This window comes from Arvicola amphibius, chromosome 2 (assembly GCF_903992535.2).
Source record: "Arvicola amphibius chromosome 2, mArvAmp1.2, whole genome shotgun sequence".
NCBI classification, from domain to species: Eukaryota; Metazoa; Chordata; class Mammalia; order Rodentia; family Cricetidae; genus Arvicola; species Arvicola amphibius.
The window spans coordinates 24,700,433-24,839,486 of record NC_052048.2 but is presented as its reverse complement, the minus strand read 5'-3'; the positions used below and the strand labels follow the sequence as shown (position 1 = coordinate 24,839,486).

At 48.4% G+C, this 139,054-nt stretch overlaps 7 protein-coding genes, 1 long non-coding RNA gene and 2 other non-coding genes across 23 annotated transcripts; 4 read left to right on the top strand and 6 right to left on the bottom strand.

Moving 5' to 3' along the window:
• Nucleotides 1-6,949: 6,949 nt before the first annotated feature.
• C1s (complement C1s) lies at nt 6,950-19,869 on the bottom strand. The gene is made up of 12 exons (XM_038318306.2): nt 19,578-19,869; nt 18,632-18,775; nt 18,089-18,296; nt 17,626-17,803; nt 14,080-14,205; nt 13,046-13,245; nt 11,913-12,066; nt 11,092-11,207; nt 10,610-10,688; nt 9,980-10,111; nt 9,256-9,330; nt 6,950-8,107 (listed from the first exon to the last, which is right to left on the bottom strand). Exons 2-12 carry the CDS (start codon nt 18,652-18,654, stop codon nt 7,311-7,313), a joined length of 2,088 nt encoding a protein of 695 aa, XP_038174234.1. The 5' UTR covers nt 18,655-18,775; nt 19,578-19,869; the 3' UTR covers nt 6,950-7,310.
• Nucleotides 18,750-25,862, top strand: LOC119806529. Of its 3 annotated transcripts, XR_005284222.1 has the most exons (3): nt 18,750-19,025; nt 19,827-19,968; nt 20,077-25,862. It is a non-coding gene; the product is annotated as an uncharacterized LOC119806529 (long non-coding RNA). The 3 variants fall into 3 exon arrangements; XR_005284221.1 differs by having other exon boundaries at nt 19,827-25,862; XR_005284223.1 differs by lacking the exon at nt 18,750-19,025 and adding an exon at nt 19,036-19,163 and having other exon boundaries at nt 19,827-25,862.
• Nucleotides 25,863-43,595: 17,733 nt separating this feature from the next.
• Nucleotides 43,596-85,178, top strand: Lpcat3 (lysophosphatidylcholine acyltransferase 3). The gene is made up of 13 exons (XM_038318910.1): nt 43,596-43,845; nt 79,105-79,212; nt 80,478-80,584; nt 81,288-81,381; nt 81,527-81,564; nt 81,964-82,142; nt 82,630-82,738; nt 83,330-83,416; nt 83,493-83,656; nt 84,034-84,181; nt 84,255-84,413; nt 84,504-84,632; nt 84,796-85,178. Exons 1-12 carry the CDS (start codon nt 43,695-43,697, stop codon nt 84,618-84,620), a joined length of 1,461 nt encoding a protein of 486 aa, XP_038174838.1. The 5' UTR covers nt 43,596-43,694; the 3' UTR covers nt 84,621-84,632; nt 84,796-85,178.
• A 200-nt stretch (nt 85,179-85,378) lies between these two features.
• Emg1 (EMG1 N1-specific pseudouridine methyltransferase) lies at nt 85,379-92,455 on the bottom strand. Its single transcript, XM_038318911.1, has 6 exons — nt 92,190-92,455; nt 86,692-86,793; nt 86,449-86,590; nt 86,038-86,096; nt 85,819-85,968; nt 85,379-85,647 (listed from the first exon to the last, which is right to left on the bottom strand). The coding sequence occupies exons 1-6, from the start codon at nt 92,355-92,357 to the stop codon at nt 85,534-85,536; spliced, it is 735 nt and encodes a 244-aa protein (XP_038174839.1). The 5' UTR covers nt 92,358-92,455; the 3' UTR covers nt 85,379-85,533.
• A 133-nt stretch (nt 92,456-92,588) lies between these two features.
• Nucleotides 92,589-97,550, top strand: Phb2 (prohibitin 2). Its single transcript, XM_038319008.1, has 10 exons — nt 92,589-92,873; nt 93,031-93,115; nt 93,404-93,483; nt 94,588-94,772; nt 95,404-95,533; nt 95,650-95,753; nt 96,165-96,242; nt 96,538-96,614; nt 97,036-97,041; nt 97,211-97,550. The coding sequence occupies exons 1-10, from the start codon at nt 92,747-92,749 to the stop codon at nt 97,236-97,238; spliced, it is 900 nt and encodes a 299-aa protein (XP_038174936.1). The 5' UTR covers nt 92,589-92,746; the 3' UTR covers nt 97,239-97,550.
• Nucleotides 95,822-96,083, top strand: LOC119808593. Its single transcript, XR_005284515.1, has one exon. It is a non-coding gene; the product is annotated as a small nucleolar RNA U89 (small nucleolar RNA).
• Nucleotides 97,551-101,409: 3,859 nt separating the features above from the next.
• Nucleotides 101,410-119,987, bottom strand: Ptpn6 (protein tyrosine phosphatase non-receptor type 6). 3 transcript variants are annotated; one of them, XM_038318509.1, is made up of 17 exons: nt 119,970-119,987; nt 119,534-119,637; nt 113,595-113,717; nt 113,154-113,348; nt 109,328-109,517; nt 109,067-109,183; nt 108,853-108,966; nt 108,626-108,722; nt 108,255-108,334; nt 107,921-108,070; nt 106,141-106,272; nt 105,874-106,028; nt 102,676-102,743; nt 102,394-102,545; nt 102,207-102,298; nt 101,740-101,882; nt 101,410-101,597 (listed from the first exon to the last, which is right to left on the bottom strand). In XM_038318509.1, the coding sequence occupies exons 2-16, from the start codon at nt 119,545-119,547 to the stop codon at nt 101,768-101,770; spliced, it is 1,794 nt and encodes a 597-aa protein (XP_038174437.1). In that variant the 5' UTR covers nt 119,548-119,637; nt 119,970-119,987; the 3' UTR covers nt 101,410-101,597; nt 101,740-101,767. The 3 variants fall into 3 exon arrangements, with proteins under 3 accessions (XP_038174437.1, XP_038174439.1, XP_038174438.1); XM_038318511.1 differs by lacking the exon at nt 119,970-119,987 and adding an exon at nt 113,803-113,857 and having other exon boundaries at nt 119,534-119,898; XM_038318510.1 differs by lacking the exons at nt 119,534-119,637; nt 119,970-119,987 and adding an exon at nt 113,803-116,140.
• Nucleotides 119,988-120,238: 251 nt separating this feature from the next.
• C2H12orf57 (chromosome 2 C12orf57 homolog) lies at nt 120,239-122,535 on the bottom strand. 3 transcript variants are annotated; one of them, XM_038318514.1, is made up of 3 exons: nt 122,353-122,535; nt 121,602-121,778; nt 120,239-120,469 (listed from the first exon to the last, which is right to left on the bottom strand). In XM_038318514.1, exons 2-3 carry the CDS (start codon nt 121,723-121,725, stop codon nt 120,318-120,320), a joined length of 276 nt encoding a protein of 91 aa, XP_038174442.1. In that variant the 5' UTR covers nt 121,726-121,778; nt 122,353-122,535; the 3' UTR covers nt 120,239-120,317. The 3 variants fall into 3 exon arrangements, with proteins under 3 accessions (XP_038174442.1, XP_038174443.1, XP_038174441.1); XM_038318515.1 differs by having other exon boundaries at nt 122,277-122,361; XM_038318513.1 differs by lacking the exon at nt 122,353-122,535 and adding an exon at nt 121,989-122,263.
• Nucleotides 122,289-122,350, bottom strand: LOC119808555. The gene has a single exon (XR_005284481.1). It is a non-coding gene; the product is annotated as a U7 small nuclear RNA (small nuclear RNA).
• Nucleotides 122,536-123,425: 890 nt separating the features above from the next.
• On the bottom strand, nt 123,426-137,252 carry Atn1 (atrophin 1). 8 transcript variants are annotated; one of them, XM_038319729.1, is made up of 12 exons: nt 137,055-137,252; nt 136,351-136,421; nt 133,883-134,355; nt 130,508-130,683; nt 130,038-130,175; nt 129,796-129,909; nt 127,010-129,003; nt 126,615-126,837; nt 125,672-126,368; nt 124,609-124,752; nt 124,116-124,296; nt 123,426-123,991 (listed from the first exon to the last, which is right to left on the bottom strand). In XM_038319729.1, the coding sequence occupies exons 4-12, from the start codon at nt 130,532-130,534 to the stop codon at nt 123,958-123,960; spliced, it is 3,552 nt and encodes a 1,183-aa protein (XP_038175657.1). In that variant the 5' UTR covers nt 130,535-130,683; nt 133,883-134,355; nt 136,351-136,421; nt 137,055-137,252; the 3' UTR covers nt 123,426-123,957. The 8 variants fall into 8 exon arrangements, with proteins under 8 accessions (XP_038175657.1, XP_038175656.1, XP_038175658.1 ...); XM_038319728.1 differs by lacking the exon at nt 133,883-134,355; XM_038319730.1 differs by lacking the exons at nt 136,351-136,421; nt 137,055-137,252 and having other exon boundaries at nt 133,883-133,989; nt 134,273-134,290.
• Between the last annotated feature and the right edge of the window lie 1,802 nt (nt 137,253-139,054).

Sequence of the window (139,054 nt, the reverse complement as noted above, 5' to 3'; positions counted from 1 at the left end):
CCCTCTGTCTGATGTGGGCTTGGTGAAGATCTTTTCCCATTCTGTAGGTTGTCATTTTGTCTTGTTGACCATGTCCTTTGCTTTACAGAAGCTTTTCAGTTTCAGGAGGTCCCATTTATTGTTTCTCTCAGTGTCTGTGCTACTGGTGTTATATTTAGAAAGTAATCTCCTGTGCCAATGTGTTCAAGGGTACTTTCTAATTTCTCTTCTATGAGGTTCAGTGTGGCTGGCTTTATGTTGAGGTCTTTGATCCATTTGTACTTGAGTTTTGTGCATGGTGATTAATCTGTATTTTTAAATGAGCTTCATAAACACAATACCCCAATCAAGAGTAGAAACATACATATAATAAAACAAAATTGACACTAAATGTGTATCAATAAACCAAAGTTTATACCATTGTAAAATATTTTGAGATTGATAGTTGTTTTTTGTTTAAAGCAGATTCAATAATCTACCCTTTTTCCTATTATTCCTACATCATATTCTTCTTTTTTCTTTTAGAAAGAAATCTTTGAATTTAACTCTTTTGTTTAACTTTTTTTTTAAAAATATGACCAATAACAATTTGTAACCAATACCCTTAAATATAACAAATGTCCATAGCCCAGTGTTGTGGGACAATTGTCTTTTATCCTGTTACTTGTATTATTTTTAATAAAATGCTGATTGGCCATTAGCCAGGCAGGAAGTAGAGGTGTGGCAACCAGGCAGGAAGTAGAAGTGGGGCAATAAGAATAGGAGAATTCTGGGAGAGGCAAGCTCAATCTCCAGTCATGACCCAGCCACAGAGGAAACAAGATGTGACTGCCTTGCTGAATAAGGTACCGAGCCAGGTGGCTAAGACAGACAAGAATAATGGGTTAATATAAAATGTAAAAAAGAGTTAATAAGAAGCCTGAGCTAATAGGCCAATCAGTTTGTAATTAATGTAGGCCTCTGTGTGTTTATTTAGGACTAACAGATATGGGACCTGGCAGGACAGAAACTCCAGACAACAGCCCATCTTTTGAGAATGTGGGCACTGATTTTTCTTGTCTGTCTCCTGTTGTCTGAGAGTGCTGGCATCTTTCAGGGAATCTTGAGAAAATTAGAATAATGAGAAAATTAGGAAAATTAGGATAATTAAGCCTTGGCTAGAGTAAACTGTGAGGCTGGACCATCTCAGCCATCATCCTTCAATTTGTCTTTGATGCAGAATTCTGAGGAGACTGTAGCAGAAGCATTTTGAGATGCTAGATCACCTGCACCATTTATTTCATTGGTGTTTGGTCCCCTTGTTCTGAAAATACATAAACTTTTAAAGGTAACATACATATCTGTATTAATACAAGTGTATATTGTGTGTTATACACAAGTTAGCCAAAGGTGATGATTTTGTTTTATGGTTTGAGCAGGTAAAATATAGGCTACATGCTTTGTAAGGGTTTTTTTAGGTCATTTCTTTATGTTTGTAGCCAGGATTTTCAGGGGGTTTTCCCCGATCAAACCTGATCATCTTCAACCTTTAACAAATCCATAGCCTTTCATTTTCTATAAGGACAAAAGCATAACCTCTTCCTCAAAGTAAAATATCTTTTGACCTCCATTTAGAAGTCAAGACATTTAAAATTATATAAGACCCAATGTGTCTTAGCAACTGTCATTTCTTCATCAGCAATCAGAAAATTCAAAGACAACAAACAAAATAACATACAAGATCCAGACTCTTTGTGTATTTCCCATCTTTATGCGTCTTATTATATTTTTGTTACTTTAATCCTATTTTAAGGACTTTATTATTTTTAAACTATTTTATCTGTGACTGTCTATACCATTTTTCTTTTCTCTCCCAGGCATATGTACATTTTTAAACACACTGTAACCCACTGAGGTTTTTTTCTGTCTGGATCTCTCTTTGGTGTATATCTGTAATCTTCTCTGTCTGCATGAGCAAAACTTAAACCCAGCATGTGACTAGGTTCATGGCATGCTGGCAGGACTCACTCTGGAGGCACTACCACTGACAGCTCAAGCCCACAGGCAACAGCTGAGCATGAGTGACATGAGACTAGGAAGCTGCATTTGGTTTCATTTTTGTGTGTTTGAAACCTTTTCTTAAGCTTTTTTAGGTTTTATATGGATATGTGTGGCCTTGCCCCATGCTGGAATGCCATTTATAGGTGGAATTTTTGTGTCCTGCCAGCCAATTCCCCAAATAACCACACAGAGACTTATTATTTAATTGTAAATCTTCAACCAATAGCTTAGGCTTGTCTCCATACAGCTTTTACAACTTAAATTAACCCACTTTTATTCATCTATGTGCTACTCCAAGGCTCATTCACTTCATCTATGAGCTCCTCATGGTGCTTCTTCTGAGTCTATCCTGCAACTCCTCAGAGTCTGCCCTTCTTCCCAGCATCCTCTCTGCCCCAAACATCCTGCCTAGCTATTGACCAATCAGGTTTTTTTTTTGGGGTTTTTTTTTTGTTTGTTTGTTTGTTTGCTTTTTCGGGACAGGGTTTCCCTGTACTTTCTAGAGCCTGTCCTGGAACTAGCTCTTGTAGACCAGGCTGGCCTCGAACTCAGAGATCCGCCTGCCTCTGCCTCCCGAGTGCTAGGATTAAAGGCGTGCCCCACCACCGCCCGGCTTCAGTTTTTTATTAGTAATAAAAGCAACACATTTTCACAGTGCACAGAGGGATTATTCCACAGAAGGAAACCTCAAAGTCCACCTCTTCAGTGACACACTTCCTCCAACAAGGCCATACTTGTAGCTCCTGCTCTATGCACTACGGTACGGTTTGCAAGTTGGGCAAGGAGCTGGAGACTGAAGCACACACAGACACACAGAGACACAGGTAACACCAAGAATGCCCCCTTTATTGTGTTCCAGGGCAGCCTATGTAGGGCCTCCTTCCACGCCCTAACTCTCAGCTGCAAGCCCACCAGAAACCACTCCCCTGCCATCAGGAACTCCTGAGGGTCTTGTGCTCAGAGCAGCTGCAAAACAAGTTGTTTGCTCAGAGCAGCTGCAAGCACAGGAAAGCAAGTTGTTTACTCCAGCAGGCGGGGGGGTCACAGGAAATTCAGGGTCTGGGGGTCCACGGTTCCCAACACATACTCCAACAAAAACTTGCCACTCCATATGAGATTTTGGAAGCCATTTGCAGTCAGACTGCTACAAATCCAGAGAATGGTTTACAGGAGTAACTGATCTTTTATATCCTAGGGATTGAACTCAGGTATTCAGACCATGTAACCATGTGTCTGCTCTCTTCCTGGAAGCCTTTTATTTGGCTTTTATTTTGATATGATCTCACTTAGTTGCCTGGGCTGGACTTGAACCTAGGTTGTAGCCTAGGTTGGCCTTGAACTTGGGATCTTTCTACCCCAGCATCCCGAGTGGCTGGGGTGATAAGCCCACACTACCACTCCTAGCAGCAAGGAGGGAATTCTCTCACAGGCACCTCAGCTCAGGAGCAAGGGTTAGAAGCCCACGCTGGAGTTCGTCACTGGAAGCGCGTTTGTCACAGGAAGCGTGTTCGTCACTGGAAGCGCGTCAACTTTTCCTGTAAACTTGTCAGTCCTAACTCCAGATGTGGTGACACACACCGCTAAACCCATCACCTGGGAGGCTGAGGTAAGAGGGCCAGAATCCCGGTGTCCTTGGCTATATAGGAAGTCAGAGGCCATCCTGGACTACATGAGACCCTGTCTCAAAAAAAAAAAAAAATAAGAATAAAAAAATTTAAGGAGCCGAGGAAATGCTGAAGGAAGACCCCAGACTCAAGCAGATGCAAAGACAAAGAGCATTTATTCTACAGAAACTTCCAGCATGCTTGCGGGGTCGAACACCTGTACAAAATGGCAACGACCCAGGGAGGAGCATGCAGGCTCCTTTTAAACACAGCTAGGGGAATTTCGGGGATACTAGGTCATCTCAAACACAATTGGTTAAGCAAGCAGCAGTTACATTAGTATACTCGTAATTGGCTGAGGTTTTATCTTTGGACATACTTGGGTAAGTTCCGAGGAGGTTGCAGGACTGCCCTTGAGACTTTGTGGGGCTGACTCAGGCCTTGTTCCATCTCTCTCCCTCATCCCTGTTGTCGGGGGGGGGGGGGGGGGGGGGGTTGTTGGTTAACAGTCCTTTGTTTAAGAAACTGAAACTTAGACCCTGCTTGTGAAATGGAGGAAGTTTAGACTTCTCAAAATAGTATCAGTTATAGTTCATTTTTTGCTCTTTTCTCAAATATCAAAAAAAAAGAAGTGACCTGTGTGCTGTCACACACATTTATGGAGTTTTTATTTCATTTTTATTTATTTTATATGTATACATGTTTTGTCTGCATGTATATCTGTGCATCATGTGGGTGCCTAATGCTGGAGGAAGACAGAAGAGGTCATCAGATCCCCTGGAACAGGAATTATAGACAGTTGTGAGCCACCATGTGGGTGCTGGGAATTGAACCCTGATCCTCTGAGCCATCTCTCCAGCCCTGTTTCTCAGGGATTTGTTGTTTGTTTGTTGTGATCTGGTTTACTTTGTGAGACAAGGTCTAACTTTTTTTTCCTTTTATTTTTCTTCTTTAACTTCTCAAGACAGGGTTTCTCTGGCAGTCCTGGAACTTGCTTTGTAGACCAGGTTAGCCTTGAACTCACGGAGATCAGACTGCCTCTGCCTCCCAAGAGCTGGGATTAAAGGCGTGAGACACACACACACACACACACACACACACACACACACACACACGTTAGTATAACTCTTCAGCACAAGCTGTCTTTGAACTCACTCTGCAAGCCTGCCTTTGCTCAAAATCCTACTTCAGCTCTCAGAGTAGCTGGGGTTAACAGGCCTCCAGGCCCAGCAGGCTGCTTTGTGCTCTGGTTAGCGGGTGATGTGTTTACTCTTCAGGCTAAGTGAACTTTTGAACTTAACTATTTTTCTTTCTGAAAGATCAGAGTCCTTTCTTGATAAACTCTAAACACACTCCTGCTCACTCTGGCAAACTGGTCTAAACCACCTCTCACAGCAGGAAGGCCAAGGCCCTACCCCACCCCCAGATTCTTATTCTTGTTGTTTGATTTTTATTTTCTGTTTCTGTGGGGCTGGGGATTGAACTCAGAGCCTTGTGCATGCTAAGCCAGCATGATATTGCTGAGGTAAACCTCCATTCATATTATTATTTTAATTGCGCGCAAGCATGCCTGCATGTGTGCATGTGTGCGTGCGTGCGTGTGTAGCTGAGTTCTTGCATATAAACACCAGGGCTCTCACATGGAAGTCAGAGGACAACTTGTGGGAGTTGGTCTTCTCTTTCCACCACGTGGGTCTTAGGGATCAAACTCAGGTTGCCAGGCCTGGCAAGTGCCTCTATCCACCTAGCCTTCTCACAGGCCCTTCTAGATTGTTTTCAATTACTTTGTTTCTATTTTGTTTGGAGACAGGGTCTCACTACATAGTTCTGGTTGGCCTGGAATTTGCTATGTGGACCAGGCTGGCCACAAATTTCCTGCCTCTGCCTCCCCAGGTGCAGGGACATAAGGCACACACCATCATATCCAGCTCCCTTTTCCCCATTTATTATTATGTGTGTGTGAATATAAATATATGTGTGTGTGTGTGTGTGTGTGTGTGTGTGTGTGTGTGTGTGTGTGTGTGTGTGTGTGCGTGTGAAATTGGTTACCCATGAACACTGCCTGTGGAGGTCAGAGTACAATGTTGAGAAGTCAGTTCTGGGGCTGGAACTCAGATTTTTGTCAAATGTGTACCCTCCAGCCCTGGACTCTCATTCTCAATCCTTAACCCTCATGAAACGCACAGACCCGTTTTCAGCTTTTAAGTGCTGTATTTCTGCTGAGGGTATGGCTCAGTTGGCAGAGTGTTGACCTAGCATTCATGAAGCCTTGAGTTCAAACCTCAACACAGCATAAACCAGGCCTGGTAATGCATATTGGTAATCCCAGAAAGTGGAGGCAGGAGGATTGGAAGTTCAAGATCAGTCTTTGCTACGTAGCTCATTTGAGGCCAGCCTGGGCTATAGAAGACCCTATCACGGCAGTTCCCAACCTGTGGGTTCAGATCATCGGATGGTCTTAGGAACGGAGACACCACTCAGTCGCAAGATTACAGTTATGAGTGTAATGAAATGAAAATACATGTATGGTTGGGGGTTCCTAAGACCACCAGAAATGTGTTTTCCTGTTGTCATGACCCACGGATTGAGAACTGATGCCCCTTTTTTTTTTTTAATTCTGTGTTTCAGAGCTGGAATGTATCTCCTACCCCAGCAGCAGAGCGTGTGCCTCGCGTGTGAGGCCTTGGGATGCTATGCTCAGCACAGCAAGTAAGCAATACATACTCCATATTGTGGCACAGACCTGTAATCCTAGCACTTGGGGAGACTGAGGCAAGGGAGCAATAAGTTCCAGTCACAGAGTGAGTTCTAAGTCGGTGTAGGCTACATCCCAAGATCTCACACAAAACCCTTATTCGAGGGTCCTTTGTCGTCATGGCATCCTTGGGGAGGAGATTTTGTTTTCTTTCCAGCTTTCTTCCCTAGAGAGAGTCAGAGAGGCTCTCTCTGAACTTTTGGCTGTCACATTTTGTCACAGAGTTCAGTCCAATTTGCCACCTAACTGACAAATTTACCAAAACTACCAAAAACAGCAGAGCAAGAATGTTCGACATCTTTCTTTCTTTTTTTTTTCTGTCATTACATGGCACGATAAAAGGGAATATTATAAGAAAATTAATTTCTGGCAGACATATTGGGACAACTCACAAAGGAAAACTAAAAAGTCAAGTCTAACTTCACGGTATTCAGTAAATCTCAGCTGGAAAGAAGAAAAGCTGAATTCCCTGTCTGCATGACCATCGAAGATGAGCCCTTGATGCCTGAGTTCCATGACAGGATGCCCGGCCATTTCCCTCTCCTCCTGCGGCCCTGAAGTCAGCCAGAACCAGATTAGAAACATGCTTTATTGTAAGTAAATTAAGGGCTCCAAGGACTATAAATGTAATCTCAAGCAGGTAAAAGAGAGGGAAGAAAAGTTAAGCTATTCTTGTGAAATGGCGCAAGACACAAGGGCCTCTGCCATGCTGTTACCGCAAGCAGACAGGAACTCACAACTGAATCAGCAGCCTGTGACCAGACCCTCCCTCCACCCGGAGGATGAGGCAGGAGTACGATTAGCACTGAACACTCTTGACAATCAAGTCCAGTGCTAATCGTACTCCTGCATCTTCTCTCCATCACTGTGAGAGAATGGATCTGAGAGCAATGAGCTTGTGGTGCCTTGGAGGGGCTGGCGGTGCCTGCGGGTTAGTCTTGCCCGGGGATGCTATTCTCCTGCATAGTTTCCAGTATCCAGTCTATGTAGTTCTTTACCTTCGTGTAGATCCCATAGGTCCCACACTTCTTCCCCCAGGACACCAGGCCTGCCACATAGAATTTGGGATCCTCTACATTGGGGACCCGCAATGCAAAAGCCCCGCCGCTGTCCCCCTGACAGCTATCAACACCCTTCTCTCCAGCACAGATCATGTTGCTGGTGAAGACATAGTCCTCTGCCCTCACTCTGGGGTTCTCCTCTTTCACCTGCTGGCACTTCTCTAAAGAGGTGACAGGTAACTTTGCCCCTTTGAGGTTGAGAACAATATTTCTCCTCTCTGTTCGGCCCCACCCTGAAATCAGCCCCAGGTCACCCTCGGAGAGATCATACTCTGGGGAGGTGCCCGGCAGGCAGATGGGAGAGACGGTGGGCCCCATTTTCACGGGGTCTTTCAGTCGCACCAATGCAATGTCATTGTCAAAATTTGTCCGTGTGCTTAGGTCATCCCCCAGTTTCCAGTCTGGATGAATAAACACACGTTCGGAGGTGAGCTTCTGGACGCTGTTCAGATGTTCCATTCTCACAGACGTGGACCCCACGTACATCGATGGGTCGGAATTTCCCTCCACAACATGGGCCGCTGTCAGCACCCAGTACTCATCGATGAGAGCCCCACCAGCCCGTGGGTACTCAAAGAAGACTTGCCAGGGAAAATTCTCAATCTCCGCAGGGGATCCTCCGAAGATCCTCTGATATGTTTTAAAGGGCTTAGTGGGTACTCCACAGACTAGATGGGAATAAGAACAAGATAGGGAGGTGCAGGAGGTGAGGCTGGCCTCTGGAAAACTCAGCCACCCAACTACTGTACCCAGTGAGTGGCAGAGTTCTCCAGCATGTCTTCATTGATGTCAGTTGCTCGACTACCTCCACATTTGACTTATCCTAGAATGGTACTTTGAGTGTCATTGGCCCCCATAAGCTTATAAGGAATGGCACTATTAAGGGGTCTAGCCTTGTTGAAGTAGGCGTGACCTTGTTGGAGGAAGTGTGTCACTATGGGGACAGGCTTTGAGGTCTCCTATGTGCAAATTCTTCCTGTTGGTGTGGATCGAGATGTAGAACACTCAGCTTCTTCTCCAGCACTTTGCCTGCAAGCATGCCACCATGGCCCACCATGGTGATAATGGGCTAGACCTCTGAACTGTAAGCCAGCCCCAATTAAATGTTTTTCCTTTATAAGAGTTGCTGTGGCCATGGTGTCTCTTCACAGCCATAGACACCCTAACTAAGACATCTAACCTCCCCTGAACATCTCCTTTGGCAGTGCCAAGCAGGCTTATGGTCGAGATTGGCTCAACAGGAGACCTACGTGAACAGCTGAACCAAACGAGCTGGCACTTTCCGCTCTCCACAGTCTGACTCACAGCCTCTCGGAGGAACACTTCACACCCAGGCATGGCACACGAGGCCAGAGACCCAACTAGAAGGTCACGCTGGGAAACTTTAACCTCACCCAGACTGGAAGCAGGCTTTCTACCTCCAAATAATGCTCAGATGAAGCTCTTATCTAGAGGGTGTGGAGGGAGGGGTCTCACTATGCAGCCTAGACTGGTCTCACCATCCTGTCTCAGCATCCAGAGTGCTAGGATTCCGGGTGCACACCCCAGCGCCCGCCCTGCTAGGGTGGTTTGATCCGTAGTTCCCTAATGCCTAACGTGACACCAACTGCTGATGCCGGGAGACTTTCTTATTTCCCTCACGTCAGCCTGAGGTGATACAGATGAAGGAACTCCAGAACCCACAGTTACTACCATACTCCACTCTGGGGTGCCAGGATTAAGTCCTTTCCTGAGAGGTTAGCTATTTCCACGTGACACCCGCTACCCCCCCCCCCGTGTACATCTATGGCCTCTACCCACACCACAGCCCGATTACCTGGAACACATTTTGGCAGCTCTATACCCAGCTCATCATTCACCCAGCTCCCATTAGCAGCGCAGCGATACTCCCCTGGAATAACACAAGGAACACAGGTCACACTCCGCACATCTCTTCTGCATCCTCCATTTCTACAAAGATTCCCTGGACATTGAAGGAGGAACCATATCCAATCTAGATAAGAACCTTTGCCCAGGAATGATGGCACTGGCACTTAGGAGGTGGAAGCAGGAAGGTCCAGGCCAGCCTCTGCTCCATAGAAAAGGCAAAGTCACCCTGGGCTATGCGAAACTCCATTTCAAAAACAATGAATGGGAGTGAGGGGTGGGGAGTGGGAGGAAGATAGCCCAGGCTCGCCTTGAACAACTGCTACCTTGCAAGGGCTAAGATTACACACCTCCATCACTGTGCCTGCCCTGCAAATTCTACATGAAATAACTGGTCCAAAGTCAGATAACCACGTGAAGTGGATGCTGCAAAGGAATTCCTGCTGCAGCTGTGACACTAAGCCAGTGACCTCTATGGCCCCCCTTCAATGATCTCTGAAAACATACCCTATCCCACAAGCCAACTGTGTCCTTAGACTAAGCAAAAAGGATGACAATGTCTACTCTTTCTCACTTCTCTATAATCTCTCTCCAACCAGAAAGATAGTGGCAATCACCCTTCCACCTCATCCACGCTCCTCCCTTTCTCTCCTCTTCGGGTAGAAGAAACCTACCACCGTGTTCATTGTGTTCCATGTAGTAATGCGGCTCCTCACACGAGTAGTGAATGACAGACCCAAACAAAGTATCTTCTGGATCGTCAACTTTACCATTCTGAATGGGTTCTGGAAGACCACAGTCCACAGCTACAAGAAGCAGGGAAATGGACAGTCAGGACAGCCATTTTCTCCCAGGAAGAGTTAGGGGCCCCATTCGTTCCTCACTCTTCCTCAGCCACATCCATGACCACACCCGTGATGAATCTTCCAACACCAGCTCTTTTGTGGCATCTTCTCTAACCCGGTTCTCCAGCCCACTGAGACCTGCCAATCCAGATGGCCCTTGAAAGAGGCCAGGAGGAACCTCTGGTTGGCAGAGGTGCCTGTGAGAGCCCAGAATATACTCCCTTAGTGTTAACGACTCCATATTCCATTGCCCCTTTCTTTAGAAGAAGCCCATTAGTCTAAGTGGCCTAGGACTAGACAAGAGCTAGACAATCCTCCATTACAGGCTTAAAAAAAAATAACCCACAAGTCATTCTCTCACAAGCCTAAAAGGAAACCATGCGTTTGAATTCTGATGTGTTGATTATCCCATTCCCTTTGGGAAGGGCAAGAGGAAGTCCACTTTGAAGGGACACCTACGCTGACATCGTAGTCTGGAATTGCTCCACTGCCCATTGCTTTGACAAGTAGAATGGAAGAATGTTGAGCCAACGTTTCCCTGGAGAAAAACAGACGTCAACATTAATTTAGAAAAGCACATGGAAAATCAAATCCAACAACTCAATTGCTCTCAGGCCTTCGATCAATGAGAAGTCCTCATCAAAAGAGACTTGGGGCATCTTTAGAAGCATAGCTCTGAGCGCCCAGGAGCTGAGGCTGGAAGACAGCTCTGCCCCAGCATTTCAGCTCTCTTCCTGGGGAAGATTGAGGGTGGAGAGGGCCCAGGAGCTCCAGTCCTCATGGGAAGGATGGACACCCAGACCTCACTGGAAGGACGGACAATCTTGAGCCGTTCCTTCGATGGTTGAGTGCTGCTATCCTGATCTGGCAGCGACAACCTCCCACACCCAGATATCTGATCTGGAGCCAGAGACCCGAGAGAAGCCTCAACGGTACTTTACCTCCACAACCTCAAACCCATCCACGCAGGCTATCTTCACCACATCTTTAAACACGTATTTTGCCTTTTCAGGCTCCCAAATAGAATCGGCAGTGATTTCTCTGGGACAAGGGATTGCTTGAGGAGGACAGAAATGAGATTTTACTAAATGGTTGGAAACTGTGTGCTATTTTACATAATTCCCACTTTTCTGAGACAGGGTCGGGCTCTCTCTCTCTCTCTCTCTCTCTCTCTCTCTCTCTCCTCTCTCTCTCTCTCTCTCTCTCTCCTTTTCTCTCTGTATACCCTAGGCTAGACTGGAACTTGCTATGTAGCCAGGCTGGTCTCAGACTTGTAGTAATCCTCCTGCCTCTCTTCCTCCAGTGCCTTACCCTCTTGTGATGGGGCATCTCACTGTAGCTGGAACTTGCCATTTCTGCCTAGGCTAGCTGGCCACCAAAACCCTCTCTCTCTCTCTCTGCCCATCCACTCCCAAACACAGCAGTTACAAACACACATGGTTATGCTTAGTTTTTCTATGGTACAAGGATGCAAACTCAGAGCTCATACCTGCCCTGCAGATGCTCTCCCCTGTCTCCCATCTCCTGTCCCATTTTCAAACTTTCTAAAATCTTCCGCTGTCCTCAATTCTAGTGTCTACCGTCCCAATATGGCAGATGTGTAAAGGAATATGACACCACTAATTGGCTGCCCCACTCCCCGTTGTCTGTGTTTTCAAGACTCGCTTAAAGGTTACTAATCAGACAACAATCGATTTGTTTTGATTCTACACGTCCAAAGAATTTAGTACCACCAATCAAAAAGGCACTTTTAGCTACTCACGGTCTCCATGGTAACGAAGTTTCCAGCCCTTCCTTTGCCCTGTTAGGTCAGTTTGAAAGACAATATCAAGAGTATTGCTCTGGGTTTCAATAGTTAGTGGCCCAGGGAATCCATTGCCACAGTAAGGACCAAATTGTTGATTATTTGCAGCAAACTGAAAGGAAACAATGTAATAAAATCAGAAGAGAGAAAAATCTAAAGGAAGAAATTAAAAGGGGGGGGTGTGAAAATGAGAGAAATGATTGACACAGTATAAAATCAGAAATAACCAAACAAACAAAAAGATTCGCAGGAGGAAAGATCATTTTAATTCCAAAAGCTGGACCTGATGGTGCAGGCCTGTAATCACACCTAGTTGGAAAACTAAGACAGGAAGGTTAAAAGTTAAGGCCAGATTGGCTAATGTAATGAGAATCTGTGCCAAAATAAAGACTAGGGAGAAAATATAGAAAGGGCTGCAAACGGAACTCGAAAGTAGAGCACTTGTCTAGCATGTGTGAGGTCAAAGGTGCAGTCCCCAGTTCAGGAAGGAATAAGGGGGAGAGCGGGAGAAAGAAATGAAAAGAAGAAGAAATTTCACATTAGGTGTGCTGGTTAACATCTGTAATCCTAGCACTCAAGAGAACCTCTCACTAGGTGTGCTGGCTAACATCTGTAATCCTGGCACTCAAGAGAACCTCTCACTAGGTGTGCTGGCTAACATCTGTAATCCTAGCACTCAAGAGGCTGGGGTGGGAGGAGTTTTTGAGAATTTTGAGGTAAGCCTGGGCCACATAAAACTCTGCCTTAAACTGGGAGCTGGTGGCGCACACCTTTGATCCCAGCACTCAGGAGACGGAGGCAGGTGGAGCTCTGAGCTCAAAGCCAGCCTGGTCTACAGGGTGAGTTCCAAGAAAGCTGGAGCTACACAGAGAAACCTTGTCTCAAAAAAAAAAAAAAAAAAAAAAACCCTTGCCTTAAGGGAGGAGCAGGATAAGTATTTACTTGGAGGGAGAGGGAGAGGTGAACCAAGGCCTGTGGTGGGGTGTTTGCCTAACAGGTGAAGGCCAGAACCACAGAGAAGGAGGCTGCATGAGAAGTCTCGGCAATCTAATGAGTTGGGGTGGGAGCCAAATTCATCATCTACTACGCACAACTAAACTGTCCTGGCAGTTCCCCTCCGAGTCAGCTGGCTCCACATCAAAATCTTCTCTCCGGATGGTCACCACCACTCGGAACCCTTTCTCCAGCCGAATCTGGTAGTCACACCTTGAGTTCTCCGGGTATGAATTGGGATAATTGGGACTCGTGATCTCCCCAATCAGGGCGGTGAATACATTCCCACTACAATTGACTGCGGGAGAAAAAAAGAAAAAGGAGAAAGAACCAATCAAATATAGGTACAAACAAGAAGTCCCACCCTCTTCTAGTCCTCTTGTTGTCAGCTTAAGCCGGAGTCCCCGGAGTCCCCAGAGTCCCTGAGTGAAGCCTCCATGGAGCAACCATGACCCACAAGGCTTGTGGGGAGAGCTAGCCAATGCCTGTGCAGTGTCACGTGGCTTGTGACAGAACTTTCTAGAGTCGCCAACAGTTTCTTTACAGTCCCTTTACAGTCCGTCTCTTTTCCATTTAGCCAACTTTACCCTGAAGCCTTGTGCCGGGGTTTGGACTTTAAATATCTCTCAGAGTGACACATGCTAAGGGCTCCGTCACTGGCCCGTGACACTATGAGGAGATGATGGAATCTTCAGAAGGTAGGGACTAATGGAGGAAGTTAGGTCACTGGGTTCTGGCCCTTGAAAGGGACACTGGTACCCCTGCCCTTCCTCTCGCTCCCCAGCTGCCCTGAGGTGAGTCACTTTACAGTACCAGCTGTCTCCCTTACATGGTGCTCTGCCAACCACAGACACCAAAACAACGGGTCCGACTGACCAGGGACTGAAACTGCTAGAACCGTGCACCAAAACGAACATCCCATCCCTTTGTTTATCTCACCTTCCACAGCAGTGGAAAGCTAAGACACCTCATCTCCCCCTCACCCCCACCCCTGAGGCTCCCACTCCGTTTATGGATAGCTTAAAACAGGTGCGATTGGAAGGGAAAGCCTAATCAAAGTGGAAGGACGGACTAAGCCCTCAACCCACTCTAAATCCTAGGGAACATGAAGACCTCTTGATGCCAAGCTCACCCCCGCAATTCCGCATGTCTTCATAGAGGAAGTATTCTGGGGGACAAGAGCAGAAGTAGCCACCAATGAAGTTATTGCAGAAGTGGCTGCAAGGGACATCTGTAAAATCTGTGCACTCATTGACATCTGCAAAGAGAAGAGAAAAGTCAAGGTCAAGGACCACGATCTAAAAGGAAGAATGTTGTTAAGCCCAGCTCTGTAAGGATGAGGAAAACCAGAAAAGTCGGACTGATTAAATGCTCTCAAAGTCAGGCATGGTGGCTCATGCATGTAACACCAGTATTCAGATGGCTGAAGCAGAGGACTGTGACCTCAAGGCCAGCCTGGGTGACAGTGTAAAACCATTTCTCAAAGAAAAAGAAAGAGCAGGGAAAGAAGAAAAGGAGGGAGGGAGGGAGGCAGGGAGGGAGGGAGGGAGGGAGGGAGACTCTAATGCTCAGAGAGCATCAGGGAAGAGGGGCAGAAAGAATGTTAAGAGCCAGAGGAATGTAAGGGCAGGGGACAGTGTCTTCAGGGCTCGACAGGGCCCTTCCCTCTCAGACTCACTGCAGCTGGTTATGACCTGCACAAGACTGCGCTGTCAATATCCTGTCACGGAGTGGGGAGGGACTTGTAAGGCCCCACCCCTCCCTGAGGATGGGTAGGCAACTAATTCATTGCTGAAGGAAAGAGGCATTTTCTTCAGTGGTGTAGCCACGGGTCAAGTGCCCACGCTCCCATAAATAACCCAGCGACAAGCTCTTGTGCAGCCCTAATGAAACTCACCTAGACATAAAAAAACACACAAGCAGAAGATGGGAGAAGAAAGGAATCAGTAGAAGGGACGAGAGAGGGGAAAGAAGGCAAGCTTGGACAAACGAGTATAAAAATACCAGAATGAAGCATATTATGATGAATAGCTAGCACATGTTAATGAGGAGGTGGGAGGGGGCAGAGATGTGGCTCAGTGTTAAGAGCGCTTGCTGCTCTTCCAGAGGTCCTGGGTTCAATTCCCAGCACCCGGAAGGCAGCTCACAACTGGTATAGGAGGTCCTTCCTTTTATGTGTTGTTTGTATTGGTTAATGAATAAAGAAACTGCCTTGGCCTTGATAGGGCAGAACTTAGGTGTGGGGGCAGGGGGCGCGGGGAGGAATTAAACGAAATGCTGGGAGGAAGAAGGCAGAGTCAGAGAGCCACCATGGAGCTGCCAGAGACAGGTGTGCTGAATCTTTCCCGGTAGGCCACTGCCACATGGTGATACACAGATTAATAGAAATGGGTTAAATCAAGATGTGAGAGTTAGCCAATAAGAGGCTAGAGCTAATGGGCCAAGCAGTAATTTAATTAATACACTTTCTGTGTGGTTGTTTCGGGGTTAAACTAGCGAGGAGGCAGGGACAAACAAGAGGCTCCCTCCCCTGCAACACACAACTGTCCATAACCCCAGTCCAAGGAGCCCAACACCTTCTGCTGAACCGTTCAGATACTGCATGCAGTGCGCATACATACAGGCAAGAAAACACCTACACACATTAAATTAAAAAATTAAATATTTAAGGCCGGGCGGCGGTGGCGCACGCCTTTAATCCCAGCACTCGGGAGGCAGAGGCAGGCGGATCTCTGTGAGTTCGAGACCAGCCTGGTCTACATGAGCTAGTTCCAGGACAGGCTCCAAAGCTATAGAGAAACCCTGTCTCGAAAAACCAAAAAAAAAAAAAAAAATTAAATATTTAAAAATAATAAACAACTTTAAAACATTTTAACTTTTAAATATTTATTTATTTATTGCATGTGGTATTTTACACTACATGCATGCCTGGTGCCCTTTGAGGTCAGAAGAGGTGTTAGGCACTCTGGAATTGGAGTTACCTACAGTTTTCAGTAGCCATGTGGGTGCTGGGAACTGAACCCTGGCCCCCTACAAAAACAGCAAATGCCTCAACTGCTGAGCCTTCTCGCCAGCCCCATATTTTAACAGCTGTAAACACTATGAGGACAGTCTCACTCTAGATTGCCTTTCTGAAGTGCAGTTCAGAGCTATGTCGTGCCATTATACTTCTGTGAAGATGCTCGCTCTGTGAGAAACCCTGACTTCTCTTGCCCTACAAAATATACAACACCCTGCCCAGTTGGCACATGCTGTGACTCCAGAACCCAGAGACTGAAGCAAGAGAATCAGGAATTCAAGAAAAACTCTGTCTGAAAAAAAAAATCCATGCCAGAGGCATGGTGGCGTCATGAAGGTGGCATCCTCTGGGAAGGGGTGTTAGTGCCTTCGCCACTGCATAGGAAGCTGGCCTTACTGTAAAATCTGTTCTAACTTCATTTTAACCTGAAGATAGATGCAGAAGGACCAAGGATCTGAAGACTTGAATGCATCAGAGCACTCCATAGTCATTCTTACACAGTTCTTGGCAGGTTATTAACATTCACAGTTTCCACGTTTTCTCCAGTCCTGAGGTTCCCGAGAGCCTTACAGAGGCTAAGGAAGCACTCTATCACTGAGCTATAGCCCCAGCCCTTTTTTTCTGATATTTTTTAAAATATATAATCATTTGTAGCCCAAGCTGCCCTTGAGTTCCTGATCTTCCTGCCTCTACCTCCTCTACCTCCTTAGTATTGGAATTACAGGTGTGTGCTGCCATGCCAGAATTTCCAGCCCTCTTTTTCATTTTTCCTTTAAAAAAAATGGGAGACAGGGTTTCTCTCTACAGATAGCCCTGGCTGTCCTGGAATTCACTCTGTAGATCAGGTTGGCCTCGAACTCACAGAGATCTGCCTGCCTCTCCTCCTGAATGTTGGGATTAAAGGCATTTGCCACCACACTGGGCTTAAATTTGTATTTATGATTTATTATATTGCACATGTATGTGTGTGTGCATGATGGAGGCGTGTCACAAAACTCACATGAAGGTCAGAGGGCAAGCTTATGGAGTCGTTTACTCCTTCTACCTTTGCATGGACCTGGGGCTCGAACCTGGGCTTACACGGCAACCATCTCACCAGCTCTCCTTTTAATTTGGAGGATTAATTTGGAGGACGGGATCTTACTAGGTTGCCCATGCTAACATTGCATTCACAATCTCCTGTCTCTGCCTCCCAAGTATACGGAATTACAGACCTGTGCCACCAAATCCTTATCTTTATTTGAAAATAATGGTGCCTACCTTGTGGGGTTGAGCTGAAGATTCTGTTAGTGTAAGTAAGCCTTCTGATACAGTACGAACTTCACCGTGGTTCTCACCCGATTACCGCCCGCTATCTGTCATTCCCATTACCACCACTAACATGTGATAAAATGCTTGAATTTCACCAAGGCAATTCATGGACAGACCCAGGGCAAGTCCATGCTTGTTAAAGATATAAACAGCCCTGGGCATGGTGGCACATACCTTCACACTGAAGGGGAGACTTGAGAGCTTGAAATGTGGCCTGCCTGGGCCGCATAGCGAAATCATGACTCAAAACAAGTCAGAATGGAATCTTCATCTAATACCGTGTGTGGAATTTTTCCTTCTCGTCTATTAGTTGGATCAGTGTGTCACATACCGAGAGTGAAGTCTTACCTACGGCAGCATAATACGCAGCAAAGCCAGTGAACCGTTCTTCGTTGGAGAAGTCTGACTTAAAGACCACCTGGACTTTATTGTTCGGGATTTCAAACTCTTCCACAATGGGGGAGTTGGCATTCTTGCTGGTCCTCTTTCCACAGAGTCTCCCTTCCTCAACACCTCCTGAGATTATCTAAGAGAACAGCCAAATTTAGAAATAAAAATGGACAGAGACTAGAACCGTATTATTCACCATTATTCCCAATCTCCACACCAACACACACACACACACACACACACACACACACACACACACACGCCGCCCCCAGTGCTGTGGATCAAACTCATGCTTGGCAAGTACTCTACCACTGAGCCATGCCCCCAACCTATAGGACAGCTTGACACCACTCTGCCCCTTCCCGTGCCCCCATTCCTCTCTACCCATCCATCTCTCTTTCTCGTACGCTCATAGAATTACCTGCACTGAGTCATATTCACAGTTCTCTGACAGCTCCATGTCCAGATGGGTGAAGTAGAGGCGAACCCCAAACCCTTCTGGAACTTCTATGTCCCACGTTTTCTTGATCTCATTGGGGTACACCTGAGGATAGTTAGGGGACAGGATCTCCCCATGCATGGTCGGCTCAGCAGAAACTGATGCCAAAACAGAGACCAAGACAATGCACCTGGAAGAGAAGTGGGGAACGCAGGCACCAATGCTTCATGCAGAACTCTGGCATCTGCCCGCAGGAGACCAAAGGGGAAGGGAAAAGGCAGCCGGTGTGCCATAGCACAGACTTGGAATAAACATACAAAAAGTTAAAACTCAGGCTTCAGATCTGAGCTCTGTCTTGAGAAGATGGGAAGCCTCATGTGGCAGGCCTGTGTGAAGCCCTGGGGGCAGAAGAAGGGATGATGAGGTCCATGCCATCCTGGGCTACAAAGTGAGCCCTGTCTCAAAAACATGAAATAGCAGAAGAATGTGGGGGTTGAGTTCGTGCACATTTCTGTAGACACTTACCATGTCTCTGGTGATTTGCCCATGGCTCTCTGGTGCTCTGGTCCTCTGACCTTGGAACTAAAGGGTGGCTGGCCTGGCTGTCTTTGCCCGACAAATATAGGCACCGGCTTTGGTGGTAATGGGTCACCCAGCGTTCAGTGTCACCTTTGAAAGAATACCGTACAGAAAGTGTTCTTATCGGTAACTGTCACCACAGGAGACCTGTGCTCTCACACCCTCCCCTGTGCGATTTCAGCTTACTTCCTAGACCCGCTCTGGGTCCCACCCACCTCCCACTGCAGCCAGGAGCCGTCCACCAATAGTTCTGCCAATAGATGGGGAGTTTCTCGCTGTCTTTTGTGTTGTCTCCACCAGCTCCTGGCCCTTGCATCGGATGCTCTGCATTTCCACCCAGGTCTGTCCAGCCTGAACGGCCACCTGGGACTGTTGCCATCCCCTGCCGTTGAAGCCAGCCTCTTTGACATACTTATTGCAAGTACTCCTGCAGCTGCCCCAGTGGCCTCTGATGGAAGAATGAGCTTCTTTCCATAGGGTCAGGGACCTTCCATAGGGACCTTGGGGGAAGGCTAATCAGAAGGAAAGTGTTGCCCCTGCTGTGACAAGGGCCACCAGGAAGAAAGGGACAGCCGACAAGATGCTATGTCTTATTTTAATTTTCTGAAGTTGGTTTGTTTCGTCCTTTTTAAAATGCAGGATGTCTTCTCAAGCTCCCAGAAAAGTCTTTCAGAAATTGCCTTTACCCCTGAAAGCACTGCTATGTGGGAAGAAGAAGCCGGTGTTGGGACGGGGTTCAGCATATGAGAAGCCGTGCCTATATCCCACCCTTGTTCCGAGTTCCTTCCAACCCTCCACCTTTGCTCCCAGCCCTGCACTACACGGTTCCCTGCCGTTCCCTGTTCCTCCATCAAAGCCTTGCTCTTCAAGGTTTGCCTTTTAAAGTTGTTACCTTCCGGAGCTGATGGGAACACGTGGCTCAGTCTCCTCTCCTGCCACTGGCCATGCTGTGAAGAGCGTGCGACTCCAGAGGAGTCAGCCTCTGCAGGAACCTCCGCCCGACCTCCCTGTTCTGTCTGCTCCTAAGATTCCCTAACGGAGTGTGCATGTCCGAAATTCCTGTTCCAAAACAGAGGGGGCTGGGAGACCACATCAGGGCAGGGTAACTCAGCCTTGATCTTAGAGCGCCCTCTGCTTTCAGAACAAGAACTGCATCGGTTTCCCGGAGCTGAGAGATCCCGCTATCCAGAGCTCTCTGGAGAAAAGAGGAATGGGGAATTCTGAGATTGCCTAATTCTCTCTTTCAGCCAAAGGGCGTGCTTCACAGCTTTCGGCGAAGTCAGGTGATTTATCTTAAAAGCGGGGAGGGCTTGGTAAAAAGGGGGAAAGCTAAACTCAAAAAGTCCAGCCCTTTCTGTGAGTCACAATTAATGGAAAGTCACTGTCTGAAGGCAATGGAAGCAAGAAGGCTCAGCTGGGGAAGGAGCCTGCCCCCAACCAAGCCCAAGAACCTGAATTCTGCTCTTCCTGGGACCCAAATCGTTGGGAAAAAAAAACAACTCCTGCAAGTTGTCCTCTGAGACAATGTAAATGCAGTAAGTATTTTTAAATTTAAAAAAAAAAGGTGCAATTCCTTATTCTTATCCTGCCTTTGAGACACATTTGGTGGTTGAATGACACCCTACACCTGGGCCACAGATGGCATGGGCTCATGCATTTTCTTTGCTCTAAAAATACCATCACAAGGCTGGGCAAGGTGGCAGCAGGATTGTTGAGAACTTGAGTCTATCCTGGGCTACATAGACATTATCAGGCCAGCTAGTGCTACATAATAAATTTGTTTCTTGTTCAATCTGGTGCACAGCCATGATCCCAGTGCTTAGGAAGTAAAGTTAGGAGCTATCAGGAGTTCAAGACCAGACCTCTCCTTGCATGGTCAGTTGGAGGTCAGCCTGGGCTACCTGAAGGGAGGAAGGCAGGAGAGAGAGAAAAGAGAGGCAAAAGAAAAATTCCATTGCAAGTTCACCTCTATAATGAGATACAAACCAGAGTCACTAAGCCACGGCCGTTGGGTCAGATGCATCATTTTACAAAGGCAATATAGTTACAAGGACCAAAAAGTAACTACCCCCCCCCCAAGGCTGATAACAGCCCATTATCAAGATTTAATATTTCTGCACACACTGGTCTCCACTTTTTCAGGGTGGTAAGATGTGGACAGGATGAAGCAAGGCATCTGTGCACTAGGCTTACCTCCCGTTACCCAGAGCTAGATCTAGAGTTATAAGGCAAGCCCAAGTTTAGGATTACCAGTTTTTACCTCAAGCAGGGTCCTTTTTCCTTCTGGAATTAAAGAACAAAGAACGAAGACAGATGGGGCTAGAGAGACGGCTCAGTGGTTAGAGCACTGACTGTTCTTCCAGAGATCCTGAGTTCAATTCCCAGCAACCACATGGTGGCTCACAACCATCTGTAATGAGATCTGGTGCCCTCTTCCGGCCTGCAGGCATACATGCAGGCAGAACACTATACATAATAAATAAATAAATCTTTTTTTAAAAAATGAACAAGACAGAGAATCAACTGATAGGTGAAGAAGAAAGTGACTCCGGTATAAACCCAAGAGTTGCAAGGCACAGGCCAGATGATCACCAGCACTAGTCAGTCCGGTCTACACTGCAGGGATGGCCCAGCACTTAGGAGAGTTTGCTGCTCTTGCCATCAACCAGAGTTCAATCCCCAGCACCACGTTGGGTGGCTCAGAAGCCTAACTCCAGGAGATCTGATATCCCTGCAGCACTGATACAGTTGTGCACATACACATAAATAAAACAAGCCATGGGCTGGAGAATGGCTCAGTGGTTAAGAGCGTGTACTTCTCTTCCAGAGAAACCAAGTTTGGTCCCCAGCACTCATGTCAGGCAGCTCACAAGCAAATAAGAGAAAGACTCGAAGCCTGTCCTCGCCTGGGCTTCACTAACAGAGCATGCAGAAGGAAAGCCCACAAGCTGTTTCATTAAGTCACACATACAAGGTTAAATGCTTTATAAAAACAAAACAGCAACAAATAAGGTTGTATTATGTAGGGTTTTTTGGACTTTATCTTTGGCTTACTGTAAGCCCACATTATGCTTGGGAATGCCCCTCCTTTAACCACAACCTTCTGGATAGTTTCACTTTCTCTGAAGACTCCTGTCTTGTCTACTTTTCTATGCTGTGATAAGACACAATCACCAAGGCAACTTATAGAAGAAAGGGTTTACTTAGGGCTTACAGTTCCAGAAGGGTAGAATCCATGACTATTATGGTGGAGGGTATGGCTGCAGGCAAACAGGCATGGTGCAGGAGCAGTGGCTGAGAGCTCACATCTAGAGACACAACCACAAGACAGAAAGTGCTACCTGGGGAAGGTGTATGAAAGCTCAAAGGCCACACCTCCTCCAGGAAGGCCACACCTCCTAATCCTTCCCAGACAGCTCCACCAGCTGGCAAGCAAGTATTCAAATACATAAGCCTATGGGGTCCATTCTCTTTCAAAGTACCACAACACTTCTTTGGACATACAGCTGCTTACTGACCCCCATTCTCAACATGCCAGCTTTTTGGGACCCTGGCTTAAAAACCCTGACTCTTTCCCACTTCTCCCTCTCTCCTCCCAGCAGCCACTAGGGTTTATGACTTGCCTGCCTTGTTTTTCTCTCAAACACTAATGAAATTGCCTTCAAGCTTCCTTCTGAGTTCATTTCTAAATTCTTTTATTAACAAAGACCTGAAGAGATGGCTCAGAGGTTAAAGCACTGGCTGCTCTTCCAGAAGACCAAGATTCAATTCTCAGCATCCACAACCATCTGCAACTCCAGTTTCAGGTACTCCAATGCCCTCTGTTGGCCTCATTGGGTACTGCATGCACATGGTACACAAATATACATGCAGGCAATACACCTATACATATAAAATATACATAAATAAATCTTAAAAAAAAGATTAAAGATCCCAAAAAAAGCCCTAATTTCCCTGGAAGCATTACCTTGATTCTAGGTGGTTTATGTCAGCTGTTCAAAACCCATGTCTTATGAATTTAAGCACAAATAGAAGAAATTGGGTAGGATAGAAATAGGAGAAATTATGGGAACATGGGAAGGAAGAGGGAAACTCTAACCCCCCAAGAATCTAATGAAACTTCTTGACCCCTGAGAAATAACAGTTCTAGCACAATTAGCTTTAGCTGTTGTGGTGTAAAACTCTAAAATAACTCTAAAGCCATTTTTGACAAATCTGAGGCCAATTTTAAGGCCTCTCAGCAGTAGTACTCCCCCCCTCCCCGGGAGCCAAGGACCTAACAACTGTACATGTACGTACTGGAATGCTGGGAACTTTTTATCATCTCCCTGAGTCCTTGTAAATGTTCTATTGAATAGGGGCAAGATAACCCTTAGGTGTTAACTCAGTTCCTGGTGTTTTGACTCAGTCCCTAGAAAAGGGGCAATTGACCCTAAGATGTGCCCTCTTACCTCATCTGATCTGGCAACCACTCTCCAGCCAAATATTGGTAATAGCCCTTTTAAATAAGCCAATCATAATAGTTAAAAAAAAATCTCCAGACACCCCCCTTGTTTCTGTGACTTTTTGCTTTAAAAATAGCCTGTACCAGCTATTCGGGGTTTTTCTGGCTTCTTGAATGCTGAAAGACCCTGTGTCATGACAAAATTAATAAAATCCTCATGCTTTTACATCAACTGTGGTATGAGAGGTGGTCTCTTGGGACAACTCCTCCTCACTGATTGGACTCTAGGGTCCAACAGTGGCAATGGCAATTGTTGACTTAGAAACTTTTCTAGCCTCTGTTCTCTGGCCATGAAGAGACAACATGGCCAAGGCAATCCATATAAAAGAAAGCATTTGATTGGGACTTGCTTTCAATTTCAGAAGGCTAGTTCATGAACACCACAATGGGAAACAGACAGGCATGGCACAGAGCAGTGGCTGAGAGCTTTACATCCTGATCCACAAGCAGCAGGGAGAAAAGAGAGACTGGGCTTGGTGCAGGCTTTTGAAACCTCAAAGTCTACCTCCAGTGATACACCTCCCTCAAAAAGGCCACCCATCCTAATCTTCTCAAACAGTTCTACTAACTGGGGACCAAGCATTCAAATATATGAGTCTATAGGGCCATTCTCATTCAAACCACCACACAATTCTATATATAAACATTTTATATTAAAATAGCAATGGGGAATAAAGAGACGGCTCAGGAGTTAAGAGCTCTTGTTGTTCTTGCAGAGGACCCTGGTTTAATTCCCAAATCCTACTTGGTGGTTCACAAGCTTCCATATAACTCTGGTTCCAGGCAATAGGACACCTTCTTCTGGCCTCTATGGGCTCAGAGCTTCTTGAAAACACAACTTCAAAAGATAAAAACAGGAGAATTATATCCTCAAATGCCACATAATGCCTTAAATCATGCACTGTTTACACTAAACTTCTTGAATATGGATGTCAATGAGCAATCAACGGCAGAGAGATTATGACATAATGGCACAAAAGTGACCTTTGCTAAAGCAAGGTGGAGAGACCCTTGCACTGGAAGATGGAAAGCGCCCGACCCTGTATTAATTTGGGGTCGAGGATATGTCTGTGTTTTTTCACAGGATGAGGATCAAGCAAGATGGCTTCCAGAACGCCTGGTATGATGTGTCCGGCAGAACACCTGACCTGATGGAGGAGTCGGAATGAAAGTTCGTGGTCCCGCTTTCCTGACCCCACGGAGAGGAATGCCAGTGTGACGGGACCTGATGCCACCATTCTACACAGTGGATGCCATTCTGCGCTGCAGGACACTGGGGTGCTTCCAGACACTTGGGATCCACATAGCCACTGAGACCCTGCTGCAACAGCCACAATAATTACAACTTGCTGCAGTCTGAATCCTGTTTAATTTGGAGCCGGACTAGAAACACAGAACTCAGATCGCCAATGAGGTATTCAGTCTGCTGTTGAAATGTTGAGAGAGCCTGAGAACTGAGATCTCAATTTTCCTCTCAGGGAAAAAAGGACTAAAAGCCCTTTTCAGATAAGAGGAGGGGAGCCTAAGGGTTTTTTTCTGCTGCTCAGAGACTGGGACAGTTGCTTAAAAGCAGCATTGTATATGGACTCTTACCCATTACAAAAATCTTCTTGTCTTTTGGTTAAAATGGATTTAAGAGAATCAAGATTTGTTAAATGGTGTTATGGTATTGACCTGCTAATGCTTTAGTTCACTATAAAATGTTAATGGTTAGAAAAATGATCAGAACTTGTTTGAGAAAAGTTTGACACTAGCAATGAATTCTTGAATTTTACATGTTTGATAAGACAAATTTAGAGTTTGATACAGCTGAATACTCTAGACTAATTCACAGGTAGGCATTCCCAACCCTGGCGATCCTCTATTCCTTTAATAAGGAGATATTATAGCCATTGAAGTATGCATAGCACAAAGTATTATCTGCTTGTTTACCATTAGCTAATTGCTAATGAACTCTCTTGACAGAAACCTGGCTCGAAGACAAAGACACAGAGCCCAGTACTTTTTCCCTTAACCCTTGTCAGCAGTCAAGGATGGGATTTGATCCTTTTTCCCCCAGGCACCTAAGACATGGACTTGCATGAATTAAAATGCACGTTCCAAAGACCAAAGATGGGCAAGACTGGGAAATGAAGGAGTGTTCATCCCAAGGCAGGTGTGATCATCTGTCCTGCTGCAGAAGCACAGGCTTTATTAAAATTAATAAAAAGGGAGGAATTGTGGAGGCCCAAAGAGGCCAAATGTCAGAGAGTTTGGGACTTGTTTTTAGATTATTGTGCTTCTAACTCAAAGATCCCATCGAGTTGAGAAACAGAGTTCTGCTCTCTCAAGGCTATTGGCAACAGGTGTGGCTAGTTGTCAGACCTCGTGCTCCTGCGATAGGGAAGTAGTTGGTTCCTACCCAAAACAAAAGTCTAAGGATCCTACTAAGTTCTAGTTCCCCTTACGAAAATAACTTGGAATTCCACCCAGGGAGTGGTTTGCCTGCAGAGTGTTTGGTCTAGGGTGTGAGTCAAGGGCAGAAGCGGTGAGTGTACCCCGTGACTTTCAATTTGTATGTTAATACAGTCCTTCTGTTCTACTCCTGCCTTCTGAAATCGGGGGTGTATTAAACTGTTGGAAAATAAAACACAGTGAATTTTCAGTACTCACTGAAATTCCCTCCCAATACTATCCTATGGTTTCTGCGTTTTATTATTTTTGTTCGCGTCTTTGTATTCTTTACTATACTTCTAAATTCCCATGCCTCCACTTTGGAAGAAAGTATTTTTATTGAGGCTGGCCCCTGACAGTGGTACACATACATATATGCAGGCAAAACATTCATACATGTAAAATAAATAAATCTTTAAAATTTTCTTTGAATGGCAATGAACCATGTTCTTCCTCCTCTTCCCTACCCCTTCTCTTCCTCCTCTTCCTCTTCTTTGCAGCTGTATAGGGCCCACAGGTTCACCCCTCCTCCAGGGGCTCATATTGAGGATGGCTTGCAATTTCTGGCAAAACATCTTGTTGCAGTTTCCCCTCTGCCCCCTGGTGGTTAGCTATAGGGGAGTTGTTTACTAGCCTCGTAATTTCCCACCTGCGGGGGAGGGGAGTTTCCATTGCACAGCAATTAGATATATAAGGTTTTCTCTAAGCTTGAATAAAAAGCATTTGGCATTCTCTCTTCACAGATGACCCACTTCTCTTGTGTTTCAATCTCCAGCCCCTTGCCCAACTCACAAACCATCCCGTAGCACAGACATTACACAGCTGGGTCTCACTGTGTAACCCTGGCTGACCTAGAATTTTCTGTGTAGTCCAGGCTGGCCTTGAACCCAGAGACTGCCTGCCTATCCCTCCTAAGTGTTGTGTGCCACCATGCCAGCCTAGGAGCCTTGCTTTTAGGTCTAAGCCAATATGACCTTAAAGCATGTCTACATTCCTCTCCCAGGTGTATTTCTGGGAGCCTCAAAACAACTCCAAACCTTTGTTCACAGTAAGAACGCCTCGGGGCTGGGGAGACAGCTAAGAGATCAAGGGCACTGGCTGCTCTTCCAGAGGACCAGGGTTCAATTCTCAGCATTCCTGCAGGGGTTTACAATCTCCTGTAACTCTAGTTCAGGGGATCCAATGCCTTTCTCTGGCCTCTGAGGCCTCCTTCACACACAGGGTCCACATAAATTCACACAGGGACACATTCGGAAAGTCATTAACTTTAAAAAGAATAGCTTAAACTGGGAATGGCCCATGCTTTTAATCCCAGCACTCAGGAGGCAGAGGCAGACAGATCTCTGGGAGTCTGAGGCCAGTTTGGTCTGCATAGCAAATTCCAGGCCAGCCAGAGCTATATAGTAAGGCCTTGTCTAAACAGAAAGAATATTTTAACTAGTCCCATCCCACCCCCTTATCTGAACTTGGCAGGAATCTCTTCATATTTAAACAGAAATGGGTCACACACCCCATTGAGCACACTGTCCTTCGGCTATTGGACCTCGTCCCAAGAAGGCCATTCCTCTGAAGGAGCAATCAGGGTACTGCATTTCTAAGCCTGCTGCTGTTGGACTCTAGTGTCCAAACACCGAGGAAGAGTCGTCCCTAGAGACCACCTCTCACAACACAGCCGATGCAAAAGCATGAGGATTTTATTAATTCTGTCATGACAGGGTCCCTCAGCATTCGGGAAGCCGAGAGACCCCGACTAGCTGGTACAGGCTACTTTTAAAGGAGAAGGCCATAGAAGCAAGGGGGTTGTGATTGGCTTATTCGAAAGGGCTATTACCAATAATTGGCTGGAGAGCTGTTGCCAGATCAGATGAGGTAAGAGGTCATTTTGACCCTGTTTCCCAGGGGACTGAATCAAAACATACGTATATGGGTAATTGTTCAGGAACTGAGCACGTGCATGTGTAGCTGTTAGGTCCTTGGTTCCCAGGGGAGGGGGGGAAGCACTATGGCACGGAGGCTGAAAGGGTTCAGAATTATCAGAAATGGCTTCAGAATTGCCTTAAAGTCTTACACTGCCAAGCCAAGTCCAAGGCTGAGCCAGCTGCACCACAGAAAAGCCCAGAAGGCCCCTGTCCATCTCTTCAACGGCAACGGTTCCAGGGAGCCGTTGAGCTGTAGCCTCGGTGATGGCGAGATCCTGTACAGTGTGTGTGTGTGGGGGGGGGGGGGGGCACTGGGTCTGCTGATGTTAAGGTGCTCAAGATCCTAGGGAAGCCCAAGAATGAGGAGCCGGGATATTCCTGCCCATGTTCCAGGCAGTGGCCAAGAATAGAGTCCAAGCCACATATCAAAACCAATTGGAAGATCTTCACACAGGAAAGGAATGGTGAAGTCAAAGACATAGAGCTTCCATGGTGAGGACCATGCTGGGAGAGAGGATGACCAAGGAAGAAGAGGCAAATCGTCCAGCAGGTCAGGGGACAGCAATGGCTGTTTCCTCAGCCTCTGAGCTCCACAGGTGGTCACTTCAGTTGCCCCTCTCCACCTCACCCACCTGAGAAGCAATCATCCTCTTCACTGTGAAAGCTAGGAGAACAGGGGAGTGTATCCCTGTCCCCTGGCGGTGAAAATGCCAGGCTTGTACATCTTCATTTCCCCACCCACAAACCCTGTGGAGTCTATTATGCCTAAACCCGCAAAGTCCCCGCAAAAGCCAACAAGGAGACTGAGTCCTGTATGTAAAAGCAAAGAGCCTCTATTTTATGTAAGTTTGCAAACTCAGTCTCTCTGCATGTCCAATGCGTTGGAATAACTATAGCGCCCCAAGCTCAGTTAGAATTGGGTTTTTATAGTAGTAAAGGTGGGGGTGAGTGTTATGGTTTTGGTTCCTGTCCCTTTAAGAGACAAGCCACGCCCATTCCCTCCCCATCCGCTGAGGCAGGCTGATCTTCAGCTTCCGGCCTGAGCTCACTCTCTTTTCCATCTTCCTCTCGGAGAGGCAGCTTTGCTTCTGCCTCTCTCCCCACTTCTCTGCTTCTCTCTCTCTCTCTCTCTCTCTCTCTCTCTCTCTCTCTCTCTCTCTCTCTCTCTCTCTCTCTTTTTCTCTCTCTCTTTCTCTCTCTCTCTCCCCCCCCTCCCCCTTCATAACTCCCCTGAATAAATATTCAACCTCACCATGTCTCTGTCTTCTGCTAGCCCGCCATGTGTCTCCCTGCCTGGGACCAGCCACTGCTCAGGGACCGGCAGCCATCTCTGCCTGGGACTGGCTGCTCCCAGAGCCCACTGCCTGCCACCACATGGGCCACCACCACTGCTCAGGCCACCGCTCTAAGACTGGCAGCCATCTCTGCCTGGGACTGGCTGCTCGCAGGGCCCGCTGTCTGCCGCCACATGGCCTGCTACCACCATTTGGGACTTTATAGCGTTTGCTGCTTGCCTACAGCTGCCACCTGGGACTCCGTAGCATTTTTAAAAGAACACAACAGTGAGGGGTTTCTGAGGCTCAGGACCCCTGATAGGCTGACATTTGTCTAGGGGTGTCTTGGTGTGTGTGCTGACAGGTGGTCCTATCTGCAGTGCTTGAAATGTTAGGCATTTTCTTGGAATGGTCTGTTTTTAGGTGGTGCTCAGGCAATCTTAGTTTATAGTTCTTTCTGCGACTGTAAGACTTTAAGACAATTCTGAAGCCATTTCTGACAATTCTGAATCCTCTCAGCCTCCGTGCCATAGTGCTTCCCCTCCTCCCCTGGGAACCAAGGACCTAACAGCTACACATGCACGTAATCAGTTCCTGAACAATTACCCATATACGTATGTTTTGATTCAGTCCCCTGGGAAACAGGGTCAAAATGACCTCTTACCTCATCTGATCTGGCAACAGCTCTCCAGCCAATTATTGGTAATAGCCCTTTCGAATAAGCCAATCACAACCCCCTTGCTTCTATGGCCTTCTCCTTTAAAAGTAGCCTGTACCAGCTAGTCGGGGTCTCTCGGCTTCCCGAATGCTGAGGGACCCTGTCATGACAGAATTAATAAAATCCTCATGCTTCTGCATCGGCTGTGTTGTGAGAGGTGGTCTCTGGGGACGACTCTTCCTCGGTGTTTGGACGCTAGAGTCCAACACGACCAGGGTAATCTACTGAAACCCAGGCCTCTATTAACCTTATCAATGGCTGAGTTCTACTCTGGCAGGTGATAATGGTTGTTAGTAAAGAACTTCCTTTGGGTGATCTGTTTATATTTAGCTTATCATGGCTGGCTGCTTCCGAGTCCAGTACTTGCCCCATCTCCCTCACAGCTGGCAGCGTATTCCTGCCACTAGGTAGCCATCTAGTGTTGAAAATGAAAACATGCTTTTAAAAAGTAAATTTAAAGAATACCCTAGCTTCCCCTTATAGCCCTTGTGACTAAAGGTTTGTATGTATGTATATATATATATATATATATATATATATATATATATACTAATCCTATGCAGTGCATATGTGGGAACCACCTTATGATCTCATTTGGGGTCCAGAGCAACCCCACACCTCATTTAAAGTCCTTATCCACCAAAACCAGTACGGGCAGCTGCTACAGACACTCAACTGTGTCTCCCTTTTGAGGAGCCCACGCCCACGCTCTCAGTGTTTTATTTCCTTCCCCGCTGCCTCTAGTACTTAAAAATCCATGTCTAAAAAATATATAATTTTGGGTTTTCCTTTTTTTCTTGTCAGGGAAGGAGGTTGTTGTTTTCAAGACACGGTTTCTCTATGCAGCCCTGGCTAACCTTGGAACTTACTCTGTAGACCAGGCTGGCCTTGAACTCACAGAGATCCACCTGCCTCTGCCTCTGGAGTAACTGGGATTAAAGGCGTTCATGACCGCCGCCTGGCTACCCATTTCTCTCATGGCTCATCACTGACTTTCATGAAATCACTCTGTTTTAAAGCATTTTCCTTCTATATTGGCTTTCTCTTCTCCATTCTGTTTGTTTTGATACAAAAAGTCACCAAACAGGTACTTTTTGTTTTGGTTCTGAGACAGGTTCATATGTATTCCAGGCTAACTTCAAGCTCACCACACAGCAAAGGCTGACTTACTCCTCCTGCCTCCACCTTCGAGTGCTGGGATCACAGGTATCACTACACTGGTCTCTCTTCTACTGTTTAACTTCAATAACCACCCATAACAATCTTAAGTTACTGGCGGCACCAGCAAATCCACCTCTAATAATTCTGTAACCTTGAAATGCATCCAGGAATTTGGAGAATTTCCCACGTGCAAGCTCGGGTACAAGTCACTTGAATCTAAGGTCAGCCCTTCTATAATCTCTTTCTCCTGGGCCCTGCGCGTAGAAAGGAATTTGCCATCCCAGCACTTCCTACCTAAGCCATGCCCTCGCAGAGTAAAGCCGGATTCTCCCCAGGACGCTTGTTGCTCACGGGGCACCTCACAGGAGGTAAATTCTAGAATGAAACCTTATCAGTGAGAAAACAGCCACACCTGTCCCTGGCTTGGCCACCAAACCCTGGCACTGCGCAAGGTATTGGAGCCTTTAGCGTCAGAATCTCATGAAAGTTAGAGCGTGGGACCCGCTCTTCCTTTCTTTGCTGCCAGAGGGCTGAGCTGCCTCTGGCACCACACACAGTAGCCATTTTGTTCTGGGCTGTCCCAGGTCCAAAACAGCAGGAGGAAGTGGCTGTGGGCCGAAATCTATGAGACCATGAGCCAAACTAGATCTTTCCTCATTATAAGTTGCTTATATTGCGTATCGGGTTCCCCACCTCATCCACCCTGAAGAATTTAAGTTTGGAAAGGGACTTAGAATGGCCAACATTTCAACAGTGGACCAAACCTCGTGTTCAGGAACTGAATTCAGGTCGTCTGCAGGAATAGAGGGTGCCCCATCTGCTGATCCATTTCTTCAACCCCACCCCCACCCCAGCAGCTTTGTGGTTTTGGACAGATTGAAACTGCCAGCCTAACCTTGAATTTGTAACTCTCACGCCCCAGCCTTCAGAGTGTGAGTATTCAGGCATCTGCACTGGACGGCCCTTGGGGTCCTGACAAGTTATTTCCTCAGCTGCAGCCACTAAGAGCACCTTCTGTTCTCATTTTAAAGATATGTGTGAGGGTCAGAGGACATTCCCTTTTAAAAGGTGGATTTAGGCCTGGCGGTAGTGGTGCACGCCTTTAATCCCAGCACTTGGGAGGCAGAGGCAGGTGGATCGCTGTGAGTTCGAGGTCAGCCTGATCTACAAGAGCTAGTTCCAGGACAGGCTCCAAAGCTGTCTCGGGGAAAAAAAAAAAAAAAAAAAAAAAAACAAGAGCCTTTACCCATGAAGCCATCACACTGGTCCAGAAGTGTCCCCTGCACCCTCTGCATTCCTACCCCACTGTTGACATCAGGCTGTGCCCCATCCAACTAATTTACATTGTCCAAAGCAGTGGCTTTCCGGTTGTGTCGCTCTAGAGGCAGGGGATGGAACAAGGACTGCTGAACTCCATCTTGAGTGCAGATGCAGAAGCGGGGCTAACTCTGCACCTGACCGAGTATGGAGACATCACCACCTGCCCAGCACCACCCATGAGTCACAGACTGATAATTTCATTCCTCAGAGGAGAAAGGGTACTGTTCCATAAGCTTATCAAAGTCAATGGGACCACGTGAGCGTATCATATCATGTCAAGAAAAACAGGCCGGAGAACTTTCAAACACACAAGACCTAAAAGGAGGACCACACCCTCATCTGACTCCCATAAAGAAAAGGCCACTAACACTGTGCTGGCAATGACCCCAAAGGACCTGTCATCTGACCACCCGTGTGTGCATCAAGAGACGGACAGGCAGAGAACTTACTATCCCACCGGCTTCAGCTCAGTTGTCACCACTATTAGCACGACCTACTCAAATTCCATCTGTCCATCTCCTCAGTTGTTTGTCCTTCTGACTCACGCTATGCTCGTCTCTGCAGCCTGACTGAACTCTGATGCTGAGCTGTGACACTACAGACTGGAGCTCGGCTCTTCAGTGTGTCGTCACCAACCACTGGGGTTCCTGTTGTATGACTAGGACAGGGATTGGTGTATGTGTGTTCGTGTGTGTGCCTGTGTGTCTGTGTGTATGTATGAGTGTGCAGGTGCTCAGGCATGGATGTGCACATGCATAAGAAGGCCAGATTTTTTTTTTTTTGGTTCTTCGAGACAGGGTTTCTCTGTGGCTTTGGTGCCTATCCTGGAACTAGCTCTTGTAGACCAGGCTGGCCTCGAACTCACAGAGATCCGCCTGCCTCTGCCTCCCGAGTGCTGGGATTAAAGGCGTGTGCCACCACCGCACGACTGATTTCTACCTTTTCTATAGTTGGTTTTTTGTTTTGTTTTGTTTTACTCTTTTGGAAGCTTGCCACCACTCCCAAATAAATACACAGAGACTTAATCTTACTTATGAACACCCAGCCTTAGTTTGGCTTATTTCTAGCCAACTTTTCTTAAATCCCATCTACCTTTTGCATCTGGGCTTTATCTTTCTCTGTTCTATATCTTTCTTTACTTCTTACTCCATGGCTTCCTGTATAGCTAATCTGGTGGCTGTGTAGCTGGGTGACTGGGTGGCTGACCCCTGAAGTCCTCCTCTCCTTTTCTCGCTTCTCCCCATTCTTCCTTCCTATTTATTCTCTCTGCCTGGCAACTCTGCCAAACCCTCTCCTGCCAAGCCTAGCAACCCTGAGACCCACATGGTGGAAGGAGAGAACTGACCCTTGCAAGTTGCCCTCTGACCTCCCAGCTGTGAGTTCGGGCACGCACATGCAGGCCAGCATATATGCAAATATATGAAATATAATTTTAACAAGCTGAGTATCACTTAGAGTAGAGCCCATCCCTAAAGTATGTACAAGGATTCACATCCCGTCTCTAGTCACACACATACACACACACACACACATTTCTTATGAAGACAGAGTAGTGGGCAGCCAAGCATGGTGCTGCATACCTATATCCTTACCACTCAAGAGGCTGAGGCAAAAGGATTGCTGCAAGGTCGAGATCAGCCTGGTCTACATAGTGAGTCTGAACTATATAGCAAGACCCTGCCTTGAATTTTAATGCCAGGAGTGGTAGTTCCAACTTGTGATGCCTACAATTGGGAGGCAGACTCAGGAGGATCAGGAGTTCATGGCCATCCTGAGCTACATAGTAAGTTTGAGGTCAGCCTGAACTACATGAGACCCTGTCCCCAAAACAAAAATAGTCATATTAGGTCATTTAAGCAGTAACCTTGAACTCTACGGTTTTTAACAGCATAAAGATGTATTTGTTGTTCAAGACAAGTCTGTTGCCAGCTGCACGCCTTCTCCCTCTTACAGCTACGCTACACAGAACAGGTGGCTTGTGTAAGGTGAGAGGAGACAGAAACTGGAAAGCACACTTTAGCATAACCTTGGCTTCGAAACAATACACTTCAGTCTTGCTTACAGTCATTGGCCAGCGCTAGGTACCTGGCCTGACCACAAGGAAATGGAGCAGTTACAAGGGCATATGCAGAAACAAGAGCACAGCTGTCTGGGAGATTGGGTTTCAGAAGTACGATAGGGAGGAAAAGAAGGAACGGTAACTTGAGAGAAGTGGGGGGGAGGTCTCCCAGGACGGAAAGGCCCTGCAGATGATAACAGACAGAAACCAAGAGGCCAGTTGAGATGACGTTCTGTGGTTAGAACAAGACTGTGGTTCTTGTTCCCCAAAACTCTTATGTTGAAACTTAATGACCGGTGTGTTCATATTAAGAGACTGGAGGCTGAAGATGTGGCTCACTTGATAGGGGCTCACCTAGCATGCAGGAAGGCCTGGGTTCAGTCTTCACCAAACAAGCATGGTATTACAGACCTGTAATCCTAGCACTGCATAGAGTCATGAGGACCAGAAGTTCAAGGTTATTCTGGGCCACCATATATTGAGTTCTAGACCAGTGTGGGCTACAGCAGACTCTCTCAGGTTGGACCTGTTGGCGATCACAAGCCCGGAATTGTAGCTCAGTTTGTAGCAGGCTTGCATCGCATACACAAAGTCTTGGGTTTCATCCCCAGCACCGCACAGGCCAAGTATGGTGGGACGTACAGTCTTTACTACATAACAAGTTCAAGGCCAGCCTGTGCTATATGAGAACGTGTCTCAACAAACAAAATTTTAAAAATTAGGGTTAGGAACCTAGCTCAGTTGGTAGAGTGCTCGCCCAGGATGTATTAGGCCCTGGATCCCATTTCCAGCACCACATAAAACCGGGCATGGTACCAGTCTTGCTTGCTTGCTTCTGCTTTCTTTCTTCTCCTCCTTTGCTGTGCTTCGATGGAACCCACGGCTTCGCCCATGCTAGGCAAGGACTCACCCATGCTAGGCAAGGACTCTACTAGCCTAGCCTTTGGTTTTGGTTTCCTTATGAAATATCAGAAAGGTAGTAGAGGTCAGAGGTCAGGAATTGGTTCTCTCCTTCCACAAGTGGGTCCTGGGGACTGAACTTCAAACTCTTAGCAATCCCCCTGTCTCATCCTCACAGATGCTAGAATTATAGGTGTGTGTCAACACATCAGACTTCATCTTTGTATTTTGAGAGTCAAAATCTGACTTAGTAAGTTCTCAGTGGGACTGTGTTAAATTGTAAGATAAAAGGTCTTAGAAGCAGTCTGTCTTGCGCATGCACTTTCTCTCTGAGAGAGAGAGAGAGAGAGAGAGAGAGAGAGAGAGAGAGAGGGAGGGAGGGAGGGAGGGAGGGAGGGAGGGAGAGAGAGAGAGAGAGAGAGAGAGAGAGAGAGAGAAGCCAGGCTGTAAAGTAGTGGGGCACGCCTTTAATCCCAGCACTCAGAAGGCAAAAGCAGGCAGATCTTTTGAGTTCGAGGCCAGCCTGATCTACAGAGCTAATTCTAGGACAGCACAGAGAAACCCTGTCTTGAAAAACTTAAAAAAAAAAAAAAAGAGGAAGAAGACAAAGAGTATAAAGTGAGTGTCATGAATCACTACTAATACTGTAACTAAGGTAATGTGTCTTAGTCAGCAATTTTTAAAATGAATGTAAATAGAAACAGTCAGAGAACATATGGTAGTATGTATTGTGTGTATCTATATGTATATATGTACATATATATGAGTAATACATATATTTATTGTTTCGATATATTTTTACAATAGATCCCATTTAACTTTTTAATTTTTTAAAAGTTTTATGTACAAGGGTGTTTTGCTTGCATGTATGTCTGTGTATGATTTGTGTGCCTGATGCCCTCAGAGGCCAGAAGAGGGCACCTAATCCCCCTGGACTGAAGTTACCATATGTGTGCTGAAAATCAAACCAACCCAGTGCTCCTAACTGCTGAGCCATCTCTCCAACCCCCTAGTTAATTTTTTTTTCAATATTTAGAAGCTGAAGTCCTAGAGAAACCCTCAGTGTTGGTTAAAAAAGAATGTCTACTGCAGCCTGGCCAGCCCGGGGCATGTCAGGAAACCTTATCTCAAAAGAAAACCCAACAAAAAAGATAATGCCTGGTTCCTGCTTCCACAGCCACTGCAATACACAGACCTCCACCTCGCAGTGGCAGGCAAGTGAAAGCTGTCCAAACCCTGGGTGACCCCATCCCTCCCTGAGGAAAAACACTAAACACTGACAAAGACGATTCTGAGAAGCCAGAATGCCGTCCTATGCCTTCTTCCCGCAAACGCCCGAGTAAGGCTGAAGAAGCAGTCAGAGGCCTCAGTCAGTTCCTCAGAATTTTCCGGAAAGTGCTTGGAGAGGTGGGAGATCATGTCTGCCAGAGAAAAACGAACACTCGAGGATACCGCAAAAGGAGGGCCAGACTGTTATGTTCTGAATATTGCCACCAAATTACATCCCTGTTATCCGCTGTGATGGGAGGAATTGGGAGGGAGATGGACAACCACTGCACACACCAGCAGCTTGAGGAAAATAAGGATATTACTGTCTACAGAAGGAAAGGAAATCCTGGTGAAAAAAAATGGACACAGCCAAGGCTGAAAAAAAATAAGAAAAAGAGGAAAGACCAGGAGGAAGAGGCGGTGGCGGTGGTGGCCATTATCGGTTCTAACAGTATTTCTTCTTTCTATAAAGTATGTAGCTCCCTTCTCAGAAACTGACCACATACTAGGTAACAAAACAAACCTCAACAGATACAAAAAAAATTAGAATAACCCTATGTATCTTATCCAATCACCATGGCTTAAAATTAAAATTCAACAGCAACACTAATTCCAGAAAGCCCACAAACACATGGAAATTAAACAGTGCTCACCAGAAGCAGCAATGGGTCGAGGAAGAAATTAAAGACTTCCTAAAATTCAATGAAAATGATTACACATATACCCAAATTTATGGGGCACAATGAAAGCAGTGTTAGAGGAAAGTTCATAGCACTAAATGCCTATAAAAAGAAGGTGGAAAAATCCCACACTAGTGAGTTAACAGAACACCTGAAAACTCTAGAACAAAAACAAGCAAACTCACCCAGGAGAACTAGATGGCAGGAAATAATCAAATTGAGAGCTGAAATCAACAAAACAAAAACAAAGAAAACAATATAAAGAATCAATGAGACAAAGAGTTGGTTCTTTGAGAAAATCAACAAAATAGACAAACCTTTATCCAAACTAACCGAAAGACAGAGAGAGAATATCCAAATTAGCAAAATCAAAAAGAAAGGGGAGACATAACAACAGACACAGAGGAAATACAGAGAATCATCAGGTCATATTTCGAAAGCCTGTACTCCACAAAATTGGAAAGTTTAAAGGAAACAAACAACTTTCTGGATAAACATCACCAAAATTAAATCAAGACAAGATAAGCAAATTAAATAGGCCTATAACTGCTAAAGAAATAGACACAGTCATCAAAAGTCTCCCAACCAAAAAAAGCCCAGGACCTGATGGCTTCTGCTCAGAATTCTATAGGATTTTCAAAGAAGAACTAATACCAATACTTCTCAAATTGTTCCATACAATAGAAACAGAAGGAACATTGCCAAACTTTTTTATGAGGCTACAATTACCCTGATACCCAAACCACAGAAATAAATTACTAAGAAAGAAAATTAAAGACCAATCTCACTCATAAATATTGATGCAAAAATACTCAATAAAATACTGGCAAATTGAATCCAAGAACACATCAGAAAAAAATCATCCACCATGATCAAGTCGTCTTCATCCCAGGGATGCAGGGATGGTTCAACATATGAAAATCTGTCAATGTAACCCACCATATAAACAAACTGAAAAATAAAACCACATGATCATCTCATTGGATGCTGAAAAAGCCTTCAACAAAATACAACATCCCTTCATGATAAAGGTCTTGGAGAGAGCAGGAATATAAGGAACATAACTAAACAAAATAAAGGCAATATACAGCAAGCCAACAGCCAACATCAAACTAAATGGAGAGAAACTCACAGCAATCCCACTGAAATCAGGAACAAGATAATGTTGTCTACTCTCTATATCTATTCAATATAGTTCTTGAGGTCCTAGCTAGAGCAATAAGACAATAAAAGGAGATCAAGAGGATACAAATTGGAAAAGAACAAATCAAACTCTCACTGTTTGCTGATGATATGACAGTTTACGTAAGTGATCCCAAAAATTCTACCAAGGAACTTCTACAACTCATAAACACTTTCAATAATGTAGCAGGATACAAGATTAACTCAAAAAATCAGTAGCCCTCCTGAACACAGATGATAAATGGACTGAGAAAGAATCAGAGAAATATCACCACTCACAAAAAGCCACAAATAGCATAAAATATCTCAGATTAACTCTAACCAACAAGTGGAAGGCCTGTATGACAAGAACTTTAACTCTTTGAAGAAAAAAATTGAAGAAGACACTAGAAAAGGGAAAGATCTCCCATGCTCTTGGGTAGGTAGAATTAACATAGTAAAAATGGCAATCTTACCGAAAGCAATCTACAGATTCGATGCAATGCCCATCAAAATCTCAGCAAAATTCTTCACAGACCTCGAAAGAACAGTACTCAGCTTCATATGGAAAAGCAAAAAACCCAGGATAGCCAAAGCAATCCTGTACAATAAAAGAACTTCTGGAGGCATCATAATCCCTGCCTTCAAACTCTCCTACAGAGCTACAGTACTGAAAACAGTCTGGTATTGGCATAAAAACAGACAGGAGAACCAATGGAACAGAATCAAAGAGCCATATATTAATCAACACAACTACAAACACCTGATTTTTGACAAAGAAGCCAAAAAATCAAATGGAAAAAAGAAAGCATATTTAACAAATGGCGCTGGCATAACTGGATATCAACATGTAGAAGAATGAAAATAGATCCATATCTATCACTATGCACAAAACTCAAGTCCAAATAGATCAAAGACGTCAATATAAAGCCAGTCACACTAAACCTTATAGAAGAGAAAGTGGGACATCCACTTGAACACATTGGCACAGGAGACCACTTCCTAAAGATAACCCCAGTAGCACAGACACTAAGAGAAACAATTAATAAATGGGACCTCCTGAAACTGAGAAGCTTCTGTAAAACAAAGGACATTGTCAACAAGACAAAATGGCAGCCTACAGAATAGGAAAAGATCTTCACTAACCCCAGATCATACAGAGGCCTGATCTCCAAAATATACAAAGAACTCAAGAAATTGGTCATCAAAAGAACACATAATCCAATTAAAAAAAAAATGGGATACAGACCTAAACAGAGAACTCTCAACAGAGGAATCTTAAATGGTTGAAAGGCACTTAAGGAAATGCTCAACATCCTTAGTTACCAGAGAAATGCAAATCAAAATAACTCTGAGATTCCATCTTACACCTGTAAGAATGGCCAAGATCAAAAACACTGATGACAACTTATGCTGGAGAGGATGTGGGGTAAAGGGAACACTTGGCATTGCTGGTGGGAATGCAAACTGGTCAGCCCCTCTTTGGATGTCAGTGTGGCGATTTCTCAGAAAATTAGGAAACAACCTTCCTCAAGACCCAGCTGATGGGGAAACCTGTTAGACAATTATCTTTAAGAGGTGGATCCTAGTTAAGGCGTGGCTTTCTGGGACGGAGAGAAAAGGGGTGCATGGCCCAAGTGCGCTCTCTCTGTGGGACTCCTGTAGGGCACCGCTGAACTTGGACTTCTCGTTTCTGTTTCATGAGTTTTCCACTTGTAATAAATAAAAATATAATTGTTTTATCCTTTATATAGCCTAATTATTTCCCAAAGTGAGCTAATTTCTACAGGTGGCACCCAACATGGAGCTAAGGTCCAGCGGCTCTACCCAGCTGCAGTCCAGCTTGCTCGATTTGCCCTCTTCTACAACCCAGGACCACCTGCCCAAGCATGTACCTTTAATCCCAGCACTTGGAAGGCAGAAGTAAGCAGATCTTTTGAGTGCAAATCAACATGGTCTACATAGGGAGTTCCAGACCAGCCAGGACTACACAGTGAGACCCTGTCTTAAAATAAATAATCATAAAATTAAAAAGCCAGATGTGGTGACTCACATCTGTAATCCTAGCATTCTTATGTCCAAATGGGATACAGTGACATAAGAAGTGGCCAGAAGCTAAAATAGGCAGTCCCTGGGTGTCTGCATCAGGAGAACCAGAGTTCCAAGCCAGTCTTGAGCTATCGAGTTCCAAAGTTCCAAGTCATCCTAAACTAAAAGTATAAATAAGTAAATATAAAAACAACAACAACAAAATCAAAACAGATGGAGGAGAGGATGGGGAAATGGCTCAGTGGTTAAGAGTACTTGCTGTTCTTGCAGAAGATGTGGGTTTGGTTCTGAGCACCCACAAACCATCTGTAACTGCAGTTCCAGGGGTCAAACATCCTGTTCTGGCCTCCTTGGGCACTGCACGCATATAGTGTACACACAGACAAGCAGACACAAGCACACTCAAACAAATAAAATAAATATTTTAAATGAATGACTAGGTAAATGTATTAATTTCAATATGATACATTTATTGCAATGTCATTAATATAAAGTTTAAAAACAGCCTGGAGGTGGTGGTACATGCCTTTATTCTCAGCATTGGGAGGCAGAGGCAGGCAGATCTCTGAGTTTGTGGTCTACAGAGTGAGTTCCAGGACAGCTGGGGCTACACAGAGGAACCCTGTCTCAAAAGGAAAAAAAAATGAAGCATATAAAGCTGGGCATGGTGGCACACACCTTTCACCCTAGCACTCAGGAGACAGAAGCAGATGGAGCTCTGTGAATTTAAGCCCAGCCTGGTCTACAAAGCAAGTTCTGGTACAGCCAGGACTACATAACAGAGAAATAAATAAATAAAATAAAAGCATATAAAACAATATTCCACATTGTTTCTAGATATACACAAAATATAAAGTATGAAAATAGATAAGGGAGCCAGGCCGTGGTGGCGCATACCTTTAATACTAGCTCTAAGGAGGCAGAGGTAGGCAGATCTCTGTGAGTTTGAGGCCAGCAGGTAACACTTGCCACCAAGCCTGACAGCCTGAGTCTGATCCCCAGAAGTCACATGGCTAAAAGACAGAAGGGACTCCTGCAAATTGTCCTGACTTCCGAATGTGTTCTGTGGCAAAAGCTAGTCCTTCCTCCAAACACACAATAAACAAATGTATTAAAAAAAGGGTTTTTTTTGTTTGTTTGTTTGTTTGAGACAGGGTTTCTCTGTGTAACAGTCCTAGCTTTCTGGAACTAAAAAATGTATTTAAGGGCTGGAGAGATGGCTCAGGGGTTAAGTGCATTAGTTGTTCTTCCTAGAGATCTTGAGTTCAATTCCCAGCAATCACATGGAGGCTCACGACCATCTAGAATGAAATCTGGTACCCTCTTCTAGCATGCAGGTATACATGCAGGCAAACACTCTATGCATAGAAAATAAATCTTTTTTATTTATTTTTATTGAGCTCTACATTTTTTTCTGCTCCCCTCCCTGCTCCCCACTTCAACCCTCTCCCAAGGTGCCCATGCCCCCATTTTACTCAGGAGATCTTATCTTTTTCCACTTCTCATGTAGATTAGATCTATGTAAGTCTCTCTTAGGGTCCTCATTGTTGTCTAAGTTCTTTGGGGTTGTGATTTGTAGGCTGGTTTTCTTTGCTTTATGTTTAAAAACCACTTATGAGTGAGTACATGTGAATAATTGTCTTTCTGTGTCTAGGTTACCTCATTCAAAATAATGTTTTCTAGCTCCATCCATTTTCCTGCAAAATTCAAGCTGTCGTTATTTTTTTCTGCTGTGTAGTACTCCGTTGTGTAAATGTACCACATTTTCCTTATCCAATCTTCGATCGAGGGGCATTTAGGTTGTTTCCAGGTTCTGGCTATGACAAACAATGCTGCTGAGGTCCAATCTCCAAAATATACAAAGAACTCAAGAAATTGGTCATCAAAAGAACAAATAATCCAATTTAAAAAAATGGAGGACAGACCTAAAAAACAGAGAACTCTCAACAGAGGAATCTAAAATGGTTGAAAACCACCTAAGGAAATGTTCAACATCCTTAGTCATCAGAGAAATGCAAATCAAAACAATTCTGAGATTCCATCTTACACCTGAAAGAATGGCCAAGATCAAAAACACTAATGACAACTTCTGCTGGAGAGGTGGTGGGGTAAAGGAACAGTCCTGCATTGCCGGTGGGAATGCAAGCTGGTACAGCCCCTTTGGATGTCAGTGTGGTGATTTCTCAGAAAATTAGGAAACAGCCTTCCTCAAGACCCAGCAATACCACTTTTGGTGGATGCTCAATCGTGCCACAAGGACATGTGCTCAACTATGTTCATAGCAGCTTTGTTTGTCATAGCCAAAAATTAAGTCTTTTTTAAAAATGCTTCTAAATGTCAAAGTAGAACATATAAAAAAGACAGAAATGCAATGCTTCTTTAGCATGTGTAAAACCTAGGTTCAATTCCCCAGTACATAAGTGGGGTGGGGAGGAGGGCGCTTTACAAAGTGTTATGGAAGTGTAAACCATAGCCGAACTCCTTATGAAAAGAAACTGCGAATGCCTTTGTCACATACTTCCATAGAGTTTCACTTTCCCTGCGGTCACCGGTGGGAAGTGAGATTGGAAAGCTGCTCAGGAGGAAAGGGCTCATACTTTCTATGAGTCAGGGGCCTCTACTGTTCGAACTTTCCTCATGAACATGCATTACTTAAGCAGTGGCAAAACTAATCTAATTGTTAATTAAAACAGCAAGTGTTAAGTAGGCTCTTTTTAATATAAATAAGCATATCCTAATTCCATTGCCTCCAGAGAGAAGGTCGCATTTTACTACAGGAACGGAACTAAATAAGGAACTAGGGTTGTAGCTCAGGCGGGAATGCAAGCACGCGAACCGGGTTCGATGCCCAGTACGTGAACAACCGAAAAGCGCCCGCACGGAAAGGGCTACGTAGAATAAAAGGGTCAGATAGTGTTCTTGGGACCCCGGGCTCCCCCAGACCCCTCGGGAAAGGCTTGGGGACTGCAGGACCCTCCCCAGGAGGCGCCGTTAGGGGGCGCTCGCGAGGCGGCGGCGGGCATTCGCGCCTCTCCGTTACATGCCCCAGTAACCCCAGCGCCGGCGACCGAGAGTAACCTCGCGGTCTGGTGACGCCCCCACATACACCCCCCCCCCCCCCCGCCCCGACTCTCGCCTGCTCCTGTCTCAGCCAATGGGAAGGCAGCGAGCGAGCCGGCCGGACAGCCGGCCGACCCACTCCTTCCCCGAGCCGTCCGGACCAAGTTGTGCAGCCACCTCGCCTCGCGCTCCCGGCTGCTCCAATAGCAGCGGGGTCGCGATCGCAGGCCCCGCCCTGCAGCCCCGGCCCGTTTCCCTTCCCCACGGGTGTCACCTTTGCCTTACAAACGCTCGGCCCCGCCCTCTTCCTACCTTGCCGCGCTCGGCCCCGCCCCTGGTTGGCTCGACCAATAATTGGGTGGGTCTAGAGGCACTGGGCGGGCCCGCAGCCAATGCGCACGCCGTGGGCGGGCCCCCGGCCGGAATTGGGGGTGAAGCCACCGCGTTCTGCCCACATTCGGGGCGCGGAACTGGGGGTCCCCGGGGGGCGCCCGCAGTTAAGATGGCGTCTGCAGCGGACGGGGACGTGGGAGAGGCGCTGGAGCAGATGCGGGGGCTGTGGCCGGGTGTCGAGGATCTGAGCCTTAACAAGTTGGCGACGTCCCTGGGCGCGTCGGAACAGGCGCTGAGGCTCGTCATCTCCATCTTCCTGGGTAAGGACCCTCCTGTCTGCCTCTGCCCCCTCGCGGAGTCCCAGGGAAATAGGCAGAATGGGGACGGGACCTGCCTGTCTGTCCCGGACCTCTCAGGAGAGCTTTGGGGGTGCGGGCGTAGGTCCTCAAGCACACCAGCCAGCTATCGAGGGCAAGACACAAGTCTTGTCTCGAGTCTGGGGGCGCCGCACCACTTGCCATTCTCTTTGGCCCATGTTGTGTCCTTTGGCCCCTCAGTCATCACCCGCCTTGTCATCGATAAGCCGGACCGTGGCGCGGCGACCTATGTCTATCTATCAGAGTTCAACTCTGGCCATGAGTACTGCTTTATCTGTTATTAACAGCCCCCTTCATGCGCTCTTCTGAGAGTAGACATATGCCCTCGAACTTAGGATATTTTAGCCCTATGGGCTTCCTCAGGCCCGTATTCCATACTTATGTCTTCTCAGTCTATGTATATTTCCAGGTATATTGTACTTTCATGTTTTCTGCCCTGTTTCGAATATTTTCTTATACGGTACTGTTTTTCCCTTTTAGCCACCCACCTGTCATTTGAAATATGTTCATATACTGGGTTGGGAAGCAGAACTATAATGCCCTTAAAAACTCCATGCTTGTTCCAAGTGACTATTATTCATATGGTTCAAAGGCTATGATGTGTCTGGATTTATGTCACAATCAGCTGTGTTATAACTATTTTATAGGCTTTTTTTTAACCACAGTCTTGAGTGTTTTTAGTGCATAGAGGTAGCATCTAGTTTTCTTATGTATGAAATGAGGACAGCTGTGCCTAGCATAGGATTGCTGTAGAAGTTATAAAACAATTCATAAGTCAAGATCAGAGATGGCAGAGTCGATTCAGTGGATTTTTTGAGTAGTTCGAACTTTTGGGGGAAGGCTGTACAACTTTATCTCGAGAGAAAATTAAGGGAGTGCTCAGCAAAAGGCAACTGGGGTAAGAGCAGAGGGCTAACAGACCTGAACTGTAGGAGGTCTGCAGTAACCTGGGTGTGGTGGCTTCTGCCTGAACATCCCAGCACTCTGGTGCTGAGACAGGAGACTTGTGAGTTTGAGCCTGGGCTCACCGTGTGAGAACCTATTTTAAAAGTTGGAGATAAGATTGGGCTGGTGCAGAAGGGTTTAAATTCCAGAAAGAAATTTGGAATTTGTCCAGGAGTCAGTAGAGCTATTGACATATAATATCACCAGAGGGTGTTAACCCAATCTAGATAATGGCAGGAGGTTTAATTCATATTTAAACAACCACAGCCAATACCATCGTCATTTGCCTATTACGTCTCAGACCAAGATGGCCTTCCTTTCTCCCGATTCAGGTTATCCTCTTTCTTGGTAGGATTCTAAGGTTTTAGAGACGGATGGGACCTTGAGTTGTTCAGCGTCACAAACATTACCCGAATTTATCAGCACCCCGCATCTCTGGCTTTATGTGCCACAGCCTGGTTCCTCTTTGAACCTTGCTTCTGACCCAGTTTGTTGGCGTGAAGATTGGCAGTTAAGAATGCTTACATTCATTAGGTAGGAGGTCCTCCGCTGCTTTCTCAACAGAGTATTGGACATCTAGGACAAGTACCAACAAACTGTCAGGTCAGCCTGTTAAGTGGAACTAAGGTTGGAATTGGGACTTGGGGTCTGTCTGTGTGCTGACATCAAATACTGCCCAGCGCTGCTTTGTACTGTTGTCACAAAAATAAGCCGACGAGGACATCATCTCCATATCCTTCCCCACTTCTTTCATCTTCTGTCATTATGACACATAATCAAAGTAGTAAGTGCCTGGTACAGCAGCCACATTGCCAGCCTTGCCTGTCCATTCTACCGTTCCCAGGGCCCCTCTTCCCATCACCCTGTTTCCTTTGATAACTTGTAGGCTTTCTCGTTTTTGTACCAACTCAGGGCTGGTTTTTTTTTTTTCTTTGTGGTACTGGGGACTAAATCCAGGGCCTAACTCATGCTAGGCAAGCACTGCCCCACTGCACTGCATTTCCAGCCCAATTATGTGTCTATCTATGATGGTGTTTCTAGGCATAGGCTAAATATATACATATAAACACAAATTGACACGGTTGGCCTGGGCATTTCCTTATATAGAAGTAATTTGTTTGGTGTGTTGGTTGATTGGTTGGTTTGTTGTTTGGTTTCTTTTTGTTGTTGTTGTTTTGGAGAGAGGTGTGTGTGTGTGTGTGTGTGTGTGTGTGTGTGTGTGTGTGTGTGTGTGTAGCCCAAGTTTTCCTGGAACTCCAGACTGTCTTGAACTCACAGAGATCCGCCCACCTCTGCCTCCCGAGTGCTGGGCCACCACCGCAGGGGCACCAGGAGTTCATGGTCACTCTTTTTTTTTTTTTTTGCACAGAAAGTTTGAGTCCAACCTGGGCTGCATGGGACTCTGCCTCAAAGAACAGAATAAAAACGAACAAAATTGGGGCTAGAGAGGTGGTAGCTCAGAGGTTGGGAGTGCTTGCTCATCTTCCAGAAGACTCAAGTTCAGTTCCCAGCACCCATATTGTGGGGTTCATAGATGTCTGTAACAGCTCTAGGCGATCAGGCACCTCTGACCTCTTCCAGCACCCGCACACACCCACACACAAGCACTCAGAATGACAAGTAATAAAATCTAGTCTTAAAAGGCCTCAGTGGTGAGGCTGGAGAGATGGCTCAGCGGTTAAGAGCACAAACCATTTTTTAAAATGAGAAGGAACAGGAAACAGTGGTGCTGGGAACTCAACTCCAGCCCAGTTTTCCACATTCTCTACCCACGCTCTGTGGGTTGAAGTAGTAAAACGCTGGCTTTCTGGTGTCCTTACTAAACACCTATGGCGAGAAGTAATTCTTTCCATAGTGGATAAATGTATTGGAAACAAGTTTCGGGAAATGGTGTTGGCCCTCACTGTCTTATTTTTCATATCCTTTATGCCCCTGCATTGAACTCGTGACCTGTTAGTGAGTACAGAGAGCAATCTGAAAAGTCCTACTTCAGAGAACATAATTTGGGAGAGGAAGGTGGGAAGTGTTGGGAATTAAACCCAGGGCTTCACACAAGACAAGCAAGCGTTGTATCACCAGGCCACATAACCCAGCTTGGTTTGTTACTGTTGTCGTTTTAATTTTTGTTTTTGAAGCAGGGTCTTACTATGAGCTCTGAAACTCACTGTGTACCAGGTAGGACCCGAACTCTCCAAGTTCTGCTCGCGTCTGGCTTGAGTGCTAGGATTAACAGTGTGTGCCATCATGCCTGGCTCACCGGTGAGCTTATAATTTTAATCTTCAGTACATAAGGCAAGAGGAAGGCTATGTGAGTGCTATCTTGGAGTACTTTGAACAGCCAGAAGGCCGCTGATGCAGACACTCGTGTTAAGTGTGGTTGCTATGAGCCCTGGTGCTGACACACACTACTGGGAAACTCCCCTTCAACAGCCTGGGTCTCATCATTCTCTCACATGATTTATACCATGAATTCTTCGATAGATTCAATAAGGTACACCTGCTATGGACAAGCAGTGTTCTTGCAAGAGCAATGAGAGCCGTGTGTGGCATAAAGCCGTGCACTCAGACATTATGGTCTGTCAGGATAGGGAATGGGCGTGAGATCACTGCACTGACCCCAATAAAAGGCAGAAACCTAAGTGCTATAAGAAGTACAAAGCATTAGGAGATTTAAAGATGGACTATTTCATAAATAATGAACTTTGGATATTGAGTCAGGTTTCTTTAGGCTCAGGTGGTAAATGAGCATTTTGGAGCCTGCTGCAGGAGGATCACCACTAATTCAAGGCCAGCCTGGGCTACTGACTGACTGTCTCACAAAAACAAATTTTTTGTTGTTTGATTTTTGAATGGGGATACTGTGCCTGGAACTATAACTGGGAAGGTGACCCACACCGGTGACTGAGGGAGAGGGCGGGAACAGTGGCCTGGGGCCAGGTGACTTAAAGGCAAGGTGGATCCCATCCTCTGAGATGAGAAGCTAAATCTCTGAGATTTGGGTTATTCTGTTTGAAAGGTGGATTCTGAAAGTACTTTTATCTGCTTCGCTGACATAGCCAGAAGCTAAAGACCTTGTCACCTCCCTTCACTGACTGTCCACACCCCAGTCACCAGTTCCTAGCAGTGCAATCAACAAATCATATCTCCAATCCGTCCCCTCCTCTCAATCACCACCCCTCTGTTGGTAGGAACACCCCCACCCCCACCCCAGCAGCCTCCTGACTGCTCTCTAATTCTTGCCCCTCTCTCCAAAAGCTGCAGGACTCACCCAGTCCTGGGTGTCTCCTGTCCCACACCACCATTCAGGGGCTTCCATGCCTGGCCGGTGAGTCCCTTCCTGCTGCTCTGGCCTTGTTTCAAACAAGTGCATATCCTTTAGCCACGCGGCCTCCCTTCAGTTCCTCAGAGAAGGCGGTAAGCCCTTCCTGCCTCTGAGCCTTTGTACACACTGACTCTACTGCCCAGGAAGCTCTGCTCGCTTACTCCCGTGACACACCTGTCCACCTTCTGGGTCTCTCATTGTGGCTTCCCCTGACTCGCATTTGAAGTCCTGTCCCTTGTAATGTTTGCTTAGGCCGAATGAATATCCTTCCAACCATATATTACGACAGTGTGCCCAGAGTTTATGGCGTCACACTTGACTCTATAAACAGTTGTTGGCTAAGTGAATGTATGAAGGAGTGATTTGGAAACAGGTGAACTAGAAAAAGTAATCCCCCCCTCAAAAACAAGTTCAAGACCAGCCTGGGACCAAGGGCTGGGCATGTAGCTCAGTATATACTATAGAGCAACAGTCTACACAGCACTGCCTAAGGTGCACACGGTCTTGAGTTCCATCCTCAGCTTAGCAAACAGTGGCTAAGGGACCCAACTTTCATCTTCCATCTAGATAGGGGTGCCATCTAGTTTGTGATTTAAATTCCAAAGAAGTTGTAAAACCTGAGCATGAATTGGGGAGAGAAGTTCAGCAGGTTCAGACAGGGCAGGGGTTATGGCTCAGTTGATAGGAGGCCTGGGTTTGATCCCCAGTCCTGCATAAACCAGGTGTGGTAGGCCACACTGCAATCCCAGCACCCAGGAGGTGGAGGGAGGAAGCCCAGGATCAGCCTCAGCTGTCAAGCGGGTTTGCGTCCAGCCTATTGTACAGACGAGCCGGGAGGAGGAGGTGATCCTCAGGCGCTACTCTGAAACTTGCCAGTTCTCATAAGGCGACTGCGCACTGCCATGATTTCCCTTGTACAGATTAGAAACTGGGGATCTGGGTGAGTTACTTAAGGTCACCATTCTTCAGCTGGATCCAGGCTCATGGTGAAGCAAATGTCCTCCAAAACCTTTCTGTTGGCTTTGTGGTTAACCAAGGTGTTGTCAGCACGTGGACTAATACCTCAGCATCCAAAGCCCGAGCTGGCCAAATGGAACAGATGGCCGCTCCCCTAGCATGGGGTTCTGTGGGCGTGGTGTAGCCATAGCTTTCTTGACCAACTGCTCAGAATGGCAGTTAGGAGTAGGAGTTCTTTCCTTGAAGGTTCAAAGGTTCAGGGTTCTTATCTAATGCTAGTTACTGTTTTTTTTTCTTTTTTAAAGATTTATATTTATTTATTATGTGTAGTGTTCTACCCGCATGTGTCCTTGCAAGCCATGTGGTTGCTGGGAATTGAACTCAGGACCTCTGGAAAAGCAAGCATTGCTCTTAACTGCTGAGCCACCTCTCCAGCCCGCTAGTTCCTTTTAAAATAAAAACCAAACGAGGCCCACGGGTTAGCTCGCTGTGGATCAGAGTCACACTAGTCCCTTCAAGGAAAAAAATCTATCATTCAGTGCTATCTTTCCGGGGGTAGCATTGAAATCCCAACATAAAGACATCAAAGCTAACGAGGTGGAACTTAAAACTGAATCACATTAGCTAAACAACAGGGATTTCTGACTGTGACAGACTTCTATAAAACAGGAACATGTCCTGAATGACTTTCACAGGCCCCACCAATTCTAAATATCTAGGTCTCTCATCTTACTTCTGTGTTCCTGAACTGTATGCTAATTCACAGGCACTGGTTTTCTCAGCCCCTGAAGCTTCTGGTTTGAGATTTGTTTGCGAATGGCCAAGGATGACCTTGAACTCCTGGTGCTGCACTGCTAGGTGGTCATGAGCTGAAGATGTCCCGTGGTACCACAGGCTGGCCTGGAAGTCACCTGGTAGCCCAGGCTGGAATCAGATTCATAGGAATCCTCCTGCCTCAGACACCTGTCACACCTCGTTTGCCTCTTGCTTTCTGTTTTATTTGATACCAGCCTTACTTAATAGGCGCTAGACTATATTCACATCATTAGGAAGGCTTTGAATTGTCCTCTTGCCTCAGCCTCCAGAGTATCTGGTCTCACAGACCTGCAACACCAGGCCCTAGTTGAGTAATCTGGGGCTGTTTGAGACAGCGTCTTGTCTTCAGCCCCAGTTCTCTTGCCTCAGCCTCCAGGTGCTGGGATCCCAGGCTTGTGACCACGCCTGCCATGATCTGCCTGTTCACAAGCCTTGCGGATACACTTGCTGCCCTAGAGCTTTAAAGGTTGAGTATTTCATCATCTGTTTTGTAATGCTTGATGTCTGGATTGTCTCCAGCTTTTTGAAATGTCAGTGTATACTAAGATCTTTGGCAAAACAACTCTCTCGGATTCTTTATAGCTTAGTGTTCCCCATTGGCTAGCATGCCTTGTTCTTCAAATCCTCATTATTGAATCAATTTGCTAAAAGATCATGATCATCAGTGCTGTAAACATCATTTTTACTGGAGCCTCAAATGCGAGGGTCAGTTGCAAACTTCCTCATAGCAGGGTGGGACCGGCGCTGCCTGCCATTCTGCTCTTTGTATCTATCAGATCAGCCACGTTGAGCCGCACAGCATTTCTGTGTTGTTTGATTTTCTGAGGCAGGGTCCCTTTAGCCCAGGCTGGCCTGGAACTCGTGACCTATACTATAGGCTTGCCTTGTATTTAAAGTAATTCCTTCTTCTTTAAATCCTGGATTATTGAATCGTCTCTCAACTCAACTAATGTTACACTTATTAATGCAATTACGAAATTGACTTGTGGCTTTAACAAGAATTAGATCCCAGTTGCACCTGTCAAGGAAAGAAGTTCTGCTATCTGTTCTCAAGCCTAAAGGTTTTAGAAAGTGTGTAGGTGTGTGTGTGTGTGTGTGTTCATGTGTGTATCTGTGTTTGTGTTTGTGTGTGTTCCCAGCAGTTAAGAAATAAAAGACCAGGAGTTTGAAGATGCAGGGGGAGTTCTCTTGTGAAACAGATATAACTTCTTGGAGACCATGAAAGCTTATCTGGTGGTGGTGGTGGTTGTTGTTGTTTTTTGAGACAGGGTCTCATTGTAACCCAGGCTGGCCTGGAACTCACTGTTGTAGCCCAGGATGGCCGGGAACTCAGCTCCCCTCTTAGCTTCAGCTGGGAGAGCAAACATCATAATTACACCTTGCCTGTAACTCGTTTATTCAGAAAGTGTCATAGCTGTCATTTTTCTCTCCCTGTTTTCAAAACAAGAAAGGGATATGGTGCCTAAAACATGAGAAGTGAGTCATTTCTGGGCGGCAGTGTTCTTTTGGCTTGAAGTGCACCGGTTTTAGATTCATTTCCTTCCTATTCTAATCACAGCCTTGAAGAACGAGCTCTCGGCACCTTGAATGAGCTAGCTGTTCTGTGTATGAATCGCAGATACAGTCATTGTTAATGATAAAGGCTTTGGGTCCACGTATCATTGCATCCTAATTAGAGGGGCGGTTTGTCAGAGGTGGGCAACTACCCCAAATAATCATACTCGGGTTTTAGTTTGGCCTCAACACATGAAGTCTTTTGAGACACCAAGTAGCCCTGGCTGGTCTGGAATTCCTGAAGATCCACCTGCCCCTGGCTCCAGAATGTTGGGATTAAAGGCCTGTGTCACCACACCCAGCAGATAAGATAGTCTTAGCAGTTTCCAGGGCTCCTCCCAGACCAGAGCCCTGCTTCTCTTGACTTGAAGAACTTAATGGACCTCTTGCTATTGTTAACACCCACCCCACCCCACACACACCCTCTTAAGAGGTAACCCTAAGATCATTTAGGAGTCAGACCAGGGATCAGAGTCCCAGTGGTTTCTCTGGCTTCTGGTAAAGAAGAGGCTGCCAAGAAACCGAAGGATGTTTCTGTCTTTAGCCAAAAAAGAAACTGGTTCCTTTTCTTGGGGTCTTACCTTTCTAGTTTTTTATTTTAAGATTTACTTATTAATTATGTATACAGTGTTCTGTCTGCATATATGCTGCAGGCCAGAAGAGAAGAACTGAATTCAGGACCTCAGGAAGAGCAGTCTGTGCTCTTAACCTCTGAGCCATCTCTCCAGCCGCCCTGATAGTTCTTAACTCCTGCTCTCATCTTTCCTGTGAAAAAGCAACCCTAACTGCCAAAGTGTGTGTGTGTGTGTGTGTGTGTGTGTGTGTTGGCCAAAGTTTGTGTGCATGTATGTCAGTCAAAGGTGTATGTGCACATGTGTGTGTCAGCCAAAGGGGTGTGTGCATGTGTGTCAGCCAAAGGAGTATGTGTGTGTGTGTTTCAGCCAAAAGGGTGTGTGTGTGTCTGTCTGTGTGTGCCAAAAGTGTGTGTATGTGTCAGCCAAAGTTGTGTATATGCATGTGTGTCAAAGGTGTATATGCATGTCTCAACCAAAGGGGTGTGTCTGTCTGTGTCAGCCAAGGGGGTATGTATGTGTATATGTTTGTCAACTAGAAGGGGGTGTCTGTCTGTCTGTGTCAGCCAAGGGGGGTATGTATGTGTATATGTTTGTCAACTAGAAAGGGGTGTGTGTCTCATGGGATCCTCCAGAGCTGGAGTTACAGGTGGTTGTGAGCTTCTGCGTGGATCCTGGAAACTGAACTTGTATCCTCTGCAAAAGCAGCAAGGGTTCTCGGCCACTAAGTACTCCGTCTCTTCAGCCGTGACAGGAAAAGGTTGTTGTTGCTTTTGTTTTTGTATGGTTTGGTTTGGTTTTTTTGAGACAGGGTTTCTCTGTGTAGCCCTGGCTCTCCTGGAACTCACTCTGTAGGCCAGGCTGGCCTCGAACTCAGATTCACCTTACTCTGCCCTCCATGATGGGATTAAAGGTGTGCATCACTACACCCTGCATGAAAAGTCTTTAGTGGACTATTTAAGTGTCTCGCTCTAACTACATGCTAAGTTTAAGAATAAAAAAGCCTATGCCAGGCGTGGTGGTCTGTGCCTTTAATCCCAGCACATGGAAGGCAGAGGCTAGCCTGGTTTACATAGTAAGTTCCAAGACAGCCAGAGCTACATAATGAGACCTGTATCAAAAACAAAAAAAAAAAAAAAGAAAGAAAGAAAAAGAAAAAAGAAAAAACTAAAAGCTTTTTATCAATTAAAGATGTTTCATTACCAAATATTCAATTGCTATGGCATTTTCATAAGAAAACCATAAAATGGGAGGGGGAGGGTAGAAATGTGACACACACCTTGGGAGTCAGTGGCAGGCAGGATAATTATGGATCTGAGGCTAGCTTATTCTATATATTGAGTTCCAGGCTAGCAGGGCTACACATTGAGACCCTGTCTCAAAACAAACAAATCCGTATGTGGTCTGATCTGCTACACAAAATTTATATAAAGTGAGGTAGTAATTTTTGGAAGTAATAAGAATTCACTATAAAAATAAAGGATATTTATTTATGCGAATCTTGGTGTTATCTTGGACCTGTTTGCGTGCTGTCCTGGGAAATGGCATGCTTGTAGCTCTTGAGGTTTTAGCTTTGCTGTGACAGCAATTCCAGAATCAGACCAGCTGGACACCGCTCTAGATCACACTCCGCAAATGGGAAGCTACTGTTTCCAAGCCAGCGAGCAGAAGCCAGCTGAAATAGTGCCTTAAGGCTCCTGGCACATACCTTGGACAAAACTGGCCAAGACTGATTAAAGCTGGAATATAGACACAGGACCTGACCAAAAGCACCAAACCACGATCGCCGCTACAGTGCTCATTCTTGGTTTTAATCCACAGTCTTTAGTTAAAGGATAGTCTGTCTCACTCTGTTTTTGATTGATTTTTGGTATTTTGAGACAGGGTTTCTCTGTGGAGCCCTGGCTGTCTTCACTCTGTAGTCTAGGCTAGCCTGTAACTCAGAGATCCGCCTGCTCCTGCTTCTTGAGTGCTGGGATTGAATTTGTATGCCACCACCACCCACCAGTGAACCTGGGTTTTCTTTTAAGACAATATTTGCTAGGATACCCAGGCTGACCTAGAACTGACTGTCTTACCCGGTCTAGCCTCAAACATGCAGCGATCCTCCTGCATCAGTCTTCCAAGTAGGTGGGATTATAGTCATGCATCACTAAACCCAACTGATTCCATTTTTAAATTCTTCATCGATTGCCCGTCTGAAAAACTAGGAAATAAAAGCAAGCGGGAACTCCTAGGTAGCTAATAGTGTTCACTTTGGCTTTGTGTCCCTGAGGAATAGGACCTGGGGTCTCACTCCTTGGTTCTGTAGCCCAGGCTGACCTTGTGCTCCTGTGAGGTTCAGGGGCCTTAGTCTCATTATGCCCTCCTTCCCTGGCCTCCTGCATGCTGGGAAGGCAAGCACCTTACTCCCAACCATAAGCATTTATTTTTAAAATATATACAGCCAAAGTCACATATGCCCTTCATTTGTTTCTGCTGTCATACAGCCTTTCCATTCCGAACACAAAGACCTTAAGGTCATAAGGGATCCCCGAGTCGTCATTTCATAAGATGCTTCAGAGTCTGGGGTCCGTGTTGTTTTGTTTGGGTTTGGGACCCTTCTGGTATAGGGATTGAATGCAGGGCCTTGCCTGTGCCGAGCAGGAGCTGTCCTCTGTCACTGAACTACACCCCACTCTCTTGTTTATATTGAAATGTTAGTTTACTAGTTTCTAAAATAAAGACTTCTGGGCTGGAGAGATGGCTCAGAGGTTAAGAGCATTGCCTGCTCTTGCAAAGGTCCTGAGTTCAATTCCCAGCAACCATATGGTGGCTCATAACCATCTCTAATTGGGTCTGGTGCCCTCTTCTGGCCTCCAGGCATACACACAAGACAGAATATTGTATACATAATAAATAAATAAATAAATATTTAAAAAAAAATAAAATAAAATAAAGACTTCTTACACATTTTCTAAGTTTCTTTCCAAACCAAGTAATATTGAGACACTGGTAGAGAAAGGAGCAAGTCATTTCTGACTGGGGCAGCCAACAGTTAGTTTGATGGGCTAAGTTAGTAACTCTTTTACATCAAAGGGCAGTGTTATGAAACTGAAACAATAACACACAAAGCAGGAGAAAATATTTGTAAATTGTTTATTTCATAAGTGTCTAGTATATATCCACATACTCTTAGAACCCAGATGAAGACTGGACAAAGGTTGCAGGTGCAGCAGCCCACACCTCTAATCCCAGTATCCAAAAGGCTGAGTGAGAGCGTGTGTCCAAAAAAGCAAGAGAAGGTAGTGGCCAAGCTGGAGGCACATATCTGAAATCCCAGTACTTAGGAGAATGAGCCAGGACAATTACTTCAGTTCTAGCCCAGCCTTTGGGAATATGGTAAAGCCCTGTCCAAAGAAATAATAAAATAAAATAAAATAAAAGGCAAGTGTGGTGTCGCATGCCTATAAATTCCAGCACTTGATGTAATCCCAGCATTTGGGAAGTGGAGGCAGGAGGATCAGGTTCCTCAGCTAGATACCAAGTTCAGAGTCAACCTGAGGGACAAGAGACTGCCTCAAAAAGGTTTTTAAAATATGGGCAAAGGTTTTGATCAGTAGTAACTGCTCCATGAGGTGATAAACCCCTATAATCCCAGACTCGGAAACCCAAGGCAGAAGGACCTGGAGACTGAAGCCAGCCTGGCCCGTACTACGAGACTGCTGAAGCAAAACAAGCAGCCATGTGGACCAGCTTGAGCTGTGTACCTTGTCTCAGACAGACTAACAGAATGATGATGTCAAGGACTTGGAGAAGTTGGACCAGTTTACACTGCTAGTAGGAGAGTAAAAGGCTATAGTCTGTGGAAAGTTTGGCAGTTTCTCAGAAAGTTAACTGCAAAAAGAAGTGCCCGAAGTCATTCTTACCTGTACTGCAGGTACCACCAGTTCAGTGCGTCTAGCAGAAGACCCAAGAGTGCAGAAAGCATCTCTTCACACAAACCAAAGTAACTTATAGTAGCTAAGAAGTGGAAATAGTCCATTGGTCTACAAACTGATGAATTAATAATTAATAAACAGTATTTTACTCATGTAATGGAATACCATTCAACCACAAGAAAGAATAAAGAAGTTGATAGGATACTGACTGTGAGGATATACTTAAAGTATATCGTGTGTGTGTGTGTGTGTGTGTGTGTGTGTGTGTGTGTGTGTGTGCATCACTCCGGCGCAATTATAAAAGAATAACTTTTTTAAAAGAAGAAATAAAAGACTAGAGAGGTGGCTCGGTGGTTAAGATCACTGGCTGCTCTTCCAGAGGGTTCAATCTAGCACCAACATGGTGGCTCACACCTGTCTGTATCTCCAGCCCCAGAGGATCCAAGACACTCTTCTGGACATGGTACATAGACATACTTGCAGGCAAAACTCTCATACATAAAATTTGAGAAATAACAGTAATAGTAAAAGGGATGAGAGAGCTATTCAGTTACTATATGAGATGTGAGAAAATGAAAAACAATAATGATAGAATGTGCTCATGTAGTAAGAATAAAACAGTATATGTGCTTAATGAGATAAAAAATAATTAGATAAAGCATCTAACCTCTATGTACTCCACAGATGCCATGGGTGGTGAAGGGAGAGCATTTTGTGCCACGTTTCTTTTGGAATCTTGTTTTAAAGCCGACAGGTGGTAGAGATCTTCCCCCCAGGAGCCTGAAACCACACCTGTGCATGTCTGCTTCTTCTTCCAACTGCTATTTTCCTAACCCTTGTGCTTAAGCCTATATTTAAAATCTTTAGTAAGGTCTTCCACTCTGTTTCCTTAAACAGAAGTTTTTGATGCAAGTGTTAAATTGGGAGGGTGCTGCTGGCGTGTCCTAGGTGATTTCCGATTAGGGCAATTGCAAGGTTTTGTTTTGGTTTGGGTTGGTTTCTGGTTTTTCAAGACAGTGTTTCTCCATGTAGCCCTAGCTGTCCTGGAATTCACTCTGTAGACCATGCTGGCCTTGAACTCAGAGATCCGCCGGCCTCTGCCTCCCGAATGCTGGGATTAAAGGCGTGCACCACCACAAGCTCATTTTATTTTCTGTTTAAGAAGTAAGAGGAGAGCAAGAATCCAACAATTGGACAGTTCAGGCTACTTTTCCTCCTGGTAGCATCATAACTAGGCAACGCAGAGTTTACTATTTTATTGCTAAGACATCACACCTACCTTGTCTATGTTACAGAAGTCAGGCTTGGGGGGCAGTAATGGCAAGGGGGCAGTATTGGGACAGTTGGGAAGAAACCAGGTGATTCATAAATCCCAGTGTGACCACACTGGCCTTGAGCAGTCCTAGAGCAGAGCAGACGAGACCGGAATGGACTTTCTCTCTACTGGAAACCAGGGCCTTAAATAAAGGGAGCAAGGCCTTGGTTAGGCTTCTTTGAGAGAGAACAATAACCCGTAAACCTGAATTGCAAAAATTGGGCACAAAAGCCGGGCAGTAGTGGCACACACCTTTAATCCCAGCACTTGGGAGGCAGAGGCAGGCCGATCTCTGTGGGTTGGAAGCTAGCCTGGTCTACAGAGAGGGTTCCAGGACAGCCAGGGCTACACAGAAAAACCTTTTTCAAAAAAAAAAAAAAAAATGGGAACAAAGGCCAGAGATGGGTTAGCGGCTCCCAGCACACATTGGGTAGCTCACAAACTGCCTGCAACTCCTGCTCCAGGGAGATCTGGTCTTGGGCACCTGCACTCATGTGAATACACACAGTTAAAACTAATAGAGTAAATCTTTTTAGAATGGGATAAAGCACTTCCAAGAGAAAGAAAAGGCAGAACAAGAAGACGTGAGAGCGATACGCAAGCAGTAGACTCGCTCCTCTCTGTGCACTCGCGGCCCCACCCCCTTTTCCCAGGCAAGAAACTCCTAGGCTCCAGGAGTGCCGCCAGTCTTTGCACTCCTGGCCTTTCTCAGTTCCTTGCTGCTGAGATTAGTCTAGGGAATGCAGGTTCCTTCATCCCGATGCTTTGTCCCTGCTCCCTGACATTCTGGCTGCATTCCTGCTTACGATGTCTGGAGGTGCACAAGACTTGTTCTGCACATAAACCTGTTAATGACCAAAGAAGAGGTACGTTCCCTAGACTATGACACTTTCCCATTCTGAGCCCCCTGAGCTAAAAGTAACTGTTTATTCCAAAGTCCAGCCAACTCATCCCGCTGCCTCTCTCTTCAGTTTTTCTTGGGAGGTGCCACCCACATCCCAGCTGGCTTCCCTGGGAGTCACAGTCCTGGCAGAGTCTTCTCAGCCTGACCTCTTCTAGGGCCTGATGCTGGCACAGGCAGCCAGGATCCTTCTCCACCTGACACTACAGATTTATTGTGTGGTGGTCAATTTTTTTTAAATACAAAATTTTTGTTACGCAAAGATTATACATAATAATCTTGGGGTTTTTTTTTCTTTGTTTTGATTTTTAAGAAAAAAATGGCACCTGGCATGGTGGCACACACCTTTAATTCCAGGACTCAGAGAGACAGAGGCTGGAGAAATGGCTCAGTGGTTAAGAGCACATACTATTTTCGTAGAGGATTCAAGTTCGATTCCCAGCACCCACATCAATCTGCTCAAAACTGTCTGAAACTCCAGCGCCAAGGGATCTGACATCCCTCTGACTTCCCCCTACACAGACAGACAGACACACACACACACATACACACACACACAATAATAATAATAATAATAATAATAATAATAATAATAATAATAATAATAATAATAAATAATAGGCATTTAAAAAAGAAATGGCTTTAGAAAAAAAAAGGCCAAGGCAGGTGGATCTCTGAGTTTGAAGCCAGCCTGGTCTACAGAGCAAGTTGCAGGACAGCTACAGAGAAACCCTGTCTCGAAAAACAGACAATAACAAATATCAGGCATGAAACAAATCAAATTTTTGTTTGTTTGCTTTTTGTTGTTTTTTTCAAGACAGGGTTTCTCTGTAGTTTTGGAGCCTGTCCTGGAACTAGCTCTTGTAGACCAGGCTGGCCTCAAACTCACAGAGATCCGCCTTCCTCTGCCTCCCAAGTGCTGGGATTAAAGGCGTGGGCGTGTGCCACTGCCACCCGGCACAAATCAAATTTTAAAAAACATAAAATCCAAGGTAAACTGAGCATAGAGCCACCAGGAGCGTTAAAACATTTCAGAGACTACCCAGTTTTTTAGGAAGTTGGGTATAAATATGCTTACATGAAATATTTGAACATTTATGAGTAGATATCTTAAAGTTATTTAAAATATAATATTCTCCCATTAATCCATAGGGCTGCAGTCTAAGACTGAGTGAATCCCATCAAGCCTTGTGTCTCCTGTTCTAGACATACACACTGGTAATGAAGCTTAATTGCTAAATTAGGTACATTTAGAATCAGTAATAATTAATAATAAAGGGGCAATTATCAGATTGTACTATGCCTTAGGGTTTTTATTGCTGCGAAGAGACACCATGACCATGGCAACTCCTGTAAAGGAAAACATTTAATTGGGGTGGTTCGTTTATAGTTCAGAGGTTCAGTTCATTATCATCATGGTGGGGAGCATGGCGGCATGCAGGCAGACATGGTACTGGAGAGGTAGCTGAGAGTCCTATATCTTGCAAGCAACAAGAAAGTTGACTGAGGGGACTGGAGAGATGGCTCAGAGGTTAAGAGCATTGCCTGCTCTTCCAAAGGTCCTGAGTTCAATTCCCAGCAACCACATGGTGGCTCACAACCATCTGTAATGGGGTCTGGTGCTCTCTTCTGGCCTCTAGGCATACACGCAGACAGAATATTGTATACATAATAAATAAATAAATAGCCGGGCGGTGGTGGCACACGCCTTTAATCCCAGCACTCGGGAGGCAGAGGCAGGCGGATCTCTGAGTTCGAGACCAGCCTGGTCTACAAGAGCTAGTTCCAGGACAGGCTCTAGAAACTACAGGGAAACCCTGTCTCGAAAAACCAAAAAAATAAATAAATAAATAAATAAATAAATAAATAAATAAATAAATAAATATTTAAAAAAAAAAAAAAGAAAGTTGACTGAGACACTGGATGGTATCCTGAACATAGGATACCTCAAAACCTGTCCCCGCAGTAATACGCTTCCTCCAACAAAGCCACACCTCCTCGTAGTGCCACTCCCTGTGAGATGACGGGCATGGCCAAGGACATCAAACTGCCACACTGTAATAAAAAGCACGCCATGCATGTAGATACATAGAAAGGGTAGAATGCATACAAGCACACTCACACATCCTTTTGTGCTGTGACTCTCCAGCCACCCGTAGTGGCTCACACCTGTAATCCTAGCTCTTGGAAGGCTGAGACAGGAGGACTGCCATGAGTTTGAGGCAGCCTAGGCTGCATCGCGAATTCCAGACCAGCCAGAGCTACAGCATGAGACCCGGCCTCAATAAATAAGTAAATAACAAAACAAACTACAACCTTCTTACCTAAAGGGAGCAGCTGAAGGCTTCTCTGTCGTGTCCGAGTTGCCAGCGTCACAGCTCTCACACTTGGGGTCCCGATTAAGTAAAATGAAGGTCACTCTCCTACGCTGTACAGACGCTAATGTGATAGCCAGGTGTTAAGTGACTAATAGGTGGGTGGCATATACAGCATGGCCACCCTAGATAAGAGGCTGGAACTTGTTTATTCTTGAAGTTTTCCATTGAGCAAAACTTTGTGTTGTAACTGAAATGGGAGAGCAAAAGGTGAGGCAGGGGCTTCTCTGTGTGTATGGTACTTTTGCAGGTGTTTTTCTTCATTACTAGTGTGGGGGCGTGTATGGCATTCACTAGGAGGTCAGAGGACAACTTTGTAGAGTCTGTTCTGCCACCTTTATGGGGGTTCTGAGGACTAAACCTAAGTCATCAGGTCAAACTTAAGTCATGCCACAAGGGCCTTTACCCACCGAGCCATCTCTCTAGGTCAAGTTTTTTCTTTTAATCTGCAAGATGGCTGATACTGTCCATATTCAGAAATGACTGTGGTAAGATACAAAGAATGTGAGTGGAGGGCTGGAGAGATGGCTCAGAGGTTAAGATCCCTGGCTGCTCTTCCAGAGGTCCTGAGTTCAATTCCCAGCAACCACATGGTGGTTTACAACCATCTGTAGTGAGATGGGGTGACCTCTTCTGTATGCAGGTGTACATGCATGCAGATAGAGCAATCATATACATAAAATAAGTAAATAAATCTTTTTTAAAAATTCCACTCAGAAACCGGGCGGTGGTGGCGCACGCCTTTAATCCCAGCACTCAGGAGGCAGAGGCAGGCGGATCTCTGTGAGTTTGAGACCAGCCTGGTCTACAAGAGCTAGCTCCAGGACAGGCTCTAAAACTGCAGAGAAACCCTGAATTCCACTCAGTACCATCACAAGCTTTCAACATATGGACTTTTGGGCTCGGTAGTTTATGGAGATTAAAATGTGATTAAATGACCCAGTTGGTAGCGACTGCGGTTAGGCTCTCCGAGTGCCTCCAAGTCATCTGAATGTCTGTTGTCTGTTGTCACTCTTCCAAGGTGGGGAATGACTGTGTCAGCCTTGTCTGTCGCTGTTGTAGGAGATGCTCTGCTTGTCCTCGCTTTTGTCTGCTCAGCCTGGAAGCGCTCCTGAGGGCAGCCACAAGCTGATGGTGGAGTCTGGCTCCTGTGTCAGCAGTTTGCTCACTCGGCTTTTGTTGATACTGGTGGAGCCACCATTTCACAGATCAGCCATTAGCATTGGCATGGAAAGCTTGGCTTCCTAAGACTGCTTGGCTTGAATGGAAAAAAATAAAGAAACACTCTTGGTGGGGTTTGGGGAAGTTGGGGTTAGATTGTTTTGATGGGTTTAGGAACAAAAAAAGTAGTTCTTGTAATTATTGTTTGAAACTGGGTCTTATGTAGCCCAGGCTGACCTACTCCTGTGTTACCAAGGCTGGCCTGAAACTCCTGATCCTCTGCCTCAGCTTCCCAAGTGCTAGGATTTACAGATGTACACTATCCTTCACTTAAAAAAATAGTTTAGTTTTGTTTTTTTCGAGACAGGGTTTCTCTGAGTAACAGTCATAGCTGTCCTGGCACTCGCTTTGTAGACCAGGCTGGCCTCGAACTCACAGAGATCCGCTTGCCTCTGCCTCCCAAGTGCTGGGACTAAAGGCGTGCACTACTATGTTAAAATATTTTTTTAACATTCACAAAAATGTTTTTTCTTTTTCACCATCCATCAGTTTATCTTCAGAATATTATTACCCTTCAGCCCCAGATGTGGTGGGGCTCACCAGGAACCTCAGTCCCAGCACTAGAGAGGCAGGGGGTCAGGAGCAGAAGTTTAGAAATAGCCTTGGCTACCTTGTAAGTTCCAATTCAGCATGAGCTATATACAGAGATCAAAATCATCACCAAATCCTCCAGCCCAGAGCTGTAGCTCAGTGGAAAAGCTAACTGTTGGCCTAGCGTGCATGAGACTCGGGTTTCAATCTCCAGTCCTGCAACATAGCAATAATCTCCTACTCTTTCTTCCCCAGGACGCTTGACCACTTGTCCTAATTTCCTAGTCCCTTTTCACTATTATCAAAATGCTGGAGCTGGCTCCTGGGTATTATTAGAGAAGGGAATTGAGTACCCACTAATTAGACTAACGAAGGCTAGGAAAGCACTTTGTTAATGTTGCATTAAAATGAAGCAACTTTGTTTTGAAATTGTGCATCACTATATATGTTGCCCACGCTGTCCTGGAATTTCCTGGGCTCAAACTATTTAGCTTCCCAACTAGCTGGGACTGCAGACACCTTAAAATAAAATTTTTTTTAATTGTTTGAAAACAGAGAGTTAAGCAAGCATAAAATTGGGGGTGTGTGTGCCTGTGACCAAGTGCGAGAATACAGATTGTTATCGGAAGACCAGAGAATATAGCTGTAGTGTTAAAAGGGAATTGTTAGTTATTACTGACACCACTCCAAGGTCACCGCCAAGTTCCAAGGCACGTGGCTAGAGTTTAGATGAAGTCAGGTGCAGATTCTAATTTGAGCCTTGCTCTAGTAACTTCAGGACACCATTTATCCCCGTTAGGGTTCCATTTCTTAACTGTCTAATGAAGGGTTTGAGCATATGATTTCTAAGGTTTCTTCAGTTCTAGGAATCCATGACTCAGCTGAAGATATGCAAGGTTGCTGGAGTACGAAGGTACAGTGGCACCCTGCCCACATTACCAGGCAGGCTTAATCTGTAGATCAAAACGAAACTGTTCTGATCATATCCTGAGCTGAGCTTCACCCTCTCCTAAAAATCCCTGGTCTACCATAACCAAAAGTAAACCAGAGAGCCAGGCGTGGTGCCTCCCTTTTCTTTTTGAGTCAGGGTCTCTCTACATAGTTCTGCCTGTTCTTGAACTCACTATGTGGATTAGGCTGGCTTCAAACTCAGAGAGATCCATGAAGTGCTGGGATTGAAGGCATGCTCCAGCAAGGAGTTAGAGGCCAGAGGATCAGGAGCTAAAAGCCCAACACAGCTACATAGTGAGTTTGAAACCAGCCTGAGCTGCATGAGACCCTGTCTCAAAACAAAAACATCAGTAGAACTTCATAAATTTCCAGCTCTAGCCTCCATGGGCAGCTACACTCACATGCACATACTCTGGCTTCTACCGTTCCGTTACATCTTTATCCATTTATGTGTTGTGTACGTGGGCCTGTGTGAGCATTCGAGTGGCATGGCACACGCGTGGAGCTCAGAGGACAACTTGTCGGAGTTGGTTCTCTCCTACGTGTGGGTCCTAGGGTCTCCACTCAGGCCACCGGGTTACCCACTGAGCCATCTGGATGGCACCTGTAACATTTGATGAGAATAAACTGTGTGTATGTATGTGTATGCATATGGTTTGGTTTTTTTGTTGTTGTTGTTTTTGTTTTTTTTTTTTTGTTTTGTTTTGTTTTGAGACAGGGTTTCTCCTTGTCCTATCCTGAAACTCACTCTGTAAACCAGGCCGGCCTCGAACTCAGAGGTCATCCGCCTCTGCCTCCCAAGTGCTGGGATTAAAGGTGTGTGCCACCACTCCCCAAATGAACATCTGAAATGGCCTTCCTTCTCACACATGTGGGAGCCTGGTTTGCCTCGTTTTTTTTGGGGGGGGGGCTTTGTTTTTTCCCAGGCTCTTTGGTTTCCAGTCCTTAAATGTAGGCATTTGCAAGCATGCAGCCTTTGGTCTGCCTTTTTATGGTCTTGTCTTGGTATTTATCTTTCTTCCTTGTTATCTATCACCAACAATTCCTAGGTAGCCAGCTAATCTCTATGTCACTTTGAGTGGAACCACCTTCTTCCTAACTACCAAGTCATGTGACATGGGACCTTGAGATAAGTCGATTCAAGTCCAGGTGCCTTCACCTCAGTGGTACCCAGACCAGTGGGAGAGTCCTGGGCTATCAGTTCCATACTTTTAGTGTCCGTCTGTGCCCTTCTCTAAAACTGATCTGTCCTTCCCATTTCTCTCCTGGAAGAGGACAAGGACTGGACGTTAGGTGGTGCAAGACTTGAATATCAACTCTCAGGAGACAGAGGCACCCAGATCTCTGTGAGTTCAAGGCCAACCTAGTCTGGTCTACAAAGTAAGTTCCAGGACAGCCAGGGCTGCATAGTGATACCCTGTTTAAAAAACAGGGTGATGAAGCTGGGGCTATCAGAATATCTGGGGAGCACACACAAGGCCATGCATTTAACCCAGTCACCACAAAAATAAAGGGTGTTGTGGATTGCCTGCGCTGAAAAAGTATCCCAGGATACCACAGAAGTAAAGCAAACAGGAACAGCACTGTGCATTAGTGCGCGTGTGCACATAATATATCTCTGCAAGTGACAAGCTCATGGGAGTCCTCTGCTTCATCTAGCCGTCTTAAACTTGGATGCAGAAAGGAGAATATCATGAGAGAGTTATATTGCAGTGTTCATTAGAACTGAAAAACACAAGACCGGGCATTCCTGGAATCCTGGCCCTTGGGAGACTGGAGCAGGAGGGTTACAAGTTGGAGCTCTATGGAGTTCCAGGCCAGCCTGAGCTAAGCAACAAAAGTCTGTCTCAAATAAACAAACTTTTTTTGACATTTGATCAAGGTGACTGGTTTGCCATGCAATCTGTCAGACAAAATTACCAGCAGTTTAGTTTGCTGTTTTAATTGGCTTTACTTTAGACTCAAGAGCAGGGAATCCACACAGTAAGAATAAAGAAGAAAATTATAAAAAGATTGGCAAGGTGGTTCAGCACATAAAAGCACTTGGGGCTCAAACCTGAAAACCAAGTACAGATAAAAGCAGAGAACTTTTCACAAGCACACAGGAGCACACCACTACACAAACACTCTAAACCACAGGAGCACACAGGTGTGCACACCACTACACAAACACTCTAAACCACAGGAGCACACAGGTGTGCACACCACTACACAAACACTCTAAACCACACTAGCACACAGGTGTGCACACCACTACACAAACACTCTAAACCACAGGAGCACACAGGTGTGCACACCACTACACAAACACTCTAAACCACAGGAGCACACAGGTGTGCACACCACTACACAAACACTCTAAACCACAGGAACACACAGGTGTGCACACCACCACACAAACACTCTAAACCACACTAGCACACAGGTGTGCACACCACCACACAAACACTCTAAACCACAGGAACACACAGGTGTGCACACCACCACACAAACACTCTAAACCACAGGAGCACACAGGTGTGCACACCACTACACAAACACTCTAAACCACAGGAACACACAGGTGTGCACACCACCACATAAACACTCTAAACCACAGGAGCACACAGGTGTGCACACCACATAAACACTCTAAACCACAGGAGCACACAGGTGTGCACACCACCACATAAACACTCTAAACCACAGGAACACACAGGTGTGCACACCACCACATAAACACTCTAAACCACACTAGCACACAGGTGTGCACACCACCACATAAACACTCTAAACCACAGGAACACACAGGTGTGCACACCACCACATAAACACTCTAAACCACACTAGCACACAGGTGTGCACACCACCACATAAACACTCTAAACCACAGGAACACACAGGTGTGCACACCACCACATAAACACTCTAAACCACATTAGCACACAGGTGTGCACACCACCACATAAACACTCTAAACCACAGGAACACACAGGTGTGCACACCACCACACAAATACTCTAAACTGGATTTTTTTTTTTTTTAATGTGGATTGTTTGGTTTATTTAAACTGGCTGCAGAGACCCCTCTGCAAAAGGAGGCTGGGGCGCTAAGCCAGGCAGGAGCTGCAGGAGTCTGAATGTAAAGAAACCAGCTGAGCATGAGCTCCCAGAGAAGCACTAGGGACAGCTTCATACTAGTGTCCAGGCCCCAGGAAGCCCAGCTCCACTCATGCCCTGGGCGGGGTTCAACCACATCTTGGTGCAGTGGCCAACCAGCCGCTCCCTGTGCTGTGGCTCCCTGTGCTGTGGCTCCCTGTGCTGTGGCTCCCTGTGCTGTGGTTGTGACTTTTAGGAGTGACTCCGGAGTTCCTTGCACAAAGCAGGAGGGATGCAAACGTGAAAGGGCGGCAGGTGGCTCTGCCCCAGGTCCTGTTCCAGCCTTGTGCCTTGCTCTTGCACTCTAACAAGGTCTTTGGGGGTTTATTTTTATGTTGGGGCATCTGTGTGCATGTGCAATGCACCCCCGATTTCCTTGCTTTTTGGCTCTTCCTCCCTGGGCGTACCTTATTCACCCTACTCTGGCCAGGATTGATGTCTTCTCTAAACCCTACAGAACTGACTTCCATGCCATTAGCACTTGCCCTAGAACACGTCTGACATTTCTTTCTTCTCTAAAGAGCAAGCTGCAAGCTCCTTACGAGTGAAAAGTGCAGGGCGGTGGTGGCGCATGCCTTTAATCCCAGCACTCAGTAGGCGGAGGCAGGCAGATCTCCGTTAGTTTGAGGCCAGCCTCATCTACAGAGCAAGTTCCAGGACTACCAGGGCTACAGAGATAAACCATGTCTCTTTGGAAAGAAAGAAAAAGAAAAGGTGTTTCTGACAGTCTGCCGTATTCCTCTTTAATTCAGTGCTAGCCATGTGACGGCTGCGTAGTGACATCTGCACTAGAGACTGAGACTACTGTGCTGTGCAGTAAGGAACAACTGGGCAGCGACCTCTGCCTTCAAAGACTGGTAACTAACTAAATATACGGTATGTTAGCAGCAGTGAGTGCCAAGGGCAAATTAGACAGAGCACTGGAAGACGAGTATATGTTGCTGGAAGGCTACACGGACGGAGAGTGCATACAGTGTTAGATAGGACACTGTTGGGGTGACTTTTTACCAAAATCTGAAATGCTGAAGAACCTTATGGAAAGATCATCCTATGCCGGGAACTCTTAATGTGAAGACTCCAAGGCTGGCCCCACTGGGACATTCCAGGAAGAGGGCAGATGGGTGACAACCAGGGGAAGAGATGAGTCAGAGAAAAAGGGCAGAGAAGGAGACTGGATGCTGCATGTTCTGGTTGGACGAGAGCCTTTACTCCGAGATTGGCCTTCAGAGGGCTTCAAGCAGAAGATTTTACTGGCTGACTCAGAGCTGAATCTTCTGGGTGCTGCAATAGCATAAGGAGTCAGGAGCACAGGGAGACCGGTCAGGAGGCGACTGTAATTATAATGGTGACTTGGTCGGGGGAAGCAGAAGAGGGGAAAGGAAGTAGGCAGAGTCTTGATTGATTTTAAAGGTAGGGCCTGCAGAACATGCTGGTTGTGAATAGAAGGGAAGGACGCTAAAGATGATGGCAGGGTATTTGTTCTGAGTAAACGGAAGAGTGGGTTGCAGTTTGAAATGCGGAGGAGCCAAGCATGGTGGTGCATGCCTTTTAATCCCAGCAAATGGGAAGAGAGGCAGGTGGTCTCTGAGTTTGAGGCCAGCCAAGGCTATATAGCCAAGGCCCCCAGGGGGGCAGGTTCTGCTATGCAGCAGCTCAGCTTGCACCTGGTGGGTCCAAGCTATTCCCTGGGCAGATGACAAGCTGGTACCAAATGTGAAATCAAGAGAGAGGGCTCTAAGTTAGAGAAGACATCTGATGGGGCAAACAGCATACGGATGGGATTAGACTGTATAGCTAGTTGAGATCACTGGACACATCACTGTTCAGGCCGAGGTGACAGATGCAGCAGATGCTCATTTCACTAATGATATAGCACCTCAAAAAGACTGACTCCACACAGCTTGAAGTGACAGGAAGCAACAGGACAAGGATTCAGGTCAATCTGTCACTCTAGTGTCAGCTCCTCTACCAATGCAGTGCCTTAACTTAGTAAGCAGCATGCTCTTACGTGAGGCATGACACAGAGCTGCAACCCCAGAAACTCAGCTTAGTAAGCAGCATGCTCTTACATGAGGCGTGACATGGAGCTGCAATCCCAGAAACTCCAGAGACTGAAGCAACAGTATCCTAAGCCAAGGCCAGCCTGGGCAGCACAGTGGACTGTATCTCAGAAATAAAACAGGGCTGCTGGGCGCTAGATAGCTAAGTGGTAAAAGCACTTGGCACACAACGTGCGTTCAATCCTCGAAACTTTTGTAAAGGTGGAAGGAGAGAACTGATAGCACCAAATTGACCCTTAACTCTGCACGAGCACTGTGGCACACGAGTGCACACTTGCACACGCAACACAATAATGATAAGAGCCATGTTAGAATGCTTGCCTAGCATCTGTGAGGCCCCAGGGTCAAACTCCAGTACCAAGGAAGTGGGAAGGGATATTATAATTGACAGGAAGGAGCTTCATCCCTGGAACCCATGTCAAGGTCACATGATGTAGTTAGTACACATCTGGTTCTTAGACACACCCCAGTGTGTATAAGGAAGCTGGTACAGCATATGAGGGTCAGTAACTGAGTACACATCTACTTCTTAGATACACCCCAGTGTGTATAAGGAAGCTGGTACAGCGTGTGAGGGTCAGTAACTGAGTACACATCTAGTTCTTAGACACACCCCAGTGTGTATAAGGAAGCTGGTACAGCGTGTGAGGGTCAGTAACTGTTGACCAAAGACACAAAATGTAAAGTATGTGGGGCTGGGGAGTTGGCTCAGCACGTCAGTGTACTTACTGCTCTGCTATCCATCCCTAACTCCAGTTCCAGGGGTCCTGTACCCTCTTCTGAACTCTGTGGGCACGAGGGACACATGGTGCACATACATACATTCAGGCAAAACACTCACATACATGAAAGAAATTTTCAAACAATTTTATCTATAGAAAGTACAGAGGAGAGCACGTTGTCAGACCTCCAAAGGCATAAACTACAAGATGTAAGGCATGGTGTGCAGCATTCTGTAGTGACGTGCCAGAGCAAAGTCTTAGCTCTGTGTGCCAGGCAATTAAGTCATGAGTCCATGATACATTAAGACATGAGTTGCCTACAGTCTGAAGGAGACACTTAACTGAGTTTTGAAGAATGGTCAGGATTTTGCTTTGTAGAGGTTCTTAGAAAAGCTGTTCCACACACAGGAAATGGCAGGGCCAGTGTACAGCCACAAAAGACCAAGAACATCTTTGGGTAAAACCAGATAGATCTGTTTTAACTAAAGAAAAAAAAAAAAAACGTGGCAGGGGTGGGACATAGGATATTAGTTAGAAATGTAGTTTAGGAAACAGCCCTTAAGAGGCTGGAGAGATGGCTAGGCAGTTAAAAGCACTAGCTGCTCTTCCAGAAGACCAGGGTTCAGGTCCCAGCACCCACATGCAGCTCACAGCTGGCCATAACTCCAGTTCCAGGGGATACATGTAGGCAAAACACCAATGCACATTAAATAAATAAATCATAAAGAAAAGAAAATAGCCTTAATTCAGAGACTTTGGGGCCAGTGTGATGGCTCAGTGGGTAAGGCACTTGCTTTACTTATGAGGAACTTCTAGGTGGCAGAGGCAGGCAAACCTCTGAGTTCAAGGCTAGCCTGGTCTACAGAGTAAGTTCTAGGACAGCCAGGGCAACATAGAGAAACCCTGTCTGAAAAAAACAAAAACAAACCAACCAATAAAAAATCAGTTCTCAGTACCCACGTGGAAGCTTACAACTGTCTGCAATTCCAGGTATCTGACATTCCTCATCTGGCCTCCCCAAGCACCAAGCAGGTACATGGTACACATATGTACATGCAGGCAAAACATTCACTATGTAAAATAAGAAATAAATCACCTTTTTAAAAAATGGTTATAATAATGAAGAGATACTTTAGAAAGCAATCAATAAGATTTGATTTGATAACCAGATATAGGAAGCCAAAGAAAGCCAAGAGTCAAAGACCAGTCCAAGCATTTGAATGCGGGTGTAAGAGAAGACTGTTTTAGGTATAAAATCAGCTCTAGTTATATGGCATTTGAGATAGTATGAAATATCGCACTAAAAATATCCAGGGAGGAGCCAGGGCATATGGACTAAAATAGGCGAAGTTAGGACTGGCTTGGTTTGGCATGAAGAGCATATTAAGTTGTGTGAACACAGAGGCACTATAGCAAAAATAGGTGAGCTTGGGTGTTTTAGGAACCAGGAAGAAAGTCTTGGGGGTGGGTGGGCATGATTCAGCACTTAACGAGCATGTGTGAGGCCCTAGGTTCCATCTCCCCTCTCCAGGGGTGTGCGGCAGGGAGTTGCCCTGTAGAACAGATGTCAACAGTTGGCCCAGCAACGCGTAGCACTTAGCTCCATCTTCTTCCTCTCACTTGACAAACAGCTTATTTTCTTTGACCTGGGTCATGTGATCTACTGACTGACCAAATGGGGCCATATCATTCCTGCAGAGTTCATAAATGGCTGCTGCAGGTATGAAAGACAAAATGTAGCAGATTTTACTGAAAACAGTTCACTTCTGTTTTCTTCAAATGAAGCCTCACAACTTTAGATTAATAAGTAACTGTATATGTGCTGCACAGGAGATACTAACATTGAGTGTGACAGCCCTAGTCCCAAGCACAACTCAGTCAGAAGCACACAGACAATCGTGATGAGGGAGCCCAGCCTGACTGTGCAGTTGGCCTGCTGTCCCAGCGGCCTGCCATACAGTGCACAGCAGGTCCTGGATGCTGCTCTGTTTAGAATGTGTTTCTCTTCTAACAGATTCTTTGTCCTCGGGGTGTACATTAGGCCCTCAGGCTTTACCTCTGAAGGCTGACCTTAGCAGTCAGAAAGGAGAGAGACTTATACTGCCATGGGTTCTCAGAATCCTCTGGGTCGGTGGCATCAAAACCCATTGGGTGAGATTAAGTGAAAGATAGTGGCTGTCAAACTGAGTTCACTCTCGGCCATTTTTAGGGTGTTAGCAAGGTGGTGCTGAAGCCTGGCTGCTCTAGGAATTGCTGGCAGCTCCTTTTCAAGTCTCTGCTGGGCAAACAGGTGCTGCGGTGCTTTGACATTTCTCAGCCGATTGTGATGGTTGATGCTGCATTGAACACTGGTTCCCACAAAGAATTAGGATTCAGAAACAGCTTGTAGGACACCACTCTTCCTAAAAACAGCTCTTCCCTGAAGGGATGACCCAGTCCCCAGGCTCCAAAGCCTGCTGAGTTGGGAGGTAGCCAAGGCCAAGGTTTGGTGTTTACATACCCACCATGGGCCTGGGTTGTCACAGCAACGCATCCTGCACAGTCCATCCTCCCGCCCTTGGCAGCCGCTCTTGCAGCCTGAGTGTTCTTGGTGACTCCACTTGCTCGGTTCTTTTTATTTTCTTGCCAGTTCCTCACCTTCTTATGAGTTTGCGAGTCTGCAGCAATACTTGACCTGTGTGGGACTGAAGAGCCTACACTCCTCCGCACTTCCCAAAGCCACCAGGCCTGTCTGCCGAGTCTACAAGAGCACACCCAAGACCATGGTTCTCGTCGTGTATCTTTTCTTGGTCTCATAAAATGATGCTTTCTAAAGCCTGTGGGAAGTTAGAAATAGGGAGAGGAACTATTCCTGGCAGGCCCGTTGAAAGCTCAAGAAGTGACTATTGATCCCAGAATAGCAAGGGAAAGGACGGAGAAACTGTAAGAGGACTCCACAAGAACTCAGAGTTCGGGACGATGTAAGTCCTCTGTAGTTGAGGCAGCTTCCCACACCCCAGAGGGCAGAGAGTCATCAAGACCCTGCTCTGGAATAGCAGTGACCTGTATCATTAAGAAATGTTAAATTTGCTGGTTATTGGTGGTGTACACCTTTAATCCCAGCATTCGGGAAGCAGAGATAGGCGGCTCTCTGTGCGTTCCAGGCCAATCTGGTCTACAAAGCAAGTTATCAGGATAGCCAAGACTGTTTCACAGAAAAACCCTGTCTCAAAAGACCAAAAAAAGTTAAAAAAAAAAAAAGAGAGAGAGAGAGAGAGAGAGAAAGAAAGAGGGAGGGAGGGAGGGAGGGAAGGAAGGAAGGAAGGAAGGAAGGAAGGAAGGAAGGAAGGAAGGAAGAGAAAGAAAGGCTAAATTAGGGCTGGGGATCACACGTGCATAAAGCCCCAAGTATGATCCAGGCGTGGAGGTACAAGCCTGTAATCCCGGCTGGGAGGTGAAGGCAGAAGAATTAGGAATTAAAGGCCAGCCTCAACTACAGAGCAAATTCAGGCACCTTAAGATACATGAGACCCTATTTTTCTTGCCTTTTTTTTTTTTTATTGAGCTCTACATTTTTCTCTGTTCCCCTGCCTGCCTCTCCTCCCCAACCTTCAACCCTCCCCCAAGGTCCCCATGCTCCCAATTTACTCAGGAGATCTTGAGACCCTGTTTTGTTTTGTTTTTTTTTTAAAAAAAAATATATTAAATTCTCTTCAACTCAGGCCAGACAGTGGTGGCGCACCCCTTTAATTAATCCCAGCACTCGGGAGGCAGAGACAGGTGCATCTCTGTGAGTTTGAGGCCAGCGAGTTACAGGACAGCAAGAGTTGTTAAACAGAGAAACCCTATCTCAAAACAACAACAACAACAACAACAAAAAAAAAACTCAACTCTAGGAAGCAGAGCAATGTGTTATGTTCTTTAGATTGGGAGCATCACACATGGTTAACAGTTTTAGTACTCAAAAGATGAAATTCTCCGGACTGAGCTCCCAAGGTCCAAATATTGAGCAGAAGGAGGGAGAACATGAACAAGGAAGTCAGGACCGCGAGGGGTGCACCCACCCACTGAGATGGTGGGGCTGATCTAATGGGAGCTCACCAAGGCCAGCTGGACTGGGACTGTAAAAGCATGGGATAAAACCAGACTCCCTGAACATGGCGGACAATGAGGGCTGCTGAGAAGCCAAGGACACTGGCACTGGGTTTTGATGCTCCTGCATGTACTGGCTTTGGAGGGGCCTAGCCTGTTTGGATGCTCACCTTTCTAGACCTGGATGGAGCAGGGAGGACCGTGGACTTCCCACAGGGCAGGGAACCCTTACTGCTCTTCGGACTGGAGAGTGGGGAGGAGGCGGAAATTTTTAATAATAAAAAAAATGTAGATCCCATTAAAAAAAAAAAGATAAATTCTCTCTCTCCAGAAATGATGAGCGTTCTGACAATTAGAACCTCTTGGACTCAGCCTCCTGTCTGAATTCTGCCCCCAGAACCTGTGTAACAGTGGAAGAGAGTGAATGCCACTGAACACTCACAGCACCCATACCCATGTATATTATGCACGCATATGTGTGTGCTCACACAGACACATACAATTCAGTACAGCTCTTAAAGTAAAAGGCTTAAGGGATTGGATTTTCTTTCAGGCAGCACAGCCTGGCCTCAACTGCTGTGTAGCCACAAGTGTCCTTGAACTCCTGATCCTCCTATCTCTACCTCCCAGGTGCTGGGATTTCCAGTGTCTGCTCTCTGTAGCCCTTGGATTGAAGAAGGGCTTCATGCACCTACCAACTGAGCTACATTCTCATTTCCAACCCTACCCCACCCTTTCCTTTTCTTTTATTGAGGCAGGGTCTCCTTATATAGTCTAGGCTAGCCTCAAACTCTGCCCCATCCCCTAGCCTCTGAGTGCTGGGATCAGTACCACCAGACTCGGCTCTGATTTGTGACTCCTACAAGTACTTCCTTGCTGACCCAAGTCCTTTCCTGCACAACGTCTGTTCACATGAGACTTCATCTTGTCTCTTCACTTAACCGTCTGACTGGTCATAGGTGTCCCCTCTCCCTTGAGTTAGTAATGCCATGCCATCTCTGCCAATAAGAAAGCGTCGCATGCCACCCCTTCCCATTAAAGTTCCATAAACAGAATGTCTGGCATAAAGGAAGCATTGCATAAATATTTATGGAATGAGGGAATAGACCAGTAATCCTCAGGATGTTTATGGAGGTAACAAGAGCTGACGCATGGATTGCAGGAGATGTGAACTGTACCAATCCACTTATGTGCACACTTTTTGTTTGAAGAAATTTTAAAAAAAGGTATTTCATGAGCACACAGACAGAAAGAACTACATCTAGCTAGTAATTAGTTTTGTCATTTACTGTCACAATACAAGCCCTAGTGCCTGGGAAGCAGAGGCAAAGGGTCATGGGTTCCAGGCCAGCCTATACTATATAAAGACAACCGGGCATGGTGGCACCACCTTCAATCCCAATATTCAAGAGGCAGAGACAGGAGGATCTCTGTGAGTTTGAGGTCAGTGTGATCTACGTAGCAAGTTCCAGGATGGCCAGAGCTACACAGACCCAGTGTCAAACCAAACAGACAACTATGTGGTAATCCATTTGCTTAAACCAAATAACTGTGATGAAGCTACTCTGGGGGCTGAGGCTTACCAGGTCACAGCCTGTCGCGCTGCAGAGACTTCAGGAGACCCTGTCTCAAACCGGTGAAATGTGAAAAGGGGCTGGAGATATAACTCAGTGGCAGAGGACTTTCCGAGTGTGTGTGAGGCTCTAGGTTCAGTCCCTCTCACTGCAAATAAAAACAGGCTGGGTGCTGTTGTCACACACCTTTAGTCCAGCACTTGGAGACAGACAGACAGACAGACGGATCTCTGCTGTGTTTGAGGCCAGTCTGCTCTACAGAGGGCATTCAAGGACAGCCAGGGCTACACAGAAAAGCCCTGTCACAGAAATCACAGGAAGGAAGAGAGAGGGAGAGAAAGGAGGGAGAGAGGGAGGAAAAAAACATTAAGCATTTTTTTTTGATTGACTCTTTAAAATATTAGTTATCACAAGCTCAAAACAAACTATATTGCCAACGATAAACTAACTGCATTTTATATTTTAAGTACTTTATTACATTTACTTATTTTGTGTGTGTGTGTGTGCATGTGTGTGTACATGTATATGCATATGCAGGTCAAAAGACAACTTGCAGGAGTTGGTTCTCACTTTCCACTGTGTAGGCCCCAGAGATCAAACAAACTCAAGTCCTCTCGGGCTTGGTGCCAAGTACCCTTACCAGCTCAGACATCTCCCTAGCCCTACATTTTTTTATTTTAGAAGAACGACCATGGCAGTTGTATACTATAACCAGCTCAAAAACACTGACAGAATCTTAAGATATCCTTCCAAAACACAAAGAGGGAGACTATTCTCCACACATGCCAGTACAAGCATGTCAGCTCAACAGCTTGGTAGAATGTTGGGGATGAGTCTGCAGCGAAGCCACTATGTATGTATGCTCTCTTGATTTAGGGATAACAAATGCATTGACCCTTTGATTAAGTGAGCAACCTTAGCTAAATAGAACTCAATGGCCCTTTAGGAACCCACACACACACAGAGTTTGCTTATAGTCCTTGGATCATATCCTGAACGGAATTGGAAAAACATTTTTCTACTGTGCCAAAACAAGTTTTATAACTTGGTTGGTGCCCAAAGTTCGTCCAGCCCACTAGATAGCTTGGTGTTAATTTATGTCTTATCTTCTCAGAAGTCTGAGTATGCTGTCCTCAGAGGACAGACCACAAGTGTAAAATACTATTTCTGAACATAACTGAGCATCTTCTCTTCTTTGGTTTGGAGTTTTTTGTATTTGTTTATGCAGGTTCTTTAAATAGGCTAGTCTGGCCAGGCAGTGGTGGTACATGCCTTTAATCCCAGCACTCCGGAGGCAGAAGGTAGGTGGATCTCCATGAGTTCGAGGCCAGCCTGGTCTGCAGAATGAGTTCCAGGATAGTCAGGGCTACACAGTGAAACCCTGTCTCAAAAAACTCAAACAGGAAAACAAAAACCAGTTCCATTTTTTAAAAAAATAGGCTAGTCTGATCTCAAATTCAAGATCTCTTTTCTTGGCCTCTCCCATGTGCTAGGATTGGAGACCTGTGCCGTCATACCTAGTCTTTCTTTTTTTTTTATAATTATTCAGTAAGGAGAAATTTTTGGTTTTTTTGTTTTGTTTTGTTTTTCGAGACAGGGTTTCTCTGTGTAACAGCCCTAGCTGTTTTGGAACTTGCTCTGTAGACCAGGCTGGCCTCGAACTCACAGAGATCTGCCTGCCTCTGCCTCCTGAGTGATGGGAGGAAAGGGAACACAGTGAAGAAATACTTGACCAAAGCAATACCAAAAACCAGCTGGGCAACTCCTAACTCTGCATCTCTATCTCTGATGTTAAAACACTCTTTAGATCTCAACTCTGTTCCGCTTTGTTGACTGTAACTAACTTCTCTTGGGCTGTTTCCACTCACTGTTAGCAGCTTTCCTTGGCAGGCATCCCATGGCTCTGGCATCTCTAACATCTTGGGGTCTCCAAGGCAATACAGCTTCACAAAATGGCCTCTCCAGGTCTCCATTCAGAGACACTCCTCACATACCTGGCCTCACCTGCTTAACCCCCTTCTTGTATCCTTGACTCTAAACTCAGAACCACTTGGCTGAAACTACCAAGTTCTGCTACTTCCTGGGGCTGGATAAATGTGTTCAAATACATAGTCACCAGCTTTCTGCCTGTGCTTCTGTTCTGGAACTTACTCTGTAGACCAGGCTGGCCCAGGCTGGCCTTGAACTCAGAGATCCACCTGCCTCTGCTTCCTGAGTGCTGGGATTAAAGGTGTGCGCCCCCATACCTGGCTCTAAACTTTTCTTCAGTTCCTTTCCACAAGTTGGAAGCGTAGCTTGGAGGTCTTGCCCTGAAATCACCTCTCCCTTTATTCTGTCTATAATCAGGCTTTTTATAATCTTTTCATCTCCTTGAACACAGGCTTCAGCTCCTGATGGAGGAGTGTCTATGTGTTACTTTCATTATTAATAAAGAAACTGCCTTGGCTCTTTAAGAGCCAGAAAATTAGGTAGGCGGAGTAAACAACAGAATGCTGGGTAGAAGGCAGTGGGACAGACACTTCAGGCAGTCGCCATAGTGAGTCGCCATGCTTCTCTTCTCTGAGATGGACGCAGGTTAAGATCTCTCCTGGTAAGACACACCTCGTGGTGCGACACAGATTACTAAATATGGGTTAAAGCAAGATGTGAGAATTAGCCAATAAGAGGCTGAAACTATGGGCCAGGCAATGTTTTAAAAGAATACAGTTTCTGTGTAATTATTTTGGGTAAAGCTAGCCGGGTGGCAGGACACAGCCCGCCGTTCCTTCTACAAGCTCCATTAAACTGGTGCCCCTTTTCGCCTCAAACTGTAGTTTGTATTTTTCCTTGTGAAGATTGCGCCTTCTCGTTATAGATCTGCATAAGACTGGCCACTGATAACCAGATGACAGCCAATGCTAGGCTCTTTGGAAATCCTTCTGCCAATGCTCTCAATCCATAGCTCTTCAATTTAGCCTCAGGCAGATATTTTTGGACAAGGGCAGAAATCAGCCACATTCTTTGCCAAGGTATCCTAAGAACAGTCTCTAGGTTGCATGCTAATATTCTCCAGAAACTCTGGAGCCAGGCCCCCCATACTTCAAACCACCACTGTCTTCCATGTTCCTATTAGTGTGGCCCATTAAGCCTCACCTGAAGTGTCCAGTTGTTTTCCTAGTCCAGGGTCCCAAGTGTTCTACTGTTTCTCCAAACAAAAGCATAGCGCGGCTGTACCAGCAATACTTCACTCCTGGTGCCAGCTTCTCTCTTAGGGTTTATTGCTGTGAAGAGATACTATGACCTATGGGGCCATTTTCTTTCTTTTTTGGTTTTTCAAGGCAGGGTTTCTCTGTGTAGCCCTGGCTGTCCTGGAACTCGTTCAGAGATCCACCTGCCTCTGCCTCCTGATTGCTGGGATTAAAGGTGTGTGCCTCCACCACCCATCTTGTGGGGACCATTTTCATTCAAACCAGCACACTAGGCAAGCTACCTAGTCCTTGATAGTTTAAAAAAAAAAAACAAAAACAAAAACAAAAAAAAACAGAATCTGCTGTGGAGCCCAGGCCCCTGCTGAGTACTTAGTAACCCAGGTCTGCCAGGCACTCACTGTGTAGCCCAGGGTGGCCTCGGACTTTAGGACTCTCCTGCCATAGATCTTGAATGCTGAGGTTGGTGTTGTGTTGCTGACACTGCGCTGTTTCCTCAGTAGTTGGTAGTGTAAATGGATTTGGTTTTCTATTGTCTCAATTAAAAATACTTGCAGTTCAATAGGCAATGGTGGTGCACGCCTTTAATCCCAGCACTTGGGGGGCAGAGGCAGGTGGATCTCTGAATTTAAGGCCAGCCTGGTCTAGAGTGAGTTCCAGGACAGCCGGGACTAAAGAAACTGTCTGGGGGAGGGGGGAACCATTGTAGTTCTAAATGTGTATTTACAAAAAAAAAAAAAAAAGAAGAAATTGATTTGTGTGAGTACTGTTTTGTCTCCTCTGTTGGCACCCATATAATGTATTTCTTTGGAGGGTCAGGGAGATGAACAGCACTTGTCCAATAAGCCTGAAGACCTGGGTTTGATCCCAGAATCCCACTTACAGTGGAAGGAGAGAGCAGAGTCCACAAACATTGTGGTTTGACAGTGTACACAGCAGCACAGATGTACACACACACACATATATATCACACATCATCATCATCATAATAATAATAGTTTTCTTAATCCTATGTTTTTTCCCTCTCTGGCACCAGGCACAAGTAACCCTTTTCCTATTTTTCTCCCATCTAGGCTATCCGTTGGCTCTGTTTTATCGGCATTACCTTTTCTACAAGGACAGCTACCTCATTCATCTCTTCCATGCTTTGACAGGCCTCTCAATTGCTTATTTCAACTTTGGTGAGTGGATTGAGCAGGACACTGCCCTAAGAGACCTGGGATGGGAGCGGGTGGGGAGAACGGACCAGAACAAATCCTCTTGAGAGAAACTCACAAATCAGGAAGTCCTGGTTCTTAGGAGGTTTTCATCTTTACAAAGGGAAGATTGAATCCATAGGAATGCACACACATATATATTTGGGGGTCAGGAGAGATGGCACAGCAGTGAAGAACTCTTGCTCTTCCAGAGGACCCAAGTTCAGTCCAACACTCATGTCGGGTGGCTCAAAACCACTTGTAACTCCAGTTCCAGGGGACCTGGTGTTCTCCTGACTACATGGGCACCCACATGCACGCACACATAAATAAACAAAAAAGATAAATATTTTTCAAACATTTTGCAAAACAGTATATTAAATAATTCAAAATAAGGTACACTAATATTCTTTGAAAACTCATGAGCCAGGCCCTCCAGGTCAAATCAAACTCACTACCACATATGTCAGAACATCACTGGGTACCACGTAAGTATGTACATTTTTATGTACCAGTTAAGAAGTAAATTTGGTGTTACATATTGTGGCACACACCCTTTAATCCCAGCACTCAGGAGGCAGAGAGGGCCAGTTTGGTCTACATAGTGAGTTCCTGGCCAATCAGGGCTACATAGTGAGATCCTGTCTTTTTTTTTTTTTTTTTTTTTTTTGGTTTTTTTTTCGAGACAGGGTTTCTCTGTGGCTTTGGAGCCTGTCCTGGAACTAGCTCTTGTAGACCAGGCTGGTCTTGAACTCACAGAAATCCGCCTGCCTCTGCCTCCCGAGTGCTGGGATTAAAGGCGTGCGCCACCATCGCCCGGTGAGATCCTGTCTCAAAATTAATAATACTTACCATTATTTAGGAGCTGCTGAGATGGCCCAGCTGGTGATGATCTTCTCACACGGAGGAAGATCACCAGCTCCCTCTAGTTTCCTTTGACCTCCACACTTACCATGTTTGCTTTGAGACAGTCTCAAAACAGTCTCAGGCTGACCTTGAACTATATAGAAGAAGATCTTGATCCTCCCGCCTCTACTTCCCAAGTGCTGGGTTGGAGGCATGGAAGACCACGCCTGGTCCAGCGCACCTGGGGATCGACCCCAGGGCTTCCTGCACGCTAGACAGGCACTCTGCCAACTGAACTGCATCCCCAACCCCCAGAGCTGCTTACTGGGTTCTTGTTGTTGTTTATGTGTGGTTGGGATCTCAGGAGGAATGATCCTAAATGCTGCTCTCTTCCCCGCACCCAGGCCACCAGTTCTACCACTCCTTGCTATGTGTCGTGCTCCAGTTCCTCATCCTGCGACTCATGGGCCGCACCATCACTGCCATTTTCACCACCCTTTGCTTCCAGATGGTAAACGTGGACAGCAGGTGTGGGGAGGGGCAAGGCAGGGGGTGGTAGCGTGTTGACCAGGAGATCTAGCTTGTAATCCCTCCTCCTACCACATAGTCTGGCTGTGGGCAGGTCACTGGTCACAGGCCCTAAGCAGGTTGGAGCAGTAACTCTGCTGGCCTCGGGAGTGCCATCATCGGGATTCCTTGGTTCTCACCAGGTTTAGCCCAGCTGGCCATGAGGGCAGTCACTCAAAGGCAAGGCAGAAAAGTAATTTAGAATGTGCTGGAGAAGCTAGGCATGTCCATCTGTCACCCCAAGCAAGCCCATCCTCACTAAAAAACATTTGTAGGGTTGTCTGATTTCTATTTATCTAGGTGGGTCTCACTCTGTAACTGAAGCCAGATTCAAACTCTATAGCTCAAACTGGCTTCAGTCTCTCTCAAGTGCCAGGATTCTCAGTCTGCACCAACAGGCCTGGCTCATAAGACCCTCTTAATGTTTTAACTGATGGGACCAGGAGAAAGGAAAATGAAGGAATACAGGGGATTTCAAGTGAAGGGGAAAATTAAGAGGTCAAGCCTGGTGGCATAGGCTTGGAAGGCTAAGACCACACTATGACGTGACTGTCAGCTGGAGGTCAAAGACCATCCAAAGTCAGAGGGAGAGGAGGAAAAGGAAGAGCAGTACAGTGACGGTGGAGTAAAGACTTCCCCTCTCCCAGGCCTACCTTCTCGCTGGATATTACTACACAGCCACTGGTGACTACGACATCAAGTGGACGATGCCACACTGTGTCCTGACATTGAAACTCATTGGTAAGTGGAAGGGTCCTGCCTTCCTCCTCTACCCCTCCCTCTCCCCGACTGAGCTAAACTGCACTGACGTTCCTGTAGGTCCTGGCTACTCTGTCCGCAGACCACACCCTCATGTCTACTCTCCCCTTCCCCTCTCTCTGCTCAGGTCTGTGCATTGACTACTATGACGGAGGCAAAGACGTGGTAAGTGTGCACTCTAGCCAAGAGACTAAGGATTGACCAAAGGGAAGGAGAAAGGCTACTGTCACCAAAAGATTGGACCTGCCTCTGCCTCACTCCCTAGCCTGTGAGCTATCTTTCAGATAGCAACTGGGCAAGGACCAACCAGGGTAACTTGTCAGAATCCAGCCTTTACACAAAGTCCAGAGATCAATGCCAGCGAGGCATTTGCCACAGCAGCCACAGGCAGCTGTTGATTAAGCTCCCCCACACATTTCTACATGAAGCAACCCTCCACCCCCGCCCCGCAAGAAGCCAAACTAAAGAATTCCAGGCAGTGGTGCAAAGGTTGGGAATGCTCAGACTGGCTCTTAGGGTAAGATTCAAGGCTGTTCTGAACCTTGCATTCTCTTCTCGAAATAGAATTCCCTGTCCCCTGAGCAACAGAAATACGCCATACGGGGTGTCCCTTCCCTGCTGGAAGTTGCTGGCTTCTCCTACTTCTATGGAGCCTTCTTGGTAGGGCCCCAGTTCTCAATGAACCACTACCTGAAGCTGGTGCAGGGACAGCTGACTGACAGGCCAGGGAAGACACCAAACAGGTAATTGCTCCTCCTGGTTGAAGACTCCTGTGACTTCCGAAGTGACTTTCTTAAAGTGGCCCTAGCACATTGGCCCCACTACACAGTGTCATTCGTCCACCTTATGCCCATCCCTTTGACGCCTCCTCTCACATAGTAGGGAGACACTGTTCAATATACAAAAATGTATAAAATATATATATATATATATACTTAGAACTCCTTCAGGGAACTTGGCCCCTGGATTTGAGGAGTAGACATTGCTAGTTGTTCTGTACATGACGCACGCTGAGGGCTAGGCACAAGCATCCCGCACACGCTCGCTCTTGCGATGCAGGTCTGCAGTGGCCACACGTGCAGCTGTCGCTCCTGGAAACAGCTCCAGGCACAGGGACCCTGGTGCCACTGCCTGCAGTGACCACACCCTGAAACGCTCCTTTCCGTGACTGCAGGTCAAAGGGTGAAGGGCGAGGTTCTGCTGTGTGTGACCCCACTTGTTCCTTTCCAGCACCATACCTGCTCTCAAGCGCCTGAGTCTGGGCCTTGTCTACCTGGTGGGCTACACCCTGCTGAGCCCCCACATCACGGAAAACTACCTTCTCACTGAAGACTATGATGTGAGTGGCTACCAGCATACCACTGTGACTACTGCCTCACCAAATGGGATAAGAGAGAAGTAGGCCATGCCATCTAGAGATGTGTGCTGGATTCTGCTCTAGGTCTGTGAGAGTTGACATCTGTGCCACCCAGGCCTCACCTGCACGAACAAACCTTCATGGGTTCCCGGCAGCACCTAAAACAGCCTCTGCCTTGCTTTATGCAAGAGTGCAGTGGCTGGTGGCTCTGCAGCCTGCTTTCATTTAACTGACGGGCTCAAAGAGGGAGGGAAAAGTGGCTCTTGCTCCAGTTCCCCTGAAAATCTCCCAGCAGTTCCATGTCCATTCTGGATAGCTATCTGAAAGTTAACATGGACTGTGGGCATCCAAGGACTATGGACATCCCTTTATGACCGTATAAATGCCCAGACTTTGCAAAGCCGGAGGCGGGTGGATATTGGTGTCTCTCTGCTGCTTACAGATAGGTAGGGCTATAGTGTCGTGGCACATGTGGCATCAGGCATTGGTAGGAGCAAAGAAGCCAGCCCCAAGTTTGAGAATGCCATGTAGGGGACTGTGCCGCCCCTGATGCTCATGTGCTCTCTTCTCAAGCACCACCCTTTCTGGTTCCGCTGCATGTACATGCTGATCTGGGGCAAATTTGTGCTGTACAAATACGTCACCTGTTGGCTGGTCACAGTAAGTAGGGAAGATAAGCTGGGGGTAGGGCTGGGAGGGTGGAGTGACAAGAACCCTAAGCTGTCCCTCCCCTCAGGAAGGAGTGTGCATTTTGTCAGGGCTGGGCTTTAATGGCATTGAAAATGGGAATGCAAAATGGGACGCCTGTGCCAACATGAAAGTGTGGCTCTTTGAGACAACTCCTCGCTTCACGGGCACCATCGCCTCCTTCAACATCAACACTAATGCCTGGGTGGCCCGGTAAGCACTGAGGACAGCCCATGCTCCTTCCTCCCTGAACGTGAGGACGAGGATGCTTTGTCACCTCTGCCCATGCTTCCTGCTATCACTCTCTGCTAAGCCTCTGCTCTCACCCAGGCAGCCCCACCCCAAAAAAACTCTGTAAAAGTCCCTCAAGCCTTGGCTGCAGATCCTGTCTTGCCCTTGTGTTATACCCACAGTCCCTCTGTTGCGTCTGAGCTATGACAGCTTTCCTCCATTGTAAGCCTTCCTATTAGCACCGCTCCCTGTACCCCCAGTGGCCACAAGTGGGAGCCAGTCAGCACCCCTCTCCTCAGGGCAGAGCCCAGAAGCAGGAGTCAAACCTGAAGGTCATCCTTACCCACCCTTTTCTCTAGTTACATCTTCAAACGCCTCAAGTTTCTTGGAAGTAAAGAACTCTCACAAGGCCTCTCCTTGCTGTTCTTGGCCCTCTGGCACGGCCTACACTCAGGATACCTGATTTGCTTCCAGATGGAATTCCTCATTGTTATTGTAGAAAAGCAGGTAGGACTCATGGGTGGTAGGAAACAGGTTGGGGATAAGGACAAGACTAATGACCTCTACGTTCCCTCCCCAGGCAGCCAACCTCATTCGGGAGAGCCCCACCCTGAGCAGCCTGGCCTCCATCACTGCCCTGCAGCCCATCTACTACTTGGTGCAACAGACCATCCACTGGCTCTTTATGGGTTACTCCATGACTGCCTTCTGTCTCTTCACCTGGGACAAGTGGCTTAAGGTAGCGAGGACCTGACTGCAAGGCTGCCAGAGTCACCTCCAGCAGTGAGAGACAAGCAGGCTCAACTCTTTCTGCGGTCTGTCTCCACAGGTGTACAGATCCGTGTACTTTCTTGGACATGTCTTTTTCTTCAGCCTGCTATTCATATTGCCTTATGTCCACAAAGCAATGGTGCCAAGAAAAGAAAAGTTAAAGAAAAGGGAATAATAGATTTCCCTGGTAAGTAATCTATAGGTGACGGCTTGGAATGCTATTGGAGATTCGGGTGGATTAGCATAGCTTGGCCACTAGGGAGCGCTCTGGGGTACTACTTTACTCGCTAGAAGGGACCAGGTGCTATTCTATTTTGGCCACCCTTCTAACCACACATCTTGCCTTTTAGGTGGCCGAGAGCTGGACTGGTGCAGAAACTACTTGTCCCTTCTCACAGCACTCCTCACCCCAGAGCAGATGCTGGGCACTGGACATCACCGCACTCCCAGCCGTGCCTCTGCTACAGCCAAGTTCACCGGGCCAAAGGGGAAGCTCTTGTGGGAGGAGCAGAGGGGCTGCACCCCCTTTGGGCTCCCCCATGCACGTTGCCTTATCTCTTCCCTCTAGCCAGGAACCTGTTGTGTTTCTCTTCTGCCAATCCACTACGATTGTATATGTACCGATACCGCCACCCCCCCATGGGGGGAGGGGAGGGTACAAGGCCCTGCCTGCTCCACTTTTTCTATCTTGGAACTATACCAGATAAATCACTTCTGTTTGTTCAGTTTTTCACTGTTAGCATTCCTGACTGCTTTCTTTCATACATGTTCACTGTGCTCACTGAAGCCGAGCTCATCAGGGTCTCTCCTTGAGAGCACAAGAATCTAAGATATCGGGAAGGCCTACCTTCAAAGTCCGGAACAACAGAACCCAAGGGGGACAGTTTATACTACCATGTACTGCTGAGTTTAAGAACCCTCAAAACAATCAGGTTTGCAAAAAAGGAAAAAGCACAGTCTTTATAGGAAAATACAGTGTTGGCTCCCACTCTACCATCTTGGTACTGAAGATTATCTTCCAGCAGACAAATTAGGAGTCCACAGACATAATGCCAAGAGTCCTGTCTGAGAACTAGGCTCTGCTGCTCTCAGATGACGCCCCATACTTCTTCAAAGGCTGTGGTAAGTTTGGCACAGGTAAGGGCAGCAGAGAGTGGATAGTTGCTGATGGACACCATCTTCTCTGTATACTCCACACTGACCTGAGAGAGAAGGAGCTGGTCAGGCAATGCTTCCCTTAGCGAGTTCAGACCTCATGGGTGAGCTACTGTCTCAACAGCAGCATCTTCCAATCTCAAACTTCTACAAAAACTGGAGATTCTAGCTTTATCTGTTAGAGACACAGCAGAAACATCAGAGAAGCCAAACTGTACCTTGCCGTGGGCAAAGGCCCCCACCACGAAAACAACTGGGTCACTGCTGGGCACCAGCTCTCGCACATCACTGACGTCTGCGATGGAAAAGGAAGTGCCAATTTTCATACAGCCAACTGGGAAGTGGTCAGACACTGGATTCTTAATTACCTAAGAAGAAAAAGCAAAGTCAGCCTCAGAGCCAGCCCCAGAACCTACCAACAGGTTTCCCCAGCTCACCTTCAAAAGCTTCTGAGGGCCATCAGCTGCTCGGACACTGAGTTTGTGTAAAAGCTGAACTAGGAAGGGGAAAAGCGAGAGTTGAGAAGTGGGATAAAATCACATTCTCCCAGCGACCTGCGCAGAACACTCCCTCCCCGGAAACTAGGCCATGTGTCCCTTTACATCCGCACTGCATCCTCTAAGATGTTACGAACAGACACTGCCAGGCTTGTCAACTGTGATAAGCTCAGATGGCTTTATCCCTCACACAGAAACCTAAGAGAACAGGAGTCAAATCTTCGTATGTGGGAAAATACCAGGGGCCTGTCCTGGCAGTAGCTCCCCACTGCTGAAGGACTGAGTATGTGACCCCTTTCCTCTCTTCACTTTGCCAAGTTCACTCAGAACTTAAGTCCTAAGGCTTCTCACCCATGAGGCCACAAAAGCGATCAAAGGTTCTAGGAATTCGCGTTTGGGGGTTCACTTCAATCAACACGTTCTTCTGTGTATGGATATAAACCTGGAGCAAGCCAGCTCGGTTCAGGGGGCTGTCCATCAGCATCAGTAAGCTCTGAGAAAGGGAGACAGAAGGGCACTGTGAAGTCTGGAAAACAGCAGTATTGCTGCCTTCTGTAGACAGCTCAGAGGTCATTAGCTCTACCCCACGGTTACCTGGTGGGCAATGTCTGGTCTGACTTCCCCTGGGTCCCGTCCATTCTTCAACAGCATGGACTTGTGTTTGTCACAGTTGAGTAGCTCATAAGTTTTCCCTACCTGAAGAACAGAGAACATGAGAGCAACGGGAATTCTAATATCTCGCCCAGTAGTTCAAGGTGTGGTCCCTGAACAATCAGCATCACAACAAATTCAAGCCCACTCTAGACCTAAGACAAAACACTAAGGCCAGAAAGCTTCTCAGGGCATTAGCATGTGGCCATGTTTAGTTTAGCTTTATCTGTAAGAAACAGACACAGAGCCAACTATCTTACAGCCAAAAAGGAGGGGTATAAAGACATTCACTTTTTAAGGCCTGTGGCTATCAGGCAAGGTCACGGAAGTTCTAGAATCAGGAGTTCATGAAAAAGACTCATCATAAGAACAGTGTGTATAGTATGTGCTGAGAAAATGCCAACCTGGGCTACAGCAAGACCCTGCCTCAAACAAAAAAAACTCAATAAGCAAATCGTTGAGAAAAAGGGGTACTGTAGCTCAGTGGCAGAGGGCTCAGCACAGCCTTGATTTCATCCCCAGCATTTATACAAAATAAAATCATGGAAGTAAGCTGGAATAAATGGGAAGGTGCTGGAGAACTAGGAGTATATATAAAATTGCCCTGTAACCCAAGAACCCTCTCAAGCAAAGAGCCAAAAGTTCTGGTGTCAGAAGTATGTGACACCTGAGAAGTGCCCTGCATGTTCATGCATGCCATAAAAGGGGCAAGTGAGGGCTGCTCAGGGCTGGACTGAGTTTAAAATCTCAAGGGACATGAGGATGGTCAGTAAGACCAAGTGTAGACCTGGCTGGAGAGAGCTCAGCAGGCAAGGGTACTGGGTGGAAGGAGGGAACCAACAAGCTGTCCTTTGACTTCCACACACGCTCGAGTACACACACACCACATGCAAAAAGAAGTCTATAAACATGGCCATCAGCAGGTAAAGGCACCTGTTGCTAAGCCTGACCTGAGGTCATTATCATTCCCCAGAACCCACAAGGTAGAAAACCTACCCCTTACCCCCTCAGGTTGTCAATGAGTGAACACATTGGCTGGGAAATTTTTTTGAAACAACCAAAAAACATAGTTATGTACAAACATAGGCTCTGCAAGAACTAGAACTTTTCATGTCTAAAGATAAAGTGACAATACGTTTCTAAATATTTGGGAGAGTGAAGTTTTGAAATCAATAATCAAATAGTAGGAGAGGTGTGGTTCAGAGGCATCGCTCTTGCAGAGGACCTGGGTTTGATTTCCTAGCACCTATGTCATGTGAGCTACAACTCCATCTCCAAGGCACCTGAACACTCTGGCCTTCAAGGGCACCCAAACACTGGTACACACATATATGCAGTTACAAATAAATATTTTTTGTACATATGTGCCTACATGTATGTCTGCACACCACATACATGCAGTGCCAGTGGAAGCTAAAAGAGGGCACTAGATCCCCTGGAACTGGAGTTAATATGTAAGCCACCATATGGGTGCTAGGAATTGAACCTGGTCTTTTGGAAGAGCAACCACTGCTCATAACTGCTGAGCCGTTCATTTCTCCAGCCCCACATAAGTTAGAGTGGGGAATGGAGAGAGAAGAGCACCTGTGGCACTTGGTCTTGCAGAGGACCTGGTTCAGTTCCCAGTGCCCACCCACAATCACCTGCTCTTGCTCCAGATCTTTGACTGACTGACCAGCTAAGGTGCCTAAACATAGTACACATAAACTCATGCAGGCATACATAAATAGAAACAATTCTTAGAATGTCAGAATAGGGCCGGGTGGTGGTGGTGCACGCTTTTAATCTCAGCACTTGGAGGCAGAGGCAGTCAGATCTCAGTTAGTTTGAGGACAGCCTGGTCTATAGAGTTCTAAGACAACCAGGCTATACAGAGAAAATGTCTCAAAAAAACCAAAAAACAAAAAAAAAAAAAAAAAAAAAAAAAAAAAAACAAAAAAAGGCAGAACAAATGATTAAGAACTAAGTTCTTAGGATACCCTTAATTATAGAAGAAAATGAAACCTTTTGTATGATCCAGTTTCAATCCATTAGTATGATAAAACTGGAGGTTTTGTTTATTCGAGATTTACTTAGTTTTACATGTATGAATGTTTGGCCTGCATATAAACATATGTACCACATGCATGCCTGGTGCCTCCAGAGGTCAAAGGAAGGCAAATCCCTTGGAACTGGAGTTACAGATATTTGTGAGCCGTCAAATGAGTGCTGGAACTGAACCTGGATCCTCTGCAAGAACAAGTGCTCAACCAACTGAGCCATCTCTCCAGACCCGGGTTTTCTTTTAAAGAACCACAATAGAAAATATCAAGATATTTCTTAAAGATACAAGGGGAATTTTGAAATGTTATAGTCTGCTCTCAGAGAAACACAGTAAACAATCACATGACTCTACAAGCTGGGATGAACAAAATGGTTTATTAATAGATAATAGGAGGTACCATTCCACTGTCACCTCTCTCAACTCCTACATCAACTGTGTGCGCACATGAGAAGGACAGAGGTTGGTGATGGAGTCTTCCTCCATTACTCTTCTGAGAGAGTTCCTTACTGAACCTGAGCACCAATTCAGCTGAGCTGGCCAGCCATCAAGCCCTAGGGATTTATCTGTTTCTCCAATGCTGGGATTACAAATTGAGATGGACCGTTTTTATTTTCTTTCTTTTTTTGTGGTTTTTCAAGACAGGTTTTCTCTGTAGCTTTGGAACCTGTCCTAGAAGTAGCTCTTGTAGACCAGGCTGGCCTTGAACTCAGAGATTCGCCTGCCTCTGCCTCCCGAATACGTGCGCCACCAACCGCCCACTACCAACTGCCCTGTGAGACGGACCTTTTTTTTTTTCTTTAAAATTTATTTATTTTTATTTTATATGTATTGGTATTTTGCTTGCACGTATGTCTGAGTGAGGGTGGCCTAGAACCAAAGTTACAGACAACTGTGAGCTGCCACATGGGTGCTAGGGATTGAACCCAGGTCCTCTGAAGAGTAGTCAGTGCTCTTAACCACTTGAGCCATCTCTCCAGCCCGTTTCTCTCTCTCTCTCTCTCTCTCTCTCTCTCTCTCTCTCTCTCTCTCTCTCTCTCTCTCTCTCTCTCTCTTTTTTTTTTTTTTTTTTTTGAAACAGGATCTCTCTATGTATCCTGGGCTGGCCTGGAACTGGCTTTGTAGGCCACGGTGTCCTCAAACTCAGAGATCTGCCTCCCCATCTGTCTCAGAGTGCTGGAACTAAAGGCATGCAAGAGGATGTCCAGCATGGGCGTTTTACATAGTTTCTGGGGTTAGAACTCAGGTTCCCATGTTTGCATGGCAGTCCACTAACTAAGCCATCTCCCCAGCCTGTGATACAGCAGTTCCTTGGTCTAACCACTATGAAGAGGAAGCAGCAGCAGCACCAGTTAGATGTGGGAGCTCACACCTGTAATCACAGCCTCCAGGAGGCCACCAAGTGCTAGGTCAGCGTGAGGCAGACAGTGAGGTCCTGTCTCAAAAAGTAAAACAGGCTGGGTAGTGGTGGTGCACGCCTTAAATCCCAGCATTCAGGAGGCAGAGACAAGCAGATCTCTGTAAGTTCAAGACCAGCCTGGTCTACTGAGCAAGTTCCAGGACAGCCTCCAAAAGCTACAGAGAAACCCTGTCTTGAAAAACAACAACAGCAACAAATACTCAATAACAAATAGAACAGCAACAGATACTCAATAATTAGCTGAATATGGTGTCCCATGCCTACAATTCCAGCACTCGGGAGGCTAAGGCAAAGGCAGAAGGATGGCAAGTTCTAGACCAGTCTGGGTTATATGGTAAGACCCTATCTCAAAACAATAATGAAGTAAATAGTAGTGATACAAAAGCCACTATAAAAAGAGTTTGCAGTTACTAACAACACTCAATGTCCTTAAGGTAGAAGAGAACTTAATGCTCTCAAAGAACTTAAAGTGGGGCTGGAGAGGTGGCTCAGCAGTTAGGAGCACTGTAAAACTAGCACTAATAGGCAGTCAGGTGTAGTAGTGCGCGCCTTTAATCCCAGCACTAAGACGGCAGAGACAGGCAGATGTCTGTGAGTTCCAGGTCACTCAGAGTCACACACTGAGACCCTGCCTATAATAATAATAGGGGCTGGAGAGATGACTCAGTAGAGAACCCGAGTTCAATTCTCAGTACCTAATGGCATCTCACAACTGCCGTTAACTCCAGTTCCAGGGGATCTGGCATCCTCGCACAGATGTACATGCAGGCAAAACCCCAACGCATATAAAAATAAACAGGTGGTGTACCACTTTAATCCCAGCACTTGGGAGGCAGAGGTAAGTGGATCTCTGTGAGTTCAAGGCCAGCCTGGTCTACAAAGAGTTCCAGGGCAGCCAAGACTGTTACACAGACAAACCCTGTCTGACTGCAGGTTTTAGTAAAGCACAAATGAAGACGAGATGGAGAAGACTCACTTCCATTATTAGGAAACACCACTGCTAAAAGGCTGTGTACAGTTCCATGTGTTTGGCACACAACAGCTTTACAGAGTGAGGGCACACTTTCCTTACCGTCACTAAGGAGGGGCTAAGGACCAAAATTAGAATCCAGGTCAGGTCAGGAATAGTAAAAATCACCTACAAGCAATCATTACTAGTATTTTGGAGGCTGAGAATGGAGAGTTCCAGGCCAACCTTGGCTGCATGTAAAAACCAACCAATGTTGTGTTTGTGTGTGTAGAAACTTCAGGCCCTACACACTAAAGAAGTTTAGCTCTGAAAGATGAGACACAAGAGACGGAATTAAGGGGCTGGAGATGGAGGTGGGTGGTGTTAGGAGTGAGTCTTGCAGAGGCCCCAACTTGGGTTCCCAGCACCAATAGGTGGCTCACAATCAAATACAGGCTTGCACACATAGATAGGTAAAAGTAAAATCAATCTTTAAAGTGTGTGTGTGTGTGTGTGTGTGTGTGTGTGTGTGTGTGCGTGCGTGCGCGCGCGACACCGCACAAGGTTTTAAGACAAGGCACTGCTCATTGACTACACTCAGGGAAATGAATGATAGATTAAAAAAATAACGGCGAAGGCTTATTAAATAATTGATCCAGACATGCTTCAAGATAAGCAGAAATGTAGAACAAGCTGATAGCAGAAAGTCTTTTTACCAAAATAAAATACTAAATCCTTAGCAATAAAAGGCTGAAAAAGTCATTGGCCTTTGGGATTTGAGTCCTTAATAGGCAACGCCTCCCTCACTTTCCACTTTATATCACAGACTCCCTGATAAGTCAACTAAAAGCAAGGCGAAAGCGCGGATGCGTCAAGAAGAGCAAAATAAAAGATTGCCAGCCCAGAATTCCAGCAGCCTGCGAAACTAAGTCAGCCTTCAAATTTCACCGCTCAGTTTTTTTCCATCCATTCTGGGTCCCTGGTCCCCACAGAACTTAATCAACTTACTACTCCACACTGTTCCAAACTACCTTGACTGTCTCCAGACTGGCCCCTTCCAGCACCACAATGAGTCTACGGCCTCCGCTCTTGCTTCCAGCCCCAAGCCGGGGTCTCTTAGGCGGCGCATTATCCCAGTCCTGCTCCTGCGCTGCAAAACGCCGTTCACGAGGTTGGAAACCACCACTGGGCGCAGCCATCTTGGTAAGCAGACCGGAAATTGCGCTGACTTCCTTAAACTAGAACCTCGCGTCCGTCCTCACTGCAAACTTCCTCCCAGCTGCCATTTTGAACGAGGGCGCTTGGAAATGGCGATAGCTGTGGTCCGGAACTACCGAAGCCTCTCGAGGAGGGCACGCCTCCAAAGGAGGCGGGACTTCCGGATGCGCTATTACTGTGCGCGAAGTTCGGGTCCGCCTAAGCAAAGGGGCGGGTTCAGGAGGAAGCGCACTTCCGGTGCCCTTTCTCCTGCGAGCACCACGGCCGCCAATCCTCGTGTGCAGGGCGAGGTCTGAAAACTGGAGTGGGGTAGAGGCTGGCGGGCACCCCCTCCTGACCTCCGGTGCCGCCGCCTTCGGGAGGACCAGACATGGCTCAGAACTTAAAGGATTTAGCGGGACGCCTGCCCGCCGGGCCTCGGGGCATGGGCACGGCGCTGAAGCTGCTGCTGGGGGCCGGGGCCGTGGCCTACGGCGTGCGCGAATCCGTGTTCACCGGTGAGCAACCTCCTTCCGCGGCTGCACCTCTTGGTCCCCTGCCCCACTGACCTGCCTCCCCAAGCTGTCCGCGCCTACCCATTCCCTCATCCCCGTCCCTTCTGCGCCGACCGCTACTTTCATCAGGGCCTTCTAATTCCCACCCCTCTCCCCACAGTGGAAGGTGGTCACAGAGCCATCTTCTTTAACCGGATCGGCGGCGTGCAACAGGACACTATCCTGGCCGAGGGACTTCACTTTAGGTAATGGCGGGCAGAGCAAACGGGCCCTGACCCTTCACCCTTGACGGCTGTAGCCAGATTTAACTGCAGGATTCGGAGCTGCTTTTTCCCTTCCTCAACTCCCCGCTCCTAGGACAGTGGGTGCTCCGAAACTCCAGCAGTGTATGGGCTGTTCACTAAAGGGAAAAGAGAATCTCCTTGTCTGTGGTCATGGGGAGGAGCAGGCCCAAAGACGAGTGGAGGGGAAAACAGGTCAAAATCAATAAAACTGCAGTTTCCCAATTCCTGTCCCTGACCTCTCCTCTCCAGGATCCCCTGGTTCCAGTACCCCATCATCTATGACATTCGGGCCAGACCCCGAAAAATCTCCTCCCCTACAGGTTCCAAAGGTAAGTGTGGACAATGGGGAGCTGCATGGCAGGTGGGGGACACAAGTAAACCTGAACTGAGCATGGCATGGCCACCAGCAGTGGTAGTGTTTCTGAGGTCTTGATTTCTATATCTTCCAAAGGGCGTGCCTCGTGGCTTAAAACAGTAGTTCCAACACGCGGTATGCTGGCACGTTTTTGTGGGATCAGCCACAGATATGAACAGGTCACCCAAAGAAAGTTCTTTATTTCCAACCATTATCACCTGCCAGAGTAGAACTCTGACCCTCAATAAATTTAATAAGAGGCCTGAATCTCAGTAGTTTGAAGGAAATGACTAACATTCCAACCGCTGTAGATAGGACCACCTGCCAGCACACACTCACCCGGACACCCCTAGACAAATGTCAGCCAATCTGGGGTCCTAAACCTCAGAAGCCCCTCACCCCCACCTTTACTACTATAAAAACCCAATTCTAATTGAGCTCGGGGCTCTCCAGTTATTCCAATATGTTGGACATGAGGAGAGACCGAGTTTGCAAACTTGTTTAAAATAAAGGCTCTTTGCTTTTACATACGGGACTCGGTGTCCTTGTTGGCTTTAGGGGACTTCGCGGATTTGGGCATATCAGTTTTAACGAACTTTCTGCCTAACATAAACTGAATCCTAGAATCGCCTTTCTTTATGGTCGTCCTTGCCCCCAGATGCAAGTCTTTTCTAAGGCCTTTTTCTGTTGACTGGTTGGGTACTGCAGTATATCTTGGCTCTGGAGAAACTCTCCGCTCTTCACTAGCTGCTTCCTCGTAGACTATACTTAGGAGCCCTGCCTTTGCGAGATCCCCCAGGTCTCTGCCTCATTCACGCGGACGCTCAGAGGCAAGTAGCCCACAGCACTGTACATCTTTGTGCAGTTTTTGATGTGTAGTATTGTGCATTCATTTGCTAAGTTATAGACCTTGGGAATAGAAAGTTGACAGCTCTGCTTCTTCTCCAGTCATTGGAGTCTAGGGGGAGAACCACAGTTGTGCCCACACTGAAGGTTGCACCCAGTACAGTAGCCAAAGCCTGGGGGTCCGCTGATGGGGAACTTGGCCTTAACCAGTCACTGCTGGCCTCGCCCTCAGACCTGCAGATGGTGAACATTTCCCTGCGTGTGCTGTCCCGACCCAATGCCCAGGAGCTCCCCAGCATGTACCAGCGCCTTGGGCTAGACTATGAGGAGCGAGTGCTGCCATCCATTGTCAACGAGGTGCTCAAGAGTGTGGTGGCCAAGTTCAATGCCTCGCAGCTGATTACCCAGCGGGCTCAGGTCTGATTCCTAGCGCTGTCTGCATGGTCCAGGGTCCTGGGTACTAAAAGGGCATTTTATACGAGTAGAAGGATATGGGGGCGGAGCTGTAGTTCAGCTGATGAGTGCTTGCCTAGCATACGTACACAAGCCCTGGGTTTAATCCTAAGCGTTATTTAAACCAGTGCGGCACATGCCTGCAACCCCAGCACTCTGGAGGTAGTGGCAAGAAGATCCGATGTTTAGGGTTATCTTTGGCTGCATGGCCAATTTGATGTGGGAAAGCTGTGCTGATTGTCACTCTGAGAAATAAAGGAAACAACTTGAGAACCCGATACCAGGTGTTAAGGCAGCATAGGAGGAAACAATGGTTATAATAGTCTTACCCACATCTCTAAAGAAATTCTTTCCTTGTTTGGAAGGAAGCTAAGCCGATAAATATTGCATGGAAAAAAAGGAAGATTAGGGGTCAGTGTGACATGGGGCACCTTTCTGGTCCTCTTCTGTAACAAGACATTGAATGCGTGAGGGCTTAAGGAGTGGTTTGCTGTCCATACTCGGGAGCTCTGGTGTTCAGATAGTTATAGCAGTACCACTTCCAGTTCTGATCCCCTCAAGCCACCCCTCCTTCCCCGCTCTACCCTTCTCCCAGGTGTCCCTGTTGATCCGAAGAGAGCTCACGGAGCGCGCCAAGGACTTCAGCCTCATTCTGGATGATGTAGCTATCACTGAGCTGAGCTTTAGCCGAGAGTACACAGCTGCTGTAGAAGCCAAACAAGTGGGTAAGCCACCTGAGGAGTAGATCAGTGGGCTCCTGGAGGTGGGGGAAGGGGGATGCGTGTGGTTGGAGTCTTGCCACCCCACAGCCATAACCTCATTCGTTCACTTGCCACCACAGCCCAGCAGGAAGCCCAGCGGGCCCAGTTTTTGGTGGAAAAAGCAAAGCAGGAACAGCGACAGAAGATCGTGCAGGCTGAGGGGGAGGCTGAGGCTGCCAAGATGATATCCTTGTGTCGTAGAGACCTTGGCCTGGCCCCAGGGACGCCCCGCTTCCCATCTTCCCCCGCGGGCTGGCTGATGAGACCAAGGCGAATGCGACTGTGCCTGCTGACCCTTGGCTGCCGGGGGGGGGGGGGGGGTGGATGTGAGGAGATCTGGAGTCTTGGTGGGGGTACCTGAGACCTGACTCCCCGCTTTAAGACAGATCACTAGCATTGCTGGCCTTGCCTTCGTGTCTGCTGCCACCACAGTTCTTGGCAGCATCCTGCAGGGAGGCCCACAGGGGTGGCCAACGTGTGAGTGGCTTCTGTGAGCGCAACCTTGAATCTGACAGCCCAGAGGTCGGGCAGGTGGGGGCGCACGTTGTGGCGGGTGTGACCTGGCCTAGGTGAACCCTTAACCCTGCCTGCTTACCTTGGAGAAGCACTGAGCAAGAATCCCGGCTATATCAAGCTGCGAAAGATCCGGGCTGCCCAGAACATCTCTAAGACGGTGAGAGGAAGGCCCCACTCTCCCAAGGCTGCCCACTGAGAGGGAAAGTATCCAGTTACACAGGATCACACGATGGGATTAGAGCTTGAGTCTTCGCTTGAACAACTTCCTTGGCTGCCTTCCCCAAGAGTGACTCCCCAGGCTTTGTGTTAAGGAAGTGCAACACCTAGGCTTCTCACTGCTTATGTCCTTGTACCAGACAGCAGGAGCCTCTTGTTGGTTACTGGGTGGGCCACTGAATCTCGCAGGGGAGGCTTGAGGCCTCTAACACAAGCATCCATTCCCTGTCCTGTAGATCGCCACGTCCCAGAACCGCATCTATCTCACAGCCGACAACCTTGTGCTGAATCTACAGGATGAAAGCTTTACTCGGTAAGAGATGCCACTGCAGAGAGCAGAGTCCTTGGGTTCTGGAATCTGTTAATCATGGGGCCCTTGACAGTTTCCTTGAACACCAAGGTCAGAAAAGTCAGTGTCTGACTGGTTGGCAGTTCCTATGTTACATTCTCTAGGACTGACTTTACAAAACAGGATTTCTTGTGTAAAAGGCACTTTATTTATAAATACTTCAGTGAAAGTGGTGACCAACAAAGTTCCAAATTCTTGCTGGAGAACCTGAACGCTGCTTCACTGGCAATGAAAGTATCAGGGTTGCAAAAGCAGTGGCCGAAAGAGCAGTTGCGTGGGGGGGGCGGGGGCTGGTAGAAGGGTCAAGGGCAGCTGGGGCCTGAAGCTAACAATCATGTCTTTCTCTCTTCTGTTTCCTGTTCACTCCATGATGTGCTGGCTGTAGGGGAAGGTAAGGAACTGCATCCTCAGCTGGGACATGGGGGCCACCTGCTCCTGGACCTGCCTCTGCACCCCTCCCCAGTCAGACCTTCCTTTGGAAAGGGGATAATTGGGTGTGTTTTGCATCTCACATTTATGGCTCCCATAACATCAGGAACATTTTTCCCTTTGTTCTACAGCGACAGCCTCATTAAGGCTAAGAAATGAGCTGTGGACTCAAGACCACCACCACCAGAGGAGTGGATGCATTTCTCGGCGAGTTTTGAGGAGCCAGCTAGGGAGGTCAAGCACGCCCCACCCTGCAAGCATCATGTGACAGAGTCCTCTGTACTTGGCCCTCTTGGATTAAGGAAGACTGAAGACCAGCTGTTGCGGAGGGCTTTCCTCCTCCCTGTGTTGGCCTGGGGGAGGGGAGAAGCAGTGTGATTTCTCAGAGATTCCCTACACTGTTGTCCCACCCCCATGGGGGAGATAACCATCCCAGAAATTCTCAATAAAACTTTTATTACTTAAACTGAAGCCAGGGTTTTGCCTTTGAGTGGGTTAGAGAGGGTGCACTCTGAGTCTCTGCCAGCAGGTGGCACAAGCAGTCTGGCAATACTAGTGATCTGGCCTTACAGCGGGTCCTCAGAGCCTGCTGGCTCCAAAATAGGCCCTAAGCTGGGTGGGAACAGCAGACCTCAGTCAAAGACCCAACTACACCCCTTCACCGCACCCGCCGTGTCTACCAAATGAACCTGCTGATTTAATAACATCTTTTGTAAGCTGGAGCAGCTGTGGCTTTGCTGAGCCAAACTGAAAATTTGATGACCCCAACGGGAGCTGCTTCCTTGGTTACCAGCTTCTGTGTAGCTATGGGGAGATCATGTGTGTTCCTCCTGAGGGCTTCTGTGTTCCAAAGCCCAGTGGGCCATGCACACTGTTAGCACAGCTACTTAGTCCCCAGATACGATGAGCTATTTGCTGTAGGGTTATCCCTACGGAGGTGGGCTGCCTGCCCCCACCACCCTGGAGCCCAACTGAACAAGAACCTATTTTTCCACAGATTGCCTCATTCTGAAGACACTACATCCAAGTACTGGAAAGTTAAAGCCATTGCTCATAACCTGCCCCTCACTAGAACCTTTGCCATCTTTTTCTTCTGGGTAGATAAATAATGTGAAACTATCAAATGCAATAGGAGAAAAGGTGAACCTCAGACAGGGCTGGAGGGTGCGGTAGCTTCAGTTCCATGGGTTCTCTCAAGACAGGCCGAAACCAATATCCCTTGTTTCCCACAGACACTCAACGTTCCCAGGGTGGAGAGACAGTGGAAATGCCTAGGGACCAAGTGTGTTTCCAAATCTTGCTGCTGTTCTGGAGGCAGCCATCTTGTCTCTTTCCCATTGTTCCCCTTTGCCAAGTGAGTCACAATACACACCCCATCCAGAAGGTTAAAGGTCAGAGGTTGTTGGTCTGGCGGCCTCCACGGTCTTCAAGGCCCCAAGAAGGTCACTGTTGAGGGAACTGACCCGGGGGCCATCTTTACCAGACAGTGTTAGGAGCTTCGTACTTCAACCATCCAACACTGCACTGGAAGATGGACCCAGAGCCGGCCAACGTAAAACCAGACGACAGCTGATCAGGAGCTAGAGCGAAGCCGCCGATAGCTGGCTGGCTGGGGGTTCTTGGGTGCGTGCTCAATCCCAAGGCCAAAGTCGGCGTCAGGTAGGTTCTCAGTCTACCAGATGACAAATCACACTGGGTTGGAGGAGGGGCCGGGGCCATTGTGTTCCTCCGGTGGGCGAGCAGCCAACCCGAGAACCATTTCTGCAGCACCCTTAACTCAGGAGAAGGGGCTTTCAGGGTATGTGGGGCAGAGGAAGGAGTTTGCTGTCAGGTAGGGACCAGGGGCCTGAAGCAATGGACGGCGCTGACACGGGGACAGGGGCCTCCATCATTACCCGGCAGTATTAGAGACTCCCAACCAGCACCCAAACACTGCTGGGTAAGACGAGGGCCCCTACCCAACCAGTCCACCTCCAAGATCAGTCCTGGCTAAGCCCAAGCACCCTGTGGAGAAGCCGCAGATCTCTGGCTCCCATCCCCCACCTCCGCGTCTTTTGGGACACTTCCGGGTGAGCCTTGCTACTCAACACCAAGCGTACCCTGAGTTGCCCATCCCTGAGGTCAAAATCAGCTTCAGCAGCCCTGGCCCCACCCCGTACCCCTCTGCTGTCCACCTGCGAGTCAGCCCCCTACCACTCCACAGCCCGTCCCAGCCCCCAACACACACCAGTTCACTGCGCTCTACAGCTCCCAGCGCAGCACCCTGTGAGCGGTGGCCTTTACCTGGCACCAGACCCGCCTGACCCCCAGAGTGGTGCAGAAGAAAGGAAGGGGTATCGAGGCCCGGATTCAACCGCCTAGAGCCAGCCAGGCCGCCACTCTTCCTCTTCCTTCTTCACCTGCCGGGCACCACTGGCGCCTCACCTGGGCCCCGCCCGCCTGCTGCCCTGCGCACAGGTGTGTCCTCCTGCCATAGGCTGCCCCCCTCGCCGCCTTAACTCCTTCCCTCCCAGCACCAGCCCTGGGCACCTCCTCTTCAGGCCTGGCCACCCTGCCAGGCCTCCCGCCCTTTCTGGCGGCCTTTCTTCTCCTGCCTAGTCTTTCCCTGTTTCTAAAGGAATAAGGGGAGAGGCCATCTTTGGAAACCCTTCCAGCGCTCCTTCCCCAAGCCAAAAGCCCTCTCCTCTGAGGCCGCCAACCGCGCCCTCGGGCGAGTACGAGGATCCTCTCTGAGGTCAGTGTGGGGTCAGCTAGGCAGGCATTGGTCTGTGTCCCTCTCCAGTGCTAAGCCAGAGTTGGAGAACTCCTTGAAAACTGGGAAGGACGGAAGCCCCACCAAACCTGTGGATCCCCTAGCCTCGGCAGCAAGCCTCCACAGCTTTGCTTCCATCCTGATGTTGGAGTGTCTGTCCCGACGACCTAAAGGCCCCAGCCCCCACCTAGGGAGGAAAGCAGGGACTTGTGCTTGCCCTACATTCGCTACACCCCAAGAGATGGTGCTTGCAACCCACCTCTCCTCAGAGCCCTGTCTCCGCTGGCCCTCGAAGAAGTCCCGAGCAGTTAGGAATAGGACCTGCCTTTCTTCTCTGTGATGTGTTGCTGGGAGAGGGGCCCTGCGGCGCACAGGTGATGGCCCCACCCATACACCCCCTGGAGGGCCACATAGCTCCAGGGAGCTATCACGTTGCTCAATCCCAGAGCCGTGGCTTTCTCCCTCCTTTGTTCTCCATACTTTTCCGTTGTAATTATTTTTGTGGCCTAATTCTGGCTTGGTTTCCCAGACCTCTCCCGAGTCCCAGTAGGATAACTTGTTACCCTCAACTGCCCCCAGCACGGCCCTAGAACCCGGAACACAGGGGGTATTCAGGCCAATAAGCTGTCCTTCGCCTAGTGGGAGCCAGCTCTTCCCAAGGCATGACTGGCACACTCAACTGCCCAGGAGATTCTACTTATGTATAAAGAACCCAACTCCAGACAAAAGAAAAGGAAGGGGCACAAAATTCATAAAATAATCTTCAGTGTCCGGGACGACGAGGGCCTCGGCGGCAATGAGATGTCCTTGTGTGCTTTGGGGATTGCAGCTCGGGAGAGGTTAGGCTAAATCAGTCCTCCTGAAAATCTTCCTAGCTGTTGGATCTAGCAATCAACAGCAGGCTGTGTGGCAAATCTGGGGTGGACCCTGCTGAGTCTGTCAGGTGATGAGGACATGGGCTCTGGAGGCCAGGAGTCCCAGAACCTCGAGCAAGCCAACTTGCTCCCTGTGCCTCACTTTCTCAGACTTCTGCACTGTAAAATAAGGATAATAAAGGGCCCAAGGCGAGAGCCAGGGGTACAGATAGCTCAGTGAGAGAGGTGCTCACTACAGGGCATGTGGGATGCTCTGAGCTTTGTCCCCCTCCCCCTTACCACAAAATTAACAAACAAATAAAAAAACAATGTATCTAGTATTAATTCATTCTATAGTCTCTTAAATAGGGCCCAGGGCTGTTGCCAGTGTGTAATGTAGTAGTGGCCACTGTGATTGGCACTCGCTATGGCAACAAATTCACTACCAAGCCGAGGAGGGCAGATGAGTCCCGATCACAGATCACCCTCTGCCGTAAGAAGGCTGGAGCACTTGCCAAGCACACAGGAGACCTAAGTGCCATCCCCGGCATGAGAGACGGAGAACACAGAACAATCTAAGCCCTAGGAAGGCCACGGGCATCTAGCTGTGTGAAGCAGCGTCCAGAACTGGGTCTATCTAACCCAAAAGATTGAACTTTTACAGTCACACATGGCCACCCAGAGCCTCTGGATCCATGGGGCACACAAGGTTGGAGGCAACACACAGAGGTCCAGGGGCTTTATTTACAAGAATAGAAGTCTGGCTTTGCCTGGGGGCTTGCTGGGTTATATACAGGTTCAGAGGATCACAGCAATTTAAATTACAAAATGATGGGAGTGGTCCCAGGGTCTGGTATGGGTCACAGGTCTTGATCTGTCCAGTGGAGGCCTCTGCAGGGATTAAGGCTGATGCTGCAGATAAAAGAGAGAAAGTATGTCAGAGGGTGTCTGGGGCCTGGGGACACCCTGGCAGGGGAGAGTGAGATTGTGACCACCCCTTGCATGTCAGAACTGGAGCGGGGAAATGGTGGGACAGGGAGAGAAGTGGCCTCACCATGGCCACCTGCAGATGAGTGCCCAGTTCACTTCCTCTTGAGGGAACCTTTGCTCTTCTCCTTGTCTGCTGACCGCTGCTTCTTCACTTTCTCTTCCTTCTTGTTCTTGCTATGCACGTTCTCATACACCTCCTCCTTGTGTCTGGGCATGGGGGAGGGGGAAGAAGACATCTGGACACCGCGCAGATCCCCTACTAGCAGCCCCTCCAGAACTCACTGTCGCTTAGTGAAGCCAAGAAAGCCAGAGAGCCCGCTCACTGTCCACACACTGGACCCAAAGCTCCCAGGGGCAAGGGCTGCACTCACAGGAGCCTACAGCTGCTCGTCAGCACAGGCCCACCATAGTCACAGTCGGCGCTTCAGAACCAGCGTCTCCCCAACCTCCACACTAGTCTACTCCAGAAAGGACAGTTAAGACTGGGCAGGAGAAGGGGGAGATGTTGGGAGGAAAAGCAGGATCACTCACTTGGAGGAGGTACGGGAGGCCTTGGCATGGGCACTCCTCATAGCAGGAGGGTAGGTGATATTCCCATACTCCGACTCCTGACCCTTCCGGGACTGTGGGCAAAGGTGTGGTGGGAGGATGGTGGTACCAGCAGGACTGGGTGATGCCCACTCTCCCCTACCACCCATCAGCCCCACTCTGGACACACTTGTATGATCTCCAGCTTCTTCTTGGTTGTTTCAATGAACTGGGCAATGGCCACGTAAATGAACTTGTACTGCGCCTCCGTCTGCACCATGCCAGAGCGCTGTGCCCGTACCATCTGGATGGTCTTCTGAATGTCAATGTCACAGTCTAGTCCTGGACAAGGGTGGCGGTGGCACTTCAGAGTGGGAAAGGTCAAGGGACTGCTTGTCCCTCTCCCACACCCACCCGCACACCCACCGCACACCTACCGGCACACCCACCCGCACTCCCCAGGAGTCCTCACCCTTGGTGGAGATGCTCTCCATTAGCATGTCAATGACGATGATCGTGCCTGTTCGGCCAATGCCAGCGCTACCGAGAGAAGGGACCACCATCAAAGGCCCAGCCCTTACTAGGAAACGGGAAGTCCAGAGGTTAACCCCAACACTGGGCAAGGCATGAAGAACCTAAAGCTCCGACCACAGGGTTAGTAGTGTGCCCAGGTCATCAGGCCAGCAAAGTGGGGGTGTGCCCACCTCTGCACCCATCCTTCTGCCCCAGTCACAGGATGGAAAAGCAGGTGCCTGTTTGGGGGTACAGATACCATTTCCCTTCTTCCCAGCATTTGTGAGTTCAAGGCCAACCTGGTCTACAGGTTGCCTCAAAAAGCCAAAAGGAAAAGAAATGAAAGAGTTATATTTGGAGCCAGGCAGTGGTGGTGCACGCCTTTAATCCCAGCACTCGGGAGGCAGAGACAATTGGATCTCTCTGAGTTTGAAGCCAACCTGGTCTACAGAGTGAGATTCAGGACAGCCAGGGCTACACAACACAGTGAAACCCTATCTCAAAAAGCCAAAAAATAAATAAAAGAGTTACAATTGGAGCTAGGCATAGTGGCACATGATTTTAATTCTTGCGCCTGGTCTATATAGAAAGACACACACACACACACACACACACACACACACACGTTACATTTGGGATGGGTGTGATGGCTCAGTAACCATTATGACTATCATACAAACAAGCATAAGAACCTGATATCAGGCCAGGCGTGGTGGTGCACACCTTTAATCTCAGCACTCAGGAGGCAGAGACAGGCTGATCTCTGTGACTTCGAGGCCAACCTGGACTACCAGAGCTAGTTCCAGGACAGGGTCCAAAACTCCAGCAAAACTCTGTCTCAAACAAACAAAGAACCTGATATCAGATCCCCAGTGCACACAAAAGCACAAAAGGGCAGGCACAGCAGCCTGGATATAAACCCATTACCAGGAGGCTAGGTTAGCTCATTGGCCAGCCAACCTAACTGAAGTGATGAGCTCCAAGTTCACGGAGAGACCCTGTCTCAAAAAAATAAGATGGAGAGCCTGGAGTATTAATCCCAATACTCAGGAGACAAAAAGGGACCTCTGTGAATCTGAGACCAGCCTGGTCTACCTAGCAAGTTCCAAGCCACTGAGCCATATAGTGTGAGACACACATACACAGACATGTGTGTGTGTGTGTGTGTGTGTGTGTGTGTGTATGCATGGTAGAGAGCCATAAAAACACTAGGGCCTCTGACCTCCTCAGAGGTCACACGCATGCACACACCACACACATACAGACAGAGTTACTATGCTTAGGGTGTGCCTCGGTGGTAAAGCATGTGTTTAATATGCTTAAAGCCCCAGCACTTACAGAGAGACAGACAGACAGGCAGGCAGACAGACAGACAGACAAAGGTGGAACTTTCTCTCTGTGGAAACTTCATTTCTCTTTTCTTCAACATGGCGAAAGGTAAGGGCTGGCCCAAGACTCAGGCGTGGAGAAAGTACAGTAGTATGCCTCCCTTCCCCACCACCCACCCCGTCCTCTCCACCCCTACCTCTAGCCCCCTCCACCCACCCTGGGCAGACAGATGATGCAGACCCCAGACCTACAGCCCAGTCCATGAAGCTGCTACCATAAGTTGAGTTGTCTAATTTCAAACCCAGATTGTCAAAAATAACCCCCCCATACCACTTCCTTCCTGTCATTTCTAAATAAAGGCTATGGGGATTTCAAGAAGTACGTGAATGGGGGAGGGGTGGCAGAGAGGTAGTTCCTGGGGATGAGCTGTCCCCAAGATAGTAGCGTGCAGAGCTTGACCCCAAGACAGCATGAGGGGTACTCCCAGCCCAGTTGCAGGACAGCTGTTAGTGAGGGAAGGAGGAAGTCTAGAAGCTTCCACAGGCCTGGGTTACAGGGACAGAGAAGGGGGGACAAAACTGGTTCCTGTTTCCTCAGGTCATACATAAGAAGCCATCAATAGCTGGGCGGAGGTGGCACATACCTTTAATCCCAGCACTTGGGAGGCAGAGACAGGTGGATCTCTGAGAGTCTGAGGCCAGCCTGGTCTACAAAAGCTAGTTCCAGGATAGCTAGTGTTGTTACACAGAGAAACCCTGTCTCAAAAAAACAAACAACAAAAAAGCCATCAATGGTACACACACAGTTACACACACATACATAGACGTGCACACACAGATACACAGGTATACATACACACACACACACACACACACACACAGAGAGAGAGAGAGAGAGAGAGAGAGACAGTGAAATTTTTTCTTTTTTAAAGAAAGGTCTTATGCCCAGTGTAGTGGGCATGCCTTTAATCCCAACACTTCAGAAGCAGAGACAGGCAGATCCCTGTGAGTTCCAGCCTGGCCTACAAAATGAGTTCCAGGACAGCCAGGGCTGTTACACAGAGAAGTCCTGTCAAGGAAGGAAGGAAGGAAGGAAGGAAGGAAGGAAGGAAGGAAGGAAGGAAGGAAGGAAGGAAGGAAGGAAGGAAAGGAAGGAAGGAAAGAAGGAAGGAAAGAAGCAGCCGGGCGGTGGTGGCGCACGCCTTTAATCCCAGCACTTGGGAGGCAGAGGCAGGCGGATCTCTGCAAGTTTGAGGCCAGCCTGGTCTACAAGAGCTAGTTCCAGGACAGGCTCTAAAACTACAGTGAAACCCTGTCTCGAAAAACCAAAAAAAAAAAAAAAAAGAAAGAAGCAAAGAGAGAAGGTGAGAAGGTCTTAGTTATATGGCCTGGAACTCATGATCCTCCTCAGTGCCCAAATGCTAGACTATAGGTATACACCACCATGCCCAGCAATAAGCAGTGAGAGGAGAAACCCAAGGACCCACAAGCAGGTCCACCACAGGCCTGGAGTAAGAGAGGCCCAGAAAAACCTGGGGTCCGGGAAGGCATACAGTAAGTCCCTAGCCATGTTGCTGACAGCACTGCTCACCTGCAAGCTGCTGTTTCAATTTGACGTGTGCAGGTGTTCTGCCTGCATGTATGTCTGTATACCATGTGCATGCAGTGCCCTTGTAGGGTAGAAAAGGGTGTTGAATCCCCTGGGACTGAAGTTAGAGAAGGTTATACATCACTACGTAGGTGCTAGGAGTCAAACCAGGTCCTTTGAGCCGTCTCTGCAGCCCCCAGCTGCTGTTTTGTAAACACTACCTTCATGTTATGCCTCTCACCTGCAGTGCACAATGATGGGCCCTGCATGAGGCAAACGTTCCTGTCGCTGGTTGATCTGGTCCAGGAAGCTGAGGACACCCCCGGGCTCACTGGGAACCCCATGGTCAGGCCAGCTCAGGTACTGGTAGTGCCATATCTCCCGAACCAGGTCCCCCTAGGCCAAGGACACAGCGTCAGTGCCTGCTGTCCCACCCACCCACCCACCCCGACTACAGAACAAAGAGAAGGCGAGGCCCCTGGAGTACGCAGGGGCTGGGGACACTCACATTGTCCAGCGGGGAGATCTGTAAAGTGCGAAGTTTGTATTCTGCCGTATCGTGCTCTGCACAGTTGGTCACAGAGTAGAGCCCGTAGACTCGCTGAGTGCCCACCTCCGGCCAGTATGGAACACATTTGTTCTGAAAGAGAGGGGAGGGGTAAGGCACAGAGGCAAAGCTCTGGGGCTTTCTAGGCCCCAGGCATAGTGAATTTTTTTCTGCACACGTGTATAGGTACATACGTGGGGGGTGCATGTTTAGGCATAAGAATGAGTCTGGAGGTCATTGTCCACCGCTCTTCTACCTCATTCATTGAGGCAGGGTGTCTCAATCAAACTCAGAGCTCACCAATATGGCAAGCCTTGCTAGCCAACTCGCTCTGGGGATCCCCTGCATCCTCCTTCCAAAACTGGAACTGTAAATAAGCGTCTCTGCCCACCCGGAATGTACGAGAGCTTCTGAGGACCCAAACTCCAGTCCTCACGTTTTCACGGCAAATGCTTAACAGCTGAGCCTTCTCCCCATCCCTGCCCTGGACATCTGTCAAAAGAGGGAAGAGCCCGCTCAGAATCAGACCTGGGGCCTGGCTTCAGGCTAACCACTACAAGATAGGACCTATCAACCATCTAATCTTACAATCCATTCAGTGACCACTGAAGCTGTAGCGACTGAGCTGTGGTTCACATTCAAGAAAGAGGCAGACAGTGGATGCAGTTTAGCAAGAGTGTGTGTGCTTAGCACATACAAAGCCAGAAGTTTCATCCCTAGCACTACAAACCCCGGAAGACCAAGCCAGACACTGTCCATGTCCTAGGACACAGGGTGATACATAGACAGGAGACACAGGTATACAGAGCATGTCTCAGGGGCAGGGTTAGGGAAGGAGCCAATTCTCCCACAGGGCTATGGGGCAATGCAGGATTTCCTCACAGAGTAAGCAGGAACCGAGCGCTCCAAACCCGAGTCTGTGAGACATGGCAGTTCAGGGAGTCATTTCCTGGCAAAAACTGAGCTAGTGCCTTCAGAAGACAGACACACTCAGACCAGCAGAGGTGATGTGTATTACAGGGAGCCATGAGAATCGGAGGGAAGCCAGCAGGCTTGCAGGGACAGCTCTCCATCCTAGAAGCAACTGGGAGCCACAGAAGGGCTTTCAGAGCCAGCAGCTGGATGCCATGTGCTTCTGAGAGGAAAACTTCCCAGTGCACAAGGGGGGAACAAGGGGAACCCTGCCGGAGAGGGGCTGATGGCAAGAGGCTTGAGGCAGAGAGGACAGAAAGGATGTATGAAGCACGTTTGCCCTGGAACCCATTAAAGACTTCTGTGGTGCTGAGGATCGAACCCAGGGTTCCAGTACCGGGCATGTGCTCTGCCACTAGGTTATATCATCACACCGGAACATCTGGAGCTGAGGAGGGCTGGGTGTCCAGGAGTCACAGTGTATAGAGGAGACTGTATCTCAGGTCTGTTTCCCAACAGGCACTGGGCCTTTGCCACTAAGGTATGTATATGTATGTACACCCATAAAACTAGATCTTCCTGTGAGTGTGCATGAATGGGCACACATGTGTTATAGCACGCATGCGGCAGTCAGATGATAACTTGCAGAACTTAGTTCTCTCCTTCTACCATGTGGGTCCCAGGGATTGAACTAACGAAGTTAGGCTTGGTGGCAAACACATTTAAGCCTCTGAGCCATCTCACCAGCCCCTGATCTTCCTTGTGTATGGTGGTGAACAAGGACTGAGGAAGAAAATGTAAGGGACAAGAGGGTGGTGCTTCGCCCTACCCGGCCTTTCTCCACCTCACGGGTGGTCATGACGATGATTCGTGTGTTCTCCTGCCAGGTCATCTGCCAGAAATCATTGACTGTGGCCTCCAGACAGCCCTGGCTGGCAATGTAGGTCTTAGCGTTCTCATCTGGACCTAGCAGCTGGTTCTAGATGCAAGCACAGAGAGACCCATCCCAGGACTGTAAATGGGCATAGATGTGCCCATAGTACCATCAATCCTACCCAAGATACCAGCTCCAGCTTTTCCCAGAGGCAATGTACCCATGGACCCCAAGACACAAGGAGCTCTCAGAGACCAGAGTCTATTCCCACATGGCTCGCCCAACTCACCTTAACATAGTTGGCATTGATGTAGTCGGACCCAGGGATATTACTGTCACGTCCCTGCAGGATCACTCGGCTGTGGTCAACTGGCATAGGTAGAAAAGAAACAGCTTGGGCCATACCCTGGGGCAGACCCTTCCCAAACTAACAGATGCTCTTGTCTCCAAAACCATGAACTCAGAGGACAGGGCAGCAGACAGGGACAAGCGCATCTGGGTTGGGGGCGGAGGCTTCGGGAGCAGGAGGGTGCCTGGTATCTATGGGGAGGCTCATGGAAAGCAAAGAGGCTTCCTGGGGGAGGAGAGCTCTGCTAGGCGGTGGTGAGGTGGAGTCTGAGGTGGTGGGGAGGCAGTGAGGGGTGGAGGGGCGGAGCTCACAGGGAAGAATGTTCTTGTAGCGGTTCTTGCTCTTGTTCTCAGGCCGCTGCCCTTCCAGGCGCTGGTGCAAGTTTTTTACCTCCTGCTTTTGCAGACTCTGAAAGGTGAGAGAACTAAGCCCCCGCCCCAGGCACATGCATGGGTGGAGAGGTCAGAGCCATGTCACAGGCACATAAAGAAGGCAAGGTGGCCTCATCTATCCCAGCCACACTGTCCCCAGTACCCACCTCAAACTCCTCCCAGAAGCCAGCCTTGGCTGTGTCCTCGGACTCCTGCTTTTTGTTCAGTTCCAAGACCCGGTTCTCGATGTCGGCCGCGTTTACCCGAGTGGCATAGTAAGGCTGGGGAGAGGGAAAGCAGAAATCAGAGACTGAGAGACCTCAGAAGCCCACATCTCCAACAGCTCAGGGGAAGGGAAGAGGCAGCAGGTTGGCTCCTCACCTGCCGCAGGTAGACAAAGGCACCTGAGGCCTCCTCAATGCCGGTCTTCCTGAAATGCTCCACCAGGTCTGTGAGGCTGTCAAAGGTCTCTGAGCCACCCACAGTATAGCGTCCACCCTGAAGGACACCAAGTAGGGCTGCCCCTCAGGACTGAGACCCCATCCTAGTACCCCCAGTCTTAAATTCAACCCCAGAAGACCCTCCCAACAGCTCTGGATGAAGTTCTGGCATGAGGCCTTCCCCACAGTCCAGTTGACTTACCTCACACATAACCTTGATGTGAGTGACCTTGAGTGGGGAACCTGGGCCAGCTTTGGGCTGATCGTTGAGCACTGACAGCACGAAATCACCAGGCTGGCTGAGACTCTCACGCACAAGAAATGTCCAGGGCTCGCCCTTGGCCTGCAGCAGTGTCTCTGCCTGCCCTCCAGACATGTGGCCATGGTACCACCTAGGCACATTGAAAAGATTGGTGACCAGGCCCGAGGGGACACTGACACCTGTCAGATCTGAGCTATGAGCTTTCAAACCCACCGCAACATTGAGATCCATTACTATCTCAAAAATGCTGAGAGGAAGAAGCCAGGCTTGGAGCTAGAATCCCAGCTCCTCAGGAGATGCGAGAACAGCAGGAACTGGAGGCCAGCATGGTCCACGTACTGGCGCACACCTTTAAACCCAGCACTCAGAGGCAGAAGCAGGTGGGTCTCTGAGGCCAGCCTGGTCTACAGAGTGAGTTCCAGGACAGCCAGGGCTACACAGAGAAACCCTAGGTCAAAAACAAACTAACAAAAAGACCCACCTGCTTCTATAAATAAATAGCTGGGTTATGATGACTCACTTTTATTTTGTTTGGTTTTTCTCTCAAGATAGGGTTTTTCTGTGTAGCTGTAGCTCACATTTATAATCCCAGCATTCAGTAGGCTGAAGTACCTCAATGAGGCCAGCCTGCTCTACATGGTAAGTGCCAGGCCAACTTGAGCTACAGAGTAAGACCCTGTCTCAAAAACAAAACAAACAGCCAGGCATAGTGACACACACCTGTAATTCCAGCCCTGGGCTGACAGAGACAAGGGGATAACTGTAAGTTTGAGGGTAGCCTGGTCTACATGGTAAGTTCCAAGCCAGCCTGAGCCACAGAGTAAGATTTTGTCTCAAAAAAAGAAAAAAGAACAGAGGCTAGCAGTGGTGGCGCACTCCTTTAATCCCAGCACTTGGGAGCAGAGGCAGGTGGATCTCTGTGAGTTCGATGCCAGCCTGGTCTACAGAGTGAGTTGAAAGGAAGGAAGGAAGAAAAGGGCTCCGCGTGAGACAACCGAGGGTAAAAATGTTTGTTATCAGGCCCCACAACCCAAGTACGATTCCCAGTACCCCCACGTGGCAGAGGGAGATAACCACTCCGACAGGCTGTCCTCTGACCTCTATGTACAAATGTAACAAACCGGTTAAAACAAAGAAACAAAACAAAAGCTGAGAGGTTGCCATTTTTCCCAGAAAACAGAGGCTAATCACTTGCACACTGGGCCTAGGTCCTCGACTAATAAAAGATAAAGTTCCACAGAATTCAAACCATGGAGACTGAGGTTATAGCTCAGTGGGACATGTAAGACCCTGGGTTCATTCCCCAGCACCAAAATAAAGGGTGGGAGGGAGGGAGGGAGGGAGGGAGGGAGAGAGGGAGGGAGGGAGGGAGGGAGGGAGGGAGGGAGGGAGGGACGAAGGAGGGGGGTTCTAACAAACACCTAGAGCCTCTTCTAACTGTTTACAACAAACAGGCAAGTAATACCTAGAATATTTGGAGGGACAAAAAGAGGGGTCCCCATGAAACACAGCTTTGGACTGGGTTAAAGGGGGGGACAGTAAAATGTAGATGGCACAAACCACAGATGGCAGTGGGCGTCAGAAGAGACTGATGTCAGAAAGGACGGATGGAAAATTCCTCAGGGATGTGGGGACACCAACACTCCATTGAGGAGAGTGGTTTCTGGGTTCCAGGGAGCCCAGGATGGTGTGACTGAGGGGCAGCAGGGGTCCAATGGGGCTCCAAGGGGCTGCAGGACAGAAAGCAGAACTAAGGGCCTTTCCGTGAAGCACCCCTTCCCAGGAGGAAACTGTAGCCCCACAATGCCTAGCCTCACAGGAAACCACGTGATGGAAAAAACACAAAACTCCTTCTGGGGAGAGAGTGAGAAGTGAGGTTGTGAGGGTTTCCTCAGCTCAGGGACGGGGCGGGGGGGGGGGGGTCATTTTCCAACCGCAGAGATGGAGGGGGAAGGAGAGCGGGGCTTAGTCCTCCTGATCCTTCTTAACTCTGCCAGGGGACACCATAGCCTAGGGCCTGTCAGAGGCTCCTACCCTTACCCATGCCTACCTCAGGGACAAGTCAGGGCCCCCAAGCAATGTGAAGGGGTTCAGCTCCTTCCCTCAGGGACAGGATGAGGAAGTCTCCATGCAAATGTGAACTGACCACAGGCAGAGAGTTCACCATTGAGGGGACAAATGCAAATTTCCCTGAAGAGGCGGAGCAAGGACACAAGGAGTATTGGCCCCTGGCAGCCACTTACCCCAAGGGTAGGAATGAAATGCAGCTTTCTAGGTGGCCATCCAAAGTGTCTCTTGGAGTCATCTGCTATCCTCCCCCCAGTGGTGTAGCATGCTTCCCCGCACCCCATCTTTCTCCACTCTGTCCCATCCTGCTCCCCTAACACTCTTTCAGCTCCCACTTCCTCCCTATCCTAGGGAACATACCAGCTACGATTCTGCTATACCACAGTCGGCCTCCTCTAGGAGAGCAGCTCCTGGCTTGGGACAGCAATAAGGGAAGACGAGGAGGTAAAAGCGAATCTGAGAGACCAACCCACTCTGAGAGTTGCAGGTCAGAGGGAGAAGGACAGACAGCATGAGGCTGCCTCCCTTTCTGTCTGCCACCACAGGGGAAAGCCTTCAAGGAAGCATAGACCAGCTTCGATGAACTTGAACTCCTGGTCTTCCTGCCTCCTCCTGGGACTGCCACAGCATGGGGCTTACGCAATGCAGGGAACCAAACCCAGGGCTTAATGCACCCTAGGCAAGCACTCTAACCCGCTGACCCACAGACCTCAGGCCTCCAGCTCTAAGTTTTCATCCATGACTTAAACAAAAATATTGAGCTAATGTGTAGGTACGAATCTCAAAAAAGACTAAAAACTGCTGGGAAGTAGCTCAGTGGCAAAGCAGGCACTCAGCAGGCACAAGGTCCTGGGTTCAGGCTCCAGCAGGGGGGGCGGGTCAAGGTTCAGAATCATTTCAACAGTAAATACGCAAACACAGAACAAAAACAAGTTGGCATGGCCCCAGAAGTCCAGGAGAAGCCCCTAGTGTTATCCCACTGCCCTTTACTTTAATGGGAGCTGTTAGTCACTGTGCTGCCCAGCTAAGATGAGCCACGGTATGAGGGCATCTATCTGTGTGCCTTCTCTTGGTACACACTCTGGGGAGACTGCATGAGAATAGCCAGCCCGGTTATGGGGGCCATGTCTTTGCAGCACTAGTGGGGATGTCCAGAGTGTTTCCTGGAGCCTTCCTCCAGGACAAACCTGGACCTTCCACCCTTCTATACCTGTGACCACATCAATGACCTTGCTTCATCCAAGCTCTGCAAACCAATCCTCGCTGTGTTGCCGAGATAAAGCCCTGAGAATCCCAATAAAGTGGATCTCTAAGGCCTTACTAACATGGGGTCCTCAGAGGCCCAGACTGTGGAGAGTTGGGGAAAGGCAACAGAGTTCCATAGAAGGAAGAGCTTTCTAGCAATAGGGCCAACCTGATGGGAAACACCAGCCACAAGAAGTGGCCTCACTATCGCTCTCAGGACTAGGTTGCTAGGCAGCATGAACCCCGCAGCAAAGCAAGGGGAGCCCTTCTCTTGCTTTCTCGGAGGACAGGGGCTAGGTGAGTTGTAGGAAAGAGTCTCAGAGCACTGAGCTGGAACACGGGTGGGAGAGTGGGGATGAAGCACGGTCTGTGGGTGGGCAGGGCCACCTGGGCTGGGTGCTCACCTCCCTTATAGTTCTCTCAAGGGCCAGGGCCAGCCCGCAATGCCCCTCACCTCTCGCTGGTGGGGTCCGAGCAGTTCAGCGGGTACTTGAGATGGATGATGGTGCCGTCCCGGTCCTGGAGGATGCCCTGCTGCTGAGTGTAATACTCCACCAGTTCTGTCAGCGTCGCAAACTTTTCCCCTCCGTACAGGTCATAGAAGTCCCCCGAGTTCTGGATCCGAATATGGGTCACCTGGTCATCCACCCTGCAGGGTACCAGGAAGTGAGGCCCCAGGTAAAGGCAGAAGTGGGGTGGGCTGGGGGACAGACAGGCTGAGGGGCCGGAATGCAAAGGCACACAGGAATGGGGTGGACACAGACAATTCTGGGGACAAACTGGGGCTACAGGCAGGGACACAGGGGGAGCAATACAACATGAGGAGTCAATGCAACCCAGGGAACTGAAGAATGCCCACACATTGAGCTGCCAAATCGCAGGGACGGCCACCCACCTGACTGAGAGGGAGAAATCACCCTGGTTCTTGCGACTGGGCCGAGCCAGGAAGCTCCCAGGGACTCCCCGGCCCTTGAGCAGGGTCTCTGCATCAGGTCCACTGAGGTCCCGATGAAACCACCTGAAGGTGCACAAGGTGGTGAGGTAACGTCCCCTGAGGGACAGACCATCCTTCCTGCCTGCCTCCCATGGGTCCCAGGTCTTACCTCACCATCCTGGGGCTCTTGCTGAAATAGCTGCGGAGAACGTGACGGGAACAGCCTGCCTGGGCAGGTGGGAAAACTCTAGGCCTGAGCCTCAAGCAAGGCTCTCCGAGCCCAAGCTCCTACAACCCCAACCTGCTGTCCTGCTACCAGGCTACTACTCCACTGGCCTGGGACAGCCAGTAGGGCGGAGACAGGAAGGGGCGCGGCCGACCCCTTGGGGGAACTCACTTGTACTTCTCTTTTCAGAGCAAGGGAAGAGAAGCAGAAGGGTGGCAGGGTGGGGGAGGGCCCACTTGCCACAGTCTGCCATCAAAGGCACAGGAGTATATGGCACTGAACAGTCGCGACTCCAGAGACAAGGACACGCGTGTGTGCCCCTCGGCCCCTCCAGGCCAAGATTCACACATGAGAATCCTCGTGGCCATGGGCTCATCGTTTCGTTCCCCAGCTGCTTCTCTGCAGCATTCTTTGGCACAATCTAATAACAACGGTGTGTGGTGACACTGTCATTTAGTGGAGTGTTGCCACATGCCAGACTCATTGCTACAATGCTATTTACATTCCTCCCATGAGTTACACCTCACCACACCTCACCACACAGGCACCATCTTTATACCCACTTTACAGACAAGGAAACTGAGGCTAAGAAGTTTGAGGAATTGTGCCCCAGGCTTTTCACTTAGTAAATTGCAGGCTTCAGACCTAAGTAGTTTAGTTTCAAAGCCAATGATTTTTAAATACCACCTGCCAGCCCTCGGGACTCAAAGAACAGTAGTCAACAGACTCCTTGTCCAAAAGAGACACTATCACAGCAGAGTGCCCCACAGAATGACCTCACGTGGCACTGTCAATCTGGGCCTTTTCTACTTGTAGGGGCTGTTTATAGGCCTCTTTCCTATACCCTGACTCTGCTCGGGCACGCACGTGTGTGCGTGCATGCGTGCATGCGTGTGTGTGTGTGTGTGTGTGTGTGTGTGCACGCTTGCACGTAGGTGTCTGTGTGTGTCCTAGAGGCTACGGTGTTGGCCAAGGTCCCAACATGGCAGACACTCACAGAGAGAGTAACCTTTAGGAGCTCTCAGACCAAAGACTTATGATGCCCTGTGTATGTAATCCCCAGTGTAAACACAAAAACAAACAAAAACAAAATGCAAACACTACCAAGTCAGGGTCAGAAGAAAAACAAGTTGCTAAGCAGAAGATCCAAGAAATTTCTATTGGTGGCTGGGCAGTGGTGGTGCACGCCTTTAGTACCAGCACTTAGGCAAAGGCAGGTAGATCTCTGTGAATTCAAGGCCAGCCTGGGCTACCTAGTGAGTTTCAGGACAGACTCCAAAGCTACACAGACAAAAACTAAAAAACAAAACAAAACAAAAACTCCTATTGGTGTCTCCCTTCAGGAGGAGCACAAGCTGCCAGAAAGCAAAGCTGAGACACAGTTTTTTATAGCCTTTGGGGCGTATTTGTTTGTGGTGTTTTGATTGGTTAGTTTTGGTATTTTTGCCATACTGGAATTAGAACCCTAGCTATGCATGGTGGCACATGCCTTTAATCTCAGCACTTGGGAGGCAGAGGTAGGCGAGCTCTGTTTGAGGCCAGCCTGGCCTACATTATGGTTTCCAGGACAGTCAGTGTTATATAGTGAGACCCTGTTTCAGATAGATAAATAGATAGGTTGATGACAGACAGACAGACAGACAGACAGACAGACAGACAGAACCCAGTCCCTTCACTCTGCAGGCGGCAAGCATCACTGAGGCAAATCCTCCACTCTATTTCTTTTTCTTATTCATTTGATTCCTCTTACATTTCTGCAGTCCTAGGGATTGAACCTAGGACCTCAAACGTGCTAGCCAAATGCCCTATCACTGAGCTACACCACAGCTCTCTTTTTATTTTTCATTTTGAGACAGGGTATCAATCACTAAATTTCCCAGGCTAATCTGGAACTCACTCTGTAGTCTTGAACTTGCAATCCTCCTGCCTCAGCCTCTCTAGTAGCTGGGAGTATAAGCATCACCACCACATCTGGTTCCCTTACACTTTTTCCAAAACTGTATGATGCTTGAGGTGTAGTTCAAAGGTAGCGTGCATAAGGCTCAGGATTCCATCTCTGCACCAAATCCATGAAAGTCACGAATAAGTGGAGAGTTACCTGTACGCTTAATATTTATTGATAGTATATATGGTATGTATCAAAAATAGAAAAAAATAAAAGAATATGAACACCAGCCAGGGCCAGAGTGTGGCTCTGGGTGAAGCGCTGGCTTAGCATATAGGAAACCCTGGGTTTCACAGGCATGCTAGGTACAGTGACACACACCTGGAATTCCAGTACTTGGAAGACAGAGGCAAGAGGATAAGTATAAGTTTGAAGCCAGCCTGGGCTTCATAGAGAGTTCCAGGCCAGCCAGGGCTACATAGCAAGACCCTGTTTAGAAAAATAAATAAATAAATAAAACCCTCTATGACAAGTCTTTTATCATTCTTGGGGATATCAAGTATTTAGAACTCCCATGGACTCAGCTCACCCCAAGGGTCAGGAAAACCACGTGCAAAGCTGGTTATAGCACGGGGATTCACAAGCATCCTGGTTGTTCCCATCCCAACCTTCAGAGTCCAGGGAAGTATCTAGTGAGAAGTTGCATGAATACACTTACACAGTCGAGGTTATGTGGATGCTTCCTGGTCTACCCCTACGGGCAGATGAGTAAGCATTCACACAGCCATATCCAAGCATACCTCATAAAGAAGCACAACTCACAGGCCCCCCCATCATGTGTCCATCCATATATATACCTCGCTGGGGGCAGACCCCCCAACACGACAGGGACACAGGAAGTTCCAGATACCTGCTTAACACCACACTGACTGCACCCGATCTAGGATTCTTCCTTGCAGAGTTAAGCTCACTTGTGCAAAGGAACCTTAGAAGTTACCTAATACTTAGAAGGCACCTAATACTCCTGATCCTTTAAGTGTATCTAAAGAGTGTCAAGCCAGAAAACAAGACACTTCGATAAGACGGACCACCCCTGCTATTCTCTGGCAGGAATCCCCTAAGAAGCAAGGCACAGGGCCCTGGAGTTGGAAGAAACATTAGGACAACATCCACAATCATCCCATTTGAGCCCTTGACCACCTAAGATGTAGGGATTTTGTCTTTGTTTTAAACAGGCTCCAGGAGGCTGGCAGTCCTAAACACAAGGAAGTGCCTGGTATCTAGAAGGGAAAGAAATGCCTCTGGGAAGCAGGGTATGAAAGAAGACAGCAAGATCAAGGTGACGCAAGAGACAGGTCCTGGGAACCTAAGACAAGAATACAATGATCTTACATAGTTACCGGACTTCTCTAGGCCTTGATCTTCCCACCTAATAAATAAACTTAACAAGATTTCCTAAATTCCGACCTAAAAGGCTAATAGAGCAACCAGGTGTGGTGGCTCATGCCTATAACCCCAGTATTCAGGAGACTGAAGCCTGGGACAAAAGGCCAAGTGTGACGGCACATGCCAGCCTTGGGGAGCTCATTCTCGCCTAACTAACTGCTAAGTGGTATAGTTTGATGTCATCAGCGTTAACATTTTACAATGGTTTCTGTCTTCCAATTTTGCATCTGTGGAGTCAGCCAGCTGCACAGACCTTTTTCCCTTGCTGTAATTTCCTCAATAATACAGTATAATGATTTGCATAGCATTTACATTGTGTTAGGTAAATACTTGGAGAGGATTTAAAATACGCATTAGTACCTTATAGGTTAAATGCAAATACATCTGTACAGTTCAATATCTTCTGGTTTCCCTGGAACCAATCCCTCAATGGACACTGGCAGGTGATTTTTTTGGGGGGGGTTGAGACAGGGTTTTTCTGTGTGGTGATCATTTTTATTCTATTCTGTTTTGTTCATTTATTTTCTTTCTTTCTTCCTTCCTTCCTTCCTTCCTTCCTCCCTTCCTTCCTTCCTTTCTTCCTTTCTTTCTTTTTTTTTTGAGATAAGATTTCTCTGTGTAACAGTCCTGGCTGTCCTGGAATTCACTCAGTAGACCAGGCTAGCCTCAAACTCACAGAGGTCTACCTGCCTCTGCCTCCTGAATGCTGGGATTAAAAGCGTGTGCCACCACTGCCCCGTAATTACTTATTGTGAAAGAGATCAAACTCAGGATTTTATGTTTGGCAAGTATTCTACCGCTGACCGTAACCCTATTCTTTCTTTTTATTATTTATTTATTTATTTAGACAGGATCTTACTGTGTGGTTAAGGCTAGCCTAAACTCAAAAAATCCTCCCTAGTGTTGACATGCACCACTACACCCACTGAGACAACTGCATTATGGTTAATTTTCATGACAATACTGTTTACTTATTACTATCCAAATTTTAGAAACAAAAACAAAAACTCTAAACATGTTAAGTAACTTGCCCAGAGTCACAAGCTTTGAGTGAGTGGTGGGTGTTGAGTGGGAAGGTGAAAAAATAAATAAAAAAATAAAGCTGTCTGTGGCCAGAGGTTTGTCTGCCACGGCAGGCTTAGGCAGATAACTGGCACAGCAAAGCATGCTGGGAGGTGACAGAGCAGGTAATTGCCACAGGCAGATGGACCAGGATACTACAGAGGCACATGCATGACATCACCACTTGGGCTGTTCAGTGTAATCCCATCAATGCAGCGGAGCCTAAGTGTTCAAGGGGATGGACCTCAGCAGCAGAGCTCTTGAAAGTCCAGGCCGAGGAATCAAGCAAAGGTTCTGAACTAGGAGATGCCTTGCCAAGCCCACTGGGAAGACTCTACCGCCCTCACACACACACACGGACACACACACACACACACACACACACACACACACACACACACACGGGAGGAAGAGTGCAAACAGGGCAGCTCCCGGGAGCAGGAAAAGCAAAAACTCCCTACAAACAATCGACAGTCACCAGCTACCCAAATCCCACCCAGGTCTAAGCTGCCCAGGGCTCCCTCTGGAGTGAACACTTTCTATTCTGGCTTCACGCTTGCTATTTCTGCTGGTCACAACATGGCTGTCTCTATCTCATTACTGAGTCTTAACGCAAATGTCACCTCATCAGAAAGCCCCCCCCTTCACCCAGTAATGTCTCCAGCATGTATTACCTGCTAGCACCTTTCTGTGTTTCTTTTCCTGGGTGTGGGCATTAACCCGTCAATCATCTGAAATAATCCTAGCTATGGTTTAGGATTTCATTCTATCACCTCAGCCTGGCAGCCAGCTCTCTAAACAGAGACCACATCTGCCCCATATACCAGCATCTTCAGCAGTACCTACCCACCATGAATACTCATTATTTATCTACTTAAGTCTGCTCCCTTTGGGGAGCAGGGAAAGGACACACAGGGCCAAGGCTCGGAAGTAAGGGGGAGTTTGCCTAGGAGTGGGAGAACTGTTCTCAACCGTGCCTCAGTCATGCCTGAGGTGATGTGAGCTACCCAGGGGGGGACAGGTCCTAGATGGGGCAGAAGCAGAAGACCACAGGCCAGAGGTTACACATTTGGGGGTGGGAGATGAAAGAAAAAGGAGGCAGAGGAATATGAATGAACCCGGGGGGGGGGGGGGGTGTCCTGAATCTTGTGGGAAGAAGTTGACAAAGACAGGAAGCTGACCCAGGGCAGGGGCTGATGGTGGTGACAAGACTATTTATGGTGGCATACTCCGCCCAGACTAACAGGAGTCTGTAGGACACAGGTGGCACAGAGGACTTACCCGCGGGACAGCATCTCCCTGGAGGAGTGGGGGAAGTCACAGGAAAAGGGCGATGGGGGCGGGGCCAATCCGGTGGCACAGCTGTCCAGGGATCCAGACCAGACCTTCAGGAAGAATATTCTGGTTGTCACCTACTTCCTCCTCTCTCTCCAGTCTGTCAGACCTGTGGCACTTTGAGGACAAGCCCCTGGCTTGCAGGTCTCCGAGGGAAGGACAGGTGGGGCGGGGCTGGCCCGCGACGGCCCACCACAGTCAAATTCCCCAGAGGCCCGAGGCAGGCCAGCAGGCTTCAGGCCTGCCAGGGCCTACTTCTCTTGGAAGGGGAGGAGCCACCTGCTGTTCCACCTGGAGCTCAGGCTGACAGAGCAGCAGGAGGGCGGGTAGGGGCAAAGACCAGGAAGTAACCCTAGCCAAGGGACCGCCCCCAACACAGTACCTCTCAGGCCCGGGAAAGAAGAGGGCTCAAAGAAGAGCCTTGAAGCCAACTGTTCGGAGGAGGTACCGCCTTTGTGAACAAACCTCCCAGGATGCCAAGAGGCCTATTTAGCCTCCCACCCCACTGGAAGAACAGGAGGAAAGGGGCTCTTGAGAGCTGGGTTGGTCACAGCAAAGAGTATAGGAAGGAAGCTGAAGGAGGGGAAAGGCCAGAGGCAGTCGGAATCAACAAGTGGGGGTAGCCAAGACTACAAAGAACCGACACAAAGGTTTAGTCACAAGCACATTTATTATCCTCTGGAGAGCAAGGTCGTCTTCCCTGGCGGTGGCACCCGCGCAAGAACAAATCTCAGGAGGCAGCCACACTGCTTCCGGAAGCTGGCCCATGGGGCGGCAGTGTCATGGGTGGCAGGAACAGGGCCTTTAACTTGCCGGACAGGCTGGCAATCTCAGGATCCTGTGCTTCATAAGACTTGACTAGGCGGGCAAACTTAAGGACACCTGCAAGAGGGAGCAAGGAAGGATGCCTGCTGGAGGCCAGTGTGCCAAGGCAGGGAAAGGGACGACCTATAGTAGACACAAGTAGGCAGCCATCGGCAAAGGAGGACAGGTCGCCCCCATCCTGCATGGCTTCCATCAAGCCCCACCCCAGTTTTCACTAGGCACAGCTGGATACAATGTGAAAAAGTCCTAAAGCACTCAGGCATGGTGGTACAAGCCTTCAATGCCAGTACTTGACAGGCAGAGGCAGGTGGCTCTCTGAGTTCAAGGCCAACTTGGTCTACAAAGCAAATTCCAGATCAGCCAGGACTATGCAGAGAAACTGTCTCAAAAAAAAAAAAAAAAAAAAAAAAAAAAAAAGAGTAGGGGAGTAGGGTGGTGACAGCGTACACCTTTAATCCCAGCACTCGGGAGGCAGAGGCAGGCGGCTCTCTGTGAGTTCGAGACCAGCCTGGTCTACAAGAGCTAGTTCCAGGAGAAACCCTGTCTCAAAAAAAAAAAAAAACAAAAAAAAGGAAGGAAGGAAGAAAGAAAGAAAGAAAGAAAGAAAGAAAGAAAGAAAGAAAGAAAGAAAGAAGAGAAAAAGTCCTAAAACAGACCGTTCACTCTCAGGTGAGCCATGTTAGCTCTACAAGCAGTCCCTGGCTAGCTAGGCCAAATCAATCAATGAACATATGTATGTTCTTGGGAAGAGAGAGCTCAATCCCCAACAGCAAACGTATTAACCAAAACGCCTTGCAGGAACTGCAGAAGCTGTTGTCAGGCAGACAAGAGCTCAGGTTAGACCTAGGCCTGGTGACTCAAGCCTACTCAATACCACCTACACAGAAGGCTGATAAAGAAGCCTTTTGGTTGAAGGCCAGCCTGGACACCTTGGTGAGTTCCTGACTCAGCTGAGCAGATACAGGTCAGAGGTGGAGAGCTGGCTCAACATACGGCCTTGGGTTCAAGAGTCAGTACTTTAAATTTAGAGAGTGAAGGGGGGGGGGAGGAGCTGAGGATAGGCCCTGAGCTCTGAGTACCAATGTTTGATGTGACTGCCGCCCTGTGGCGAGAAAGAGATCGACTCGGGGGCCACTGATCATGAGTTCCACCCCCAATCCATCCCACCGCCATTCCATGTGGGACCCACCTTCCCCGTCGCAACTGAAGCCATAGGCTTTAATAACCTCCTGCTGGATCTGTGTGGCTACTGGCAGCACGAACTGCAGCATCTTGCCCATATCGTTGCATGCATTGTCTCTAGCCTCGTCCATGCGCACGGCGTTTTCTGGGGCCGAGAACGCTTGGATCACCTCCGCCAAGACCACTGCAAGACCGAAGCATCCCAGAGAGGTCCGCGGAGCAGGGCGGGCGAGCCCAGAGGAAGGAAGAGGCAGGGAATTAGTGGACCGAGATCAGTAACCCGATAAGCTCGTCCTCCCAACCCTTCGCCCTAATGGGCAAAGGCCCCACTTGGAGAAGGAATGGGTAGTAAGGCCCTCCCCCTAAAGGCGGCCCACGCCTGGACCAGGCTCACCCTTGGCCTGCTCTGCGCTCAAGGCCGCGGGCTGGGCCGAGGCGGACGCCATAGAACGCCAGTCGCTACTTGACTATGGGAACACGGAAGAGATCCGGAGAAGCCAGCAGCCAGCCGCCTCCCACCACGGCTGCAGGACAGCGGAGGCGGAAAGGAAGCAATAGCGCGCGGCGGAAGTCTCCGAGCGTGGACCTAACACACACGCACGGAAGTCCTAGAGGAATGGGGACCACAGCGAGAAGAGACCCCACCAGCCAAGCAGCTAGGCCCGTTGCTATTCTTATTTACAATGAGATTGGGAGGGGCTTTCCGGCAAGAGCCAGAAAACCTGCTAGACAAATTCTAAAAGAGCTGTAACACTCAAGAGCATCGTTAGCAGCGAGCCTGGGAAAGGCACGAACTCCACTTTCGGTGAGGGTGAGATCAGCGTGCCATTTTTCCCACCCCCACCAGTATACACATAGCAAAGCACACTTTTATTATCCAATTCGGTAAACAATATTCTAGAAGACTACTAAAACCGGTCGTTTCTTGAGTTTGTGACCGTTTGGTAGAGGGCTATGCAAATGACTCAACGATGATTGGCTAAGAACAGCCAATCACAGCTCCTTCGTTGCTGTGCGCAAAAGCAGGGCTTCGCAATAATAAAAGCTTGGAGTGAAAGCCAATGTAATTGGCCTTATGTAGTGGTAGGCGATGTGGCCCGATGCCATGTATTCTTGTCCTTCTAGGCTCTTGTCACCCATGCCCTCCTCAAATTGCAAGGGTAATCCAGAACGTCAGGCCCTACGGGGCATAGTCCTGCACTTTTGTGATACTAGCACAGAAACTGAGAGATAGGAGAGCCACAAGTTCAAGGGCAGCCTGGGTTACATGACCTTGCCTCATTAAAAATAAAGGGGCTGCAAAGATGGGTCACCCTCCTGACAATTCTCAGTTGCCTGTAACTCAAGCTACAGGGGATCCAACATCGTCTTCTGGCCTCTGTTGGGCCCTTGCATTCATGGGCGCAGACATGAACCCATACATATAATAAAAAAAAATAAATCTTTAAGAAAATCAGCAATAAAAATCTTCTTGGCCTACTGAGGTTATGCAAATTCAACTGTTTCAAAATCTTTATCAAGCTAGGCTATGGAAGCTGTTTCTGGAGCGATCTGGTTAGGTCGGTGACAAGGATCCGGCTGAGGTGTGAGGAGGTCTCTAGAGTTGGTCAAGCTCACTGTGGACCCGTTCTTACTCTCAAAGGCCTCAGCTGCCTTAACTTCCCAGTCTTGGGAGAAACCAGAGAAATAGTGCGAGGTACCCTCATAAGCATGGCTGGGGATCCATGATCAAGCCCCCCACATCTCTTCCCATTTCCCCTAAGACAATCAGACCTCCCGCCCTACCCACCCCACCAGACCCACAACCCCCCCAAAATAAGTCACAGACAAATTCCTGGGGAACTGTGAGGATGTTTTTGTTTGGTTGGTTTTGGTCAGGATGTTTTTTAAAGAGCATCATATAGATATTTATATATATAAATTATTAATGTGGGACGGGCAAGGGGCACACATCGCCGAGGCGGGGTGCACACAGGGGGATGGGGCAGGGGCAGCACACAATGCTACGCAAAACAGCCACATCTAACAGATGAAATAATCACACCAATGGGTTAGGGGAGGAGCAGTGGCCACCAAGGATTGGGCATAGAGGAGAAGAAAAGCAGGGGATAAGGAAGAGGGACCTGGTCCAAGATACTGTGCACTTTCTGTCCCCACCCTTGCCACTTCCCACCTCTGCACACAACCCTGGGCCTTAACCTTGTCTGTCCCTTCTTCCCTCCCTCCCTCTGCCCAGCTGCAGAAGCTCTGCTAGCGGGCAGCACCCTCTCCTCGGCTCTGGGGGGTGGGGGTACGGCAAAAGGGTGAAGGAGTCCTCCAAGGTCTGGGTGAAGGAGCAGTGGGCGCTCTCTGGATCGCAGGTTCTACAGCGGTTTGTCACTCTCCTTCTTCAGGTGACTAGTGAGAGGCAAAGCATCAGAGAGATGAGACTGAGAAAGGAGGGGCCCCTCCAACGGGCCTGGTATCCTCTTGGTATACCCATACCCACCTCCCCTTGTGCTCAGGGAGCCACCTGCAGTACCTGTAGTAGTCCTCCTGGGCAGGCAGTGGCACGCTGTGCAATGGGTGATGGGCGTGCAGCCACTGCTGCTGTTCCAGCGCCAAGCGCTGCAGCTCAGCTGACTGGGCGTGCATGGCCTGCAGCTGATGAGCTGCTGACATGGGAGCAGAAAGGGAGGCTGGCAGATCCCGGTAAGGGGCAGCTGTGGGAAGAAAGGACAGGTGTATGTGATGGGTGGATAGGGACGGTCAGCCACGTCACAGACAGGAAACTAAGGCTAAGCTGTACAGTGACACCACCTACCCTACAATCGGCCAGGGCTGGAGTTGAACCAGAAGTGCCAACTTCTCTGCCTGGGCCTAGAACCTGAGCCTCTTTTAGAAGAACCTCAGCCTCTGTTTCTACCATAGCTCCTCACCTCTCTCTCCAAACTCTACAGGCCCACTCTGCCACCCTAATCCCTCTGTTCTGGCTTCCCTCACGTGAGCTTCTCCATCCCAACCTCCATCCTTACCAAAGAGCTGGTGACGAAGAACTTCGTTCTCGTGCAGAGGGTGAGGAAGAAGGGGATTAGGGAGGGTCCCAGCTGGGTAGGGGATCCGGGTAAGGTGAGACCCTGAGGCCAGGGGGTCAATGAGAGGGTGCACCGAGGCGGAGGCTGGAGGGCAGAGAAAGGAAGGTGTCACCAGAAGGCAGGGTTAGGGACAACCATGCATTGGGATGGAGGGATTTCGCCTGTGAAGACAGACCCAAGGGATCCAAAGCAGAACGGAGCTGAATGGAAGAGCTAGGGACTCTCTGAGATGGAGAGAAGAACCTGCTGGTAAGAGAGCCGGGTAACTAAGGACAGATCAGTTAGCAGAGAGGATTGAGGAGGAAAGAAAAGAATGAACTGCTCTGAAGGGATGAAGAATACCTTTAGAAAACTGGTCATTTTTTGAGTTCAAGAACTGAGACAGGAAAAATTTTAAGAGGCGGGATGAATATGAGAAGGCACTGTATGAGAATGCCCAAAGCCTGCTGTGTTGTATACTTACTAAATACACCAATCAATGCTCTAACGGGGGAGAACGGATGAGGGCGAGAAGAAACAAGCAACTCAAAATGAAGGAGTCTAAGGGCAACCAGGCAGTGTTCTGGGCTATAAGCACTACAGTTGAGTAAAGTTCAGTATTGTCTATGGCACCAAAACCAAGCTTACATGGGTTTCTCTAAAAGGTTCTAAATCTGAAGATGGGCAGAAACACAGAAGACCCTTAGATGTAAGGGAAGGAGATGCTGGCAACAAACGAGATTTGTATGCAGAGGAACAAGAACGCTGGCATGTGAGGGGCTTAGAGAAAGAATATGAAGACTGAGAAGAGGCGATCCTTCAAAAGAAAGGCTCGAGCTTTCTGTGTTATAAAGGGCAGAAAGCTGGAATAGGAAGAGGGCATGAGAAATGTAGGCGGGAAGTCCAGCAAAGATGAGAACGGTAATCTCGGGAGAGGGTGACTGGTGCCTGACCAGCAGGAACGGAAGAACGTTATGGGGTACAGCAGAGCCACAGTTCAAAGCGAGGACAGAGGGCGTCTTACCTGCATGAATGGCATCCTGCTGGTGCAGGTGAAGGTGAGAATGGATGTGGGAGTGCTGGTGGTGATGGGGAGTCACGTTGAGCATCTGCAGCCGGGCCAGAGGGTCATTGCCCAGAGCTGCCACCCTTTCTGCATGCTGCCTTTCAGCTGCCAGCCGCTCAGCATAAGACATGTCAGGACGCAGGGCTGGCCCAGCTGCCAGCGCAAGCCGTTCTCGCTCTAGAGGCCCCAGGCTCGGATGAAATGGGAAAGGATGCAGGCCAGGCGGCCCAGGCTGTAGAGCCAGGCCCCCGTGTCGGGGGAAGGGATCCAGGCCTGGCCCGGGGACCCCATGTAGGGGTTCCAGCTCACTAGGCTTCACCTCAAAGCCAGGCTTGAGCCGGTCACGGAGGTCACGTTCACGGGCTTCCCGCTCCCTTTCGCGGGCAGCTGGGTCGCTGCTATACAGGGCTGGGACATTGTAACCCAGAAGCCCCGGGTCCACTGCCCCCAAGGGCACATAGAATGGGTGGTTGCGATTGCCAGGAGACATGACGTGAGGTCGGGCGTATTCACTGAGAGTGCGCAGGGCTGGAGTATCAGGACCCAGGTAAGGGGGCACTGTAGCCACAGCGCTGCCAGGCTCAAAGGGAGGCCGATGAGGCACTGGACCCAGAGACGGGCACTCCACTGGAGCACGGCCTTCCTGGGCCAGCTTCTGCAGGATACAGAAAGGAGGGGTCAGAACTGAAGTTCCGGGAAGTCTCAGCCCCACGTCGCCCGACTGTCTCAGAGGAGGAAAGCCAAAACGCCTCACCCCACTCCCAGCTTTCTTTTCCTCCTGCCTGGAAGCCTGAGCTTTCGGGGCTGCAGTGGCTCCTCCCCTCCGCCAGGTGGCGAAGCGACCGGAGTGGCGAAGCCCGGGACCGGGAGAGGCGCGCGGCGCACCTTGTGACGCACTCACCACACTGCGCTCCAGCTCGCGCTCTTTCTCGCGCTCGCGCTCCTTCTCGCGCTCCCGTTCGCGCTCGCGCTCCTTTTCTTCGCGCGCACGCTGCTCGGCCTCGCGCCGCACTTTCTCCACCAGGTCCGCGCGCTTCTTGGCCAGCTTGGATCCCTCCAGCGGCACGAAGTACAGGTCGCTGCGCGCGCACGAGTTGAAGCCACGGTCCAGGTGCTTATTGAACCTACCGGGCGGGCGCAGGGCTGTGAGCCCGAGCCTCAAGGGCAGCACCCTCCAACCCATGTCCCTAAAGCGGCCCCCACCAGCGTGTGTCCCTGATGTCAATAGCACGGTGACCGTCGTCCCTTCGTCTTCCGCTTCCAGACCCACCTGCACCCAACCCCACGGCTGCTCACCTGGCTGACTGGCTGGCGTGGCTGGGCACGTCCACCACCTTGGGAGGGGGCGAGGGGCTTCGGGCCGGGGGCACCGGACTCTCGGGGGCTTCATACTCTTCAGCTGGCTCCTGTTTGATCTGCGTGGCAGTCAGGGGCGGCCCTGTCGCTGGGGCCGCGGGTGGTGGAGGCAGAGATGACAAACTCGAAGGCCCCGCAGGTGGCAGGGGCCCTGGCCCCACAGTGGGTGAGCCTGGCTTAAAGGTCCCTGGGCCTGCTGGCGGAGAGGTGCCTCGAAAGCCAGGTGGGGTCCCTGTTCTGAAGGAGGGTGGTGACCCCGGTTTGTATCCAGGCGGGGTGGCGGTCTTATAGGACCCTGGGGATGGGGCTCTCTTGCTGTACTGAGGGGGCCCGGGTGGTGAGGCTGTCTTGTAGCCTGCAGGCGAGGAAGCCACGGTAGCGATGACAGTAGAAAGTGTAGCTGAGGAAGTAGTGACTGGAGGACCGGGCGGGAAGGGGTAGGATGCCCCTTGGGGACCCTGGGATGAGGAGGGGTGCGAGCAGGAGTAGGAGGCTTGAGAGGAAGAGCCGGGAGCGTTGGAAGAGGAGGAAACTGGGGGGCCATTGGGACCTGCTTGACTATAGGACACCTGGCCATGAGGTGGAGGCAGGTGCGCTGGCCCCTGTGGGTAGGGCCTCAAAGACCCCAGGGAGGGAGACATGTTGTAAGGGTGTGCATGGTGGGAGCTGCTGCTCTCTAGGGGGTGAGGATATGCTCCGGGTGGAGGGGGCCCGGAGTTTCCAGGATGATGTTGTTGCTGTTGCTGTGGTTGCTGCTGCTGCTGCTGCTGGTGATGGTGGTGTGTAGGGGCTGGTGGGTGGGCTGTGGACTGGCCCCCAGCAGGAGGGTAAGGGCCTGGATGGGTGTTGTTGTTGGCCAAGAGGCGGCCATAGGGAGGAGGAGGTGGAGGACCCTGACTCCACACAGCCTGGGATGGGAGGGAAGGCTGGGTATACTTGGGTGGCTGATTAGAGACAGACATACTGGTGGGTGGAGGGAAGGAATGAGGATAACTGGGCAGAGCTTGGGAAGCTGGGTACTGGGAGGCAGAGGAGGAGGAAGAACTAGAAGAAGCTGCTGCAGAGCTACTGGAGGATGAATATGGATACCGCATTGGGGGCCCAGGGGCAGAGGAGGAAGAAGCTGGGGGTAAAGGGTGGGGTGAGGGAGCCAGAGTTGGACCCTTCTCTGGGCCAGGAGGAAGTCCACTCATGCCCTGACCCATGGCATGAGGAGAGGGCAGATGCCCAGGGATTGGCTGAGCCCCCATGCCAGGAGGAGAGGCAGAGGCATTGTTGAGGGGTCTTAGGGCAGGTGGAGGAGGCAGGTTTGGGGTCACGTGGGGGAAAGTAGCTGATGGTGGAGCAGAAGGTAAGTTCCCACCACCCACTGGAGCATTAGGTGGCTTTGTTGGGGGGGCACCACTGGCCCCGGAGCTTGATATTGGAATTGGGGTGGTGGGTGGGGGGTGCTGCTTGCCTCCACTAGGGGTACCCACTGAAGAGGCAGCTGCTCCCCCTTTGGGACCCATGGGGGGCCCAGATAAAACACCTCCACCAGCATTCCCAGGGTAGAGCTGTGGGTGTGGGGGAGGGGCTCCAGGAGGCGGGCCCTGGAATAATCGAGATGTGGGTGGCTCCATTGGAGCATGATATCCAGTAGGTGTCACAGAAGGATGGGGTTCAAAGCCAGGCTCTGGCTGTCGGGGAGTGCTGTCTGGTGGTGGAGGGGAAGGAGGAAAGAGTGGAGGTGGGTGGTAGGGGCGGGCCGGGCCCTGAGACAGGCCGGAAGATGAGTCGGAGTCGTTCTCCACACTTCCAGGGCTGTAGATGCTGGGAGATGTGCTTCGGTTATCCTGATCTATGTCCCTAGGGTCACTGCTGCCATCATCATTAATGCTGCGCCCATCCAAACTGTCCAGATCCGAGGGAGACTGTGGTCGAGGGAGCTCCTGCTGTCGGGGAAGAGGGCTCGATTTTCCTCCCTTCCTTTCCTGCTTTCCCAGGATTCACGACTGACTGCAGACCCTTCTTGCCATCTCTTGTGTACCCTATGCTCATCTCTGGTCTCCTTTAGCTATCCCCCAATGCTTGGTTTCCTTTTGTTTTTTTTTTTTTTCCTTCCTTACTTGCTTTTTTAAAGACAGGGTTTCATATAGCCCAGGCTGACCTCCAACCCACCAATAGCACAGGATGACCTTGAAATTTTTGCTTATTTCTGAGACAGGGTTCTCTGTGTAGCGCTCGCTGTCCTAGAACTAGTTTTGTGGACCAGGCTGGCTTAGAACTCACAGAAATACACCTGCCTCTGCCTCCCAAGTGATGGGATTAAAACTATGTGCCACTACTGCCAGGCTGACCTTGAATTTTTATCTTACTGCCTCTGAAAGCTAGAGTCAGAGATGTGCACAGTCAGGCCCAGCTATTAAGTGCTTGGTCTCAGCACTATGTACTAGGCACTCACTCTACCAAGTGAACCGCATTACCAGCCCCATTTCTGTATCCTAATAACTTGTCCCTTCCACAAAGGAAGCTGTGATACCCTTCCCTACCCTCCAGTCCCTTTGGCCCTGCCCTGTCACCTACTGTTCTAACTAAAGCCTACCATATTATAGACAGGATCACTCCAAATAAGCAACAAACGGGACTTTTCTATCTGAGCAGAGAACAAAGTAGGTGTGGTGCACAAAAGACACCTAGAGAAAAAACAGTCAGAAACAAGTCACAGTAGGCACCGGGTCTCTCACCTCAGTTTTGGTCTTTTTGGGTGCACTGGTCTCCTCACTTTCGCTCTCTGAGATCTCCTCACTGCGGCCCTGCTTGCTGACCTTTGGGGTAGAGGTCTCCTCTACTCGCGCCTTCTGTGAGGAAGAGCACACTTGTCTTCTCTTAAGCCCCCACCAGAGTTACTCTCTGCTAGACCTAACCCTCCCCCAATGCCCCTTCAGCTGTAGTGCTGTGGCATCTGTGGGGGCCAGAGGAGGAATACCTTCGCAGTCTGCCTGGACTTCTCAGCTTTGCCATCACTGCTGGATGTGCTGACCCCTCCAGGGGAGGCCCGGCCCCTTGATCTCAGCTCTTCCCGGGGCCCGGGGGCCTCTTTCTTCCGTCCACTCCTCATTGACATCTGTGAGCAGGATGGAGTCCGGTAGTGGGTAGTGTGTTCCACTGCACCTAACTTTAGTCTATACATTGTTTCTGCTCTCCACTTTAATCTATACATTGTTTCTGCTCTCCACTTTAATCTATACATTGTTTCTGCTCTCCACTTTAGGCCCCCTCCTCCTAGCTTCACGTAGTGGGTAGTGTGTTACACTGCACCTGACTTGAGGCTATACATTGTTTCTGCTCTCCACTTTAGTCTATACATTGTATCTGGTCTCCACTTTAGGCCCCTCCCCCTAGCTTCCCTGCTCCTGCCCTTGACCTGTCAAACTGCTCACTAGAGCTTCTACTCACTGAGTCTTTATTCTGTCGTGTCTTCATTCTTCAGGCTGTGGAGACCCCATTCTCCTCTGCCTGGGCAGCTTAATACAGAATCTCGTATGCTGTACCCCAAGCTCCCCACAGCTGTGGTTTGGGAAGCTGGGAGCAGTTGTAGGCACGTGGTACTCGCAGGGTGTTCTCTGTGAAACCTGTTAGGAAAAACCATCAGCATCTCCATGTTATAGCAGAAACAGCAGGGGTCTGAGAAAGAAGCAGAGTCCTAAGCCTTAGGGTCAGGAGGCACAGGCACGAGAGACTGCAGCTCGCTCCATAGGCTGCATCAGCTAAGTGATGGAGACTCACAATATAATTTCTTTCACCTCTAGGGAAGGCAGAAAATTCAGGTGTACCTATGAACCCACCCTAACACAGCAGGATTTTACCCTTCACAAGTCCTAAAGAGAATCTGTAACCAGGTATGGGGAAGGTATGAGTATCACATGTTCAAGACCAGCCTGAACAAGACAACAAAATCCTGTCTCAAGAAACAAAACAACAGCAGAAAAAAATTCCACTCTTTAATTCTAGAGCCTTACAAATTCAAAAGCAGCATAAAGAAAGGAGGCGGAAGTGTCAGTTTACTGAGTATCTTCTTTGTGTCAAGCACATTACATACGATTTCCTGTCGCATCTCCAGCGCACTCTAAATGGGGACTAATAGGTAAGGGGATTGAGGCTCAGAGACTGACTGACTGCAGCCTGCCCCACCTTCCACAGGGACGAACCAAGCCCTCTGCAATCTGACTTCAAAGGCCACACTCGCTCGCCCGCTCCTCTAAACTCTCCTCAGAAGGTGGAAAGAATTCTAAGAAGCCTACATCAGTTGCTCAGATAGCAATCTTGATTCACATCAGACAATGTAGACGAATGTCCCATTCTACAATACTGAGCAGCACAGTCTCATCAGCCTCAACCCCAAATCAAGGTATCTTCAAAACTTCAGAACATTCTAGGATCCATCCTCTAGTAGTGGCCTTTTCTGCTCACAGGGTTTCTGTCCAGAGAGTCAGCCAACGTAAACTGACAATATTTGGGAGGAAAAATTCCCAGAAAGTTTCAAACAAAATTCAAATTTGTTACATTGCCACCCCAGGCTCAGTCTACAAAAATGATGTGCGGACACAGCCTGCAGTAGCGGCCACCTTTCCACAAGTCCTCGGTCCTTCCAGCTTTCACTGCTCAGCCACTGTCTACCTCCTTTGCGTGGCTTTGAACAGGTACACGTTATCAAGGATTCACATGGTATTGGTTACTGCACAATCTGCGGGTGACTTTAAAAGCACGGGAGAATGTGTGCAGATATAAACAGACACAGCATCATTCCATACAAGGTACTTGAGTATGTGTTGATGTTGGTGTCTCTGGAGGATACCGAAACAAAGCCCCCAGGAATCAAAGGGATGGCTGCGTTGGGGTTTCCTGGGCTCAAAAGAAAAGTCAAAGCTTTCACAGTAACCAGACTCAAAATACACTGACTAGCTGAGGGGAGGGGTGTGCACATGTGAGGGCAACCTGTTAGTTCTCCCTTCTCACCATGTGGGAGCCAGGGATCAAACCCAGGAGTCAAGGTTTGTGGTGAGTGCTTCTACTCAGTGAGCCATCTCTCCAGCCCAACTCAAATTTGTTGTTGTTGTTTTTCGAGACAGGGTTTCCCTGTAGTTTCTAGAGCCTGTCCTGGAACTAGCTCTTGTAGACCAGGCTGGCCTCGAACTCAGAGATCCGCCTGCCTCTGCCTCCCGAGTGCTGGGATTAAAGGCGTGTGCCACCACCACCCGGCTCAAATTTTTTTTTTTAAATTTTATTTTATGTACATTGGTGTTCTCTCTGCATTCATGTCTGTGTGAGGGTGTCGGGTCCCCTGAAACTGTCAGTACAGACAGTTGTTAACTTCCATGTGGGTGCTGGGAATTGAACCCAGGACCTCTAGAAGAGCTCTTAACAGCTGAGCCATCTCTCCAGCCCCCTCCAAAGACTTTGCTACCACAAAAAGACAAAATGTCAGTGAACATCCAATACAGACTTACAAAATCAAGTCTGCTTCTCACTTGGCATGGGCAGCCTTCCTGCCTGTATGGAGTTATACAGACATGGATATCGCCATCTACCCATGTATCCAGCCAGACATTTTTATCTGTACTTCAATTTCTGATCTTCCAGTCTTCACTCCCCGGGTGCTGGTGCACTGAACCCAAGGCCTCAAGCACGCCAGGCAAGTACACTGGATTTGCCCTTTTATTTCGAGCCCCACTACTTGTTTATGTTTCTTGCTAAGAGGCAACCACGCCATAAAACCATCCATAATTTTTTAAAATTTAATTTGCTATGTATGAATGTTTTGCTTGAATGGATGTGTACCATGTATGTGCCTGGTCCCTGGGAAGGTTGGAAGAGGGCAGCAGATACCCCGGAACTAGAGGTAGTATGGGTGTGAGCTATCATGTGGGGGCTGAGAATAAAACCTGGGTCCTCTGCACGAGTCACAAGTCCACAAGTGCTCTAAACCACTGAGCCATCTCTCCCGACCTTTTCTCTTGTCTGTTTCTCTATGGTTGTTGTTTTAGTTTTTCAAGACAAGGTCTCTCTGTGGAGCCCTGGCTGTCCTGGAGCTCACTATGTAGACCAGGCTGGCTTTGAACCCCTCACAGGGATCGGCTTGCTTCTACTTCCTGAATGCTAAGATTAAAAGTGTGTACCACTACGCCCAGCCTATTAAGATATTTTAAGAGCAAAAACTGTTGTGGTCATAGTTTTCCTTTCTATATTTTCCACTGATGTCGTGTGCACACACATATAGGGTCTGTGTTTCTTATCTGAGACTGTCTCACTATGCTCTTTGTACCAGCCTTAAACTAAACCCAGGAGTCTTCCATTCCAGTTTGTAAGTGAGCAGCTCATCCAGGCAAGTGTAATATTGTCAATGACCTTTAAACCAAGTGAATGTCAGCAGGTCCATCTGGTTATTGTTTTGATTTGAGGGAGGGTCTCAAGTACAGGTATACCCCACGCTCGGCAGGTCCTTTGAATCAGCTGATATTAACCCAGGTGAAAATAGACTACATTTACCCATCCACTCTGAGCTGGAAAGTGCAGTTCTCTGCGGAATACAGAGTAATTGCTTTTGCCCAACCCTACTGAACCATACTGAGGCAGGCAATGAGGAACAAGTAAGTCTAACATTTCCAGGGAACTTAATAACTTACACTAAAGGGGCACAAAATAGATGGGACTGAGCCTCAAGTCTAAAGTTTCAACTGATGTTTGCCCAGTAAACCAGTTTACTTCAACTACAGCTATAGCCACATTTTTAAAAGTTGTTTTGTGAGTTGGTTTTAAAATACTATGCATTACCAGGCATGGGGACAACATCTGTAATTCCGTCACTTAGGAGGTGAGGGCAGGAGGACCATCCACACTCAGCAAATAGCAAGTTCAAGGTCAGCCAGTTTCATGAAACCCTGTCTCAAAAAAATAAAACTACAAATGGGAAAAGAGAAGGAGGGTGGATAAACAAATGTCCAAGAACAGAACCGAACCGAGGAGGAGCAGACAACAAGGCAGCAATGACAAGAAAGAACACTACCTATGGCTGCATCTGCCGCCCTCCCCAAACAGGGCGCCCACTTCCTCCCATCACAGGACTGGTTTACCAAGTCAGTTTGATTCCTAAAGGATCCAAAAGGTCAAAAACTATACTAAAGTTCCTTGGAGAACAGAGCAATCACTGTGTGCCTTTCTTACCTTTTTAATCAGCTGAAATCTGATAAAATTTGCAATGAGTAGGTTTGGAAGAGAAAAAACGGCATCAACGGGGCAGTAATTTCCTGGATGAGGAGTGGCAGAGGGGGGGTGGAGTTGAGACTGAGGTCAGATCACAGTTAAGTCTGGACTTGGGTGGTATTCTAACACCAACTGACCAAGCGGCACTCCATCCTGCCTAGAAGGCCGTTGCTAACACCTACAGGGCATCTACCATGGACAACACCACCCATCTACTGCCATTTCCCTACTGCAAAAGGAAAGCATGGGAGACCAAACTCAGCAGGCAAGGAAACAGAAATCAAAATTCCCTCAGTACGCACACGAGAGAGAAGGAGAGGGACTAGGAATGCAGATCAGTGTGCAGAGTGCTGGGCTAGCATGCAAGAAGCCCTGGGTTAGATTCCAACACCACATAAAACAGGGTGTGGCTCATGCCTGCAATCTCAGAGGTACCTGAGAGGAGATCACAAGTTCAAGGTCATCTCTTGTACTGAGTGAGTTCAAGTCAAGTCAAGCCAGTTTGGGCTGCAGAATAGAAGACCATTTCAAAAACCAAAAACATAGATTACTACCAAACCAATGACCTGAATCAAACCATGAGGCTCACATGGCGGAAGAAGAGAATCAACTCAACACCAAGTTACCCTTTGACCTCCACATGTACACCAGGGCACACACACACAAAATAGATAAATGCAATTAAAAATTTTTTTCAAAGAAAGAAATTAAGGAACAAATAATACAAGAATGTCAGAAAATGACCACATCACAGGCTCCCTGGGAAGAGCTTACAGAGTATATTTTTTTCAGGGTCACTGAGTAGGTTCCATCATTCCAGACCTGCCTGCCTGACAATCACTTGAAAATAACCAAGATATCCACGAAGCACAGACCAACCATCAGCTAACAATGTGGTAGCCTAAGTCTTGTTAGAACCCAGGACTGCTGAAGGAGTCACAGAGGCCATTTCATCAGACAGGTGGAGCTCAAAGACAAGAGAAGTGACTTGCCCAAGGTCACAGAGACACAGCAGGAGAACACCCTGGTCTCCCAGCTCCATTCCAGAGCATCCTGTTCTGCTCCAGGCTGTGCCATAGCCCTCTCCCCTGAGCCGCATTCACCTGAGACAGGCATGGAGAGCCATGCCATTTCTGTAAGTTCAGGAAAGTAAAAGGTCAAAGATTGGTTGAATGAAGGAGGTCACCCTGGGAACTGACAAAGAGGAAAGAGATCCAAAGAGGGCTTCAAGAAAGTAAAATCGTGTGAAGAGTAAACCACTTATAAAACATAAGGGTGGAAGAGGCCAGAAGACATTGCCCAGGATGATAGAACTTGGTTTTTTATTCTGTTTATTTCTGGAGCTCAAACCCAGAGCCTCTGTATGTATATTAGGAACTAACATACCACTGAGCTACCCTCAGCCCAAGACCATATAGTTTGAACAACAGTATATTCGTCTTCCCACCATACCCAGGTAGAGGCTTGCAAGAATGACCTGCAGGCAACAGTGCTACCTGTTCCAGCAGATCACTGGGAGAGAAAGGGTGTACCTCCTCAGGAAACCCCTACTTGGGGCAAAACCAGAACCATCTCCCAGAACCCCTCCCAAGAGCCCATAGGACATAGCTACAGGCTGAGGCCTGATCTATGTACTGAACCCCCACCTATAGAACTTCCCACTGGATCACAGCCATGGCAACAAAATGGGTGAAAAAAAGGGCCCCTCCAGAGACCATCCCAGGGGTCCATCTGGCAGCCACTATTACCACCTCAGTTGCCAAAGCAACTCCGACCTTCTTACAGTATCCTCTGGGAAGGGAGCTTTAGGGTAACCTGCCCTAGGCACAAAGGGAGCCCTCCGAGATCAAAGCAGTAACGAAGGCCTCCCAGATAGAGCCCAGCTGTGGAGCAGCCAATGCTGAGGGGATGAGGGTGGAGGTCACAATTCCTTGGAATGCCTACAAGATTGCCCAATTCTCTCTTCTTTCCCAACCTCCCAACCTTTCTAATTCTCCCTTCTGTATTCCTGCCTTTCTTATTAGTGTTGGGAGACTCACACTGCCAAGCCTCAGTGCCCCCTTCACGAAGTAACTAGGTCTGGGATTAGGAAAACAGGGTCAGAGGTGACCTAGAGTGGGGAAAAGAAAACTGAGTCACAAAAGATACGGCCTTCCCATTTCCACACCAGGCTTCCTCTCTTGGTCCTTCTCCATTCCCCCAGGTTCAATCCCCCCCCCCCCCCCTCGGCAGCAACAATCCTGTTCTTACCATCCACCACACCCCTTTCCCGGTTCCCAGTTCCCTTCGGTTTCTAATACCCGCAATCCTGGGTTCTGGAACCCGGGTTCTGGGCCTGTGGGGCTTCTGGAGCCTTCACGCCCCACCTCGCAGCCATCTCTCCGATCCGTCCTGCCTTCTCCGCGAACCACCCGCACAGCATCCCCCGTTTTACCTCCGCCAAGTCTCCACCTCGGCGTTCCTCCCCTTTAGGCTCTGGTCCTGGCGACGCTCGGCCCCATCAGCCCTCCTCCCGAGATCCCCCCCCCCCCGAGCTCGCGACTCCCGGGCCCGCGTCCCTCCTCCGGGCGGCCCCACCCCCTGAGCCCCCAGCCTCGGGCCCGGCTGTGCCCGCAGTGAGGGAACGCGACCGGGAAAATAACAAATGGAGGCGGCGGCGGGAGGGGGGGGGGACCGGCAGGGGTGGGGGCAGGGAGCCGAGGGCTGAAACGGGGCGGCCCGGGCGGGCGGCAGCAGACCTTACCTGCGAACAGCTCGGGACGGCTGGCTGGCTGCGAGTGCAGTCGGGCTCCGGCGCCTCCCGGGGACGGCGGCGGCCACTCCCCGCCCCTCCTCGCTGCGCGGCTTCAGTCGCTGCTGCCGCGGCGGCGGCGGCGGCGGCCCCGGCCCCCCCAGAGGGCGGCCCCCATGCCTCGCTCCCCGCGCAGCCCCGATCGGCTTCTCGCACTCCCCGCCCGCCCGCCCGCCCGGAACGCGCCGCCCGCCCCCGCCGCGCCGCTCGCCTCCGCCCGCACTCGCGGCCCCAGCTAGGCCCGCGACCCCCGACCCTCCCGCCGCTCGTGCCGCGCGCCCCTAGCCCGCCCCGAGGCCAGCCGCCCACAAACGCGTCCTGGCCCGAGGCCCCGGCCCGGCGCCGGGCTGCGGGCGAGCGGGCAGGCGGACGGGCTGGGCGGCGCGTCCGGCGACTCGCACAGGAAAGCGGACGGCGGAGGGAGGGCGCACGGGAGAGGGGGATGGGAGCAGGGAGGAAGAGGGAGAAGGAGGGAGCGCGGAGGAACGGAGGAGAGAGGGGCCCGGAGGAGACGCGAGGGAGGGAGCGCGCGGCAGTCGGGGGGCGGAGGATCGGGCAAGGGGAGGCGCCGGGCGAGTTTGGCCGAAGACGGCCGGGGCGCGGAGGGAGAGGGCCTGGCGGTGCCGAGCGTGGGGAGCTCCCGGGCTCCGCGCGCGAGAGGACTGGGTGGGAGGGGCTGTGGACTGTGAAGGCAGACGTAGGGAGGCTGGAGAAGTTTGGGGACAAGGGGCTGTGGCAGGGGTGAAGTGGGAGGAGTTTGGGGGGTCCTGAAGTAGAGATTGGGATAATGGGGCTATATTGGAAAGATGGAGAGTAAGGCCAGAGCCTTAGACTGGAGGTGTTTAGGAGCTGTTTCGGGGAGAATACGATGGAAGTTTGGAGACCTGGGCGGAAAAGGATGAAAAGATGAAGAAGACATACTACGAGAATGGTGTTTCGGAAGAGATAAGAGTTTAAAGGAGATCGGTGTTGAAAAGAATGCAAACCTCGAGGATTTGGGAGTGATGGAGTGAAGCTGGAGGGGGTCCAGATACCTCTATGGGAGCGCAGGCATGAGAGGTCCCAGAAGAGATTTTAAAAGGTGGGACCAGATGCCTATTCTATAGGGAGACCGGGTTTGGGGTGGATTGATCAAACCTGAGGGTGGGACTTTCAACCGAACTAAAAACTGCTTCCTTTGGCTAATAAATTGGAGGAGAATGAATTAGAGGACTGGAAGGAAATACAAGATAAATAGGGTCTTTGTGGCATCGTGGAGGGAGGGTCAGTGATGGGAAAGAGAAGAGCTAAAGATGGAAACGGAGAACGCCGCGAAGAAATGACAGAATGGGGACGGCAGGCCCTGGCATGTAGAGGTAACTGAGGAATGGCACTTCATATTTGGGCCCATTTTCCTTCTCAATTCTGTTTGAAGTCACTACTGGCTTCTCCGGTCGTGGTCACGGAAGGGACGAAGTGGAAAGGACCTCTCCACACCCTTAGGTGCCCAGGGTTTCCTCTAACAATCGTTGGAATATGGAGGTAGTCCCCCGCCCACACCACAGCGTGATCGAGTCCTGTCAGTGTGTCCGTCATGTCCAGTCTCCAGCCATGAAGTCAGCACTCCCCGTCAGTCCACCGGGCCCTTCTCCTGGACTCTCTGTCTGGCCCCGCACCAAGCAGCAACGTCTCTCAGGACAAAGGACACTAGAGACAGGGCGATTTTTGGCAGCTGAAATTGGGAAGGCTAGAGAAAGGGAGGGAGGCAGGCTGGGAGGTGGGAAGAGCTGGAGCCGGAGTCTGGATTGGGAGCCCTGAGGAGTTCACCAGATTTGGCGTGGGGGTAGGGTATTTGTGGGGCCAGTCTAGCAGCAAACCAAGTGGGTAGAGTAGGAGGCACTGGTCGGGCAGACCTCCTTCGGGAAGGAAGGAGGGAGGCTGGCCTTGTATCAGTTCACAAGGTCCTGTGCCAC

Coding starts and splice junctions, on each gene's coding strand:
- Emg1 (XM_038318911.1), bottom strand. CDS start 92,357: ATGGCTGCGCCCAGTGGTGGTTTCCAACCTCGTGAACGGCGTTTTGCA. Junction 86,591..86,691: donor GACCAGACATTGCCCACCAG/GTAACCGTGGGG, acceptor TCCCTTTCTCAG/AGCTTACTGATGCTGATGGA. Junction 86,097..86,448: donor TCGCTTTTGTGGCCTCATGG/GTGAGAAGCCTT, acceptor TCCCCTTCCTAG/TTCAGCTTTTACACAAACTC.
- Ptpn6 (XM_038318509.1), bottom strand. Junction 109,518..113,153: donor TCGGACCCCACCAGCGAGAG/GTGAGGGGCATT, acceptor CAATGTGCCTAG/GTGGTACCATGGCCACATGT. Junction 106,273..107,920: donor GTGAGGTGGAGAAAGGCCGG/GTAGGGCGAAGC, acceptor CCTCTCTTTCAG/AACAAATGTGTTCCATACTG.
- Phb2 (XM_038319008.1), top strand. CDS start 92,747: ATGGCTCAGAACTTAAAGGATTTAGCGGGACGCCTGCCCGCCGGGCCT. Junction 92,874..93,030: donor GCGCGAATCCGTGTTCACCG/GTGAGCAACCTC, acceptor CTCTCCCCACAG/TGGAAGGTGGTCACAGAGCC. Junction 93,116..93,403: donor GCCGAGGGACTTCACTTTAG/GTAATGGCGGGC, acceptor TCTCCTCTCCAG/GATCCCCTGGTTCCAGTACC.
- Lpcat3 (XM_038318910.1), top strand. CDS start 43,695: ATGGCGTCTGCAGCGGACGGGGACGTGGGAGAGGCGCTGGAGCAGATG. Junction 43,846..79,104: donor CGTCATCTCCATCTTCCTGG/GTAAGGACCCTC, acceptor TCTCCCATCTAG/GCTATCCGTTGGCTCTGTTT. Junction 79,213..80,477: donor AATTGCTTATTTCAACTTTG/GTGAGTGGATTG, acceptor CCCCGCACCCAG/GCCACCAGTTCTACCACTCC.
- C1s (XM_038318306.2), bottom strand. CDS start 18,654: ATGGGCAAATCACCAGAGACATG. Junction 10,689..11,091: donor ATGGGTTTGAGGTTGTGGAG/GTAAAGTACCGT, acceptor GTTTTTCTCCAG/GGAAACGTTGGCTCAACATT. Junction 9,331..9,979: donor GGAACACAATGAACACGGTG/GTAGGTTTCTTC, acceptor GTGTTATTCCAG/GGGAGTATCGCTGCGCTGCT.
- C2H12orf57 (XM_038318513.1), bottom strand. CDS start 122,040: ATGGCGTCCGCCTCGGCCCAGCCCGCGGCCTTGAGCGCAGAGCAGGCC. Junction 121,779..121,988: donor GAGCGCAGAGCAGGCCAAGG/GTGAGCCTGGTC, acceptor TCGGTCTTGCAG/TGGTCTTGGCGGAGGTGATC. Junction 120,470..121,601: donor CTTCAGTTGCGACGGGGAAG/GTGGGTCCCACA, acceptor TCCCTCTTGCAG/GTGTCCTTAAGTTTGCCCGC.
- Atn1 (XM_038319729.1), bottom strand. CDS start 130,534: ATGAAGACACGACAGAATAAAGACTCA. Junction 129,910..130,037: donor AGTCCAGGCAGACTGCGAAG/GTATTCCTCCTC, acceptor TCTTCCTCACAG/AAGGCGCGAGTAGAGGAGAC. Junction 124,297..124,608: donor TCTTCGTCACCAGCTCTTTG/GTAAGGATGGAG, acceptor TTCTTCCCACAG/CTGCCCCTTACCGGGATCTG.